The 144,179-nt window shown below is 43.1% G+C and overlaps 2 protein-coding genes across 2 annotated transcripts in view; one reads left to right on the forward strand and one right to left on the reverse strand.

Annotated features, from left to right (window-relative positions):
* ZBTB2 (zinc finger and BTB domain containing 2) overlaps nt 1-1,340 on the forward strand; it is a 23,720-nt gene extending 22,380 nt beyond the window's left edge. Inside the window, exon 3 of the mRNA XM_060030494.1 lies at nt 1-1,340. This exon is cut by the window's left edge and continues 1,411 nt beyond it. The gene's annotated coding sequence lies outside the window, so the exon portion shown is untranslated.
* An 8,156-nt stretch (nt 1,341-9,496) lies between these two features.
* Nucleotides 9,497-112,093, reverse strand: AKAP12 (A-kinase anchoring protein 12). Its single transcript, XM_060029781.1, has 4 exons — nt 111,565-112,093; nt 55,363-55,465; nt 13,298-18,281; nt 9,497-12,323 (listed from the first exon to the last, which is right to left on the reverse strand). The coding sequence occupies exons 1-3, from the start codon at nt 111,730-111,732 to the stop codon at nt 13,306-13,308; spliced, it is 5,247 nt and encodes a 1,748-aa protein (XP_059885764.1). The 5' UTR covers nt 111,733-112,093; the 3' UTR covers nt 9,497-12,323; nt 13,298-13,305.
* Between the last annotated feature and the right edge of the window lie 32,086 nt (nt 112,094-144,179).

A 144,179-nucleotide genomic window follows, 5' to 3' on the forward strand; every position in this document is an offset into this window, starting at 1 on the left:
GACTATCTTCCTTCCCTTCCCCCAAGTCAGAACTCTTGTTCTCCGTGGCATGATACAAACAGGTCCCTCCCCCTCCCCCTGCCCCGTCCCCAGCGCCCCCTCCTCCGTAAAGGCTTTGTGCATTATAAACCTGGAACATATTTACTTTAATTCAGGGGATATTGGAAAGATAATGGTCAGTAGTACTTATAAGCTCAAATAGACTTCGAGAAGTTTTGGATGATTGGAACTAATGAAGGGTAGATAACAAAACAAAACAATTCGAATGCAATTTGGTAAGCTAAAATTATGACTTTCCCTGGGTAATAAGTCTTCCTTCTCAGAAAGACAATGTCTGAAAATACAGCATGCTGCTTAGAGATACAGTGGGGCTCTGTACTATGCAAAATCTAGAGGTGTGGGGAAACTTTAAGTCCAAGAAAACGTTGTTAGTATTTATCCTCCAGAGGTCTTATTTCAGAATGCATCCTTTGAGATTATGTCCAGTTAAGAAAAATTATTAGTTAAGAAATCTACTTGAACAAAACACAAAAGAGAAAAAGTAATAATGTGATGGCAATCTTAATTTTTGGATAAAACATGACAAGCTGTGAGTTTGTGTGTCTGGAAGAGAAAATGTGTGGATACTTGATGTAAACAGGTGAATTAATGCAAATGCCTTATCTAATTGCTGGCTTCTTTCAAAGTTGAACAACAAGAAAATACTGTGTTTTAGTTTCTGACAAATGTGTCAGTTGTTTTAAAAATCACATTTGAAAGTACTGTTCTATAGATTGTCTTTCTGAATAGAAAACAACATGCCATTCTAGCAGTTGCCAGTGGTAAATTTGTTTTTAGCACCAGTCAGCTGCTTTTAAATCAGTGTGTGTATGTGGGGAAAAGGATACAGGAATATGCATCTTACAGGGAAACTTGTGAGCAGATGTAGCAACTTCAATGACTTTAAATGTTACTGCTAATAGTTTACTGGCAACATTCACTGAAGCATCAAAAATGGCAAAGAGAAATCAGGACAAAACACTTAACTGTGCTGTTTGGGAAAAAACTTAATTTTGATGTTTAGTCTCCAGTTGTTTTTTTTTAAACACAAATTTCCTCCATCTGCCTGAAAGCAGTAAAAGTTGTCCATTAATCTTCCTTTAGGCCAGTAACAGAATGGTCTCACAGGATAAAACAGGAGCCAGAAATAAGGACCGAAGGGGAAAGGGAAGAACAGTTAATAACTGTGCTGTACGTATATGTTAAAAACTGAATATCCCGTCATCCTATTTCATGTATAGTTGAGTTCTCAGATTTGTAAGTTTTTATACATACTTTCATTGAATAAACATTTGACTAAATGGGTACATGATTTTATCTATGCATTACTTTGTTTACCCAAAAAGATGCAGGAAGGCCAAGTAGAGAGCATTGCTCCAAGAGTCAATTTCTTGCTGTGTCTCCGCCTCTCTCTATCTGTTGAACTTTGGGCAATTCCCCTACCCTGAGTGGTACTGTCTCTACTTGTAAAATGAAGACAATAACTCCATTGGATCATAAGATTGTGAGAATCAGATGAGTCAACGATATAAGAAGATGCTATGAAGAATCAGGGTTTGACCACAAATGGGTCTAGATATTGTCTTATCCAACTTTTTTTACAAGGAGGTAGAAAAGAGGCTAAGGTGTTTACCTAAAGATGACACAAATACAGACTATATAAACCTAGATTATTAAATATTAAGAGGTTTCTACCAATTTCATCTTTTTTTAAAAAAACTACTGTAGTCTCCACTTATCTTCAGGGGATACGTTCCAAGAACCTGAAACTGTAGACAGTACCAAACCCCATATACCCTATGTTTTTTCCTATACATACATACTTAAGTCTAATTTACAAATTAGACACAGTAAGAGAATATCTAAATTGCCAGCATCACTGCTCTTGCGTTTTGGGGCTATTTTTAGTAAAATAAGAGTCATTTGAACACAAGCACCGCAATACCCTGACAGTCGATTTGATAACGCAGACGGCTACTAAATGACTAACAAGGGGAATATGCTAGGCAAAGGGGTGATTGACGTCCCAGGAGAGATGGAGTTGACGGCACAGTATTTCATCCTGCTACTCAGACGGCCACAATTTAAAACTTATAAATTGTTTATTTCTGGAATTTTCCATTTATTCAGATGGAAGTTGACGGCAGAAAGTGAAACCTCGGATAAGGGTACTACTGTATATTCACATCTCCCAACTTAGATGAGAGTCTTGTACCTCGTTAACTCCTCTGAATATCTGAAAGGGATAATCAAGGTGTGCCTCCACAGCCCTTCAGGCAGACGGGGTCTTGAAGACCAGAAAGTCATGGGGATCACAAAGGATCTGGTGGATGAAGAGAGAGGGGTGAGTGCCCGCACCCTGATGGAGAAGGAAGGGTAGGTGTTGTGTTCACCTACTCATGCTGGGGTGCAGGGGCTCTTAGCAGCTTGCGGCCACCTCCTCCATGTGGCAGACCTGGACAATGCCAGTTGCCTCCCCAAACCAAAAGCTGAGTACAGATAAGGAAGCCCACCCTACCCTGGGATACTCGGTACCTATTTAATCCCAAGAGGTTATAAACTAATAATTTATTCTGAATTTTTGATGGTACCAGTTTAAATAAGCTTTGGACATTTCAGTTGATGGTATTGTTCCTGGTGATTTTGAGCTTCTTGACGTCTCGTCGCAGAAAGAATTCAATGAGAGGCAGAGTTACAGATAGGAAGTGGATTTATTTAGAGAAACACACTCCACAGACAGAGTGTGGGCCATCTCAGAAGGCAAGAGGGCCCTGAAATACAACGTCGTCAATTTTTATGGGCTGGGTAATTTTATAGGCTAATGAGTGGGAGGATTATTCCAATTATTTGGGGGAAGGGGCAGGGATTTCCATGAATGGGCCATCGCCCACTTTTTGGCCTTTTATGGTTGGCCTCAAAACTGTCATGGCGTTGGTGGGTGTGTCATTTAGCATATGCTAATGTATTACAATGAGCGTATAATGAGGTACAAAGTCCTCTGGAAGTCAAATCTTCTGCCATCTTGGACCTAGTTTCTTCTAACCAGTTTTTGTCATGTCCTATGGCTATGTCATTCTTTTAAAGGTTGTGCCCTTCCCCCTTTCCTCCTGTTTCATTAAGAGCAATCTGAACACCTAAGCTTTAGAATTAATTTGAGCTGTCATTCTCCATGCTTTAGCCCTTATTAACCCCACTGGTTCTATTACTTTTCCTTTCTTAGGGAAAACAATAAACGACTCATTCAACCGATGTTGCTAAATGATAGATTCATAAAGAGCTGTAGGATTTTATTTTACCATAGGAAATATGGCTTTAATAGGAAGAAAGCATTCCATTAAAATATATTTATCAATTATTCTTCAATAAAGCTGAAAAATAAATAAACAAGGTAGCTGGATAATGATAGAAGAATGGAGAGTAAAGTGGACCCCAAACCTCCTTGTTAAAGTCATAAGAACTAGCCACCATTCTTTTTTGTAGTTTCACCTTGCAAGAGAGGGGAAGAGCTGAGACATCCAAAATAAACATTTCAAGTTCAAAACGTCAGACCTCAGTCACGCGTTTCAGCTAAAATACTAAATTGCTTCGTTTAAAAAGGTATAGGGGGCTTCCCTGGTGGTGCAGTGGTTGGGAATCCGCCTGCCAATGCAGGGGACGCGGGTTCGTGCCCCGGTCCGGGGAGATCCCGCGTGCTGCGGAGCGGCTGGGCCCGTGAGCCATGGCCGCTGAGCCTGCGCGTCCGGAGCCTGTGCTCCGCAACGGGAGAGGCCACAACAGTGAGAGGCCCGGGTACCGAAGAAAAAAAAAAAAAAAAAAAAGTTATAGGCACTTAGAAGGATGATTGTGGAGGATGGTATGTGCGTGGTACCTCCTGAAATTTGGCTAGGAATTGAGATGGGCGAGGGGGAGCCCTCTCGTACTAATTCACTAGGAGTGAATTCTAAGACAAAATTATGTGTACAGTGAGTACAGTTTATTGTAATGAAATTTAACTTGCTCTTCGGGTTGACTTTGCATTTTTATGACAATTTTTGCTTTGGTTTAGTCCTCCATTTTGGTCTAGAGCAAATTATTGCTATATATCACTTCCAAGCAAGATTTAGGCTTGGAAATCTTTAAGTAAATAAAAAACTAATTATCTTAAGATATGATCAATGAAACTCCTTTTTCTAGAACTAGCTCGTAAAACACAACTGGAAGACTATCACTAACCTGTGATAATCACTAAACTGTGTAATAGCTCTCTAAATAAAAGAAAGACTAGGGGCTTCCCTGGTGGTGCAGTGGTTAAGAATCCGCCTGCCAATACAGGGGACACGGGTTCGAGCCCTGGTCCAGGAAGATCCCACATGCCGCGGAGTAACTAAGCCCGCGTGCCACAACTTGAGCCTGCGCTCTAGAGCCCACAAGCCACAACTATTGAAGCCCGCGCACCACAGCTACTGAAGCCCCCGCGCCTAGAGCCCGTGCTCCGCAACAAGAGAAGCCACCGCAATGAGAAGCCCAGGCACCGCAAGAAGAGTAGCCCCTGCTCACCGCAGCTAGAGAAAGCCCGCGCACAGCAACCAAAGACGCAATGCAGCCAAAAATAAAATATTTTTTTAAATTAAAAATAAATAAATTAAAAAAACTGAGACTGAGAATCTCAGTGTGGGAAAAAAATGGATCAGGATGAAATGATATTGTGGCTTCATTCTCCTCAGGCAGATCAAAAAAGAAATTTTTTTTTGGCGCCTTGTGCGGCATGCCGGATCTTAATTCCCCCACCAGGGATCGAACCCCGGCCCCCTGCCGTGGAAGTGCAGAGTCCTAACCACTGGACCACCAGGGAATTCCCAAAATATTTTTTAACATAAGGAATAGTTATTAAATTTTTGACTCAAGCTTGTGCTATTCTCTGGAAAATATTCAAAACCTACCCTACCTAAATTCCCTGGTTGTTGTGAAGATCGATCCTTATGAAGAAGGCATTACAAACTGAAGGGCTGAACCTGGGGAAGCAAGATCCTTATTTTTATTTTTATTTTTTTAACATCTTTATTGGAGTATAATTGCTTTACAATGGTGTGTTAGTTTCTGCTTTATAACAAAGTGAATCAGTTATACATATACATATATCCCGGTATCTCTTCCCTCTTGGCTCTCCCTCCCTCCCACCCTCCCTATCCCACCCCTCTAGCTGGTCACAAAGCACCGAGCTGATGGGGAAGCAAGATCCTTTATAGGGTGTCTGTGTGCTCCTCCCAACAATACTGTCAGACATGTGTCCCATGTTTACAGTTGAGGGAATTGAGGCCCAAAGAAATTAACTAAAATTTCTGAGGTCACCCAGACAGGATTCAAACTCCCATGTGGCTCAGATGCTATATTCCCCAATGTGCAAATATTTCTGTGGGCTAGAAGCAACTGGGGGGAAGGTATGTCAGGAGAGGGGTGGGAATCTGGAAGGGGAAACCTTTTCCACCTGTTAACCTATTCATTCTGCTATTGAGGCGATTAACTTAATTCTGTTTTATTGCCTTTACTACAGTAGTCCTAAAACTTCAGCACATCAGAATCTTTTGGCGGGCTCGATAAAACAGACTGCAAAGTGTCTGATTCAGTCGGTTCAGGGTGGGGCTGAAGAATTTGCGCTTTAAACAGGTTCCCAAAAGATGATGATGGAGATGATGATGCCAGAAGCAACGTTTTGAGAACAACAGCATCGCTATACAATTTGTGTCGTAGTGTTACTGCCTTTTCTTGGTTCTACTTTCTTCTCAGAATTGAAATAACCAGGGGAGGGACTTCCCTGGTGGGCCAGTGGGTAAGACTCCACGCTCCCAATACAGGGGGTCCAGGTTCGATCCCTGGTCAAGGAACTAGATCCCGCATGCGTGCTGCAACTAAGAGTTCACATGCCGCAACTAAGAAGTCTGCGTGCCACAACTAAAGATCCTGCATGCTGCAACTAAGACCTGGCGCAGCCAAAATAAATAAATAAGTAACCAGGGGAGCTAATAAAGGGCCAGAAAGGGGTCTGTGCCATGTCTAGCATGCTTCTCTCTTTGAAGCAAAGTGCTCCTTAATGAGATGTGTGCAACGTACAGATTGGTGCATGAACCCTTAAAAATGCATGTTTGAGAGGCCCTAGAATTTATTTTAAACCTCCCTGTTCTCATTCTAGATGCCTTTGTAATCTCTGAGTACAGAAAAGATCATAGCCATAGTAACCAAATACCCTAACTAGCTTTTGAGGAGGTCACCTAGACCATCCTCCTTACTCTAAGAGAGGCAAGGATCTGGATGAGGAAACAAAATGGTGGTAATTACAGAGTCCACGTCTCCCAATCCAGGGCTCTTTCTGCTATCGTTACTCTGCCTAGGAAACCCTTCCTTGCCGTCAGTCATTTAAATTCATTTCTATAATTTTTTTGATTAGCAAAAGAAAAAAGACTAAAGAGTCCTTTTATCTTTCCATTCAGATTAAGATGCCCAGAAGCAGACAAAGGTCACAAGGTAGCCAGCCAGAGAGAAGTGGGCGCCAGGAGGATGCATGGTCTAGGGAGTCCCGGGAGTGACCGGGAAGAGACTGCAGGTTTGGTCCCCTCCCAGCCAGAGTCCCCTACCCCACGTTGCATGCGCCCCACCCCATGTTGCATGCCCCCCACCCCAGTCTCCCTGGGGAGATGTGCCAGCAGGCCACAAAAGCTGAAAAGGCAACAAGGAGAGGAGGAAAGTTAAGAAATGCAGATGACACACAAAGAGAGCATGTCTGAAAAAGACGTTTATGATATTTTTAGAAAGATCAGTATCATTACTCTGAATCTTCCAAAATACTCAAGGGCACAACAGTCATCAGGGTGGTTTTACTAAAACTTCTCCTCTAATTACTAATATTAATGTACTATGGTGGATTTTGCTTTTTACTTTGTCAAGCACCTTCACAAGAGGAAAATCTTGTGAAGCACCTTGTCATGGATTCTGAAATGAGGAAACGGCTGTGACAGGGTAAGTGAACGCAACAGCCTCACCTTTCTTAGTCACCAGTGTTGGTGCATGAGCTTTTAGGAAATGTCGTAGGGATCTGTGTAGGTTATCTCCCCCTCTGCGTCTCCAAGGACGTAGAGAGGACAGAAGAGCCATTGATGTCTCTGTTCTGAACCCTTTTCTGTTTATAAGACCCATATAGCCAGCTACTGGTCCTGCATTTTCCCTTGGGGATCTCACAGGCCTCTCAAATTGAACATTACCCAAACAAATATCATCACCTACCTCTACCCATGTCGGTACATGGCTCCACACCCAGGCTGTCAACATAGAAACTTCATTTAAAAAAAAAAAAAGTTTGTCATTTTATTGCTCGGGGGGCGGCGGTGTGTGTTTTGGGGCGAGGGGTGGGGGTTGGTTGTTTATTTGGGGTTTTTGGCTGCACTTCGTGGCTTGCAGGATCTTAGTTCCCCAACCAGGGATTGAACCCAGGCTCCTGCAGTGCAAAGCGCCGAGTCTTAACCACTGGACCACCAGGCAATTCCCCGGAAACTTCTTTCTTCAGGCCAAGCTGATCCTATGACAAATAATCAGGTATCCTGCGCTGAGGCCACCTCCTAACATCTGTCGACCCCCTCACACCCCTCCAGCCAAAGTGTCGCTACTTTAATGTAGGCCATTTTCAGCTCTTGCTAGGTTATCATAGTAACATGTTAGCTAGTCTCCTCCCAACCTCTGGTCTTTCATTCTCTAGAAGCAATTCTCTAGAATGCTTGGCATTTTAGGTAGAAACTCTCTTTTTAAGAAGGGCTGTTCTGGACCTTGCAGCATCACAAGCGTTTGGTCCCAACTCATTAAAATTCAGTAATACCCTAGCCATTGCGATAAGCAAAAACCCTACAGGGGAGTGGGGCAGAATCACAACCGCTAACACTGCCTTGGGAATGGCAGAAGGATAGCATCATTTCTCTACTAAAGTAATGATATCTTAGGATAAATCCCACTCCTTAAAATGGCCCGCTGGCCAACACTGTAGTACCCTTTCCAAAAGGCCTTTACAAAGAACCCTAACTGTATCCAGGTCTCAAGTCCTAGAGGCAACCCCACCTGCTTTTCCAGGAATCAGGTGAGCTCCTGAGGCTGACAGTGGTTAAGTAGCATCAAGCACAATGTGGGGTTTTTTGTTATTTTTTTCGGGGGATTGGGTACACGGGCCTCTCACTGCTGTGGCCTCTCCCGTTGCGGAGCACAGGCTCCGGACGCGCAGGCTCAGCAGCCATGGCTCACGGGCCCAGCCGCTCCGCGGCATGTGGGATCTTCCCGGCCCGGGGCACGAACCCGCGTCCCCTGCATCGGCAGGCGGACTCTCAACCACTGCGCCACCAGGGAAGCCCCACAATGAGGTTTTTAAATTGGCCTAATTTAAAGGATTGTCGTTGTACTCACAATTATACCAAGTTATTTGGGATTATTAGAACAAACAAGAAAACGCACAGGGGTGAGTTAGAGCTAGGACTTAGCACTCAATATCCTGTTGTGGGAAAATAACACCTTGGGTCCTAATTTCATCATTTATGAAATGTTACTCTACCTCTGGTCTCCAAATATGAGTACTATCTATAAGGAAGCTTCTCTTAAGTTACATGTTATACTTCTCTTGTGTTAAAATTTTTCATGTCAACAAGAAATGGGAGAATACGCAAAGTCATGAGATTACCTCAGTCCTAAGTGTAGGATACTGTACAGATGGCCTGTTATATTTAAATATCAAAAAAGGGGGTTGATTTCTAAGCTGTGACAGCACTAAAAAAAAAAAAAAGTCATGATTATCTTTATCTTCACCACCATGCCACCCCCACGTCCTGGTCACCTTAGCTAAAACCTGTGCTATCACATAAGGGCCGGTGATCTATAGCTCAACTTCCTTATTTATAAAAGGAGAGCCAGGTCATTTTCCTAATTGTAAGAGATGGTAAGGAATTCGGTGGTGAGGAGGAAACTTGCATTTGCACACACGCTATCCATCAGATTCATCTCCAGCATCACATTACAAATGAAGTCATGTGACATTGGTCACGTTCAGGTGCCAACTTCTTCCTGGGAATCCTTGTACTGTGTCCATTTCCTTTCTTGCAGTTGGATGAGGGGTTTCTAACTCTGGTTCTGGTTACCGTTGGGATTTCAGAGTGTGGCTATCCAAAAACGACCTGAAACTGTGTTCATTTTAGGGAGTTGGAGGTGAGCCAGAGCTTTAATGAGAGTCTAATTAAAGGGGCCCTGACCCAAAAAGGTGAAGAATCACTGATAGAGACTTCTGTGCACTCAGAATCCCAGATACATTCCAAACTCCCACGAAGCTTTGTGGCCAGTGTCTCAAAGGATGATTAAGTAGTTAAAAGTAGAAGTGAAATGTGTGATGAATCTCATAACAGTTAAGAGCAATCAAAACTGAATTATGGTGCAATTATAGAAAGAAAATCCATGGCATTTAATTAGGTTGCATTTTATTTAGATAAACGAAAATTTACCCCCCAAACAGAACTAGGAATCAAATACTGTCTCAGATTAAAAAGGAAACTGCTAAGCTTGAAGCTTACACTGAAAAGCTAAAATTTCCAGCCCTTCACTACCTGTAGTTCCAAACATCAAAGGAAAATACCGGAAAAAAGTATCTGTGTGACAGAGAGAGGCAACTTGGGTGTACCATTAGCAAAAGAACCTGAGGGGGAACATTTTATATTCTTCGATTACAAGAAATGGCGAGAGTTTACAAGTCTTGCATTGCTTTCTATTGAACATGTCTCCACAGTAATGCCAAAAATAGCAAAGTTTAGGCACTTGCTCCAACTTCTGCAGTTTGCATTTGATTATTATGTACTTCACAAATTAACAGCAGCTTTACAGTTATAATACAGAATTGTATTTCATGCTACTGTTAATAGCATTCCTCCTGTTAATAAAACAATGATGCTTAATGGACATAGGTCCAGAGCTTGTACGGAAGTAATCCAGGGCACATCGAGGGCACAATCATGAAGCAACCACTACTGGAAGACCAATCGTGATGGCCAGAATGACCTGGCCACGTGTAATAAGACAAGACCAAATACAAATGGGATGAAGTGGCAGGATGGAATTTAAACCCCCCAAAAATGATTACCACAAACTACACAAATCTTTAATCTGTTCAAAATAGCACGAAGTTACTTCCTGCCGTAGAAAGGAAGTTAGTTGATATTTAGAAGTGTAATGAACTCCTTAAAAACTGCTACCATCTCCAAATTTCAGTTGATCTTCAAAAATTGACACCAGCATTCGGATTTTTTTAAAGTATCAAGTTGGTGAAAAGAAATATCTTTAGATCAGAGGGTGATTTTTTTAATTTGGGGATTTTAAAGTTTAGTAATTAAGCACAAGTAAGTGGCTATTATATGTGTGAAAAACTCCCAAAAAGATACTAAATGTTTTCCAACTACAAGATACTAAATGTTTTCCAACTACCATATGCTCTTACCATGAGGGGGGTCTTTCTAATAATGGCCAATTTTTTATCGTAGTCAGGTTTGTTGGTTTATGAGAAACTACTTTCCAGTTTTGACAGAAAACTGTCTTTCTGCTAAAAGACTGTTCTAGTTTTGCTAGAATGTTATACTTCAAGATAATTTAATTGGCAGTTGAAATTTAAGTTCTCAAACTGGAGTACTGAGTGTGAGTACAATTTAAGAAGTGTGCACACCAGGCCAGTGCTACCCATGAAAAAGTGGGACTTTCAGGTAGATGCGGGACTGTCCTTTGTGTGGCACCTGTCTGACAGAATCCTTTAGGTGTTAACGTGAATCAGAAATCATTTTGACACTTAAAAATTTTTTTCCAAGATCACCTGTTAGGTAAGGCATTTTTACCACTAAGCCTTCTTAAAATGTCATTCTAGAGACATTTGTCATGAACAGATATAACAAAGAAAACTGACTTTTTCAGGAAGGCACCACCAGATGGTAGCATTGTTTCAGTACCGTCAATCTAAAACGCTCCTGGTTTATTCCAGCGGATCCCCCTCTGCCTTTGACTTCCTCTGATCCCCAACTCAAACTGGTGTAAAGTGGTGACAGCGTGTAGTGACTACGTTAGAAACTTCTAGCTTCTCTGCTTTTAGAATGCAGTAAACATATGTCCCAGGCTTCCTATTATCTAATAAATCCAACAAATCTAAGTGAAGCAAATGTTTTATTGAAATCAGTTGTCAAATCACAATTTATCCAAATGACAATGCTACATTGTTCTTAAAAGAGTGGGCACAAGTATGGCACGGACACAATCCAGCATCTATCAAAATACCATCTGTAAAGAACCTGACTTATTTCGTGCTGTGTGTGGATGTGGTCCAGCATAGAAGGTAGACTCAAAACCAGTCGTTTTTTTTCTTGATAACATGAAAAACATTTCACTATTCTGCCTCAAAACCAGTCGATTTGTTTCTTGATAACATGAAAAACATTTCACTACTTTGCCTCAAAATTAAGCACACTCATCTGTCCGTAACAACCGTATAACAATTAGCGGAGAAGACTTTAAATTAATCTGCTACTGAAGAAAACTTCCTTCCAACCTCCACTGGGGGATAGAAAGAAAAATTTCCCAGTAACAGTGGAACATTCTGTATGTTTCCCTCCAAAAAGCACTTTCTATTTTTAGTGCACTGTGCATAATAGGAAAGTGACCAATTTCAGAGTGATACTAAACACTCTGAAAGGACCTAATTCTTAGTGAATTTTAAAACAAGAAGTGTAGCTTCTGATCAGGAATGTTATTTCTAGGAAGCTCTGTTTTCAAAGGTTGTAACTGAGGCAGACAGCTTCCTGAGACTTCACCGTGGTTGCATGCCCCGTCGTATATTGTGTGATACAGAAGGAATGCACTATACTGTAATTTCCTTAAACATTAAGAAAAAAAATATACAATAGATACAGGAGAATTACTTAAAACATACATATAAATACATAAAGAATGATACTCCAGTTTGAGAAGCAGAACTAGGTATTGCCAACTCCAGTTCCGGGCTAAGAATTAAGGACCTTGCATCAGAAACATTATATGGTACCGAGGGAAAATATCAGGGTGGTCTTGAAAGGAAGAAATGTTATCTGGCTACAGCTCCCGATGAAGCCTCAGGATTGTCAGGGGTTCTCTAGAAATGAGAGCAGTTGATGTGTCTGTTCTTCCGTTCCCAAAGTTCTGTAAGATTGGTCTCGTCAGCAGCATTCATTTTCTTCTCCCACTCGTCTTCACATTCTGGTCTTGCAAATACACAACAGTAACTGTAGGAGGAAGCCAGAATCAAAAGTAAATAACATATCCTTCACCTCCCTCATTTATTCAACAACAGAAGAGCTGTGAAAGTGAGTTGCAGCCAATGGGAGCCCTAGTGAGAACCACGGTTTAACTGTGTGAGAAAGAAAGATGGTGAAGGTCCATAATACAGCATCCTTTGCTACTTGAACACCAGTAGGCAGGATCTCACATGCACTGGAAATTTTTTTAAATGCTTCTTACTACTGCGGGAAGAAATCCAATTTTTTCCCAGTGAGCTATAAACTATAAATTTCAAGCACTACTTTATAAACCTACTTTGGACTTCTAGTTATTAAAAAAAATGCAACAAAGCAGCTGTGAGCACAACGTATTTCTTATGTCTTTGAGCCAAACACACACACAGTCACACTGGGGGTAAAACGAAGTCATTACTTTCAGGACACCAGTAAGACTGAAGAGCATGTCAATGACAAAAAGGAAGTTAACCCTGGGGGCTTCCCTGGTGGTGCAGTGGTTAAGAATCTGCCTGCCAATGCAGCGGACATGGGTTTGAGCCCTGGTCCAGGAAGATCCCACATGCCATGGAGCAACTAAGCCCGTGCACCATGACTACTGAGCCTGCGCTCTGGAGCCCACGAGCTGCAACTACTGAGCCCGCGTGAAGCCCGCACGCCTAGAGCCTGTGCTCCGCAACAAGAGAAGCCCGCGCACCGCGACGAAGAGTAGCCCCATTCGCCGCAACTAGGGAAATCCCACGCGCAGCAACGAAACCCAATGCAGCCAATAAATAAATAAATAAATAAATTTTTAAAAAGGGAAACTAACCTGGATCTCCTAGTCTGGTTGATGGTTATTTCCCCAGATGTAGGTTCTGCATAAAATCCTAATTATTTGAATTCCTGCTTCCCTCATAACAAATCCGCCACCAGATGACAGAAAAGAGGGCAAAATTACTTTTAAAGGAAAGGAAGTTACTTACGTGACATTTTAGGATTCTGTGGGCTCGGGTTTTGCCGGTGCTCTCTCTTGGTCCTGTGTCTCCTCCTGTGTTTGTGTTTTGATCTCTTTTTCTGACTCGCTCTGCACTTTTTCTTCCTGAAATTCTACTTCCTGGCCATCTCCCTTCTCTTTCAGTTTGGGTCCAATTGTATCTGGAGGCTCTTTGGTCGAGCCTCCTGATGCCTCAGCATCTTCCGGGGCTGAGGTTTGGTTCCCGGGGTCAACAGCAGCATCACCTTTTTCATCTTCTCGGGATTCAAACGGTGACTTCTCTGTTCTTTCTCCAAACCCGGCACCACCGTCGTCTTCTGGCACAGACTTTGTTTCAGGGGCTTCTCTCTTTTCCTTGAATGGGGAAGCTACCTCTTCAAGCTGCTGGCCATCTACCGGGGAACTTTCTACCCTAGTGGCCGCCATCTTCTCTAAAGCTTCATTCACATCTCCGGAAACATCTGGATGTGCGTGTTCCCCGGCACTTAGCGGGGACTCCTCTTTGGCTTCGACGGTTTGTGTTTCACCCAACGTGCAGGGCTGAAGTTTGCTTTCTTCTTTCTCGATTTTCTGCCCAGCTTCCTGGCTGTCGGCTTCGGTCAGTTGAGCCTGGGTCTGGAAAGCAGAGGCCGTTTCTTCTGTACTCCCCAACTGGTCAACAACTGTCTGAATTACGTTTTGTACAAGCTTGCAGCTCTCTGTCTCAAGTTTCAAAATCTCATCTTCAGCCTTTAAATCTTCCTCTCTTGTTTTGCTTACTCCGCCTTCCTGACAACCAGCCTGCTCACCGTCTCCATCTGACTCCCATTTCTGTGATGTGGTTTTATCTCCTTCCAGGTCTGCGCTGATGCCTTTTTCAGGCATAACAGATACTATTACCGGGATTGGTTTGGCCTGAGACTCAGTCCCTGTGGGCACCGCGTCTTCCCCTGGCTGAGCAGGAGAGCCTTCGTCTTTTTCTGAGGACTTTTCTTCCGGTACTAAACGTGCCTCTGCAGATTCCAAAGTTTCCGCTGTTTCTAAAATCTTGATAGCTTCTCCTAAGACCTTCTCCCCCACTGCTGCAGCTGTTAGAGCTAATGGTGCCTCAGAGCTCTGAACTTGAATTTCTGTGCATGCCTCTTCCTCGTGAACGGGCAGAGAACTTCCTTCAAAACTGATGACTTCCTTTTCCCCGTCTATGACGGTTACATTCACTGCCTGAACCAGTTGCTTACTGAGCTCTTCACATGTGGTAACAGCTGGTTTGCACTCAAGTTTCTCTTCATTTACTTGAGTTGGCTCTAATTCCGTTTTGTCCCTTTCCACGTGAACTACCCTCTCTCTCTCCACTGGGGTTGGAAGAGACTTAGCAGGTCTCTGGAGTTTGAGATCATCATTCTTTTGAAACTCAGCTTTTTTCGTAACTTCATCCTCAAGGGCAACTTCAGTTATCTTTTTCTCGGTTGTTTCTGTGTCAGCGGACACCACAAGTCCTTCGACAGATGGTTCCTCTTTGGCTTCCTCATCAGCACATCGGCCAGCCTCTTGAATCACCTCAGTCTTTGAAAGGATGGGTACAGTTTCCACTGTTACCTCTTTATCTGTACGTTCTAGAACCTCTTCCATTTTTGAACGCTTTTCTTCCTGGGATTGAAAATTGGAAGGTTCTGGAGGCATCTCTTTCAGTTCAGGAAGTGCCTCACCTTCTGTGACCTGGTATTGGGTACCGGATGGAACCTCACCATCTTCATCGATTTCCATGATCGTGGTCTGCTGGCTTACATTTGTAGCTTCAAAATCTGCTACTGGGGTGCTTCCATTGGTCTCACTGTCTGTGAGGGTTTCAGCTGAGTCAGGAGCAACAGCCTGTTCTGGGACAGTCTCTGGTTTTACTGCAGCCACGGTTTCAGCTGGACAAGTGCTTGTAAGCTCCCTGGCCTCTGCACTCTCTGTGCCTGGAGGAATTTCTTCCAAGCTTTCCGGGGTGGCCTGTACCATCGCCGTCCCCTGTGTCAAAGTCTCAGTTTTCGTTTCTCGTACACGTACTCTGGGTGCTCCATCCATTGCTTCCTTCTGATCGAGTGCGTGAGAATCCTCTTCTGCTTCCTCCACCTGCTCCAGTATTTTCGCTTGTCCTTTCTGGGTTGTCTGGATGGTGTCGTCTAGCCCTCTGGCGTCAGGCAGCTGTGATTCCTGTTTAACTTTTTCTGCAACGGCCTGCAGCACCTCTCGGGTCCTCTTCGCCTGGGCTTCCATGTCGGGCATGCTGCCCTCCACCTCCTGAACCGGTGTTGCTTCCTCGGTGGTATCTGGAAAGTCGGTTAACTGGGAAACAGCCGAAACCATGTCGGTGGTCTCTTCAGCACCAGAGGCTTCTGTGGCTTCTTCAGCACAGAACGCCTCTGTGGTTTCTGCAGCCGTCAGAGCTTCAGGGGTCAATTCCACCTTGCTGGCGACTATGTCATCAGCGGCCTCCTGGCTCTCTGGCAGCGTTTTGGTATCGACGGGGGTTTCCTCTGCAACAACTTCTTTTTCAAACACCTCCCCAGATGGTGGCTTGTCTTCGTCTTCTGCTTGTTCAAGAGGTTCTGTCACCGAAGCAGAGATCCAGGAAGGTGCCCTTTCTTCAATGCTAGTAACGGCCCTTGTCCCGTCCATGACAGCCACAGTCACGGTGTGAACCAGACTCTTACTGAGCTCCTCCGACACGTCGACAGCCACCTTCTGCTCGGGGCCCTCCTCGCTCTTCGGAGCCTGCTGTGCTTCTGTTTTCTCCCTTTCCACCGCATCGTACTCGGACAGAGGCACCACGGCTGGGACGTCCGAATCGTCCTCGTTGACCTCCGTTGGCCCCGTATCTTCCATCGCCGCTTGTTCTTGTTTCCCATCCAGCCTTTTCTTCCTTCGCCCAGGAATAAACTTCCTGATTGAAACCCAAGACTCTTCTTTACCCAGCTCAGCATCTGAGGCTGAATATTCTAGGCTGGACCCAGCTACCAAGTCTTCGTTTTTCTCTTCCAGTTTTGACTTCGGTTTTTTTCTCGAGGTGACTAATCTTTTAAATGACTCCCAGGTGGAGACCCCCTCCCCTTCGGAGGGGCTGCCGGCCTGCTCGGGTGAGGAACTTCCTGGGGGTTGGTCGTGGTCTTGGGAGCCGGCAGGGGGCGCGTCTGGGCCCGACTCCCTATCTCTCCCTGTTTCCTCTGGTTTTTGGCTGTCTCCTCCCGGGGGTTTTGGTCCCCCTTCGTCGTCAGAAGAGGATGCTTTCCTTGCTCTTTTCTTGGATGACCCCACACAAATCAGAGCTTCCCAGGACACAGAGGTGTCAACCTTGCGCTTTGGCTCTTCCGGCTTCTGCTCCTCTCCGTTTCCTTTCCCCTCCTCCTGCATTTCAGAGGTGGTGCTCTCCGTGGAGGACAGAGTGGCGCTCTTAACCTTGTCCACTTCGTCCTCCTTGTCACTTTCAGAGAGCCTTCTCACGCGTTTCTTGGGTGTCACCATCTTTTTGAAAGATGCCCAGGGGGTAACACCTTCCCTCTTCTTCTCTCCGTCGGAAGTGGTCCCTTCCTCCGTCTCCCCGTCCTGGGGGGCCTCGGCCACACCTTTCTCCAGGCACGTGATCTCCTCAGGCTCTTCGGGGGACGAGGCCGAGCTCTCACCCTTGGGTTCGTCTGGGCTGTCGGGAGAATCCGCTGAGGCTGGATGCTGCTCCCCGGACTCCTCATCTCCTCCTCTTTTCCCTTTCTGTTTCTTTCCAGAGAGCTTTTTTAAGCCGCTGCTAGTGAACAGTTTCTTTAAAGGGCTTCCCTGCACCTTAGTTCTCTCCTGCGAGGACGGCACTTCCACCTCCCCCGCGACGCCCTCAGGGGGCGTGGGAGGCGCTTTCGCGGCTGCGCAGAGCTCCGGCTGGGCGTGGTCCCCGCTGGGGGCGCCCGCCTCTTCCTGCATCTTCAGCAGCGCCTCCGGGGGCTCGGCATCCGGAAGGTCGGCGTCCGTTTCAAGCGATCGCTCAGGTGGCGAGGGCTCTACTGCCTCTTCTACCTCGGCTTTCTGCGCCTCCGTGCCCTTCTCTGCAGTGCTGACGTGGACCTCCGCGACAATCTCTACTTTTTCATCGAACACTTCTGTTGCTAACGGGGCGGGTTTCTCTTCGGGAGGTGCTTGCCCTTGGTCTTCGGGGGGCAGCTCCACCTTTTCATACTCAGCCGACAGCCTGGCATCCTGGGTGCTCTCGCGGGCCTCCTGTGAGGACGGCTGCTCGGAGAGATCTTCCGTCTTCTCGTTTTCTTCTGTGTCTGCCTTTTCTGCCTCTTGTTCCTTTTTCTTCTCTGAAGCCTCCAGCTCATCCTCCCGAGGCTTCCTGAAACTGGTCTTTTTTCGCCAGCCGGCCCAACCTTGAGTGAAGAATTTTTTGAAGGGTGATGCGGTTTCGCTGGCCACTGGACTAGTCGGAGAATCTGGAGATCTGGCGGGTTCTTTCTCTTGTTTTTCTTCTCCTTCATCTTTGCCTTCCTCGGGTGGTGGACTGGACTCCGCCTGAAGGGAGACTTCTGGGCGGCTCAGCTCGTGTCTGGGCGTCTCTTCGGGCTTCTCTGTGGACTGTTTGAGTACAGTGTCTGTGGGTGTCGCGTCCCCCGTCTCCCGGCTGGGCTCCAGGCGGTCACCAGCCTCGTCGGACCCCCCTGGCCCTCCGCCTTCATCCTTTTTGACGGTGAGAAGCTGCACAGTGTCAGACTTCTCTGTCTTATCCTTTCTCACAGTGAATTTGAAGCCGACAAACTTAAACACCTTCTTAAATCCTACGTCGTTAGCCTGGGGCTCAGCGGGTTGCATCAGCTCGTCTACACTGCTTTCTGAGGCAGGGATCTGTTCCGTCATCTCAGGCATTTCCTCCTGCCCCTCCTTCGTGATGTCTTGAACCGCCGCTGAGTTAGCAGCCATGTCTTTGTCTGAGTCCCTTTCAGTCACATCTTCAGACTCTCTTTGTCCAACTATTAACAGAAAAAAAAAAAAAAAAGAGGGGGTGGGGGTGGGGAAGAAAAAGATTGAAAATGATTACAATTCAAGAAAATTAAATATTTAAAAAACACGGCCAATGAATACTTTCTTTAACATCAGGCAGTTCCAAGATCGGGTAACGGTCTTACCAGTATCTGTAAATCTCAATAGATTAGGCAAAAAATTAGTTATAGGTAAGTGGCCACAACATCACTAAGGGTAGGTCAACCAGACGGCATATGCAAAATGGAATCACACATCACACCTAGGATCTAGAATCCATCAAGCTTTAAAGATGACTTCCACTTTATAGGAAATATAGGGTTAGAGAAACTAAGCTAAATAAGTACCTAGACAAATCTAAAGGAGGGGCATTCTATGTGATAACTACCTGGCCTCTTCAACAAGTCCCCAAAGGCGACCAGAGCTCCTTGGGGAAATTCTGGACTAGGTCAGGGAAAGTACAAGGAACATTTTATTGCGACAAAAGGGGGTGCTCAAAAGCTTGTGTGTGTGTGTGGTGGGGGCATATCCAAAGGACACAGGAGCCAGCTTGAAAGGGCTCCTGCTGGCCAAACATTGAAGCGTAAAAAAATAACAATGATAGGCTATAATACATTGACTAAAAATAGAATCTATGAACCAAGAGTGACACTACAAATACAACATTGTAAATCGACTATACTTCAATTATAAAAGAGTGATACCAAAAAATTAAGTGAGGAGTAGGGGATACTCCCTTATGAAAAAACGCCAATCAATGAATTTAGATATAACTTGCACTTTGATCCGTAGGGCTATTTCCTTAGAATTTAGAATTCTACCACATCAAGATTCATATTTATTAAGGACGAGAGTTAAGAAAAACGGTTCTTTTATAGACAGTTGTCCAGGCTCTTCCTAGGCCACAGCAAACAGCCGTTCAGCCTTGAAAATGCAGAGCATCACTGCCTCTAAACACGTATTTGTATCATTCATCAAACAATTAACTTAAAGGAAATAATATAAGTGGATTTTCGCTTGCAGTTAATTTGGAGAGGAGAAAGCCATGTTTTAATTCGCTTCAACTGTAGGGTCAACTGAACTGAACTTTTTCAATTGCTTAGAAAAATAAAAATAATTTCTCATTATATAAAATAAATGCAACACTGTTTCATGGCCAATGAGGTTACTCTTTTGAATGTGGGCCTGACTGAAGGCATTTGGAACTAGTCATATCACTATTAAAATCAGCTATTCAGAAACACATTTTAAAAAGACAGGAATTAGGGGGAAAGTTTTTAATAGATGAGACTTGGAAGCAAAGCAAGGAAATTGGCTGTAGCTTAAGCGGTTGCCTTATTTGGTAAAGCCTAGTTGGCTGTTCATCAGTAGACTTAGAAAAACCACGTTTACTAATAACACCATTCTAATAACTCATTCAGTCAAGAATCAAGAGATGCTAAAACTTTGGGATGAAAGGTTTCCAGCACACTTACAGTTTTAGAGTACCAACACACAGATTACTTCGTTTCAAAAGCAACAACTCCCTTTATAATGCAGAAACCTGCCAGGCACCACCTTAACCAAGTGATCAGAATTAACATCTCCAATAATGGGACAAAACTGTCATCATGCTTCATGATGTGAGGCACTGAGAAGGCCAATAAGTCAGCTACACAGTACTCCTGACAAAAATGTTTAACAGAATTGAATCGTGTGGAAACAGTCAGACAACAGCCCACATGGAAGCCTGGCCTGAAATATAAATGTCGCAAAGGACAAAAATCAAACATAAATACAAATGGATTGTCTGCAAGTAACTTTCAAAAAGTTTAAGGGGAGAGAATGACGGGGTACGGCTAGAGGAGAAAGAAAATGTGGTAAAGTATCAGTGAATGGTGAATAAAGTCAAGTGTATATGGGTGTTCACTGTATTTTTCTTTAGGTTTGAATTTTTTTTTCTGTTTTTTTTTGCGGTATGCGGGCCTCTCCCGTTGCGGAGCACAGGCTCCAGACGTGCAGGCTCAGTGGCCACGGCTCACGGGCCCAGCCGCTCCGCGGCATGTGGGATCTTCCCAGACCGGGGCATGAACCTGTGTCCCCTGCATCAGCAGGCGGACTCTCAACCACTGCGCCACCAGGGAAGCCCGGGTTTGAATTTTTTGTGTGTTTTTTTTTAACATGTTTATTGCAGTATAATTGCTTTACAATGGTGTGTTAGTTTCTGTTTTATAATTTAGGTTTGAATTTTAAAACTTGGGGGTTAAAGAAGCAAGTCAATGTTATTTAATAAAGGGTGGGATTCTGTGCTAAATTTAAAAATTTAAGAAACATAACAACCAGAGACACCAGGCACGGTCCTGGGTTGGTATTTGTTAGGGCAAGGCAGCTTAATGACATTTTTGGGTCTACTTGGGATACTCGATGTCAGATTAGAGGAGATGAATTCTTACCAAAATGAAAGGGTAGAAATTTTGACTGAAGAAAAGCAGGTTACCAAACAGTGTATGTACAATGACCTCATTTTGGTTTAAAAACTCTCTCTCTCTCTCCCTCTCTCTCTAGGCTCCAGCAAACAGCCGTTCAGCCTTGAAAATGCAGAGCATCACTGTCTCTCTCTCTCTCTCTCTTTCTCTCTCTCTCTCTCACACACACACCCCTCACATACGACTTCTGGAGGATGGGAATGTGATATAGTTTAGTTTTGCTTATCTGAATTTTTTCATTTTCTATTTAGTATTGCTTTCTGTAATAAACAAAAAGGTCAATTAAAACTGACGCACAAAAAGGTCCCAATAATGTTGGAACAACATACTTAATGCCTGCTGCACAAAATGAAGCTTAATAATTATAACCAGTTCCAATACCAGTGCTTAGAACGTGGCAATAAGTATTTGAAATACAGAACAATGTGGAAATACAGAAACCATGTGCATATCCAAATCCATAAATTCCTCCAAGAAAATAATTTTATACTTTATGTGAAATATTACAAACCTATGTCTACAAATTTCCATTTTACTATTTATTGGGTTTCATTTTGAAAGCGAAGCCTAGAAAGTTCACTGAAAAGCTGTCCAAAGTACCACCCAAGTGAAGACCAGAGCCCGCGTGCAGAGCCCTGTTTGAACATGCCTTGTACTGTGCTAGAAATCAACCTAAAGTCCTTTGCCCCTTCCTTTTTCTTTTCTAACGTTACCAGATTTATGGATAATCACAGATAAAACCTGTGACCATCTGGACCTCCTCTTCTGCAGAGAGGAAGGAAGGATACTGAGGAGGCGCTCTAACGCTACCCACGTACTTACAGGGCTGGGCGGGGCCTCGGCTTTGGTGACAGTGCGTAGCTGTCTCTGTAAGAGTTTTGGGAGTTTCAGCCAATTTTCATTTTTTTCTAACTGATATCAGCATCTAAGGTAGCATTAAAAAATAATAATAATAAAACCGAACTGAACATTTATATATTTTTTTGGCCTCGCCACAAGGCTTGCGGGATCTCAGTTCCCCGACCAGGGATTGAACCCAGGCCACACCAGTGAAAGCTCGGACTCCTAACCACTAGGCAACCAGGGAACTCCCCAAACTGAACATTTTTTTTAAAAATTCATTTATTAATTTATTTATTTTTGGCTGCGTTGGGTCTTCGTTGCTGCCCGTGGCCTTTCTCTAGTTGCGGTGAGTGGGGGCTACTCTTCGTCGCAGTACACGGGCTTCTCATTGCAGTGGCTTCTCTTGTTGCGGAGCACAGGCTCTAGGAGCATGGGATTCAGTAGTTGTGGCACACGGGCTTCAGTAGTTGTGGCTTGCCGACTCTAGAGCGCAGGCTGAGTAGTTGTGGTGCACAGGCTTTAGTTGCTCCGCGGCATGTGGGCTCTTCCCAGACTAAGGTTAGAACCTACGTCTCCCACACTGGCGGGCAGATTCTTAACCACTGCGCCACCAGGGAAGCCCCCCAAACTGAACATTTTAGATAAAGAAGGTTTGAAGAAAAACCAACTTGATTACTTTCAAGTATGCTTCTTAAAGGGAAATTTTTCCTTTCCTTTTTTAAAAAAATCAATTTGAGAACCAAACACTGAACTCTAGTTAATAACATGCATGGTGAAGTGTTTAGCGGTGAAGCATACTGATGCCTGCAGCTTACTTTGAAATGCATAAAAGAGAAGTAAGACGGACTCATGAACAGATACAAGGATGGATAGTTGAAGAGATATGTGAGAAGGCAATTATGGTAAAACATTAATTATACAATCTAGATAAATATACATGTCTAATATTCACTTTTCTTTCAACTTTTTCATATCTTAAAATTTTTCATAAATAAATTTGGGGGGAAAAGCTCCCCAGGTGATAAAAAAAAATCACTTTGAAATACACACTTGTGACCAACTTTAGACTTTATAAACAATAAAGGAGGACTTCCCTGGTGGTGCAGTGGTTAAGAATCCGCCTACCAATGCAGGGGACATGGGTTCGATCCCTGGTCCCGGAAGACCCCACATGCCGCGGAGCAACTAAGCCCTTGCACCACAACTACTGAGCCTGCGTGCCACAACTACTGAAACCTGCGCGGCTAGAGCCCGTGCTCCGCCACATGAAAAGCCACTGCAATGAGAAGCCCGCGCACTGCAAAGAAGAGTAGCCCCGCTCGCCACAACAAGAGAAAGCCCCTGCCCAGCAACGAAGACCCAATGCAGCCAAAATTAAATTAATTAATTTTAAAAAAAGACCCAACGCAGCCAAAACTAAATAAATTTATTTTTAAAAAATAAAGGAAAAATTACAACCCACATTAAATACTGAGGCAAATATCCCAAGAGAAAGAAAAATTCAGACATATGTGATAGACTGTTCAGAGTATCCAACCCTGACATTCCTTTCCTTCTGGGAACACTCTCTCCCCATTATTTATTTAAAAGTATGTATAATCTTCTGAAATAAGAATATGCTGTTTATTTATCTCTTGTAAAAATAAAATACAGTGTGTGTGAAAAAAATATGCTGTAAGTTTCCATTTGTTCCTATTATAATCCAGTTTATACAGTTAAGTCTAAGGGTTTCTTGAAGTTAAGTGCATTTCGATGAACTACTTTACAAATTTTCCCAATTATAAAAGCATACTCTTCAGAGAACTTTCTGCAAACACTTCTAATGCAACACAAGAGATGTGACCTTCTTTTTTTTTTAAAGATGGATGATATCATTGGAAATACACTAGAGGAAAAAGTCAAAGCCCAAAAGTAAACTCTATTCTACTATAAATTTACTAGTAATGCACACATATAAAAATTAAATTTCCTGCCAGCAAGCAGGAGGTAAAAACACTCATTAACTAACCTCTCTAGAAACCATTAGAAAATGCAGAGACATTTTGCTAACATAGTAGGAGAAAGTAGGTGTAACACACCATTTCCCCCGTTTCCCCTCCAGGCTCCTAAATCTGTGTTTCAATTTGAAACATCTTTTATAAAACTCTGGGATGACTGGAATGTTTACAGTCAAAGCTCGGGACACAAAGCTGAACAGCTGCTAACTGGTATCACAAAACAACTACTGGTGGTTCCTTATAGCTTAGCAATATCCAGATGTTCTCTTTAGAGTGTTATACGGCTGAACCCATTAAAAAAGAAAAGTATTTAAGATCACAGGAAAATTTAAAATCCTAACTGGTCAACTGGTCTGCAGTCTCTTTTTACCTAAGTAATCCTAGGAGCTACTATTGTCAGAACAATCTTCCAGACTGGGCAAGGCCCCCGCGGGCCCAGATGGCGCCTTTGTGCTTTGTGCACAAGGCTGGACAAACCCAACTCAGCCCTGATTTCCACTTGCCTTCTGTACCAGCTAGACCTGTACAGACCTTACAGAGAGGCCCTGTTTCCTAAAATACCCCTTGGATCACACCATGCAGCTAGCTACCAAACATCCCTAAGCGTTCCAGGATCTAGGGGAGTGTCTTCTACACTACTAACCTGGCAGCCAAGGCTGTCTAAATTACATTCTAACATATAAGCCAACTTAAAAAAAAATTTTTTTTAATCGTATCGGATATATGCATATGTATAACTGATTCACTTTGCTGTATACCTGAAACTAACACAACATTGTAAATCAACTATACTCCAATAAAAATAAGCCAACTTTGATCGCACACTTGCACTTTAGAGGTCTGTAACCTGCCTCAAACCACGTGCGACCACGTGGCTACCCACTCAGCTGGGAACCCGCAGGTAGTGAAACTTAGATCCTTTTTTTTCAGCCTCGTTTCCGATGACTGGGCCAGGCGCTCGGCGTGCTGCAGCCCGAGTAGCAAGGCCTGCTCCGTCCTGCTCTGCATCCCCCATTTTGCTCGCCTGTCTCTGGGCTCTTGGGGAGGGGTGGGGGGCGACTTCCTGGTCTTGGCTAAATCCTTGTGATTTTTCGAGGCCTGTATCGTTTTCTACCTCGCCCGCCTGCCGGGCAAAGACCTTCCCAGGTGACCCCAGCCCGCACAATCTCTATCCCAATCCTCACGCCCCTCCTTCTAGGTCATTGTCTTCCCGATGTGCCTCTTTCTGGCAAGAAGCGACGTGCAGACTAGGGCCTCCCTTGAGCTGCGGTTCTGTTTTTCAGTTTCCGGGCGAGGTGCTGGCTCGGAGAGCGCAGGGTTCGGGCACATGCTCCACGGGCCTCAGCGAACCGTATGGAGCCCAGAGGGTGGCTCTGCAGCCCTGGGCATGGTGTCCTGTGGTGTCCCTCCCTAACACCCCCCCACCCACCCTGCGCGCTCCTGTGCCGGCAGGGTGATGAAAGCAAGGGAAAGGAGGAAGGATGGAAACCCACACACCCATCTAACTGACACTTCAGGGGGCGCTCCCGGCGATCCGGCCCGCCAGGCCCCGGGGCGAACCGCCGCTGGGGGCGCACGCTACTCACAGCAGAGGATACTCCACCAGGGCCTGGCGCGCGCCGCTGGCCGGCAGGGGCAATCCGACAGAGGCCCCGGAGGCCCCAGCCTTCCTCTGCCGGCTGCCCCATCGCTGCATGGAGACGCCCCTGGGAGAGTCGCGCACGTCTCAGAGGGCTCAGCCTTCTCGTCAGCCTGCAAGGGAAAGCCAGGAGGCCCTGAACATCACCCCCAGGGGCCCCTCTTCCAGGCGAAGCACACTAGATGCCGGAAACCAGCCAAACCTCCCTGGCCAAAGGCGGCCAAACCTCACTGCCGCAGCGTTCCTGTACTGCCTCTCTTATCCGCACAACATTCCATCGAGTAGTTGATCCAAAACCCGCATTGCCTATCAGTGGCCCAGGGCATGGCAGGCACCTGTGCCTGGGTGGGTTTGTTTGTAGGTACTTTAACTTCCTAAGTATTAGAATAAGAACTGGGTTCCCATTACGAAGCTATCATCTCCAATCATAGAGCCTTAGAGCTGGAAAGCAGAGGTCACCTGGTCCCCCCAGCTGGTTTACAGGGGAATAAACTGACTTCAAACATGGTTGTATGTGGGAAATGCAAAACGGTATAGCCACTTGGGAAGACAGTGGGGCAGTTTCTTGCAAAACCAAACACACTCTTACCATCTGATCCAGCAATTATGCTCCTTGGTTTTTCCCTAAATATTCTTGGTATTTACTCATACCCACATTTGGTATGAGTTGAAAACATGTCCACACAAGAACCCACACATGGATGTTTATAGCAGCTTTACTCACAATTGCAAAAACTCGGAAGCAACCAATCTTCATAGGTGAATGGATAAATACACTATGGTGGTATATCCAGGCAATAAAATATTACTCAGCACTAAAGACAAGCTAGCAAATCGCGAAGACATGGAGGAGCCTTAACAAGCGCATAGGGCTAAGTGAAAGAAGCCGAACTGAAAAGGCTACATACTGTACGATTGCAACTCCACGGCATTCTGGAAAACGCACAACTGTGGAGACAATAAAAAGATCAGTGTTACGGGGGTAGGGAGGTGGGAGGGATGCACAGGCAGAGCAGGGAGGACTTTTTAGGACAGTGAAATACTCTGCATGATACTCTAGATACATGTCATTATACATTTGTTCAAACCCACAGAATGTACACCACCAAGAGTGAACCAATGTAAATGAACCCACACCAATGTAAACTATCGACTTTGAGTGATAACGATGTCAGCGTAGGCTCATGGATGGCAACAAATGTACCGCTCTGGTGTGGGACGCTGATAGTGGGAGAGGCTAGGCATGTGTGGGGTTAGGGAGTGTATAGGAACTGTACTTTCCACTCTTTCTTGCTGTGACCCTAAAACTGCTCTAAGAAATAAAGTCTACGTTTTACAAAATGGTAAAAGAAAAATAAACTCCATGTACTCTCAAAGCATTAAAATTCTTATTCTCCAAACACTGTAACTTTACAATTTGTAAATGCCACTTATGACAAGGAAAATTATTTAGACATGTCAACACCTACACTTAAGAGAAAAATTGCTATATGTCTGATGTGGACAGCAATTCAAATTCTATTTCAGTGTAAAAAGCGTTTTTTTCATGGTTACAGTCATGCTTTAAAAAAAGAAATAACACATATATCCTATACGCCCACTCAAAGATAATGATTCAAAAGATCACCTGAGTACACCTGTAACTTATATAACATTGTACATCAACTCTACTTCAATAAAAAAATTTTTAAAAATGTTGTAAGATCACCTGACCATCATTTTGTCACTTTGTCAAGGTAAAGACTGGATAAAAGCAAGAATCAATGGGTGCTGGACTTCCCTGGTGGTGCAGTGGTTAAGAATCCGCCTGCCAATGCAGGGGACACGGGTTCAATCCCTGGTCCGGGAAGATCCCGTGGAGCAACATGCCGCGGAGCAACTAAGCCTGTGCGCCACAACTACTGAGCCCGCGTGCCGCAACTCCTGAAGCCCACGAGCCCTAGAGCCTGTGGTCTGCAACAAGAGAAGCCACTGCACTGCAACGAAGAGTAGCCCCACTCGCCACAACTAGAGAAAGTCCAGATGTAGCCACGAAGACCCAACTCGGCCGTAAATAAATAAATAAATAAAAAAGAATCAATGGGCGCTAAATGGGGGAGGGTGGGAGTTGGGCTGGATACTTACATGCCTAATAGTCGAAAGGGTGGTGAAATCGAACAGCTCAACATCAACCTACGAGGGACAGATGGACATTGTGTACAATACCTTGAGAAGGAAACAATGTCATCTGCGGCTAAGAATGCACAACCTAAATTCAATTAGGAGAAAACAAACACAAAATAAGGAATGTGGTAGAAATGGGAAAAGAACTATATGCTTGGAACATGCCAATATCTAAAAGACAAAGGTTATACAGATGTTCCAGATTAAGAGGCTAAACAGATTATGATGTAATACCTGACCTGAGGACGGCTCTTGCAGTGCAAGGGGAGAATGCTAAGAAGGACCTTATTAGATAACTGACAAGATGGAAAAAAGAATGGTAGATTATAAAATAAGTATTGTGATAATGTAAATATCTGACATTGATAACGGTACTATGATTATGAAAGGAAATATCTCTATTCTTAGGAAACACACACTGAAGCATTTAAGAGTGAAGGACCATGATGTACATAACCTTTCCTCAGATGATTCAGAAAGCTCCACATCTCACGCCTACATAAGACATAACAGGAACCTGTATATTGGTTTTTTATTTTGTTTTGTTTTCCAACATAGAGCGAGAGAGTAAATAATGAAACAAATGAGGCAAATGTTAAGAAGTGAATCTAGGTGAAGAGTACATGATGTGCCCTGTACCATTTTTATTTTTGTTACTTCCTCTAAGTTTGAAGTTATTGTTTTAAACAATCAGAAGAATGAACGAGTGCAGATGACTAATGAAAATATAGAGAACAACAAAAATGGAGACGGTAACGATTCACCCTACCTGATTTTAGCGGCTCTTTGCCTCACATTATATACCATAAAACAAATTTTTACCAATGAATTAAATAACAGAAAAACTCTTCCCCTACCCCTCAAAGAAGAGACAGAATTCAGGTAGAAAGGAAGAAGATTAAAGACCAGAAGTTCTAGAGACAGACTGGTGTTTAAATTTCAACTGCACCACCTACTAGCACTGGGCCCTTGGGCACATCTCTTGAAGTTTCTGTTCTCAGTGCCCTCACTTGTAACATAGGTCCCCTCCGCTACTAGCAAAGGCTAGTTAGGAGGGTAAAACATCAACTGGCAGTCTAGAATAAAAATAAAACAAAAGCCATTAGAACGGCTTTTTTTTTTTTTTTTGCTTCACGTTTTCCTCAGAACAGAAATACTTGCTTTTAATTACTTTTTACCAATTCCAACAGTGATCTATATGAATTGCAGAAGATTTAAAAATACAGAAAATTGGGAGTAACATCCATAAAGACTATGTCCAGTGATGACGGCTATTAATATCTGTATTTTCTTCTGGATAAATTATCTAATAGTCTTCACAACTATGACATACTGGTTGCATAATTTCTTTTTATGTCCCCTTGTTTTTAGACAATTTATGTTGGTCCAGTTTTTCATTATCACACTCACATGTATAAAGCCATTGCCCAAACCCGGGAAGGAGTTTTTGAACAGAAGAGGGCAGTCTTGAGCAGCCTTCAGCTCTCCTGGCAGCCTTGAGACACTCCTAGACCTTCAGCACCACAAGACGCTGCAGAAACCCATCAATACATGAAGTTTAGGTGCTCTTTCAAGTTCTGTGAAGTCATATCACACCTGTTTTTACCTCTTCGACTCCCAGCATAAACACTTCAAGGGGGAAAATGGGCATTCTGAGTTAGCTCCCTGTCTGCTCTCTTCTTGTTTATTTGCACCCAGATCTAGATCCTTTTCCCCGATTTTGGACCAAGTTAAGGTCACACGTAGATGAGCTCTACTTTCTGTCTGGAACTCCCTTCCTCCCCTTCCCTGCTTTCCCAGCCCAACTGTACACAGTACAGCAAAATCACCCCACATTTCCCAGGTTCCGGCTGAAGGCAGAGACTCCCAGACCATCATCCGTCCCACCCACGTTCCAGTTTGTGGTTAGCAGAAAGCTCTTTAAAGGTGTTTCTATGAGCTGTCTGCATGCAGGTTCTAAGTGAGTTCAAAGATCTCAGCTTGGTGAGCAAACAAGGAGGCTGTTAAACGCATAAAAGAACAGATAAATAAATAAATATCAGTGTAAAAATGTAACAATACAGCTTATAATCCATGAAATTATAATCAACTTATCAAAAAAAGAAAAAAGAAGAACAGCCAAAAAATGCGGGGTGGGGCTTCCCTGCTGGCGCAGTGGTTGAGAGTCCGCCTGCCGATGCAGGGGACGCGGGTTCGTGCCCCGGTCCGGGAAGATCCCACCTGCCGCGGAGCGGCTGGGCCCGTGAGCCATGGCCGCTGAGCCTGCGCATCCGGAGCCTGTGCTCCGCAACGGGGGAGGCTACCAACAGTGAGAGGCCCGCGTAGAGCAAAAAAAAAAAAAAAAAAAAACGTGGGGTGGTAGGGAGGGGCGGACCACGCCAGCAGGTCCAGCTGTTGGGAGTGGAAGAAGCAGATGAGTGACAGGAAGCAGATAATAATGGTGGAGACGGCTTTCGGGGAAGATAGTCCAGTGTTCACCTGTTCAGACTTAGCATAGCAGAATCTACTCACAACCACACTTACAAGCATTTCATTAATACGTTTACTTTTAAATGACTTTAAAACCTCCTCTGCTCTAATCTGACACATCAGCTCCCTATGGAATTGCTGTCTGCCTTAGATTTGTCCAGTTGGATAGGAAGAGGAAAATCAAAAAGCTTCATCATCTAAGCATCACTGATTTGGGGATGCACTTTCTTGGCATCCAAAAAGACCTTCCACAAAATAACTGGTTTAGGGTGGGCCTTTCTGATACAATGTATAATTATCCCGCATGTGGGGCTTTGAATTATCCAGCCATTTTGCAGAACGCTGCTATTAATCCTGCAAGTTTCTCAGATACCCATAAAGTCCAAACACAGTGCTCACATATTCAGTGATGCTGCGGTTTACCTAGAAACTCCACGTTCTCGCCAGTCATCAAAGATGGCCAAAAGGTTGGGAAAGGGAGTCGGTCAATGCGTCAACTGGGAAAGCTCTAGGAGGCGGAACCAGCAAATGCTTCATCTCCATGCAGTCCTGCTCATCACTGGTCCTCTCCCCACCCGCAGACACTTCAAAGGGCAAGAAAATACTACAGTTCTTGCAAGGATCCCCACACTCATCGGCAGCACCCTAAACATAGTCTTACCTGGACACGTGATTTGTGTCAACATGGTTTTCCACTAAAACCGTTAGTGGCATCAACATCATAAGTCTTGCTTCGTAAATAAACATCAACATAGAAACCAAATATTTCTAGTCCCTTTTTCTGGGAGGAGATTCTAGTCATATGCCTTTGTGAGTGAGTGTTACTACGTTGGAAACATTACTTGGAAAAGAAAAAGATGATTTAAAAATGACATAGGAAGTGCTTTCACTCACTTAATTTTCTGCATATGCCCCAGAAGGAGCCTCTTTAGGGTGGACACAGAGCTTTATAGATGCAGAAAAGATAAAGGCGAGTGACGGGTGAAGCGATGGTGCAGCTTCTGAAGTTTTATCAAAGACTTCGAATAAGCTTTTTGTTTGTCTTTATGTTTTTCTAAGACAAATGAAAGGTCTCCTTTTCTTTTCTTTTTTTAGTCACACTGCGCCGCTTGTGGGATCTTAGTTCCCCAACCAGGGATCGAACCCTGGCCCCAGGCAGTGGAAGTGCGGAGTCTTAACCACTGGACCGCCAGGGAAGTCCCGAAAGGTCTCCTTAAAGAAAAAAGTGTGGAAAGTGAAACGGAGAAGAAAAATGACAGCTGGTAGTACATACTTTCTGCCCCTATATTTTTACTTTTAAAAGTATAAACTATCCTTAGGTACTACATAATAGGAAAACTTATAGCATATCTGTAACAGTAATAACCTATGAGTTGTTTAATGTTTTGAACAGCTTAACAAGCCCTTCCAAGGCTAAAAAAAACTACCGAACATTAATGAAGACAAATAACTGTGAAAATATACGAATAGTTATACCTTCAGCAGCGTCGAAAGAAACCAAAACTTGAAAGCATTTCGTGGACAGAAATTCCACTTTGGAAGAGAATTGTCAAAGCTTTTCCTTTTTCGGTGTTATCGTCTACTAAACTATGCTTATCTGCAGATAAATGTCCAGTCAATGCCAATTTATAAAATCAAGCACAGGAGATCTATGAGTATGGGCGAATATACATTTTCCCTGTGAATAATTTCATAATCCTCCACCTTCCAAGTCCCAAAGGGTCCATGATCACAAGAGGTTAAAGGTCCTGTACTGAACCCTGCTTCCCATGCAGACACCCTGCTCCCAAGCTCCACAAAATGCAACAACCATTTGTGGGTCCAAAAGCTGCAAGATCAGCATTCTTTTCTCACTCTTCCAAATACTCAGAGATTAAGAGATAAAAGTATGACTTGTTTTCTTTTACTTTAGAGGTTTAAAAGAAAAAAAAAACCTTTAAGGAACATGTCATATTATAGATTACAAAATGTTAATGTTTTTATCCAAACTTAGATATGTTTGTCAAATAAAAAGTGCAATATTGTAAACAGCTATAACATTGATTCTTTTTTTCAGTTTAGTATAACCCATGCTCTCCGTTCCCCACGCAAATTGGGGCTGCTTGCTGTGACATCTGGAACTGGTTAACTTTCCCCCATGATTTGCAGCGTTGCCCTGAAATTTTTCCAGGAATTCTCCACATTCTAAATCCATCTCTATATCTTACACACCCAACCAACTATTCTCATTCTGATCAACCACGAAACCTCCAAGGGGAGACGTGTAACTGGGGTTGAAACTCAGAGAAGCAGAACCCCACACAGGAGCATACAGGTGATGCTCATCGTCGGCCCTGGCCTTGACAGTGACGTCCCGTGGTCGCTTATACACCTGGGTAGGCACGTAAAACTGTGGGCACCACGAAGTCAAATCAGCATCCGTTACACAACGAGAAAGAGGTCCTTTACAAGCTATTCTACAGCTGTGCTTTTTTTTTTTTTTTGCGGTACGCGGGCCTCTCACTGTTGTGGCCTCTCCCGTTGCGGAGCACAGGCTCCGGACGCACAGGCTCAGGGGCCATGGCTCATGGGCCCAGCCGCTCCGCGGCAGGTGGGATCTTCCCGGACCGGGGCACGAACCCGTGTCGCCTGCATTGGCAGGCGGACTCTCAACCACTGCGCCACCAGGGAAGCCCACAGCTGTGCTTCTTAGTAGCTGTGGAACACAGAGAAACTTAGTTTTCATGTTAAAAAGGGGGTTACAAAAACCACTTTTTGCAGGATTTTTGTGGGAAATCATGACAATGGCCACCTCAGAGTGGGCACTCAGTACACGGCAGTTACTGGGCCAGAGTTGTGAGGGTATTAATTTCAGGTCTCACAAATCCCTTGATAACTAGTCTGCCTGCACAGCAGAGAGAAGCAGCCATGTGGGGGGGATTTTTTTAATCTTGTAAAGTGATTTGCATAAAGAAGTGCATTATCAATCATCTAGAACTTTTGTGAATATTGGAGGATTCTTTCTTCCCAGTTTACTTTAGAGATAAAGAATACTGTTGCCCTGATTCCTCATGATAACTCTATATTTGTCTCAATACTGTGTGAGTTAGGGAAAACAGGAAAGAGATTTTCCTAATTCAAAAAGGTGGCGTTTTTTTGTTTTTTTTTGCTGGCATGCCACTGATACAGGGGTGGGGGGGGATACCTCTTTCATCATCGTGTCCAATCACTTATTTTCTAGTTCTTAAACTAAGCTACTGCTAACATGATGTGAGGGAAAGACTTCAGTAAAGGCAACAGAATGTGATGTGAATAATCGACCATCTCCTACTTGAAGGTCTGCTGTGTTCACTTCAGGGGGTTGTGCGCACAGGGTCTGAGGAGGGGAGAATAATGGTCAGTATTAGGTGACAGCTTTCCGTGCTTCACAAAATGAAAACTCATTCCTAAGCAGTTCTACAAAAATGTCATCAATCCTGCTCCCTTCCTATTAATTGTGAAACTGAAACACATTCTCACGTAAGGCAGTCCTACTAAAGCAGCCGAGAATAACTTTCTCCTATATTATTTAAAAAAATATTTTTATTTATTTATTTAGGCTATGCTGGATCTTAGTTGCTGCATGCGGGATCTTTAGTTGTGGCATTCAGGCTCTTAGTTGCAGCATGGGGGGATCTAGTTCCCCTACCAGGGATGGAACCCAGGCCCCCTGCATTGGCAGCGAGGGGTTCTAACCACTGAACCGTCAGGGAAGTCCCTCTCCTACATTATTTAAATGAGCAATCCCGAAGTTACAAAAACCTTTGCTATTCAATTAATCCTGAATGCCAATTTTAAAAGCCTTCATTGCTTTTCAAGATTCTGACCAGTTATTTAAAGACTATTGATTGTAAATCTTCCTCATCAGAATAACTTGCAGAGGAAAAAAAAAAAAGATGGTTGAAACTCCTTTTTAATTTTTACTTCTTCCATTATGAAATGTTTATTTGCTATGAACCTTTTGGAGTTTAAGATTTTCTGCACACGTTCTTTTTACCAGGAAAAAACGCAATATTTTGCCACATCCTTCATACCAACATTGTAATAAAACTCAGAAGGCAATTGACCCAATTATTTAAAGCTGCCTTAAAAATCAGACAGCCCTTGCAACTGTTTCCATTCATGTAGCATCCCATTAGGATTATCTGAACCAATTTTTTAAAGCCCCCAAGTATCTCAAGTTTGTTAACTTCTGCTTAAAAAGGATCACCTTCCTTTCCCATAAGAAACTGAGCATGTGCTAAACTCATCAAATAGTGAATATAATAAAGATTATACTGTACACAAAAAGCACCTGGAAAAAGTCATGATCATAGAAGCCCCACCCCCAGCTGTGACACGGCACAAACCACGCCCCCAGGCAGGTTATCTCAGGGTTGAGCATTTATGTATCTCACTCATAGAAAAATTAATGATCTGGGGAAAAATGAGTTTTGTGTTTTTAATTTTTAAGTTTTGTGTAGTCTAATAATACTTTCTAGGTATCGTGTAAATTTTCATGCTACGTACAGGGTAGAAAGGCAAGTTGAGTTAACTTGGGGAAGGAATTTTAAGGAAATTTCCAAGTAAACAAGCTCATCTATAGGACGTGAGAGATATGGAGAAAAATTTTAAGTCCTAGAAATTCTATGCTGCCCTTTTAAGAAAACATGTATTTGGAGAACAAAGATTTCAAATATTTAGAGAAGAGCTGGTCTTATAAACCTAAATTAGCAAATGGAGTTGAATTTTGATGGGGGCAAAAGGCAGAAAGGAGGAGAAAACAGGCAGGTTCCTAAGGATTCAGGCTACAGTACATCAGCATGAGAAGATCACATGACAAGCAAGAGGGGCTCTGAGTACGTGCCACAAGTTTGATGTCTGTAACTTATTTGCTGGAGGTAGGTATTAAATATTATCATTCACACTCAACAGCCAGATTTCTAGAAAGCAAGCTTAAGAAACACACATTTTTATTATTCACTGCCCAAATACTGTGGCCTGTTAGTCACCTATTTTACAGTAACTATGGCTTTATGAGAACCACCACACAGGCCTTTCTCACCTTCTGAGATGGGCCACACTCTGTCCTGTGGAGTGTGTTTCCCTCTAAATAAATCCGCTTCTTACCTATCACTTTGTCTCTCACTGAATTCGTTCTGCGATGAGACATCAAGAACCTGGGCTTCATTAAGTCCTGAGACCAGGCAAGACTCCAGCCTCCATGACCTTCCCTGAGTTCCAAAGGGTGGATTCGAACAGTTGCTGATCAGCACAGCCAAGAAACCATCCGAGGCCAGATTGAAGGAACCAGAGAAGCTCCTCAAGATTAGGAAACCAGCCACCCGAGACCCTGCGCACACCCTCATCTTGTCAGCAGCCCCGCTCGTGAAGTATCCATGAAGCTCCTCATTAAATTCTGTCCCGGGTTGGGACACAGTTTTTCAAGGCAAGACCTGATGTGTCCCCTTTTGCCTACCAAAGCAATAAAGCTATCCCTTTCTACTCCCCCCCCCCCAAAAAAACACCCACCACACAAACCAGAGAGAACATTTTCATCCCCTAAATGGCCAAGTGTACCTTCGTTGCCAGTTCCTAATAAGCAGGTCAAAATGTCAAATACTGCAGGAATTTACCTTTTTTAAATGACTATAGCAAGCAATTAGGCTTTCACAACCTGTTTTCAAATTCACCCCAATCTAACATGCATCTGTTGGGGTGGGGTTGTCGTTCCCCTCCACCAGGGGAAGAGGTGCAACCCCTCCCAAAATGCATTCCAGGTCTCCCTTGGGCCCGGGTCAGGAAGATTCCTGCAGAGGCAAAAAGAAAACGTTGGGTTTGCTTGCTGCCTGCTCAGCCCAAAAGAGAATGATCTTCTGATCAAAAAGTCAGCACAGTGAGAGCGTTAAACGCCCATCAGGATGTCCAGCCGCTGCCCTGCGGCCCCCGACCCGCCCGTGTCCAAATGCAGGTTCCTCCACCTGCCACGGAGGCAGGACACAGCTGACCCGGCTTCCGCCTTACCTGTGATGGTGATGATCCCCAGCATCCTGGACGGCGCACTCCGAGCGGGAAGAGCGGCCGCTCTCGGCCTCTTCGGGCGGTTGGCTGGGGCCGCACGGGGTCTTGCCGGCGCCCCTCCCCCTCCCCCGGCGGTCTACGCTGTGATCCGCAAGAACGAAGCGCCAGGCCACCTTCGGAAGACCTGGGAGAGCCAGAGGTGCCTGCGGAGCTGCAGCCGGAAGCGGACTGAGGCTGCATTTCCCTGGCTAATTATGCAAGGACTCACCCACCCATCCGGGCCGGCGGGCTGGGGGCCCGGGGCTGGCCCGCCCTCCCTGCGCTCCGGGACTGGGCTCGGCGCTCTCCAGTCATGTGTTTCGCTTTAAAGGAGAGGAGCCCTCCCTGTAGCCGGCCTCTGTTCGTGGTCAGTAAGGCTCTGCAGAGAGACCCAGGGAGGGTTTCCGAGTTGCTGGGATGAATAAGACCAGAGTCAGCGGCATGTTATCTAAACCGTTACTTCATTCCTGGCACCGACTTACTTGTCTCTTAGCTCTTAACATTACTTAAAGGAAATAACCACACAGATATTAAATCCCACTGCCATTAAAAAAAAGACTGTGTTCCGTACCCTTATGTTTGTTTAGAGGCTGATGAGGTGGAAAAATGCTTTTTCCTTTTTAGTACCTATAGCTTTTTATATTTTCACCACCTGCTTCTCACACAGGCACACACACTGCGCTGATCCGGGGTTGGCAACCCTCAGCTGCCCTGTTTCCTGAACTCTGAGAAGGGCTGTTACAAGGCGAACATGTGTCTTCAACACTTGGTCCAGGCAACTTTTTCGAAGTCCAAATACATGAGCATTACGTCTGTTCCCCGCCCCTCCCCGCCCCACGCCAAGCCATGGTAGAAGTTAGTTAACTTTCAAACTACGCCGTATTCCAACTTAGGGACACTATGGCATCTCTAACATACAGGCACACAGCATGAAAATCAGTCAGAGCCGACATTTAAAGTTCAGAAATTTTCAAGCAGCCCTAAATTTGTAAAATCTTTTTTTCACTAAAACTTCAGATTTGTTCTATATAAAGACACAGGATAAGTTGGGGGGTTCTTACGATTTTGACACACTATTTCCATGTAGGCCCTCCTGGGTTTGTTTCTTTTTTCATCCTTTTTCTCTTTATCTCTTCATGCTTTACCTGTCTGACCCCATTAGCACAGGCTCTCCCCCTAAGTAAACAAAAGAAAGGTTTACTATTGCTTTTTTTCTTCAGGCAGTGAAGATTTTGTTCATCATTGCTCGGGGGCAGGGAGGAAGGTGGGGAGCTTGGAGTGGACCAGAGTGGGCACAGGAAAGAGGAGGGGGGAGGGGAACAGAATTATCAAGAAAGGCTAATAAGGGCTTCCCTGGTGGTGCAGTGGTTAGGAATCCGCCTGCCAATGCAGGGGACACGGGTTCAAGCCCTGATCCGGGAAGATCCCACATGCCGTGGAGCAACTAAGCCCGTGCGCCACAATTACTGAGCCTGCACTCTAGAGCCCGCGAGCCACACTACTCCCACGTGCCACAACTACTGAAGCCTGTGTGCCTAGAGCCCATGCTCCGCAACAAGAGAAGCCACCGCAATGAGAAGCCTGTGCACCGCAACGAAGAGTAGTCCCCACTTGCTGCAACTAGAAAAGGCCCGCGTGCAGCAATGAAGACCCAACGCGGTCAAGAATTAAAAGAAAAAGAAAAGAAAAGAAAAGAAAAGAAAAGAAAAGAAAATGCTAATGAGGACAGACTTGTTGGCTGGCATGGCACGTAGTTGCTCCCTCTGGCCACCAGGGGCCGCTACGCACCCCCTATCAGGCCTACACCGAGCAAGGTTAAGGCGGCACCGTTTCTGGCAACCAGACCTTGTTACAGAAATCAGTTCAGCCTCCATAGATTGGATTTCCCTCATGTTCTGGCGAACGCCCAGCCTGGCCATACGTCCAAGTGGGAACAGGGAGTGATGCGCCTTGTCCTGAGGCCTGGGAGCTGATTCCCAGAGTGAGCCACTTAGCAGTTTCCTAACCTTTATCTTCCCTAGCTGAAACAGTGCTGGTGTTAATGGTCCCTGTGCAGTCCATAGAGTTAAGGGGTCTGGGCAGCTCCACATTCCTCTCTCCGCCACCCCACCCCCAACTCTCGAGAGTCCTAGCTGTGCAAATCACGGATAAAGCCGACCCTGAAGGCTGCATTTAATGTAGACCACTGTACATTAAATGAGTGGTCTACAGCCTTCCCAAGCGCGTGTATCGGCCTGGGCTACCCTCCAGGATCTGACCTCCCAGCTCTGCATCATTTCTCAGCACCAGCAGTTGGGGACCACAGATGGCTATCATCCGGCGCCGCCTGAAATACACATATTCAAGTTCTGGGTGCATCTGTTGATTCTCCCCTTGCTTGGCTGTGCCACCAGCTCCTTTCCTTTCTAAAAAGTCCAAATTCTAACAATAGGACAGGCATCAGCTGTTCGCCTGAGCTGAATGGAAGAAACATCACTAGTTACAAATGCAAGGTCCAGGGCTTCCCTGGTGGCACAGTGGTTAAGAATCTGCCTGCCAATGCAGGGGACATGGGTTTGAGCCCTGGTCCCGGAAGATCACACGTGCCGCGGAGCAACTAAGCCCGTGCGCCACAACTACTGAGCCTGCGTGCCCAGAGCCTGTGAGCCACAACTACTGAAGCCCGCACACCTAGAGCCCATGCTCCGCAACAAGAGTAGCCACTGCAATGAGAAGCCCGCACACCGCAATGAAGAGTAGCCCCTGCTCGCCACAATGAAGAGTAGTCCCTGCTCGCCACAACTAGAGAAAGCCCGTGTGCAGCAACGAAGACCCAACGCAGCCAAAAATAAATAAATAAAAAATAAAATTAAAAAACAACAACAACATTTAAAAAGGTAAATGTATCACTATTCAGCTTTGGTGCATAAACTTTCTGTTTCTTTTCAAGACATTGGTGAAGACAGTGACACAGCCCGTTTGATATTCTTGGAGTGGTGGTTTAAACCAGAAAGCAGAGCAAGGGATCACGTGGCAAGTTGTTGCCTCTCTTAGCAGACAGTCCTCCTTTGACCTCCATCCACCTTGAAGAGTAATCAAGGACAGGGCATGTGGCAGGCTGCCCGATAAGCCGCTGTGTGTCTTGGATTTACAAAGAAAGGTCATCAATCAGGATAATAGCTGGAGTAAAGATCAGACGTGAGGTCAGTGTACAATGCAGGCAACTTTCTCTGGTTACTACTTTCATTCCTTATTTGCTTGTTTTTGTTATATCAGAATTTTTAGAGGAAGACGTCATCACCCAAAGCAAAAATGATGGGAAAATGTTTACCAATATCATAAATAGGTGGATGACAAAAAACGTGTTTTCCCAAAACTTCATGGTTCATTCAACAAATATTTACCAAGTTCTTACTCCATGTTAATTATGCTAAGCCCCTAGGGATACAATTGGATACTGTCCTTGACCTCGGGGAGCTCAGTCTTGGGTGGTAGACACACCAAAGGAAGAAGCATGCGTGCTCCAGTTTAACCCACCTCAGGTATCATCTCTGCTAGCCTCTGAAAGGATGGGGGATGTGAGGGGATAGCCCTACCTGAGGCACAGAGGAAGGCAGTCCCACAGAGGGAACGAACAGCATGCGGAAAGGCACGACGGAACACAACATTTAGGGAATATAAGTGAGTTCTTTATAGCTACAGGCTCAGAGTCTACTTGGGGAGACCAGGAGAAGGGAGGGACCGAGGTGATAACCGGAAATGAGACAAGAAAGATTACATTGGAGGCCAGATTATGAAGGGCTTTGAATGACATCTTAAGAACTTTGTAACAAATAACCAAATTAAAAAATGGATCAGGAATTCCTCAGTGGTCCAGTGGTTAGGACTCAGCGCTTTCACTCCTGCGGCCCGGGTTCAATCCCTGGTCAGAGAACTAAAATCCCACAAGCTGTGCGGCGTGGCCAAAAAAAGAAAGGATGAAGGATCTGAGCTAATGTTCCTCTAAGGTAGATAACACAAATGACTGATGAGCACGTGAAAAGACGCTCAACGTCGTGAGCCATTAGGGAAATGCAAATCAAACCCCACAATGAGATACCGATTCACACTCACTAGGATGGCTGTAATCAGAAAGACAGACAATATAACAAAGAAAGGAGAAACTGGACCCTCATACATTGGTAGTGGGAAGGTGAAAGGTGCAGCTGCTTTGGAAAACAGTCTGGCAATTCCTCAAAATGTTAAACATAGATTTACCGTATGACCCAGCAATTCTACTCCTAGATATATACCCAAGAAAAGTGAAAACCTACGTCCACACAAAAACTTGTACAAGAATATTGGTAGCAGCATTATTTATAGCAGGCATAAAAGTAGAAGCAACCCAAATGTCCATCAACTGATGCATGAAGAATAAAATCTGGTTTATCTTTCCAATGGAACATTATTCAGTAACAAAAAGAAATGGACTATTTATACATGTTATAACATGGAGAACCACTGAAAAAATATTGCTAAGTGAAAGAAGCTAGTCACAAAAGAGCACACAGTGTCATATTATTTAATTCCATTAGAAACAGGCAAATCTATAAAGACATAAAGTGGAGTAGCAGTTACTCAGAACCAAAGAGTTGGAAAGACTGCTAACAGGTAAGGGGGCTCTTTACGAGGAAATGAAAATGTGCTAAAATTGATTGTGGTGATGGTGGTACAATTCTGTGAATATACTAAAAACCACTGACATGTATACTTTTTTTTTTTTTTGGCCGCCTTGGGTCTTCATTGATGCATGCAGGCTTTTTCTAGTTGCGGCGAGCAGGGGTTACTCTTCGATGCGGTGCGCAGGCTTCTCATTGTGGTGGCTTCTTTTGTCGTGAAACACGGGCTCTAGGTGCGCAGGCGTCAGTAGTTGTGACACGTGGGCTCAATAGTTGTGGCTTGCAGGCTCATTAGTTGTGGCGCACGGGCTTAATTGCTCCGCAGCATGTGGGATCTTCCCGGACCAGGGCTTGAACCCGTGTCCCCTGCACTGGCAGGCGGATTCTTAACCACTGTGCACCAGGGAAGTTCCAGACATTATACTTTAAATGGATCAATTGCATGGTATGTGAATATTTCATTAAAGCTGTCTTTTTAAGAAAAAAAAAAAGAATTTTGTATGAGTTCTGGAGGCTGCAGGGAATCATTGGAGGTTTTAGAGTAGAGTTGGTGGCACAAAATTTGAACTGTGATTTAGAAAAAGTAAGCAGGCAGTAATGACAAGGAGGAAGATGCTCTAGAAATAAAATTGATGGAAACCGTGGTGACCAAGGAGAGGAAGGAGTCAAAAGTTACATCACCCACTGTTGGATGCAGGAAGGCAGCAGCAGCCACGTGCATCTCTGAGATCATCGGAATGGTATGAGGCAGGTGAAATCAAAGGTCTGGAACCCTGAGGAAGAGGAATCTGAAGAAGGGCTCTGAGAATGGACAGAGATTAGTGGCCATCAAGGAGAAAATGGCATCAGAAGCCCGGAGTGGAGAGGATTAGGAGATGGAAATAGTGGAAACATTCGGACACAACTCACAAAGTGGTGACTCAGGATGAGAGCTGAGGAAGCCTCGCAGTCAGGGGAGGCTGGACTAGTGGACAAAATGTTGCAATAAAGACAAGGACCAAGACACCAGGATTAGCACTGACACTATGTTCATTAACTTCTTCCAAGGAGGCGTGAGTACTTAACCCAAAACTGAGCATCATCGGGAACTGTTGACTTGGACTCACACCAAATCCAGCCCCCGCCCATCACCCCATCCTTCCGTTTTCTTTTCACCCCAGTTTTACACTCGGAGGAAGATAAACCCAAACCCAGTGAGGTCACTTTTCCTCTGGCTGCAAAGGGCAGGCGAGATCTAAAGGAGCATCTATGCACTGTTACCCCTTTAAAATGCTTCAGAGATAATCTCAGGTTGAGTTAGAAGCTGCTGCAAACTAATAACCATGAAGAAGATGAATATATACACTGAATTAAATGCATTGGGCAGGTTCTCCTGGGCTCAGTGTATTTTCAAGTCTCTGCTGCTCTGCTATGAACACAGACAAATACCAGCTAATTGGATTTTACGGTCCAGTTGAGTTGGACATGTTTGTGTAGACATGGTTATTTTGATTCAAAATCCTCAAGACAAATAATCTGAAGACTAGCTCCTCAAAGGGACTATTGTAATACAATAGAAAAGCTAAGGGGGATTTAAAAGTCACTTAAGATAATTTACCCAAAAAAAAGAAAAAAGAAGAAAAAAAACGAGTCAAGGGGAAAATTATTAAAAAACTCAATCCAAGTAATAAAAGTGATGCAGAATAAGTTTATTTCTCCTCTTACTGAGTTCACATGTTTTTATATTTTTTGCTTTGGCAATTCTGCTTTTATTAGCTATACCAAATGAAAGTATAGATTTATGTATGAAAATTTAACTGCTTGGGACATATAATATTTAAAGAACCTAAGTGTCCCAATACTAGGAAAATAGCACATTTAACTCTTCAGTGGACTATCTGGCAAAGCAACATGTTTGAAGCAGTTAATGACAAGGAGAAATGCTTACATGGATATTGAAAGCCACACACCTCTTTGTTCAGTATATAAACTATATATTCAATAGAATCTTTGCTTTCTAAAATGCATATATATCTGCACATAAGTGAGGGTGAGGAAGAAAAGAGCCCAGAAGGAAGACTAACAAAAGCCAACCACAGTGGAATTATGGGTAATTTCTGCCCTGATATTCTCCAACACTTTACACATCTTCTACAACAACCTCTGTTACTTTCACGGTTAGAATGCAGGCACCTTTGACATCCAGCATGGGGTTGCACGGGGTGGTCCAGCACTGCTGGACTTTGAACCTTAGAGCAATACCTCCGATTTTCCATTAAAAATGCAAGGCAGTCTAAACCATGATCAACTCCCGATCATGGAATATATAAATTAGCAAGCAGATTAAAGTCAAAGTGTGATCTTTTAAAAATTAGGAAATAAGCAAAAAGATGTTTCACTACCAAATTTGGTCAAGTAACTGCACAGATTTCAAATTCTTTCCTGAGTGCTTTGTGTTCAACTCTTCTATTCCTCTTAGGACTCTGAACTCTCATCTTTGGTTTAGTCTAAAGAAGATTCCAAAGTGTTGAGAAACTAATTGTAGTTCTGGTTCTTCTGATAGCAATGTGGCCGGGGTAAAATATTCTTTTAAATCTCTGGGCTCTGGGCTTCAACTGACGGGGGAATAAATACACCACCCATGTTAATGTTATTCTGAGGTGCAAATGAAGTTTAGCCTCAGCATTACTGAGTGTATTCTAAAAGCATAATAAATGTTAGCTATTGTGCTTACTTTAAACTATACATTCTCCCATGGGGTAAAAATTAGTTCATAGTTCATCTTACTCTTTATATATGAAGCACAGATTATATATATATATATATATATGTATATATGTGTATGTGCATGTATATGTATATATATACATACATACATATTTAGATAGATATAGATATTACATAAACTGATATACAGTATATCTCTTCTATTAAAATTTTAGGTGGGGGGCAGGGACCGTTAGGGAAAAAAATGTCTGAAAAGACTCAGCAGGGCAGGGCAGCGGTAACGAAAAGAAGGTTGAGAAATACTGCTTTAAATATAGTTAAGTCTCATTTTAAAAAGTCCTTTGAAAAATACTTCTATAAAAAGCAAGAATACCCTTTATCATCAATTTCTCAGAAATGCATCCTAATAAGAGAAGCATCATCTTGCATTAAAAGTAATTAACCTGAGGCTCCCTCTCGATTTTTCAGAAGAGAATGAGACAATCTTTGATTTGCCTGAAGTCTTTCTCAAAAGGAGTGGGAGCGAGGGGCCAGCTGAAGGTTCACACTGGGAAGAAATAATGATAATTACCTACCCAAGACCCACTGACATTCCACAGCTGTCCATCTGAATTGTGATGTGAGCCCGTCAGCAAGCCACATGCAAGGCTTTAAATTTTCTTTCTTTTTTTGGGCGCCCAGCATGACTTGCAGGATCTTAGTTGCCGCCCGGGCAGTGAAAGCGCCAAGTCCTAACCACTGGACTGCCAGGGAATTCCTGACTTTAAATTTTCTGGTAGTCACATTAAAAAGAATAAAAATAAACACTTGAGGTTAATTTTAATATATTTTATCAAACCCAGTATGTCCGGTTACGTCAATAGGTACTCAATAAGAAAAATTATTAGGGAAATACTTTCCTTTCCTTTTCTGTACTATTTCACATGTAGAACACATCTCAAATAGGATCAGCCACATTCCAAGGGTTCAACAGCCACATATGGCCAGGGCACAACTTCTAAAACTACAGAAATAACTGAACATCCCTCCTTTAGGCTAACTCATTTCCCAATGACAATTCATGTGGGATCTTAGTTCCCCGACCAGGGGTGCAACCTGCACCCCCTGCACTGGAAGCGTGGAGTCTTAACTACTGGACCACCAGGGAAGTCCCCCACAATGACAATTCTAGCCCTGCTTCCATCTCCTTGCCTCCTGGACAGAAACAACCAAGCTATCCAATCACAGAATTGCCCTTACTTCAGCATCCAATCTAGAGATGACTCCTTTGTTTTCTCAGAATCATCCAGCATAAGCCCAAATCCTATAATAAAAGTCCTCCCACCTCCCACAGTACTCCATTACTGAGCCACCCATGCCTAGAATCCTCCCTCGATGCAGCAGAGGCTAAATAAACCTAACTTGGTTTGACTACACATGAGTTCCTGCTGGTCTCTAAGCGGCAAGGAATTAAATTGCCATTGATAGATTTAATTGGTACATCTGTCTCTTTCATTATCTCTTAATTTGAGTGAATATATTTGAATCTATTATTTTCCCAGCAACTTTTACTGTAATCATACACAATGATAAAGTGCTTAAAATGACTTTCTTTTTTTTAACTTAAAAGGTCAGCTAGTATATTTAGACTGGCTTCAAAAATAATTGCAAAGCAAAAATTTACACTTGCAAGAGTAATACATTTATTTAACCTGTAGTCACATGAATTAAAATTTACTTGTAAAGACAACTTTTCTGCAAATCTAGAGTGTGATCTTTAAAAGTATATCTTTTTTTAAAGTCAAGGTGGAATTCACTGCCTAGGCAAAGAGTAAATTCTGGATGACAGAATTTACTTCTAATCCCTCCAGAAAACATAGTCCTGCTCACCAAAATTTATTGCATAAACTCCAAGGTCATGGGAATTCCCTGGCGGTCCAGTGGTTAGGACTCCCAGCTTTCACTGCTGAGGGCCCAGGTTCAATCTCCCTGGTCGGGGAACTAAGATCCCGCAAGCTACTCAGCATAGTCCAAAAAAAAAAAAAGGAATGAATGTTTAGAACAAAAAAATCAGTTCTTAGAAATTAAAAATATAGTGACAAGATGAAATCTACTCTCGAGGACGTTCTCCAAGAATAAAGAGATACAAACTAGAGGAAAAAAAAGTTCTACTTAGAATCATTCTAGAAGTTCTAAAATCTGAGCAATAGTAATCTCGAAAAGAGAGCAAAGAAAAAGGGGGAAATGGAAGACATAACTTCCTACAAATGAAGTGCTTGAGTTTCTAGACGGAAAGAGGTCACACGAACCCAGCATGTTGAATAAGTGGATTCACGTGAAGATCCATCCTTGTTAGATCTTCCGAACACGGAGGACAAAAAGGACTCCGTGAGATAATGGGCTATCCAAGGGATTAAGATCAGAATAGCATCAGATGTCAATAGTAATACATTTATCAAGATGACACTGATAGAATCGTACTGTGTTAGAACACTGATCAGAAATTAACACAACTGGGGGAACGGTCAGGGCCAAGATTTGACAAGCGTGAGGAAGGCATCACATTTCCATACACTGAGCTTTACTAAGTGAGGCCACAGAGCTTGGGATGAATCCCGGGGGCTCTCTGCAAGAGGCTGCTTAGGGGCAAACCGTGGCTCTGCTAAGGGGACCTTTTCGACCTTCCACTTTATTTACAACTAACAATGACTTGAAAAGTGGGGTTTCTCTTATTCTTATCTCTAGCTACTGTTATCATGTAAAGGCTGTCTGCTTATGATCATGCTGGGTGAAGTACCGAAAGGGTGACTAAGGATTCCAGCGTTAGAAATACCCACGTGTATGAGTATTTTCTTCTATTGTCTTCATTCTATGTGGCAGTAGCTCCTTTAGCAACATCCTTGATAGGGGAACTCCTTTATATACTTCTGAATCAATTTACTTCTGGCCTCCAATCAATTCCTCCAGTACGTAATCCTTGGTTTAAAGCAAACTAAGCTGTTCTCGTGTTTTAAAGAGTCTGAGAAATAAACTCTTCTTTAAAAGTGGGAATATTGAAATTAATACCCCGTTATGCTTGGCAAGCTTCCATCAAGCACATCCATATCTGAAATATATATATCAGCCCTGGCATTTTTCTTTGAATGTGAGACAGCTTGTCTTCTCTGGGGAGGTGCTGCCTAGAAGAGAAAAGATTAAAGGAAAGACACGATAAATGTTTTCAAATACTCAGAGGGCCGCGATGTGGAAAAGGGAGGTGAGTTTGTTCTATGTAGCCCCAGAAGGCAGCACCAGAAGCAGGGAGCAGCTGGAGGAGGCATATTCTCACTCCAGTGGAATAACTGGTTTCCTTTTATGGAGAAACTCCCCAAACCTTCCCGTGTTTAAGCAGAAGAGCCTTCTGACTGGGGGCAGGAGCCTGGCGTAGACAGCCTCAGACTGCCTTCCCACGGAGGCTTCCTGGTCCCAAACCTGGCTTTCCAGCTGACAATCATAAAGGCAGGTGTCCCGGGCTGAACTGCATCCTCTCCAAATTTGGATGTTGAAGCTTTAAGCCCCAGCACCTAAGAACGTAGCTGTATTTGGAGAGAAAGTTTCTAAAGAGGTGACTAAGTTAAAATGAGACTGTAAGGGTGGACCCGAATCCACTCTGCCTGGTGCCTTATAGAAGGGGATTAGGACACATAGAGACACCAGGGATGGGCACACACAGAGGAAAGACCAAATTCTGGATGACAGAATTTACTTCTAATCCCTCCAGAAAACATAGTCCTGCTCACCAAAATTTATTGCATGAACTCCAAGGTCATGGGAATTCCCTGGCGGCCCAGTGGTGAGGACACAGTGAGGACACAGAGAGAAGCCGGCATCCACAAGCCAAGAAGAGGCCTCAGAGAAACTAAACCTGAGGGCACCTTGATCTTGGTGAGAAAATAAATTTCTGATATTCAAGCCACCCATTCTGTGATATATTATTATGGCAGCCCGACCAAACTAATACAGCAGGATAACTGCCTGGTACTTGGTGTCCGTCTAAATACTGCATGTCCGGTTTAAGACACATTAAAGCAACCAGTTCATTCAATTAATTCAATCCAGCATATACCAAAATAACTAATGCATGCATTGTTAACTGGGGGGCAGGGGGGTCTACTTGATATCACATTGTACCAACACATTAATTACGAAAACAGTTTGTAAAAATTCAAAGTATGGTGCTCAAGAATAAGACTCAATTGATAGGCTAAAAAGTTGTAGAACTTAAGCTCAGAGAATACACATTCCAGAGATATACACAAATATAGATCAGAGGATTTATGTTATCAAAGCATCCTTCCATATAATATAGGGACATTGTGCTCTAGAATATACATTGCCAGGACCATTTGGGGGTTGCTGTATTAGGTGAAACTGGAGCTGTTTTAAGAACGTCCTTCAGAACTAAATGTCAAAAACCTAAAATTTTTTTTTGGCTGCACTGCACAGCACGCGAAGTCTTATTTCCCCCAACAGGGATCGAACCCGTATGTCCTGCAGTGGAAGCATGGAGTCTTAACCATTGGACCGCCTGGGAAGTCCCCTAAAGGATTTTTATTAAATAAATAAAATGCTAAATTTAATGTTTCCTTTCTTGGCTTAGTTACCATTAGAAAACCATTAACTGCCTCGATCCCTCCAAGGGAGAGGGTCTGAATCTTGGTATGTTACTTGGACAAGCTATAGGCCCTCTTACCTATGCTCTTCAAGGGGGCCATCCATCCTATTCATGGGTGCCCTGGAGTAGCCTCAAAATTACAGCCGTTTATAGGTAAGTCTTTGCAGTAATTTAAGATTGACTGACAGTCTTTACGGCACTTATCAACATCTTGCACTCATTCTGGGCCAGAACCAACCCCTATTACATGATTCTGATCTCCTCCCATGTAGGCAGAGAAAAACGTTACTTTGTGGCCACATTTATGAAGCTCCTTATCTTTCTTTCATACCTAAATAATTACATATGGAGACATTCTTGAATGTTTTCCCCTCCTGAACTTTTTTTTTTGTTTTAATGTACTTATTTTTGGCTGCGTTGGGTCTTCGTTGCTGTGCGCGAGCTTTCTCTAGTTGTGGCGAGCGGGGGCTACTCTTCGCTGCGGAGTGCAGGCTTCTCGTCGCGGTGGCTTCTCTTATTGCGGAGCACGGGCTCTAGGTGCGTGAGCTTCAGTAGTTGTGGCACGTGGGCTTCAGTAGTTGTGACTCGCGGGCTCTAGAGCGCAGGCTCAGTAGTTGTGGCGCACGGGCTTAGTTGCTCCGTGGCATGTGGGATCTTCCCGGACCAGGGCTCGAACCCATGTCCCCTGCATTGGCAGGCGGATTCTTAACCACTGCGCCACCAGGGAAGCCCCTCTTTTGAATTTTTTGTTCATTAAAGTAAAAACTTCAAATCTAGAAGATGGCTTTTAAGATCAAACTAAAACGAAAAAATGTAAAAGTGTTTTTATAAAAAGGCATAATGAAATTGACAAGTAGATTCCCACCTGCCTAAAGTCACTTGCATATCTTCAACAGTTAAACCATCATTGTTTTTTTTTAATGCCTATATTACCAGTACTGCTGATGTGACTCAGTCACAGAATTTCAGAGACGGACAAGGATGTTCATTTTACAGATGAAAACTGCTGCTCAATGAGATAAAGGGATGTATTCAAGGTCAGACAGAAAACCACTGAGAAAAGCAGTCTCACCAGTGTTTTACTCTCCTGGAATGAACTGATTATAAAAGGGAGGGAGGATGGATAGAAGTCTTACTCCTTCTTCCTTCACCCACCCCACCCCAAATTTTCAAGTTAGAACAAAAATAAAGGTTCATTGCACTGTCAGACTTAAACAGACTTCAGAGGGAAAAAAGCTCTATATAGCTTGGATGTTAGTTACTGAAAAATAAATCTGTGTTTCTTTAAAGATGAAAGCAGTAGAGTATTTGTACCAGAAATTTGTCAATGACATAACTAATTTCAGAGAAGCACGCTAAAAATATTGCTGTGGAGCAGAGGACTGAATTAAAACCAGTTCCCAGAAAGTGCAGACTGTAGGGCTTTTGCCTAAGTTCAAGGCCTATTTTGTGAGTGTTTCAAAACATTACAAAACAGGATACAGCTTGAGACAATGTCATGTATTAATATTGTATTTGAAGTACCAAAGTGTTGGAAGGGAGACCCCTCTCTGTCTATCCAGCCCTCGTATTTGGTAGCATCACTGGGCGTTCTTATTTAATTGCAGGCAGGTCAGGGTCTGATTTCATGTTTCCAGGCAACAACACCTGGATAACCAATGGTGGGCACCTGTGACAGCCCAGCACCGGAAAGTACCAGCTTTGTCAGTGCTGATGCAGCAAAGGAAAGAGAGCCTCGGATACATCTAGAAAGCTCTGGTATTTACGTAGGGAATGAACTGATATAAAGGGAAAAGCAAACAGATCCTCCTCTCCCATATGAGTGAAAATGTAATATTGTGAACTCTAATTTAAAACTGTGTCTTCACTTATTCAAAATTTTTTTGAGCACTTACTATGTGTCAGACACTGTTCCAGGCTCAGGGGATTCAACACTGAAACATATAGATCCCACCCCGACCCCCCCATCCCAAGAAATCTCTGCTCTCTTGGTTCTTATATTTTAGCAGAGGTGGGAGGTAAGAGACAGGCAGACTGAACGCCAGATGTTGACAACTGATGTAGAGAAAAATGAAGGAGGTATGGAGGGTAGTATTTGTGCAACACACATGTCTTCATGAGAATACTAACAAGGTACCAATTATGTCACAAATTGAAGGAGAAAAGGGATTGACTCATAAAAACATTTCTTCCCAGTTGGGAAAACTGTATCACAGAGAAACAAGTGTTTTGGAGGGTCATCTTTTAACAGCATCCTAGAGCAGCACTTGGGGTACTCATTCTTCACATCAAGTTTTTAAATGATCAAAAAGCAAAGAAGAACAACTTTTAACTCCCAGATGGATTTTCTGTAAGGTAACAAGATCCACGGGGAGGGCTGTGATCATATCCCAAAGGCACTGTACACCAGCAAATTCAATAAAGGCCAAGACAATGACATTCAGCACCGTTAGAAACATGAAATTCTCCACAGTGCTGCAGACTCAGCTTCTAGATAACTGAGCAACGGATCCTCCATTTTTGTTACTGTATCTGCAGGGAAAATATCAGGATGTAGAAAAGTAGAACCTTGAGAAGGATAAGGAACACACTCTCTTAAAGACTTCTGCTTTAAGTGACAAGAATTTTTTGGCGCGGGGGGTATTTTTTCTTGGGGGTGAGAGGATGTTTTCCAGGCTCGCCTCCCAGGTCAGAGAAATCACGTGCAGTGATTCACGTGCACAGTTCCTTAAGCAGCCTCCGCACCGTTGTGCTCAGCATAGCAAAGCCTGTTCCCCCGGTTTGCCCGCTGATACTTGCGGCTGACCCCAGAGTAGCAAATGCCAAGGGCAGAGCTCTCAGCTGCAGCTCCATCGCTGCTGGTGTAAATGCCCTCACTCAGGGTATGCAAATAGTATAAGGCATATGTGTGCAAAAATTCAAACACCAAGGAGAGGACCACCATTGTGTGTTTATTCTTTCATACAAGCAAATGTGACCTGTGACGGATGGAGAAAACATAACATTCATGGTTTTACAATGTTCGCTGTAGCTACTCTGCAGAAAGACAAATCTCAAAGAACCCCAAAAGTAACTGTCTTGTAAATGATACATTCAAATGTACTAAGATCACAGTCACATGATTAACTCGTATATGGCAATGAGTTCAGTAGGCACTTTAACAAATATGTTATTATCAAAATAAAGAGGTCTTGGGACTTCCCTGGTGGTGCAGTGGTTAAGAATCCACCTGCCAATGCAAGGGACAGGGGTTCAAGCCCTGGTCCAGGAAGATCCCACATGCCGCAAGCAACTAAGCCTGTGCACCACAACTACTGAGCCTGTGCTCTAGAGCCTGCAAGCCACAACTACTGAGCCCGCATGCCACAATTACTGAAGCCCGTGCTCCTAGAGCCCATGCTCCACAACAAGAGAAGTCACCTCAATGAGAAGCCCACGCAACACAATGAAGAGTAGCCCCAGCTCGCCCCAACTAGAGAAAGCCCGTGTGCAGCAACGAAGACCCAAAGCAGCCAAAAATAAATAAATTAATTAATTTTTTAAAAAAAGAGGTCTTAAGTTTTTTGATTTTGTAATCCTTAATTTCCCCATCTGTTTGGAAAGAAAATAATCTGCCCAACAGATACTAAGACTGAATCAAAAAAAGAAAAATCTAAAAGTTTTAATTTGCAAAAATTTGAAATCTAAAGTTGGACCCGGACTGAGATATAATGTTTTTAAAATCATTCTTGTTCAGGCACCCATAGAAACTCATAGAAAACCATATAAGTGATAGACTATAGAACAAATGACAATCTGGGTTGGGAGGAGTCTTCCTTTTCTTTAATCTTTCCAGCAGAAGAGATTAAAATCAGCAGAAGCAGATTTTCCACAAAACTAACCGCACTTCGTGCGGCCCCTGTGAGTGTTAGGCGTGGCATGGCTGGATAGAACCTTCTGGTTCGGAAGAGGCTGTATTTCTGTATAAGCATTGTGATAAATGCTAAATCGCCTAAAAAGAGCTCAGAGAAAAGGGACTAACTCCAAGGCTAAAGTAATTTGTTGTGAATTCTTTTTTTTTTCATTTTAATAAATATTTGTTTTCATGCCTGACTGTATACTCTCTAAAAGATGGTCCCTGAAATTATATAATCAATCTTCAAGCTCCCTCCAAAACACACACACACGCACACGTGTGTGTGTATCTATATCATCTATATCTATATATGTGTGTATATATATACATATAGATATAGATATATATGTGTGTGTGTGTGTATATCTGAACCCTACCTGCATAGTTTTGAAAATATTTAGTAAGCAGATCCCTTTTTCTATCATTGAAAGAAAGTTTACAAGGAAATAGGATTTCATTTTCATTATAGGAAGAGGACTGGTTCTGAATTACCAGGATTTCTGGTTTCAGAAAGAGAGTAAGTCAAGGTAGAAGCACATTTTGCATATTCTACATTTGTCTAAATATTGTCTGTCACTTTATTTATTTTTTTCTTTTGCGGTACGCGGGCCTCTCACCGTTGTGGCCTCTCCCGTTGCACAGCACAGGCTCCAGACACGCAGGCTCAGCGGCCATGGCTCACGGGCCCAGCCGCTCCGCAGCACGTGGAGTCTTCCCGGACCGGGGCACAAACCCGTGTCCCCTGCACCGGCAGGCGGACTCTCAACCACTGCGCTACCAGGGAAGCCCTGTCTGTCACTTTAAATTAAAACCCCTCATGCAGGAATGCCCCTCATTTGTAGTTTTCTCCCATCCAACGATCCACCTATGGCAGGACCAAGTTCCACTGCTGGCCAATCCTCCCAGGGACCAGGGTGGCTCAGGTCTTTCCTTACTGAAGTGGGCAAGAGTAGAAACCAAGGCCCACCAAATCCTACAAATAAGCATCACATACCAAATTATGCCTTCATTTACATTACAGTAAGCCGCCATGTAGGACACGGATTCCTGGAAACACATAAAATCTAACCTATGTCAAAATAAAAGCATGAAAAAATACTGTTTAATAATTTAACATAGAGAATTTTCTGCATTTGCATTGCAGACAAAATAGGAAAAGAAAACATAATAAAAACAAGTGTACCAGGCTGCCTCAGAAACACCCTAACAAGCCAAAGCAACAACAGTTCTGCTTAAAACAGTAAAAGCTCATCCCAAAGGCAGAGCCTCCGGAAATGCCTCCGGGGGGAGGGGTGGCCTCTGCAGCCCTGGGCCACACGGGGGTCCTTTCTAGGCCCGCAGGCCTTTTCAGGATCTTGTGAAGGACAAGGTATATTAATCACCACTCTTCCTGCAAGAGGCATCTGTATTTGCTCAGACCCCCAAGGCCATGGTAGGCTCAGGGAGACAATGGAATAATCACAGGGTGGGAACAGAATCACTTTCCATAAAAATCAGTGTTTAAACACATGGCTGAAAAGTGAAAGAAATTACATCTGGACTAAAGGAAGACAGCCAGCGGATCTCCAGTAAACAGGCCACAGATTAGACAGGATTTTCACGCTACCTAGGATTGTATGGAAACAAGGGTGTCACTGAAGCCCCTCCCTTCTCTTATCAACACTCCACACCAGATCAGATGAAAAGGCCTGGCCCGACACTCCCTTGGGGGCATATTTCAGTGATCCCACGTTGCCAAAATACTTTCCGAAGCCACTCGCCTTTCAGAAGAGCCCTCCAACCCAGCGCACTTTCCCTTCTGGGTTTCCATTCTACCCTTGCTCAGAAGATGCCATCCCGGTGGGCAAGCCTGTGGACATGGCCTGCACAGCGGGTGAGAGCTCGAGCTTGGAAATCTGCTGATCTGGGTTTGAATCGAGATAGGACCTGTCTCACAGGGTTACTGCTAGAGGCCATAATGCACAAAAAGCACAGTTCCAAGACCCACAATAAAAGCTTGTGAAGTGTTGGCTGTTCTTATCCTCCCTTCCGGCTGGCAGCCCCTGTCCCAACAAATCTAAACCTAACCTCCCCTCAGTTCCCCAGACCTTACCCCACACCCTGACCTCAAACGAGGGCTCCTCCAGAACTCTGAGCAGCTCTCATCTCTTGCAAAATTCATTAGATAATCAACACGTTGCCTTGTCTTAACCTTTTTTTTTTTTTGGCCATGCGGCATGTGGGATCAAACCGACCGAGGATCAAACCCGTGCCCCCTGCGTTGGAAGCCTGGAGTCTTAACCACTGGACCACCAGGGAAGTCCCCCTTAGTTTCATCTTAGGGAGCCTTCCATAGACTAGCTTGTCTCCCCTGGTGGACCGTTTCTTAGCTTTCTTCACCCTCCCCAAAGCACAGGGCACGGTGGCTTGCCCATCCAGGGAAGGCTCCAAATCGGCTGTGGCTTGATTTGATTCAAACGTTATCATGGGAAGGACAGAGCGTGGGACTCTGGAATTTGGGTTGGGGCCGTTCCAATTACTTTGGTAGAAATTATTTGAAACTCTCGCACTAGGTCGTGCAGATCCTCTTTCTGTGAGGCTGTATGTACTTCTAGCTTTATATGGTGCCTGTGGTGCTATAGAAAGATCAGGATTCCCACCAACTTCAAAAGCAGCCCCCTGCTTGCAGCAGCTCCACAGGGGCATTGAACACGAGGAGAAACAGGTTCCACATGTTAGAAGAATCTCATCTCACCGAGGCAATGGCCAGTCTCCTTTCACAAGACTTTCCCTTCATTTGTCTTATTCACATTACATGTAAGCGTGAGTTCACTTATGGAAAATGATCATTCTGTGCCTCGTCAACAGCAGTGGCTAAATGATTTCTTTATGACTAAATGGAACAATGAGACAAGAAACAGGAACAGAGGAAGGTTCTTCTCCAACACGTGGCCTTCGCAAGAGACCTACTTGTCAAGGTGCTTGATTCTGACCCCCAGGTGTGGTCCCCAGCCCCTCCACGGGCTGACCAGTGATAGCGTGGTCACAGATTTGCTTTCCAGTAAACACCTCTGAAGGATCTCTGGGCTCAAGAGCTATAACACATGCGCATATCATAGTTTGGGCAAAGAGGTATGCACCTTGAAATGTACGCTACCAGAAAAAGCTTCGCAAGGCTAGTAGGCTACTCTAGAGTGAGAGATACTGACTCTGAAAGCAACCAAGACTTAAGCATTTCCAACAAGAATTCACGTTGGACATCAGACAAGTAGTTGGAATAAGGCAACAATAACAACAACAACAAAAAGATCATGAAGTTTCAGGTAAGGATGCCTAACAAAAAGGAAAAACAACTTCACTTCCATACCCAAGCGTTACTATAAGCTCCCAGGGGCTATGCAAATGGCCAGATAAATACTTCTTTTTGCAATCAATTGACTGCTTTTGTTGTCAACATCACCCACCCCCAGGTAGGATGACAGTGCCCATTCTATCCAGGCCTGTTTTTATTGTTCTGCAGGGATCCGTTGCAGGTGTTGTTTGTCCTCCAGCCCCTGGTTCTGCCCAGTCCCCCGCAAGGCGACTTACCATCTGTGACAGTTTCCTCCTCCTGGCCATTCAGGGCTCCCTCCTGGAGGCCTTGCTCGGCTAAGCCGTTCACAGTGGACAGCTGACCATTCTTCTGTAGTAGCTACGGGGAAGACAGAACCATGTAAACTTAATTTCAATCTTCACAACCAAGTTAGAAACGATACTGTAAGTTCGAGAATATAAATCATTTAGAGGAGAAATACAGAGAACTGGAGGGCTAGTAACAGTGAAGAGTTAAGTCTTTTGTGTGTGTGTGTGTGTGTGTGTGTGTGTGAATGATCCAGCTATCTTACAAAAGATACAAGGAGCTATGAACAAGCAGATAGGACTCTGTATCTGGATAAAGGTACCCACCATTCATGCATTCGTTCACTCTTCTGAAAAACCAGACATAGGCCTGACACACAACACCCATCATTCCAGGCCTGTTTGAGATTTCACAACGACTAAGTCAGGTGTGGTCCCAGACACTTTGAGCTTACAAACTACTGTGGAAGGCAGACAGCCCTCTGAAAAATATTTTTTACTTTAAAATAATGTTTCCTTGTGATTAGACACAAGATATGCATATTTGGCTGGAATATATATCTAAGCGACAATGTGTCCTTCTCGGGGAAGAGGGCAGACATTTAAATAAATAATTACTGAATTGCAGCTATGGAAACTGTCACGAAGAAGGAATACATACAGCAAATGACGACAAACAGAGGGCCATGACCTAGGCCAGGGTGTCGTGAAGGCTTCTCGGAGGAAGGAAAGGTAAAGCTAAGATCTAAGATGCCAGCAAGGGGTATGTGAGCAAAAGGTAAAGGGGAAGCAAGTGAGAAGGCCCCATGGTTCAAACGCCAGTGGATCCAGAGCCCAGTGAACAAAGAAGAGACGCCTAACATGTGTGTTCATGACTCATTGTATTTTCCTTAAAAATATTACTAAAACGGTGGTTTACAATCGTCCCCATAGGGTAGCCCATGCAATTGACGTCATCAGATGCAAAAACAGTAGACACATAGACATGCCCAGTCTTTTTTTTTTTTCCGCCCCAGGGCTTGCAGGATCTTAGTTCCCCAACCAGGGATTGAACCCCGGGCCCACAGCAGTGAAAGCGTGAGTCCTAACCACTGGACTGCCAAGGAATTCCTAAGACATGCCCTAATTTTTTAAATCCTGAGAATATAGGTTAAAAGTTTTAAACCAAATAAAAATCGTACAATAGGGCTTCCCTGGTGGCGCAGTGGTTGAGAGTCCGCCTGCCGATGCAGGGGACATGGGTTCGTGCCCCGGTCTGGGAAGATCCCACATGCCTCAGAGCGGCTGGACCCGTGAGCCATGGCCGCTGAGCCTGCGCGTGCGGAGCCTGTGCTCCGCAACGGGAGAGGCCACAACAGTGAGAGGCCCGCGTACCGCAAAAAAAAAAAAAAAAAAAAAAAATCGTATAATAACCGCTAGGAACCTAAGGATTTCAACAATGCTTTATGGTCCACATACATTTCTCATTTTCCTTAAAACCAACTTAGCGAGGTGCTACTGTTTCCATTTTACAGATGAAGACACTGAGACTCAAAGTGATTACAGAGGGGAAGGCTGGCCGGCCACGGGTCCCACAGCTCAGCCATGGCCTGAAGGCCAGGGCTCACCACCAACTACTTCCAGAGATTTTTCTTTTTCTTCTTCTTTTTTTTAATACACAGATGGTTCCTTTCTTCCTTTCTTCCTTTCTTTCTTTCTTAGTATTTATTTATTTGGCTGCACTGGGTCTTATTTGCGGCACGCGGGATCTTTAGCTGAGGCATACGGGATCTAGTTCCCTGACCAGGGATGGAACCTGGGCACCCTCCATTGGGAATGCAGAGTCTTAACCACTGGACCACCAGGGAAGCCCCCGGAGATTTTTCCACAACACAACAAAGTGTTGGAGGACCTGTTACTACGCACAATGACAAAATGCCTTAAATAGTATCCCACAGTACGCAGACCCGATCATGCCAAAGTAATCTCAAAGCTGGACACTCTGTTTGGCATCATTCCATGCCGTTTACAGGCCAATGGAACATGCTGGCCAAACCATAGGCTTCCATCAGAGCCTTGAAGGGAGTAGATCCAATTCAAGACGATCAATCCAGAAGGTTCGAACGGTGCTGAAACGGATTTCACCTGGCTGTTCCCTGCTCCCAGCAAAGATGCCCTGCAACTGCAAAAGCTGCCTTCTGAAATACCGTCACTGTAGTCTAATACTCTCACTACAGATGGGAGAGCCAGATTCAAAATGCCCATGCTGAGTCAGTGTATTAGAAAGGACGCTCAGATTACACTTCCACTTAAAGTCTTCTCTTACCAAAATATGAAAGATGGGAGTTTTAAATGAAACCTAAAGACGAAAGCACAGGAGATGGGGCAGGGGGATATCCCCACAATGCTCATCAGCAAAAATGTCAACGTTTAGGAGTATTTTAACTAAATTCCACTAGTCTTACGCACGAGTTAGACTGAGATTTCATTAATAATGTGATGAAGAGCTAGTGGCGGAAAGCAGGAAATGCATATTCTTGTGGGCTACATGGTCAACCAATGAACCTTAAACCTAAAAAATTTAACACAGATAGCATGGCATGGCAACCTAAGCAGGGGAATGAAAGACAGCCATTCTAATACCTCGATTTCAAGTCAAAAAACGTTGGTCAACTGTGCTCCTAGTTTAGGACCCAGAACTCTGAACTTTATTATAGAGTCTAGAGTTCTACAGAGTTTCTATAATTCTTGAGCTATTTCTCACAATTCTTCGTGAATTGTCAAATCCAAGACATCTTTAGCAGGAGTCAAATTGAGTATTTTCAAACTTGAGGGATCTATAGGACACGGCACAAATTTTCATCTACTCTTTTAGAATTGTTACACGTATACAATGATGTATTACATTAGATGATATAAAATAAAATGAGTCTTTGAGATCACCTGCCAGCCCCCTTTATAGTCAGCGTGATAAGTAAATTGTGGATTAGTTGTTCCCCGTGACCACAGGGCAACTGTCTTTACCTCAGAAAGGCACTTACTGACTTAGCTTTGGTGACAATTTATGACAGCGACATTACTGAAACTGAGTTTTGAGCTTATTTTATTATATGTGTAGCCTGGGTCCAGCAAGCGTGCCCAAGCTCTGACCCATGAGTGATGTCTTGAGCACTCAAAGCCCGTGACACACCAGCCCTCCACACAACAATGGGACGTCATTCCTTTCAGCCATCCTCAGACACTTCTACCATTCTGTGTTTCACTTAGAGATGCTTTTTACAAAATCTCACGTGTTCTTGTACATGGATAATTCACTTTTTGGCCAACCCAATCTATGGTGTTTTTGTTTTCCTTTTCTCCCATTCCCAACCATCTAAATAATTCATACTATTGTTAAGGGTTCAGGTGCTTCTGAGAGTTATCAGCACGTTAAAGTCACCTCAAATGGCAAGGAACCTAACCCGCAGTTCCTTAACGCTTACGTTCTTTCTGTCTTTTCTATGTGTTTACACGCACACAAGCTTTCTTTTTTTAAAAAACAAAAATGGGGACTTCCCTGGTGGCACAGTGGTTAAGAATCTGCCTGCCAGTGCAGGGGACACGGGTTTGAGCCCTGCAGGAAGATCCCACATGCTGCAGAGCCACTGAGCCCGTGCGCCACAGCTACTAAGCCTGCGCTCTAGAGCCCACGAGCCACAACTACTGAGCCCATGTGCCACAACTACTGAAACCTGCGTGCCTAGAGCCCGTGCTCCGCAACAAGAGAAGCCACCACAATGAGAGGCCTGTGCACCGCAACGAAGAGTAGCCCCCGCTCGCCGCAACTAGAGAAAACCTGCGTGCAGCAACGAAGAACCAATGTGGCCAAAAATAAATTAATTAATTAAAAAAAAAAGGAGAATACATGCTTTTATAATCTGATTGCTTCGTACACTGTGGATGCATTTCTTTGTCACTAAACACACATCTGGCTCGTCCTCAGTCTTTCTCTCTTTTTTCTGTAACTCAGACACCCACAGAAGACAAGGATTTCAGTTAAGCCCAGATAGACCCTGAAAGATGTACAGACACAACTCAGTGACACACGGGGTGGGAAGGGCCGGAGCCAGATGAGATGCGAGGGGAGGAAATCGGTATAGGATTGAAGTTTCCAAACGCGTTCATGCTGAAGCTTCCTCACATAACTTCTTTTTTTTTTTTTTTTTTTGCGGTACTTGGGCCTCTCACTGTTGTGGCCTCTCCCGTTGCGGAGCACAGGCTCCGGACACGCAGGCTCAGCGGCCATGGCTCACGGGCCCAGTCGCTCTGTGGCATGTGGGATCTTCCCGGACCAGGGCACGAACCTGTGTCCCCTGCATCGGCAGGCGGACTCCCAACCACTGCGCCACCAGGGAAGCCCTGTCACATAGCTTTATCCATCCACCTTGTTCTTACTTTTATGAACAGTTAGGTCTTTTGAGATGAGAACTAGACTTCAAAGGCATGCTTTTTGCACTGAAACACAGCTAGCACCGGGAAACTTATTTTCCCACTGGATTTCTGCTTCAAAAACGGTAAACGCCCCCTTTGAGCAAATCAAAACCCTAAATGTTTTCAAGCTTATCTCCCTTGAGTGGGTCAGCCAGAGTTTATTCCCGTAAAGCATTACCACATTACAACTAAACAAGCTTTAAAAAAAAAATCTTGAATGCTTCCAGCAACAGTGTTGTCCTCTCATTCCTCTAAGGACAACAACAGAAAACATCAAAATAGTAGCTAAGGCACGGCAGAAAAGCCACCCGATGTCTCTGTCCCCTTTCCTTCTCCACAGGACGGCCCACAACTTGCTCTGAACCCCTTTGCAGAGTAAGCTGTAGGGGTATCAAGTTCTTTAATGAACATCCTAAACCATGAACAAAACGGGTGAGCTCCTGACATGTGTCAGGATGCTGGGGGAAAAGGAGGTGAGCCTGCGAACCATTTCCTCACAGAGTGATGCTCCCGGCTCCACCATCTCACTGCAGGACCAGCACGGGTGGGAGCGGCCAGAGCCCTGCAGTCCACACAGCAGATGAGGCTCTGAGCAGTGCCACTGGTCCCAACAATAACAGCAAAACCCAAGAAGCAGAACTATTACGTGGCTGTAACCAGGAAGGAACCAGAACCTTGTCAATATAAGGAGAACACATGCACAAATGATGAGAATAAAAAAGATAATCTGGAAATGATTTTAAATCCCATGACAGAACTTATAAAGAAGACTCTTCAGGGACTTCCCTGGTGGCACAGTGGTTAAGAATCCGCCTGCCAGTACAGGGGCCACGGGTTCAAGCCCTGGTCCAGGAAGATCCCACATGCTGTGGAGCAACTAAGCCTGTGCGCCACAACTACTGAGCCTGCAAGTCACAACTACTGAGGCTGCATGCCACAACTACTGAAGTCCGTGCACCTAGAGCCCGTGCTCCGCAACAAGAGAAGCCACTGCAATGAGAAGCCTGCGCAGTGCAACGAAGAGTAGCCCCCACTCTCTGCAACTAGAGAAAGCCCGTGCACAGCAACAAAGACCCAACGCAGCCAATAAATAAATAAATTAATTAATTTTAAAAAATGGTATCAACAAAGCACATGTAATAGTGTACAGATGTATTTTATGTTGTAATATTAAATTTAAAAAGCAAACTAGGGGCTTCCCTGGTGGCGCAGTGGTTGAGAGTCCGCCTGCCGATGCAGGGGACACGGGTTCGTGCCCCGGTCCAGGAAGATCCCACATGCCGCGGAGCGCCTGGGCCTGTGAGCCATGGCCCCTGGGCCTGTGCAGAGCCTGTGCTCTGCAACGGGAGAGGCCACAACAGTGAGAGGCCCGCGTACCGAAAAAAAAAGGCAAACTAAACAGTTATAGGTACAATATGATTACAAATATATATAAGAACATACCCCAAATAGCTAAATAAGTGGTGATAACAATATTACCAAATTGTTAATATCACAGTATACCAAATAATCGTCGGGGAGGGAACTATGAATTTTTCATATCCTTTGTTTTTCTACTTTTCTGTGTCCTGTTCCTTGTCTAATACACCTGATTACTTTTATAACTGGGTGGTGGGAGAGAAGCTTTTCCTTCACACATTATCCTGTCTTAGTTTGCTTATTGTTAGTATGGCTGGGAGTTCAGAAAATTCTGCTTCACCGATTGCCAGTCACATGGATTTTCATGGGAAACGAGAACTGCTTTAAGACAGGAACTTGACACTGAGATCATATTTCAGGAGGCTTTTCATACAAACTAACTTTTCATACAAACTCACTCTTCCACCGTGGAGGACATGGTGGACTCAGAAGCAGAGCGGAGGGCTGGGTGCTCTGGGGCAAGATGAAATACTTCACATCTGGTGTTTTATCACTGTCGTAGGCTGAAACTTGGTAATTCCAGGTCAGCAAACAGAAGGTGGCTGGGAGAGCAGGGTCTGATCTGCCATCTACTTGATCTTTGGCCTTGGGAACATTATTTAGCTTCTCACAGCCTCCTCTCTTCTTCTGTAAGCTGGGGTAAGAATTCATTTTCACCTACCGTAATGAATAACTGCAGCTTCATCCCACACATGTTAAGTGGCTAATAAGTCAACTACTAACGTAAGTTTTAGCAGTTTTTGTTCTACCATTTGGTCAACAACTGCGATCTAATGGGAATGAATTGTCCTGTGCCCATTTCCCCTCTAAAATGAAACCTCCAAGACTTCCTTCCTGTTGCCTCCAAGCTCTGCACCCAATAGAACATCTGGTGTGAAGACTCCTAATTAGACTTCTTCTAATTTTCTAATGGTCTGGGTGGGAGAAGAGAAGCAATGCAGTTTATACAAAGGTCTAAATGGAGGGGAGCCACCTGAGTTTTTTCTTTTCTTTGTTCTTTTCTTAACCCTAGAAGGTACAGGGGAAACAGCAGACAGAGCACAGTCAGGCTCCTGTCAGCCATGGAACCTTATCTCTGAGCTCATTTTCCCAATTATAAATTGAAACTAATACCATCTCTATTTTCAGGCTGGTTGAGATTCAAATGAAATATTTGGGAAAGTTCTCTCTCTAAATGGAAAAGCTCTCAGAAGCCATTTTATGTCTGTCCACTTGATCAAATCAAGGCAAAGCTTGGACTCCAGTATTTTTCCAGCCCTTATATCACACTAAGGATGCCTTTTAAAAATTGTCCTCATGTTTGTGTTAAAGAAGGTTTCTTTCTTTCTTTCTTTTTTTTAATGTGATTGGATTATAGCTGATTTACAATGTTGTGTTAGTTTCAGGTGTACAGCAAAGTGATTCCATTTTCAGATTCTTTTCTCATACAGCTTTTTCAGATTCTTTTCTCATATAGGTTATCACAGAATATTGAGTCGAATTCCCTGTGCTATACAGTAGGTCCTTGTTGGTAGTGTGTGTATGTTAATCCCAAACTCCTGATTTATTCCCCCCCCGACAACCCCCGCCGCAAGGAGGGTTTGGAAGGAGGCAGCATTAGATGTGAGACGATAAGAAATCCAACAAAATGAGACATCTGTGTACAGGGACCGCATCTCACTACACCCACTCACGGGCACTTGAACAGGGTTGTAGCGCAAGACTCAGGCAGCCCTACAGTAAAATGGCTGTAGCCTTGCTTGGTCACAAGAAGAGAAAACAATGGCTGGAGAGAGGTAGCCTTTTCTGCCTAGGATTCCTGCTTGGTTTGACCCTCAGGTAGCAAAAGCAACTTATGCTGCTGTGGGAATGGGGCTGTAAATGACATACCACGCATCCACACCTCCACACCCAGAGCTGCGTGGGAGCTGTGAGGGAGCCCATCCATCAACACCGACTAAAAAGCTGACCATCCTTTTGGCTGAAGACTCACTATGTTCAATAGCCACAGCTCCAGACAGTATATTCACTCTAGAGCCACGCTGTCCAAACGGCAAACATGAGGACCATGGTGAAAGCATTTCATTCCCCCTTTTATTTAAACACAGGCACGCAAAGCATTTTCCAATGTATTTTAAAATTTCTAGAAATAGGCTGAAAATAAGAGGCTAAAGGCGGAAACTGATGACTCCATCAGCAGTCCGTGTTTATAAGAATTTTAGAGGGGCAACAGTCCTAACTGTTGTGAGCAAACTGGATTGAATTCTTTAATCCCTCTATGCCTTCCCCTACACAGCCATGCTATCCAACGAGTTAGCTTTAAGATGCTGTGTCTTGATATGAAACCTCTCTACCACAAGGACACGTCTCCTCTGAGATGCAGAAATAAAACCGTATGAAAACATCAGTTGTTAAAATAATTTTTTAAAGATTTTCTTTAAGATTCTAAAAAATTATTGTTAATTCTATAAAGAGTGACAATAACGTGGTTAGGTTTTTATAAAGTCCTCAACTGGGGACTTCCCTGGTGGCGCAGTGGTTAAGAATCTGCCTGCCAATGCAGGGCACATGGGTTCGAGCCGTGGTCCGGGAAGATCCCACAGGCCTCAGAGCAGCTAAGTCCGTGCACCACAACTACTGAGCCTGCGCTCTAGACCCTGCGAGCCACAACTACTGAAGCCCACGCACCTAGAGCCCATGCTCTGCAACAAGAGAAGCCACCACAATGAGAAGCACGCCCACCACAAGGAAGAGTAGCCCCCGCTCACCGCAACTAGAGAAAGCCTGCATGCAGCAACGACGACCCAACGCAGCCAAAAATAAATAAATAAAAAAAATAAATTTATTAAAAAAAAGGTCCTCAACTGTTAGAGATATATAATAAGGATCTATAGATGACATATCTTGTATTTGTCTTAAAATAGGCAAATAAAATTTAAAAATTGAAGTTAGACAAAATAAGACTGGCAAAATGTTGATTACAGTTGCAGCTAGGTGACGGGTACTTGTTATTCTCTACTCTTGTATACATTTTGAAATCTTCCAGAATTAAAAGAAAAAATAAAATTTTCTTTCGTGAACCTTCTCACAGAGTTAAATTTTGGGGTGTAGCCGATGAAATCTGTAGACTCAAGAAAACCTCAGTGCAGTCGAGAAAATTTCAAAATTTTTATATTTTAAACAGTAAAATGTTTCACCCCTTGGTAATCATCTAATTTCTAATTAGCTCAAGATATACAGTAAGCAGGGCTAAGGCAATTCTTAAATATTAAGAAAGATATATTTCTAGTCTATGAATTTGAAAAAAGATTTTAGGCAATCTATAAAAGAAAATTGAGAACTTTTAACTTGCAAAGCTTTTCAGAGAGACAGAATATGAACTACTTATCAAGTTTCAGAGGTATTGTCAAAACATCGGGCCAAAAGCTCTCTCAAACCACATGAAATTGAGAAGAGCATGTACCCCAGGTCAGGGGTGCTTCTAGCAACCTCTAAAACGGAGAAGTCCTTGTCTCCAAGAAACTGGCCTTTAGAGATCTCTTTCTGATGCCAGTTTTCCTCCTGAAAAGGAGGACAGACCCTCCGGTCAGTGTGGCAGCTGCCCCACCTCTTAAAATCCTGGTGCCCTGAAGCCTCTGATCTTTAAAGAAAACCTCTGTTTATTTTTAATTTCATGCTACATTTTTTCCACTCGTATATTCAGCAAAACAAAACCGACAAACAAAAATACCACCTTACTGGCTGGTAACTTTGCTTTAAACATGAGTGAGTTCATTTGAAGGACCAGAAAAGGGGGCGGCATCTCATCACCATCACCCAGAGTCAGTGTGGCCCCCTTCCTTCCAGCCCCACCCAATGAAAACAGTGGTCCAGCTGTCTGACCCTGCACATACCACCAATTTATCCTGCTGGTCTTTACTTAGAAATCTGACTGTACAGTGCTGTTCAACTAGACAACATCCCCCAACCCACGGCCAGAAGTAAAACTATTGGCCAGAAAGCCACATTTAACCAAGTTTATACCTAACTGGCTGAGAGCAGTTTTGTTGTGCTGCTGTTTATTTTATTAATTTAATTTAATCAAAGTGGAAAAAATTCTGATGTTCAGAATACAAAGATTAATCTTATTTTGCTTTTGAAATTGCATTGCTCCCTATTTATGGAAAGTTTCTGGAACATTATCTGCACAGCACATGAGGGTCCTTAAATGCCACTTGGTGAAGGGTGTACATACCAGATAGACAGTCTCTGGTCATTGTCTCCAAATCACTAATTTTCCTGTTTCTCGTAGTTTTCAGTAAAATTTGTGAAAATTACTTAATATAGTTTTAGGAGGAATAACACAGGCTCACCCCTAGACATGAGAAAGAATGAAAACTAGGAGATATCCATTAAAGTCCCTAGTTTGCTTTTAGCCTGCGAAATTAAATTTCAATTCAATTGAATGTTTCTACTCAAATATTCAAATTGTTGAGTGTCTTAGAAAGTAATATCTCTCATATTATTTATTTAAATCCCAAGGGACTTGGCCACTACAGGTGAAGTCATTTTATGAGGAATGGTGTCTACAATTTAGGCCTGTAAATCTCAAAGATCAGCATTTTTCAAACTGGTATCCAAGAATATCAGTATACGAGGTATATCAACACCTGTGTATTAGCAGGCTTCTCTCAGAAGCGTTCTGGGCTCAAAATCAGCTTGTGAAACTCTGACCTAGACAGTTAAGCAGATTTAATTAGAATTTAGAGACTCTTGAATGTGCATTCTGAACCTCTAAGGAACAAATCATTACAGCATTTTCTCAAGTGACTTGCCCACAGAACCCTTTTTGAACCACATCCATTAACATCTGCCATAAGTAAAGACACAAAGATAAATGCAATATGTTTTAACACACAACATTTCAGTCAAATATTCCCCTACATTAAAAAGTTATAGTTGTTTTAAAAAGTATTAAAACTCCTGGGTTCTCTGGGAAAGTATGTAAAAGAAAACAAAGAGCTCTAAATCTGGTGAGGTAGGAGATCAGCCATGCTGATTTCAAGCAAAGGGAATTTATAAGATCTCTGCTTGAGATGAAGGAAATGAAAAGCACCACCGACCCAAGATAGCAATTCACTGAGTGAAGATAGGTCACCACAATTCCATTACGTGAAACGCCTACCTGCATTGTTTGGAGTCCTCACACAATTGAGGTCTGTATCATACTTAGGACAGAGAGGTGCTTGATAAACACAACTTAAGAAACCTGTGTGGACAGCTAAGTCGGAGGACTGATACTACCTAACTTAATATAAAACTACAGTAATCAAAAGACAGTATGGTACTGGTGAAAGAATAGACAAACAAATCATGGGAACAGAATAAATTGCCCAAAAATAGACACACACAGATATAATTCTAATCTTTGACAACGGAGGCAACTTAATGGAGAAAGGAGAGTCTTCTCAACAAATGATCCTGGAAAATCCTGATGTCCCCTTGCAAATAAAGCTGTGTGGACATTCATGTACAAGTCTTTGTTTAGATACATGCTTTCATTCCTCCTGGATAAATACCTAGGTGTATTTCCTAGGTATTTATATATTTATATACCTAGGTTATATTGTCGGTATATGTACAACTTGTTAAAAAACTTCCAAACTCGGAGCTTCCCTGGTGGCACAGTGGTTAAGAATCCGCCTGCCAATGCAGGGGACATGGGTTCGAGCCCTGGACAAGGAAGATCCCACATGTCACAGAGCAACTAAACTCGTGAGCCACAACTACTGATCCTGCACTCTAGAGCCTGCAAGCCACAAATACTGAGCCCACGTACCACAACTACTGAAGCCCACAAGCCTAGAGCCCGTGCTCCCCAATAAGAGAAGCCACCGCGGGCTTCCCTGGTGGCGCAGTGGTTGAGAGTCCACCTGCCGATGCAGGGGAGGCAGGTTCGTGCCCCGGTCCGGAAAGATCCCACATGCTGCGGAGCGGCTGGGCGTGTGAGCCATGGCCGCCGAGCCCGCGCGTCCGGAGCCTGTGCTCCGCAACGGGAGAGGCCACAACAGTGAGAGGCCCGCGTACCACAAAAAAAAAAAAAAAAAAAAAAGAGAAGCCACCACAATGAGAAGGCTGCGCACCGCAACAAAGAGTAACCTCTGCTTGCCTGCAACTAGAGAAAGCCCACACGCAGCATCAAAGACCCGACGCAGCCAAAAATAAATTTAATAAATTTAAAAAAAAAAAACAACTTCCAAACTGAACAACGTGGATTAATTTTATTTTATTTACTTTTTCTTAAGTTTTTTTTTTTTTCATGTAGACCATTTTTAAAGTCTTTACTGAATTTGTTACAATGTCGTCTCTGTTTTATGTTTTGGTTTTTTGGCCCGGAGGCATGTGCAATCTTAGCTCCCCAACCAGGGATCAAACCTGCACCCCCTACACTGGAAGGCGAAGTCTTAACCACTGGACCATCAGGGAAGTCCCAACATAGATTAATTTTAAAATAATTATGCTGAGTGAAAAAAGCAAGAGAAAATTATACATGTGGTATATTCCATTTATATACATTTCTAGAAAATCCAAACTGATCACAGTAACAGAAAGAAGATCAGAAGTTACAGAAAGGAGGGGGAGATTACAAAGAGGCATGCAATTTGGGGATGTGTTTGATATGCTCACTATCTTGATGGTGACGATGGTTAGACAGAGGTAGATATGCGTCGAAATTTATCCAACTGCACACTGTCAATTATTTCTCAGTGAAGTTGTTAAATGCAATGAGAAAAAAAAAAAGAAAGAAAGAAACCTGGGAATCCTAGGCCAAGTCTCTGAATCACCAGCGTCTTCCTCTATGTGGAAACTATGCAGAGGAAGTAGGACATGAGGCTTCCCTGATGGTCCCCACAGCACACTCACGTGTGCCATCTCTCCTCAGGGGGTAGTGCTAACACTCGTTAAGAACCAGCCAGTCCTCAGCCTCATAGAATCAGGAATGAACTCTAAGCATTGAACTTGAAGAACTGTTTTTTTTTCCCTCCACCAACTTGTCCTGAACTAAGAAAACACAATCCTTCTTCTATTATGTTGGATCAAGGATACGATCCATCTTACTTGAGTGAACTACGGCTGAACTGAGGTGTCCAACTGGGGGAAAAGATGAAGCACAAGCAGCCCAACTCGAAAGATTCTTGTGTTAGGACAGGGAACACGTCCCACTCGGGTTACTCCGTAAGCTCCCAAACCTGCTGAAGTTCCCGGTTTTACAGAAAAGTGAGCACCTACCATCTGTTGGTTGGTTATTTGACTGTGGCCCCAGTAGGATGAGGCTCTACGGCTCTTGTCAAGTTAGACATCTCAGGATACAGACCCGGAAAGCTTATATGCTCGTGTTATGACAGAGCACAAATATCAAGTTACTTTCTTCCCTTTTGACCTGTTGCACCTGTAAGATGTACAGGTCAAAGCACCTGCCTCCACAAATCCCAAATGCAAAGTAAGAAAAATATTACTGTGAAGAGAACGATGAAAATGAGTAGCCTAAAAACACAAGATTGGTGTTTTGAAACTCTTCTGACAATTGTCGCATGTCTAGTTCCTTTTGAGCCCTTGCACCGGAGTTTCATTCTTGTAGATTTAGAAGTCACGATCCCAATTCCCACCTAATCCCTACACACCATGTCATATTCCGGGAATTACTCTCTTGTTAAATGGCTGCTTCTTTCAAAGGATGTGCGTTCGGTAGTAAAATAATGACGTCACATCCTTGCTTAGGAATTCGATAATACAAAATGTTCTGAAATCCACCACATGCCATAGGAAGGCTAAATAGTTTCTGAGCCTGACAGATAAACAATTTTGACAAAGGAGGAAACCAGCGTTATCTCAAGTAAAGTTTAGATTTTAAGGTTCAAAAAATTGTAGATGCTAATATTACTTCTCTTTTTTCTTTTTGGCCACGCCCCACGGCTTGTGGGATCTTAGTTCCCCGACCAGGGATTGAACCCAAGCCCTCCACAGTGAGAGCGAGAAGTCCTAACCACTGAACTGCCAGGGAATTCCCTAATACTACTTCTTCTGATGAAAGACTTGTCCCTAAGACACAAGCGTCAGAAACTTCACCACGGAGGGAGTCCCAAAAATACGCAGTGCCCAAACTTTGCACAATAAACTCCAATCGCCAATACAAGATGCACATCTGGGATTGAGTACGGGTCCAGTGGTAGAGGCTCATCATTACCTGGTTATAGGAGAGAAGGCAGAGATGAGAAAAGGGGAAACACAAGAAAGTCTCTTAAAAGAAGCTCTTCTCAGGGCTTCCCTGGTGGCGCAGTGGTTGAGAGCCCGCCTGCCAATGCAGGGGACACGGGTTCGTGTCCCGGTCCGCAAGGATCCCACATGCCGCGGAGCGGCTGGGTCCGTGAGCCATGGCCGCTGAGCCTGCATGTCCGGAGCCTGTGCTCTGCAACCGGAGAGGCCACAACAGTGAGAGGCCCGCGTAACGCAAAAAGAAGCTCTTCTCCTATTCTGAGATGTTTATTTGCTCGTTTAAGTAGCCCAAGGGAGCATGCATCACCTCCGTTGGCAGGTACTTCTACACCATGTTATTGTGGTAGAGAGAGATGGAACAGATGTTTACTCCAAATTTTGCCCAACACAAACAACATACTTTTTTTTTTTTTGGCCACGCCGCGCGGCTTGCAGGATCTTAGTTCCCCGACCAGGGATTGAACCCAAGCCCTCAGCAGTGAAAGCACCAGGGAACTCCCAGCGACACATCATTTAATTAGGAATATAATTGAGACCACCGTCAAAGTTAAATAGCATACTTTATCAGTATGCAAATTTAGTGGCCATACTGCTTTTGAACCACATTGCTTAAAATGACTGCTGATTTAAAAAAAAAAAATCCAGTTAGAGAGAACATATTGATCATCTCGTTGCTACTTCAGTTCTAAGCTTGTGATCCATTTGACTGAAAAAGAAAACAGGCAAAGTTGCTTGTCTTATTTTCAGTAAAATGAACTTAATTTGCAAAGATGGCCCATCTAAGATAATATGATTTAGAATCAACAATTGCTATCCTATAATGTTCTACCCTAAATATTTCTAGCACAATCACTGGAAAAGCTAAGATACAGAATAGCAAACCTGCCAATTGCTACTCCACAAAGAGCCGCGCTGCGTTTGCTAAAAAGCATCTATTGCTTCCTGGCCTGAATTCGAAACTGCTTTTTGATTGATTAAATGTCTGCCTCACATCTGCTTCTTTTTGAAGCCTGCTAAGCAGGGGGTTTCACTGCTAGAACCTCTCCTGCCTGAAGCTTTTAGGAGAGAAGGCAACCCAGCAAGGAAGGAAGGGGAGGGGGCCAGCCAGCGGCCAGTGAGAGCTATGTGAAGCCATCCCCAGGGACGTCCAGAAATGCCTCCTTCTATGTGAAAGACACTAAAGAAAGTTTCCTATACTCCGTGGCATGGATTATTTCACAAAGTTATTAAACATTTAGCTCTGATAATGGGCTTGCAGATGCCATTCTGGAGGAATCCATTTAGGGTCTGTGATGGTTAACAGCAGAATTAAAATGATAAATTGAAATGGGTTTCTCTGACGTGTGTGCTTGGCCCTGTACTCCCCGGAATTCAAATGGCCTGCTGCATACCAGAAGAAGTGACGCGATCCAGTCCTGCAGCAACTGCAGCATGGCTACTGTTTATCAGTAAGTCTGGTCGGACTGAAACAAGGCCTTTGTCTAGGCCCACGGATTCATAAAGGCAGTTAACGGCAGAACCCTTCCTTAACCGGTAGAAATGCTACAAAGCTTCCCTGGAACCACATAGCACAGTGCAGCAAATGAAAAGCGGACATTACAAGCAGACAGATGGGGAGGGGTGCCCAGATCCGTTGCTTATTAGTTGTAAGAGCTTCGAGCACATTTGCCATCCTCTGAGCCTCTGTTTCTTCACCTATACAATGGCGATAACACTATGCAGAGTTGTCATTGTGGCCACACCCCAACTCAGTTAGGCCAGCATCTCTGGGAATGGGACGCGGGAGTATAATATTGACAAAGGAAACTGATCATTGGTGAATGGGGATACCGGGTTCAGTCACTGGCAGAGACTGGAACCCAGCTCTCAAAAGGAAAACAAGGGGTGAGGGATATTAGCAGATACACACTACTATATATAAAACAGATAAACAACAAGGTCCTACTGTATAGCACAGGGAACTATATATAGTCAATATCCTGTAACAGACCATAATGGAAAAGAATATGAAAAAGAATATGTATATATTACTGATTCACTTTGCTGGACACCAGAAACTAACACAACATTGTGAATCAACTATACTTCAATTAAAAAAGTAAAGACAGGGGTTTCCTTGGTGGCACAGTGGTTGAGAGTCCGCCTGCCGATGCAGGGGACACGGGTTCGTGCCCCGGTCCGGGAAGATCCCACATGCCGCGGAGCGGCTGGGCCCGTGAGCCATGGCCGCTGAGCCTGCGCGTCCGGAGCCTGTGATCCGCAGCGGGAGGGGCCGCAGCGGTGAGAGGCCCGCGTACCGCAAAAAAAAAAAAAAAAAAAAAAGTAAAGACAAAAAAAAAAGAGAAAAGAAACAGTGACTATTCTAAGAACAGGTTGATGCTGGTCCATACGCTTCTTCGGTCTCAGTGGTAGGCTTCCAAACCATCTTGTTCAGATGCCTCTTCCCCAGCCATGCCTCCTGGACAAATAAAAGCATCTTCAAACCAGACAAAGCAAAACCAAACCCAAACTGACGCAAACCCTAAACACGCTAGTCATCATGCTCCCTAAGGAATAAAGAGTCACAACCAATGTCTCTGCAAGTTAAGCATCTCTCAGCCTTTACTTTGTAAATTTATTTTTTTCATTTATTTTTACTTTTGGCTGCGTTGGGTCTTCGGTGCTGCGCACAGGCTTTCTCTAGTTGCAACGTGCGGGGACTATTCTTTGTTGCGGTGCGCAGGCTTCTCACTGTGGTGGCTTCTCTTGTTGCGGAGCACGGGCTCTAGGCACGCGGGCCCAGTAGTTGCAGCACATGGGCTCAGTAGTTGTGGCGCACAGGCTTGGTTGCTCGGCAGCATGTGGGATCTTCCCGGACCAGGTCTTGAACCCCTGTGTCCCCTGCATTGGCAGGTGGATTCTTAACCACTGCACCACCACGGAAGCCCCTCAGCCTTTACCCTGAATGAGCTAAGTGTCAAGCCTGTTACTAAAACCTCGGGAGGGAAGGTGACGGGGGCAGCCCCACTGCCCTCACTTACAAAACTGGCCCGGCTGCAGCATCTACATTCAACAGCCCTTGTGCCCCCTTTCTCCAGGGAAACCTAGGCTGGCCAAGGCTGTACTAAGGAAGTCATTTGAGAGACAATGCCGAGACTGAAAAATGGCAGCTCTGGTTTCTTTTCTTTCTTATTTTCCTGGGTTTTAAAAATTACTCAATATGGGGCTTCCCTGGTGGCGCAGTGGTTGAGAGTCCGCCTGCCAATGCGGGGGACACGGGTTCGTGCCCCGGTCCGGGAAGATCCCACATACCGCGGAGTGGCTGGGCCCGTGAGCCATGGCCGCTGAGGCTGCGCATCCGGAGCCTGTGCTCCGCAATGGGAGAGGCCACAACAGTGAGAGGCCCGCGTACCGCAAAAAAAAAAAAAAAAAAAAAAATTACTCAATAAATGTATGTTATTTACACTGCACAGAACACCAACTTTCTTATCAGGATCAAACTCTACCCAAGGGAAAGGGGAGGGGTGTTTCTAAAGAAGTAGGTATCGCACAGAGCCTTTCCACTGGCAAAGCCCTGTAAATACCACATCAACTACAAGGTATTTGGAGAGTTTTGCATTGGTTTGACTGGTTTTTGCTACCAAATCTATTCCCTCACGCTTCTGCTTCTGACACATACAGGTGGTCAGCACATTCACGAATATACAAACACTCTAAAAAGCATCACGTAATGAAAAATGCATTCACAGTCTAACCAAGCATCATGGTGAATTTGCAGAGGAACTTAAAGCTGTATAACGCTCTCTCTCAGCATTTGGGGTGGAGAAGATCAGCTTGAATCTCTTAACCTGCACTCAAAGAGAAGAAAAAAAAAATGCCCCATGCCTAGTAAAAAAAAAAAAGTCCTCTAGAATAATACAAGCCTAAGAGGGGAAAGCACTTGCAGTAGGTACTTACTACTACTTGAATAAGTGATCTTATACAAGTGCATTTCCCATTAAAAAATATTCCATTAACCTAATTTATAATTCATGTTATACCTGTCAAAATAGCTTTTAGAGCTGCCAGTTATTACAGAGAACATCTAGTAATGCCATTAATACTTCTTCTTCTTCTTCTTTTTTTTTTTTTTTTTTGCTTTATCAGTAATACAGGGGAACACAGAGTGGGCTTAATTTTGCACATAAACACACTCAAGGAATCTGTCCTAATTCAGGAAGCAGAAGGTATTCATTTGGGAGAAACCACTCTATTCTCCATTCTGAATGAGGGGTGGGAACAGTGAGAGGCAATTCAGGTGCAACGCAAAGGCAACAAAAATATGAATTAACTATTTCAGGAGATCTCTGTCATCCTGAGTTATAACTTCCAAATTCAGAATAGCAATTAGCTTATCACAGCAGCTACTGTTGAAAAGTCAGTTTGAAGAATGTGCTCCTGATTCTTTTAACCTAGGAAAATATATTTACCCCCAACTCAGCTAGCCTGTCCATCCCAACAACGGTGGTGTCTTGATCAAGTCAACAGCTGCAGTTCTGGTTCTTGTTTGATTGTTTTGTTCTATAAAATATATAAGCCCTGACCTCCTTTGAGCTCTGAGCTCTAACCTTATTCGAATCCGATCTTATTCAGGACTCAGTCAAAAGGAGCAAATTACTCTGTTTTGAGACCTGGATAGACAAAGAGTAGGAAAGGGCTTGTTTCCTCCACAAGTGCTTCAATAAATAAAAATGAGCATCTAAGTGGAGATGGCTGATTCTTTTACCACTTGGCAAAAGATGTGTAAGCAAAGTAAATGGTTTCCAGAAGTACAGACTTTTAACTGCTGGTGAAATAGTCTCCAATACTCCCATCTGAGTGACTAGAGAGGGAAAGCTCCTTTGTTTTTGCTTTTTTAGAATGCAAGCAACACCTTGTCTAACTAGGGTGGGGACTCCCCATGAAGCAGTGAGGGCTTCTGGGAAATGCCTTGCCCACCGTGCCATTGATCTTGAATCTTGAAAGCAAGCAAGGGAGAAACTACCTGGCTATCAGGACACAGAGCTGGGCAGACAGGTGCCAGCCCTCCCTGCTGACTTTATTTGAAATACGAACAAAATCCTTTCAACTTGATGCTATTCTTCCACAAGTTTGCTTCCCCAGGGAAGGGAGCTGTGTCTAAACAGTGTCCTATCAGCGGCCCTCTCTCAAAATTGCCTTCATTGTTTCTAAATTACAGCCTACAAAAGATGATCGTATTATACATGTCAATGATCACAAAGGCTTTGCTCTTTTTGGACTAAATGCTGACTTAAATGAAACAATTTGCTTTAAATTCACAGCATGCAAAAATTACTAGAGGGCTTCCCTGGTGGTGCAGTGGTTGAGAGTCCGCCTGCCGATGCAGGGGACACGGGTTCGTGCCCCGGTCCGGGAAGATCCCACATGCCGCGGAGCGGCTGGGCCCGTGAGCCATGGCCGCTGAGCCTGCGCGTCCGGAGCCTGTGCTCCGCAACGGGAGAGGCCACAATAGTGAGAGGCCCGCGTACCGCAAAAAAAAAAAAACAAAAAAAAAAATTACTAGAAACTGGAAAATATATATGGCTTTCTTCACCATATAGACTGTCCAAACAATTTCCCTTTCCCTCTACAACTCACCCAAACAGTAAACAGTAATACTTTGAATATTTTTCTGTTTTCTTTACATAATCGACTCCTCCCTTTTGGCATGAAACTTTTTTTTTTTCCCTAAAAAAGAGTAAATTGCTACTGGAGAAGTTAGTATTAAAAAAACACTTTTGATTGTCCTCAAATGATTGACTCATTTGTCTCAAACTTGTGCATTGTTCTTCTAAAAAAATCCCCTTTTCACCTTTTCCATAAACTCTCCATTGAGGATCAGAAGCTTTCTGGTAATCAGTAGTTTGAAAAAGACACACACAGAAAATGAAATGCAGTTTTCTCTGATGGGTACTATTACCTCCTGGCAAGGAAAAAATAGTTCAATAGCAAACAATAATGTGAATCATTGCCAGGATGGGAAATTATTTGGTATCCATTCATATAATAATGGGGAATTGTTTTGAGATTGAAAAGTTTTTATATCAATTAGGTTAGCAAATATCCTATAAAACTGTCTCTAGTTACTGCCTCTGGGAAATAGGGGACGACATTTTGCTTTAATATGTAAGTTTTTACGATGGAATAGTATTACTTGAACTCAGTAGACTCCCCACTCTGTTGCTTCATAAATTATGTTCTTCACAGTAATTATTCTTTCTTTAATATAAATTTATTTATTTTATTTATTTATTTTTAGTTGTGTTGGGTCTTCGTTTTTGCACGCGGGCTTTCTCGAGTTGGGGCGACTCTTGGTTGTGGTGCGCGGGCTTCTTATGGCGGTGGCTTCTCTTGTTGTGGAGCAGGGGATCTAGGCACGTGGGCTTCAGTAGTTGTGGTTCGTGGGCTCAGTAGTTGTGGCTCGTGGGCTCTAGAGCACAGGTTCAGTAGTTGTGGCGCACGGGCTTAGTTGCTCCACAGCATGTGGGATCTTCCTGGACCAGGGTTGGAAGCCATGTCCCTTGCATTGGTAGGTGGATTCTCAACCATTGAGCCACCAGGGAAGTCCCACAGTAATTATTCTTAAGGTCACAGAATCTCATAACTTAGACCACTACACACTCACATCTTGCACTGCAGTCTCCTGACTGACCTTCTAAGTTCACTCTCCAAAGTCAATTGTATGAGTCTTCTTGAGCTGCTATAACAAAATACCACAGACTGGGTGGTTTAAACAACAGAAATTTATTTCTCATGGTTTTGGAGGCTGGGAAGTCTAAGATAAAGGTCCTAGCCAATTTGATTTCTGGTGAGGGCCTGCTTCTTAGCTTGTAGGTGGCCACCTTCTCACCATGCGCTCACACGGCGAAGGGAGAGCACTCCCTGGTATCTCTCCTTATAACGACACAAATCCTTTCAGGCCCTACTCTATGACCTCATTTAGCCTTAATTACCTCCAAATACAGTCACACCGTGGGTCAGGCCTTCGACACGTGAATTTTAGGAGGATGCAGTCTGTCCACAGCAGGAAGTAATCACTAGAAGGGGCCACAGGGAGATTTCTGGGACGCTGGGAATGGTCTACAAACTGACGTGGAAGCTCTTTACACACGTGTGTTCATTTTGTAAGAAGGCATCAAGCTATACACTTAAGGTTTGTAGGCTTCACTGGATGTAAGTGGACCATAAGCAAACAAACCTAAAACCCCCTCAAACCGCAGGACAGGAATAAAGATGCAGACGTAGAGAATGGACTTGAGGATATGGGGAGGGGGAAGGGTGAGCTGGGACAAAGCGAGAGAGTGGCATGGACATATATATACTACCAATGTAAAATAGATAGCTAGTGGGACGCAGCTGCATAGCACAGGGAGATCAGCTCAATGCTTTGTGACCACCTAGAGGGGTGGGATAGGGAGAGTGGGAGGGAGACACAAGAGGGAGGAGATATGGGGATATATGTATACGTATAGCTGATTCACTTTGTTATAAAGCAGAAACTAACACACATTGTAAAGCAATTATACTTCAATAAAGATGTTAAAAAAAAAAACCCTCAGACCATCAATCTGGCTGCCCAGTGGACAATGGAAAGAAGGAGGCCAAGAATAGAGGCAGGGAGACTGCTGCTGCTGCGTCCAGTGCAGAGCTAGAAGCAGGGAGGAGACCCTGGGGACAGGAAGGATCAACCTGAACTAATGGACATGAAGCCAGCAGGACCTGCCAATGGAAAAAGAAGGACTCCCAGACTTGAGGCTGGGTTATGTCAGTGACAGTTCCTAAGTTTAGAAAAAAAAACTTGTCCCTGTTCACTGCTTAAAACCCTGAGCTTTTAGTCTTTATACTGAATTTCTCTCTCTTTCTCTCTTACACACACACACATTCTCTGAGCCAGAATGTCTATTCCTGACAAGAGACCCTAGCTGCATGGTTCCTTAATCTCTACATAGTGCCTGTTTCCTCATTGGTAGAAAGAGGATTTACAAGTTTACTTGTACAAAGCACTTAAGACAACACCTGACACGTAGTACACACTCAATTAATGTTAGCTATTAGTATTACACAAATGACAAATCATGCTTTTGTCACCCCTTCCCTCTGTTTTGCTAGCCAACAGTTCATTCATGTCTTTTCTCGACACTGCTCTCTAGGAGAGGAATAACATCTCAGATGCAAGAGCCTAGACACTTGGGGATCACCTTGGGCTTTTCTGCTTCTCTTTCATCCCCAAGTGCCATTCCACCAGCTGCCATCATTTCTTATGTCTTCAGTGCTGTCTATGCCCATTCCTTGATCTCTGCCCTGGCTCAGGCTTCAACGTTTCATTGAATCAATGTCTGATTTAATCTCTTAAAAGCTGATCTCCCTGACTCTGGTTAGTTCTCCAACTCAATCTGTCACGCCAGTCTCCTTTAGTTCCTAACCGTAATTCCCCACCATCAACTACAGAGGCCCAGCCTCCTTATCTAAGAGCCTCTGCCTTTCCATGATTTCCTACTACCCTCTTTCTTAAAGGCTCCGCCCTGAGCTAATCAGGAAGAAATTCTCAACGTTCTTCACCAGTCACCTCTGAATTTTTATACAATGCAGGCTATGCTGTGGGAAGCTTCAAGGGCTAAGCTAAGATAAAAAATCTACTCCGTGAGGATGGGGGACACACCCAGCACCTTCCACATGATACGCTTTAGGTAAATAGTTATTGAATTCAAGTGTGACTAGCTTGAACAGAAACTGGAGGTAGACAGCAGGGAACAAATCTAGTCAACAGACAAGAGGCAAAAGGGAAAAAGCAATTACATCAAAGAATCCCTACGAGCGATAACACCATTAGACCCAGGCCAAAGAGCCTCTCACTTTGGACAGTCCATTCTGGCAGTCCTCTGGCCCTTCCCTCCCCTACAGGAAGCAAGAGGGCAAACCTACCTGAAGTTACCATCCCACCCGCCCGGGGACCCAAGACTGTGGAGTTCCCAGGGCACCCCAAGGCCAGGGGCCTGCCAAAGGCTGTTTGTTATGATGGAGTTTGGGGGGTAGGGACAAAGCTTGGACAGTGGGCTGGTTAATCACATCCATGTGCTGAAGGCCTCTCAGGGGCGGCCAGGAGTGGGAAGAAGGCAAGCTGGAGGCTGGCCCTCCCTCCAGCCTGCCTCCTGTCTGGTAGGGAAGGTCTAGGGGTCTAAGAGTTCTAAACTCAGATCTGGCCTTCTAGGTCATTATGAAGGTATGTTTTTCAAGATAAGACAATAGCATTTCATTTAACAATGTGTTAGCTTGATTAATAGTTTTTAAATATTTTGACATGTAGTACATGTGTCTTCATTTGTATTCTTGTCCTGGGCCCTGCAAACAGGAGGGATGAGCTATGAGAACCAAATCCGGGTTACGAGCAGCCCAAGGCCTAAAGCGAAAAACCCAGCACCATCCATTAGAGTCAGCCCAGAGGAGTGAAGAGCCAACCTCCAGGATTCTGCTCAGGCTCTGCTTCCTGGAGCTGGGTGACCTTAGCTAAGCTGCTTCACCAGTCAGCCTGTGCCTCAGTTTCCTCATCTGTAAAATGGATCTAATAGTACCTACATCTCAAAAGGTTGTTGAAAGGATTACATGAGTTAGTATTTGTAAAGCTCCTGAAACAACCCCTGGGACATAGTCAGCACTATGTAAGAGTTTGTTAAAGAAACAAAACGTATGTGGAGAAAAGGAGCCACAGGAAATCAGGTCCCAACCTCACAAAGAATGCATTAACCACAAAACCCAAGACTTAAAAATCCATGGTATCATTAGATAACAAAGGGTTAAGTTCAGGATTGGGGGCTTGGCCTGTAAACCCAATCCTTATGTGTAGGAAACTTCTAAGGGAAGACACTTCCAGCAATTCAACTCACCAAAAATATTAGAAAAAATTGTTTGCCGAGGGACTGCCCACAGATGTGAAAATAGAAACCGTGAGTTTTGAAGCATATAATAAGACCCCAATAGATAAAATGGGCAAAGAATACCGTTCGTAACATGAAACTAAATCAGTAAATCAACACATGGAAATATATTCACCTGCTCTAATCAAGTAAAAGAATGCAAAAACCAAAGCAAACTTAAGATGCCATCCTTCACCTGTCTAAGTAAACTCTACCAGTATCAGTGACATGGCAGCAAAATCTGAACACTTATTTGTTCCCAGCGGCATCAAAATTAGCATCACTTGTGAAAGCACGCCCTTAACCACCAATTTGTAGAGGAAGGCTCACAAGGTAAGCCACTTATCTTGGGTAAGTGGCAGACCGAGGATTCAAATCCATATCTTGATGACAAAACATTTGCTGTTTCTACCATTCGTGAAACCTGGGAAGTTTACCCTCAGGAAATAAGAGAAGAAGGTCACAGAAACAAAGACACTCGCTGCAGAATGGAAATCAGCTGTCAGTGTGTTCCCTGGCAAATAAAAAGAATGACTTCGTTAGCTGTAATGTATTTTTTAAAATGACATGGAAACACAGGAAATTCTATAAGTGAATGCAAAATGGGAGTGTTTTCAAGCTAACTGCAACGCAATAAAAATTCATATGCTTATGAATCACAAATTATGGATTAAATATATTGAATACATATAAATTTAAAATTCTTATGCCAGAAGGGAGGGAGTGTTCTGAGTATTTTTAAAGTATCTAATATTATAATATCTTTAAGAAGGAGGGAGACAGAATACGATTATGAAACATTAGAGCTTGACGTGTTCATCTTCGAGACCATCCAGAACAGTCTCTCCATTACACTGCTGAGAACCCAGCCCTGAAAGAACGCTATTTGTCCAAGGTCACAGACCTCATGAGGAATAGAAACCACACTAAAACACTCTCGGCTTCAAGGCCACTGTTCCCATCTCCTTCTCTGTCTCTACCTTTCTTTTAAAAAGGTAACATTGGGCTTCCCTGATGGCGCAGTGGTTAAGAATCCGCCTGCCAGTGCAGGGGACACGGGTTCAAGCCCTGGTCCGGGAAGATCCCATATGCCACGGAGCAACTAAGCCTGTGCGCCTCAACTACTGAGCCTGCGCTCTAGAGCCCGCGAGTCACAACTACTGAAGCCCACGGGCCTAGAGCCTGTGCTCCGCAGCAAGAGAAGCCACGTGCACCGCAATGAAGAGGAGGCCCCGCTCACCACAACTAGAGAAAGCCCACGCAGCAACGAAGACCCAACGCAGCCAAAAATCAATAAATAAAATAAATTAATTAATTAAAATAAATAAGTAAATAAATAAATTTTAAAAAAAAGAAAATAATAAATGGCTCTTGGATTCTCCCTTATTGTGAGTCTATCCACATTCATACATTACAGACCCAAAGATTTCCTTCCACATAGAAATTAATATGAAATTGGAATTCCCGGGAAGTCCAGTGGTTAGGACTCTGAACTTTTACTGCTGAGGGCCCGGGTTCAATCCCTGGTCAGGGAACTAAGATCCCACAAGCCATGTGGCGTGGCCAACAACAACAAAAAGAAATTAACATACAATTAACTCATGAACTTTTCAAATACTATCTGAAGTGATACAGTTCATTTTCATCATTGTAGGTGTTAAGTAAAATATGAAAATCTGAAAGAGAAGATGAACAGTGTTTACTATCCCCCTTTCACAGTAGTAAGAAAAAAGAAATGCTTCTTCTCTACTAGGAACACACACACACAGACACACACTCACACACACACCTATTAGCTGTTCCCTAAGGATCTGAAAGGGAAGTCTTAGCAAGTCTCATATATTCCAGTGATTAATGCTTTATTTAACATTACCAAAAATACCAGTACCAGGCAAACCAATGCAATTGAAGAATAAATTCTTACAAAGTCCACACATTACTCCTAAAATCTGTTCCTATGTATATTCTTATTAGCATTGAAAATGACTTTTATCTCTGTTCAAAAAGAACAGAAGGGAAATGTTAAAAAAGTAGGATTTATAGCCCTGTTAAAATACAGTATACTAAAGAAAATACTTAAATAGGAGGCAATAGTCTACTTGCAGGTTAAGCTTGCTCATTTTATTAAGGAAACAGGTTATTTTTAAGACCTAAGAATTAAACTCATTCAATAAATACCTACTGAGTGTCCATTACTTATCAAGCATAAATTTTCAGTTAAAGAAATGTAACGGGAATATTTTCAAAGTATTTCAGTTCTACAAAGTTCTCTCGTTGTAAAACTCTAGATGCTTAGAAACTATATGTGTCCTCTTTCCACCCATTTTGCATTTTAAAAACTCTCCTTCTTCAAGGAGTAGATCCAGAAAATGAGTTTTATCTGTCTGGGTGTGGTTATCTTAGGAGGATTCCACCCCCAAAGAAAAACTCAAGGCTTTCCCTTAACTTAGGAACATACACATTGCTGAGGAAAGCACTCCAGTCTATGTAACATTTACAATTGACAAATGATTCTTGTAGCCCCGTGGATTAATAAGTGATCCCCATCTGCTCCAACGGAAATCGGGAGCCCCAGCGTACAGAACCCACCTTGAAACAGCTGCAGAAGCAATTACCCCTAGGAAAGGACGGATGCATTTTCTTCTGTATCTTCGAGATTTTATAAGTCGCTGTATTTGTTTTTAGGTTTGTTTTCGTGTTCACTGAATGACCACAAGCAAGATTTGCTTAAAATGGTTTAAACTGAGTATGTGCCTGTAGAAATGCACACACAAGGAATTCCACCTCAAAACCGCCAAGAAAAAGGCAGTCCTTCCATATCAATCCACGAAGGATAGTCTTTTAAACAGCAGGTGCCCTTGTATTCTTACTAATTGGATAAATCAACAAAAAGGGCTATCTAAATCTTTCACAAAAAGATAAGATTGTGATCAAACACAATCAGAGACTTCCTAGGAGGAAAAGGCAAAATAAACGATAAGTAAATAAAATAAGTTCCTCCAAATCTTCGGATCTCCCGGTGTACTGTGCTCCTGGAACCACTCCCAGCCCCGCTGGCTTCCCTTTGTGTGAGCCACCGGGAAGCTCTGTCCACAGGGAGAGGCGACGCAGTGAGTGTGAGGCAGGTTCAGCGCTGGGAGGGAACCGTATCCCTTCAGCTGCCCGGACCGCTGACAAAGTTAACTTGAAAGAATGCTCAACATCATTAATCATTAGAGAAATGCAAATCAAAACTACAATGAGATATCATCTCACACCAGTCAGAATGGCCATCATCAAAAAATCTATAAGCAATAAATGCTGGAGAGGGTGTGGAGAAAAGGGAACCCTCTTGCACTGTTGGTGGGAATGTGTACAGCCACTGTGGAGAACAGTATGGAGGTTCCTTAAAAAACTACAAATAGAACCACCATATGACCCAGCAATCCCACTACTGGGCATATACCCTGAGAAAACCATAATTCAAAAGGAGTCATGTACCACAATGTTCATTGCAGCTCTATTTACAATAGCCAGGAGATGGAAACAACCTAAGTGTCCATCATCGGATGAATGGATAAAGAAGATGTGGCACATATATACAATAGAACATTACTCAGCCATGAAAAGAAACGAAATTGAGCTATTTGTAATGAGGTGGATGGACACAGAGTCTGTCATACAAAGTGAAGTAAGTCAGAAAGAGAAAGACAAATACCGTATGCTAACACATATATATGGAATTTAAGAAAAAAAAATGTCATGAAGAACCTAGGGGTAAGACAGGAATAAAGACACAGACCTACTAGAGAACGGACTTGAGGATATGGGGAGGGGGAAGGGTAAGATGGGTTGAAGTGAGAGAGTGACATGGACATATATACACTACCAAATGTAAAATAGATAGCTAGTGGGAAACAGCTGCATAGCACAGGGAGATCAGCTCGGTGCTTTGTGACCACCTAGAGGGGTGGGATAGGGAGGGTGGGAGGGAGGGAGACACAAGAGGGAAGAGATATGGGAACATATGTGTATGTATAACTGATTCACTTTGTTATAAAGCAGAAACTAACACACCATTGTAAAGCAATTATACTCCAATAAAGATGTAAAAAAAAAAAAAAAGCTAACTTGGTTTCATTAGCCATCCTTTCTCAGTTCCACTAATGCCCTGAGCAAAAACAGAAACAGCAATCCAAGGCATTGGCACCTATGAAAATGTCTTCATCACTTTGCAATGTGTAGCGAACATTTGGAGGAAGAAATCTACATTTTCAATTCCTTCCTGGCTCTGCTAGCAAGACTTTGCAACAATGACTAACCAGCAGAACACCATGCTATTAAACTGAACTTTTACAGCTATAGCTTTGCTACATTTAAATTCTGTGCAAGATTTCAAAAGTGTTCGGGAGGTCCAAGAGGGAGGGGATATACGTGTACATATAGCTGATTCACTTCGTTGTACAGCAGAAACTAACACAACAATGTAAAGCAATTACACTCCAAAAAAAAAAAAAAAAAAAAAAAGTGTTCCAGGAACATGGAAAGATAAAAAAAATAGGAGATTCATTGTTCTACACTGAAAATTGTATTTCAAGGTCTCTTTAAGCTCACCACTACCCTAATGACGTTTATACACAAAATTTCAGTCTGATCAATTTGTTACCCAACAATTGTTAGACCAAGAAAAATTGTCAGGGGTGTCATCGATTAATATTATGGTCAATCTAATTTTTATCCTTTAGTAGCTATTTTCTTCCTGCAAAGGTGAATGCTAATAAACACTTAAAACCAGTCTAGATATCTAGATAAATAGAACAGTTTTCCAAGTCAATGAGGCATTCTGATGGTTTAACCTGCATAAAGTCATTCAACAAAAATAAGACTAGAAACAGTCCTGCAATCTCCACAGTGGAGTGAAAAATACAAATGCACAACTTGCAGGCAGACAATGAAATGCAGGTGGTTTTTTGAGACAGATGCCAGGAAAATATTTAAAATCTTACTCCTTCCAGCGATAGTCATAGTATAAGATTTCTTGTTTTTAACATTCAAAGTACTAAATCAATATAAAACGTATAAATGTATAAATGTTCTGATTTTTTAAAAAAGACTGTTACTGATTCATTCAAATGTCTCCTACAACAAAAATACAAGCCTAGGAAATGTGGCATCTCCTATAATGGAGTTTCTAAGGGAAGGTCTCAGTCAGGCAGTTTTTTGGATCACCTTGTTGGAGGGTAGATTCATTTTGCAAACATCTAGTCTTCAACAGGGTTTCCCCTTTTCTAGATGTAAAATGTACACGCATTCTTCAAGGATTACTCTGAGGGTTCAACATCCAAAATGCAAATAACATAGGAGACCTCAAACTTGACACAAGGGACACTACCCAGTTCTAGGTTCTCTCAGATGCAAAACCTCTGCCCTTTCCAACGCCTTCCAAACACAGCACGCTAAGGAGCTAGGAAGATGACGGTTCAGGCACCCTTGCTGCGAAGCTCAAAATGGCCGTCAGGGTGATCCATCCGCAACACTGCTGGACCACGTTTGGGTCAAACAGGTTTGTGAGAACTGGCTTGGAATTCTAACCTCTGCTTTCGTACATTGTCTCTATGAACCTGAGTTTGTGTGTGTGTGTGTGTATTTTTAAGGCTTTTGAAGTTAGAAACTATAAAATTGTGAAATGGCACCCAGTCACAAATATTCCTTTTTTCTAAGAATATGCAAAAGAGATAACGGTTGTGTTAACTTGGAATTTCCACTTTTTTCCCCTCTCCTACTTTTTAATCTTTCTACAGTTTCTAATTTCCTTATTTATAATACGGAAAGACCATTACCTGGTCAGGGACAGAACTTTTTTTTTTTTGCGGTACGCGGGCCTCTCACTGTTGTGGCCTCTCCCGTTGCGGAGCACAGGCTCCGGACACGCAGGCTCAGCGGCCATGGCTCACGGGCCCAGCTCTCCGCGGCATGTGGGATCTTCCCGGACCGGGGCACGAACCCATGTCTCCTGCATCGGCAGGCGGACTCTCAATCACTGCACCACCAGGGAGGCCCGGGACAGAAATTTTTTGTTTTGTTTTATAATTGACAACTTCCTCCGGAAAAAAAAAAAAAAAGAACACTTCTGACAAAATATTTCTAATTCATTTTAATGAAATTAAGGCCTATTATTCTAGTCAACTGCCTTGCTTCCCTGCTACGCTACCCCTCCCTCGTCTTCCATAACCACCACTCACACCCAGGTGATCGTCAGGAACTGAGGGTAACGACCATCTTGATCCCATTTTTTTAACCAGTCTAAGCAATAACTATCTAACCATTCTCTTGTTCTGTTAAATAAATATGCTCATAACGTTTTTACGGGGAAAAATTTTTTTACCTTTAAGAGGAAAACGAAGGGAGAGAAGAGGATACAAAGGAAAAGCTCTTCTCTACTGAAGAACGCCAGATGGAGAAATGTAGAAAGAATGATGGATGAGAACGTTACCATTTTGTATCTCCCAATGTGATTCAGTCGAGGATCATCAACGGATGCTAAAACACTGTTTGGCAACAGAATAATCAGCATCGAGCTCTCATATTATCCCACAGGGAAAAGCATACCTTCCTAATGAAGAGATCTGGTGGGAACCATTAATCAAATCATCAAACTCAGCATCACCTATTGATATAATCGGGCAACCAGGCGTTATATGACTCCCGGGGTGATGTAATAGTAGGTACTCAGTAACACCTAGGTGTATTCTTGCTAAGACTGTTCAGCCTCAATCTAATCATAGAAAAACAAATCCAATGAGCCCACTATCCAATAAACTGGCCTGGGCTCTTTATAAAAAAAAAATCCCACAAAAAACAAAAAGGCAGGAGAAGTATTCTAGTTTAAGAGACTAAAAGAAACATAACTGAATGCAATATGGGACTTTTGATTAGATCCCGGATCCAATTTTTTGAAATGCAGGTATAAAATATGTTTAAGGAATAGCAGAAGTTTGAATACGGACTCTATATTAGATGATATAATCAATTTTATGTTAAATTTCTCAAGTGTGATCATGCTACTGTGGTTAAGTAGAAGAATGCAAGGATTTATTCTTAGGAGGCAGGGCTAGACTCTTTAGAAGTATTTTGATGTGCAAAAGAGTTCAGGAACCACACATACACACAAAAGTATACAAACAAGACAAGGGAAAGCAAATGTGGCAAATGTTGATGACTGGTGAATTTACACAAGTAACTGCTACTACGTTATTTGGTGAGAAACATATTTAACCAACAGAAATTCTCACCACCTTCTCACCATGGAAACATTTAATTATTCCATCAACTCCCCCATCTAGAAACAGTATTTCTTATCTATTAAGTCAGGACCGTAAGAACCATTTTTCAGAAGCCAGAACGTGCTTTAACTGCCAAGGATGCACAATGCATACTGTTCCCTTGGATCCGCTGTGCTGTTTGCTGTACAAACATTGATTTCAGAAGGCATCTTTAATTTTTAGCTTTACTTGGCTGTATAAGAATACCAGATATTGGGCTTCCCTGGTGGCGCAGTGGTTGAGATTCCGCCTGCCGATGCAGGGGACGCGGGTTCGTGCCCCGGTCCGGGAAGATCCCACATGCCGCAGAGCGGCTGGGCCCGTGAGCCATGGCCGCTGAGCCTGCGCGTCTGGAGCCTGTGCTCCGCAACGGGAGAGGCCACAACAGTGAGAGGCCCGCGTACCGCAAAAAAAAAAAAAAAAAGAATACCAGATATTTATTTCACTAAAAACAAATGGGATCAACATGATTGGCCATCAGGGAAATGCAAATCAAAGCCGCAGTGAGATCCCACTTCACAGATTACAAGTTACTGGAGAGGATGTGGAGAAACTGGAACCCTCTTATATTTCCAGGGGGAAGGTAAACGCTGCCTTGGAAACCAGTCTGCTAGTTAACATATAACCCAGCGATTCTACTCCTAGATGAATACCCAAGAGAAATGAACACATACGTCTAAGCAAAAACTTGTACACTAACGTTCTTAGCAAAAAGTGGAACCAACCCAATGTCCATCCACATGGATGGATGCATGGATAAATAAAATGTGGGGTAGGGCCACACAATACAAAATTATTGGGCAATAAAAAGAAATGAAGTACTGATACATGCTGCAACATGGATGAACCTGGCAAACATTAAACTAAGTGAAAAAAGTCAGAAACAAAAGGCCACATACTATGTGATTCCATTTATAAGAAATGTCCAGAATAAGAAAATCTTTACAGATAGAAAGGAGGTTAGTGGTTACCAGGGACTGGAGGGAAGGGAAATGGGGAATGATTGCTAATGGCTATGAGGTTCATTTGGGGGGTCAAAATGTTCTAAAATGGACTGTTGTGATGGTAAGTGTACACAACACAATGAATGTACTAAAAACCACTGAATGGTACACTTTAAATGGTAAACTGGGGACTTCCTTGGAGGCGTAGTGGTTAAGAATCCACCTGCCAGCGCAGGGGACATGGGTTTGATCCGTGAGATCCAGGAAGATCCCACATGCTGCGGAGCAACTAAGTCCGTGTGCCACAACTATTGAGCCTGCGTTCTAGAGCCCGCAAGCCACAACTACTGAAGCCCACATGCCGCAACTACTGAGGCCCGTGCGCCTAGAGCCCGTGCTCCGCAACAAGAGAAGCCACGACAATGAGAAGCCCGTGCACCGCAATGAAGAGTAGCCTCCGCTCGCCACAACTAGAGAAAGCCCGCGCGCAGCAACGAAGACCCAACGCAGCCAAAAATAATAATAAATAAATAAATGGTAAATTGTAGGGTATGTGAATTATATCTTAATAAATTCTTCCAGCAATTGAGACTAGGAAATATTTCAGAGGGCAAGTTACCCATGGATGTCTTCCTGGGGTAAATATATCTGTTCATTTCCTATTAATCACAAGCTAAGATCTACAATGTTTCTTGAGCAACAGTAAAATGTCATGACAAATCAGAGTTAAGTGGTGTTGATTCCTGAAGGAAATAAAATACATCCTTTTAATTATGTAAGCCTCCCCAGATGTTTTGGCCAGTTCTTAGGGTAGAAATAAGCTCCTTTTCCACTACATTTGGAGGGGAAGACTGAATAGGATGACAAATGAGTCTAAAGTGCCATTGAAAGATATTCTGCACTAAATTTTAAAAATTTAGGAAGGATATATAAAACAAAAAAAAACCCTTAAAACTCTGGTGACATTTTGGGATTATCATCCATCTTTGAGTGGGCTGTCTGACAGGCCATAGGTGTCTTTAAAACGATAGTGAAATCTGAAGAAAGCCATCTGTAGCGTCTATATTCGTACGCCTCCAGAAATCTTTTCACTTAAGATCGAACATCCTTCATCCTGACCATGAGATTTAGTTATTAGACATTAAATATTTTCCACACCTAGTACTGGGGACAGCTTCCTTCCAGCATTCTTAACACAGAACTCATATTACACTAAACTTCGATATGCCCCAAGTTCTAATTTTCTTTCTGTAATATTAAAACAAGGGTTTGAAAGCTGGTCAAATACCCTGCAAATTATAAACATGGGTCTGTTCCAAAATTGAAAGTTTCCATATAATGTAGGTATTTGATTAGATGTCACACCCTCTCTTGTAAAGCAAAAAGAACAATATTGACAGATTCACATTAAATTTAGTTAGATATATGTATAGCTGCCAAAGTTTTAGTTTTGTTTTAAATACACATATTTGAGAACATGCCCCATTGTTTTAATAATGGCTACTTGCTTGGTCCCATATGAAGATTCCTGGATCTCACTTAGTAGAAAAGAAAAAGATAAAGTGGGGGTCTTGCAGGGGGATAGGAGTGGGTGGCATCAGTCAGGCAGAAAGGTGATGCCCAGTGAGTGTGGGTAGGAATCAGAGTACCTGGGGAGGCCTAAAGGATGATCACTTAGCTCTCTCCATCAGCAATACCTGAAGAGAAAGTTTCAGAGAGCCCAAAGAATGGATGTCTCCCTATTGGCAATGGAAAAAACTGGCAGCCTGGAGACCTTGCCTTTGAACTATCTCAGCTGCCACTAAAAAGAAACCACATCCCACACCTTCCTGGAACTTGTCACACTCTGTTCCTGCCATTATCCCTGTTATGTTTGCCTGTGCAAAAGCCTTATTAAATTAACAGTGATATGCTACCTTGCCAACCTGTGAGAACAGTTATGGCGTCTTTCCATGGTTGCATTCTGGACGTTTAATAGGCCCTGATAACAGGAATCAACAATGGTATACAGTGACTACAGATGCAACAGCAGGGCCCTTGTTCTGCAAATCTATAACTTACTTGCAAAACTTATCACAGGAAACAAAGCTGGCACTCTGAAGAACACTCTTTTCAAAATAACCCTGCTCCCAACCCTGCGTTCTCTCTGTTCACCAGGGTTTTGTGGATTCTGCTGCGACAACTGTCTCTCAAGGCCCTGAAAATATTCATGAGTCTTTTAAGGACCAAAACCTACACTTCTGGCTTTAATGTAGCATATCTGGCACGAAAATGGGACTCTGAGGACTAAGTGCTATACTCCAAGTAAACACTGACCAGTGCAAACCACGGTACACTATTTCTATTTATATAGCATAAGAGGGACTTCCCTGGTGGTGCAGTGGTTAAGAATCCGCCTGCCAGTGCAGGGGATGTGGGTTCAATACCTGGTCCAGGAAGATTCCACATGCCGCGGAGTGGCTGGGCCCACGCACCACAACTACCGAACCTATTCTCTGTAGCCCATGCGCCACAACTACTGAAGCCAGCACACCTAGAGCCTGTGCTCGGCAACAAGAGAAGCTACCTCAATGAGAAGCCCGCGCGCCGCAACGAAGAGTAGCCCCCTCTGGCCACAACTACAGAAAGCCCACACCCAGCAACGAAGACCCAGTGCAGCCAAAAATAAATAAATAAGTGAATTAATTAATTACTATATATATATATAGCATAAGAGTATATTTGGTATGTATTAGCCACCCGCTCTCATTTAATACTATAGTTAACAGAAAATCAATTAAACCCCCAGTGTTTTACTTCCCTTCTGTTTTGGGGTTTTTTAAAAAAAATTTTTGGCTGCATTGGGTCTTCGTTGCTGCACGCAGGCTTTCTCTAGTTACAGTGAGCGGGGCCTACTCTTCATTGCAGTGATTGGGCTTCTCATTGCAGTGGCTTTTCTTTTTGCGGAGCACGGGCTCTAGGCACGTGGGCTTCAGTAGTTGCAGCACATGGGCTCAGTAGTTGTGGCTCGTGGGCTTTAGAGTGCTGGCTCAGTAGTTGTGGTGCACGGGCTTAGCTGCTCCGTGGCATGTGGGATCTTCCTGGACCAGGAATTGAACCCGTGTCCCCTGCATTGGCAGGCGGATTCTTAACCACTGCGACGCCAGGGAAGTCCCTCCTTCTGTTTTTAAACTAGATCCTCTTTCATCCTAAATTCCCTCCCATGTTGATCTATCTGCTGGTTATTCAATAAGCTTAAAAAGGGAAAATATTAAAGAAAGTTTTTAAAAGTTGACCTAAAACACTGTCGTCCTAACACCTCTTCATTTTCATGTGCTCCCTTCAATTTTTAGCCACATACATACACTTGGATTATATACGGTTCCGCATATTTTCCCCAATTTGAAACCATAACCGTTTTCCCAAGTTGCTACCATTCTCTTCACGTATCCTTTAACGACAAAGGATCAGGTGTATGTACCACACATAATTCACTTAACAGGTCTTTCAAAACCGATAAACATTTGTAACACATTTTATGTAACATAGTTTACCTTCCTTTATATTATTTATTTGCTGAATTTCCAGAACCAGGTGCACTGGCAAAAAGGATGTGAACACTTACATGGTTCAATGCATTGCCAAATTGCTCTATAATTTTTTCTTTTTAAGCACGGGAATGGATGCATTTCATGGATGTTTCAAAGATGTTTTCCTTCTGTCGTATTAGAGGCCCTCCTTGCTCCCCATTCTTCCACAGATCCAGTGCCCTCCTCTGTCTCTACTGGATGTCCTGGGTCTGCCTGCTCCAGTGCACTGAGCTAAACTGGCTCTCTTCTTGATCCCATAACACTGTCACCATACCTACGTTTGAAAAAAGACGTCATCCAGCGTTTGCTTTCTATCCTAACTTTTAAAAAAATCTTTTGTCAATTTGAGACATCTGCCTTCAGTTCTGCTGCAAGGTGATGAAACAGCAGGCAACTCTTACCAGGATGATCAATCGATTATGTTTATTCAACTGTATGTGTGACTAGACCACATTTATAACAACTCAGTTTTGTCAGACCTCTCTCGTGAAATCCAGAATCACCATCAGTCCATTCCCCTGAAATCTTATAGTTCAGGAACCTGAACAACAATAAAAGACCAAGAAAGGAAGGAAAAAAAATGAAATTAATTTGATTATTAGGTTTATTCTTAATTAAGTGAACCCAAGCTGACCCCTAATGATCACCAACTTTTTCTCACACAACTGTTGAGCAATCCATTCTAGGCTGGGAAGGATGTTATAATCGCCATTATCTGTGGTTCCTTCTGATAAGGAAGACTGACTGATGGGGGGGATGGATGGGTAAGGAGAAAGAAGGGCTTTTATATAGTTATGTATGTACTATCAGATTTTTAAAAGCACTATTATTCTTGAATTTTAAAAACATGAATTTAAGTGGGCCTTTCTCCAGAAAGGTAATATATTCAAATGTTTGTCTTCTGCTATAGTCCTCTACTAGATTTAAAATACAGCAGAAGAAAATGAACTTGAAAGCTACTGGGTTGAAGTTGTTTTAGCTAACTGATTTAATGGGTCATGAAATCCCTACAGTGACTAAAGTTCAGACAGTAAATAGGAGTTCCCTTCCTCTACTTCGATTTTTGAAAAATTTTTTAGCAGGGGCCAACTGGATTCCTATGAAGGAAAGTACTAAACAGTCGTAAGGACCTAAGTCAGATCAGTTAACAAATATCACTTCCTTTTAGTCATTCAGCAATAACATTTTTTCAGTAAAGAATGTTTTGATTACTAAAAACCATTGAATTGTACACTTTTTTTTTTTGGCCGAGCCTAACCACTGGACCACCAGGGAATTCCCCTGACCTGTAACACTTTAAATGGGTGAAATGTATGTTAGGTGAATTATATATTAATAAAACTGTTGCAGAAAGAAAAAAATGCTTTCATTTACATGTATAAATTTAACTTTGTCCTTAAAAACGTAAGCTTTTACCACAAATTCTATTTACTACAGACAAATTCGGTCTGTATCATCCAAATAAATGAGATTTTTGAGTCTGAATTTACTTTTTTTTACCAGAAATATTACATACATATTTATATTATATAAAAATCTATCTTTAACAGGCATTTGTGATCCCTACTATCTTGATGTAGAATTTGTTGGCAAAAGAACCACCTAGAATTTTGCATTCAATATAGATCTTATTCCTTTATGATGTTAGCAAGCAAAACTAGTAAACTGCTTTCAACACGTATTTTAGAGCTAATAGGTTCTTGTCTATTGTCCTTAAGGCATTCAAGCCTCCTTGCAGGACCACACTTTGCTCGAGCTTTCTTCTTGGTGCACTTAGACTGTTGGGCCATCTGCCAAGCTGATGTTCTCTCTTCCCTTCCTCTCTGTCACTCAATCCCTTCTGTGTACCACTGGCTTTTCTCCCAGAAGTCTCCTGTCCACCTGCCCCAAGCTGGAGACTGCATGGACCATCAGGGAAGAGAGCAGGGAAGCTACAAACTTGGGGTAGGTGGGCTCAGCTTGAAGGGGCAAAAGACAACAAACTAGAGGTGTTCTTGGCAGAGAGATGGCTAGTTTCAGGATTCGGATTCGACAGCATGTAGTTGTATCAAAAGCCAAGATGGTGCACAAGATATCTCCCGAGAGCTTGTGGAGCAAAAACAACTGAAGAAATAGCAACAGGAGTTTAGTATGTGTTGAATGGATGCCCCAGTGACCAGTTTTGCATGGATACAGCTAAAAAAAGAACTGAGTTAGAGAAAGCCCATTAAGTAAGTGGTGAATCTAGTTCAGGAAGTAATGATAATTCTCCTGCCATTAAGTTATCCAGACTCTCAGCGAATCACCATGTGAGTCAAAGAGAAAATTTAAGAGAAGACTCTGAAAAAGTCACATGAACACATTTTTCACCTGTAAGGAAGAAATCTAAAGGCTAACAACTTCAATTAATAAACTATCTTTTATATCCAGGCAAAGAAAATGGGCTTAAGCTCTGAAGAAAAAGGAAATTAAGACCCAAAAAACTTGTTAAAGCCTTAGACTTGAAGTTGTGAAATGTCTCTTTAGCTTAAAAAAAAAAGAACTGTTAATAGTGTCCTCCTGGGAAATAGTCCTGATAAAGAATGGCTTCAACTGTTTTATGACAAAAATTATAAAAAGCTTTAGGAATTTTCTCTTTTTTGGAGGTGGGAAGAGGAGAAGGAAAACAAAGAATTTCTAAACTTTATTTAATTCATACCAGATACCTGCTCGTTGAAAATGAAAATGCCAGTAAACCAAATGCTGGAACATTTTAAGTCAATTGGCCACGTTTCTGCTTCAGGTAGAATTCCAAAAATAAAAACCAACCCAAGAATGGAAGAAATTTATAGCCCAAACTATGTTTCTATACAAATATGATGAAGATACCATAGTTTTCATTTATCTTAAGATGCCCGCGGTGGTAGAAAATTGACTTCAGTTATGTAATAAGACATTTCTCGGAGGCCATGTTACTGCAGTACATGGAAGAGTATTTAAAATCAAACAAAGGCAATGAAAAGAGCTTCCATTTATTGCTACATTCACTGACTGAATGGGAAAAAAATATATAGAAGAGCAAAAGAAAGCATCTAACCAACCACCGGTTTTTATCTTCTCTCCCAACCCTCAAGGTGCAACCTGGGGACTGAAGGGTAACAAATACATAAGTGCGTGACTGGAGGCAAAGAGGAAAAGTCTGGAGAACCCTCTCAGATCGCAGGGTTCCAGGTACTTCTACCACCTAACTATCTACGTCTATAAAGCAGTCATACACAGAGAAAAATGGCTAAAAGCAGGAAGACTAGTTTGAAGACTAATGTTGCAGTATATTGCATGAGATAATTAAAATTTGGGAATGAGAAAAACATCTGAGGAAGCAAGTGAAAGGAAAAGCCAGTAAGACAAAACCATTCTATAAGATGCTAAAGGCACCAGAAGAGAGTTCTCTTACGGCAGGGGTCCCCAACCCCTGGGCCACAGACTGGTACCAGTCCCGGAGGTGAGCGGCGGGTGATCGAGCAAAACTTCACCTGTATTTACAGCCGCTCCCCATCGCTCACATTACCGCCTGAGCTCCACCTCCTGTCAGATCAGTGGCGGCATTAGACTCTCACAGGAGCTCGAACCCCACTGTGAACTGAGCATGTGAGGGATCTAGGTTGCGTGCTCCTTATGAGAATCTAATGCCTGATGATCTGAGGTGGAGCTGAGGTGATGCTAGCGCTGGGGAGCAGCTGCGAACACAGATTATCCTTAGCCGAGAGGTTTGACTGCACAGAGACCATAATAAATCGATTGCTTGCAGACTCATATCAAAACCCTATCAGTGGACTTCCCTGGTTAAGGGACAGTGGTTAAGAATCCACCTGCCAGTGCAAGGGACACCAGTTCGATTCCTGGTCTGGGAAGATCCCAAGTGCCATGGAGCAACTAAGCCTGTGCGCCACAACTACTGAAGCCCGTATGCCTAGAGCCTGTGCTCCGCAACAAGAGAAGCCACCGCAATGAGAAGCCCGCGCACTGCAAAAAAGAGTAGCCCCCGCTCGCCGCAACTAGAGAAAGCCCACGTGCAACAACAAAGACCCAACGCAGCCAAAAATAAATTAATACATTAATTTTTTTTAAAAAAAGAGAAAACAACCCTATCAGTGAGTGGCAAGTGAAAACAAGCTCAGGGCTCCCACTGATTCTGCATTATGGTGAGTTGTATAATTATTTCATTATACATTACAGTGTAATAATAATAGATATAAAGTGCACAATAAATGTAATATGCTTGAATCATCCCAAAACCATCCCCCTCCGCTGGGTCCATGCAAAAACTGTCTTCCACGAAACTGGTCCCTGGGACCAAAAAGGTTGGAGACCACTGTTTTATGAGAAGAGGAGGCAGGCAAAGGGGACAGAAGAGAACACTGTTCTTGAGGTAAACTTGTCCAGTACATAAATGCATATGTGGGACTGAAACTTGGTGGATATAATTGAGTATTAAAACCCTGGGAGAGGGCTTCCCCGGTGGCGCAGTGGTTAAGAATCTGCCTGCCAATGCAGGGGACATGGGTTCGAGCCCTGGTCCGGGAAGATCCCACATGCCACGGAGCAACTAAGCCCGTGCGCCACAACTACTGAGCCCGCGCACCACAACTACAACTACTGAAGCCTGTGCACCGCAACAAGAGAAGCCACCGTAATGAGAAGCCTGTGCACCACAACGAAGAATAGCCCCCGCTCGCTGCAACTAGAGAAAGCCCGCGTGCAGCAACGAAGACCCAATGCAGCCAAAAATAAATAAATAAATATTTTTTAAAAAGAGAGAGAGAAAAGAATCAAAATAAAATTAAATTAATATTTTAAAAAACAAAACAAAACAAAAAAACCCTGGGAGAGCACAGTATCCCCGAAGGACAAAGCCTTGATCTGGGCTGGCATATCCTTAGAGAGGAAATAGAATGGGGTTTACACGGGTACAGTAGGATGGATGATGCCCTGGGAGGTCTGGTTGGCAGAGCAAAATGGGAAGGGAGAAAACGGTGATTGTAAGTGCCTGGCATTCAGTTAAACCCAAATGAAAGAGAGGAATGAGTGGTATCGATTCTTTAGGTCCTGTGACTTGCCTCCAAGCCCAAGAAGCCCTTACAGCCTGGCATCAGCTATCTCCCCTCTCAGATGGGATGGGAAGAGTGCGGACAGGGTCTGAAATAACCGGTTGGCCCACAAAGATGAATCGTTTGCCATTTACTTGACAGCAGATGGAGTGATACATCCTAAAATACCTAGAGAGGCAGAGAGTCCTGGGATCTGAGGAGGGTCTAGTGTGTCAGAAGTTATTAGGAGCCGTCTTCTCAGCATCACAGCCAAGGCCCATTTCACATTGCAGTGGTCTCATACCCAGCAGTCCCAGCCCGGGAGCTGACCAAACCGGGGGAGTGCGGGGAGGGGGGTACCCTCAAGAGCTAGTGAATCCTCCCAAATGTAAACTAGATAGCTAGTGGGAAGCAGCCGCATAGCACAGGGAGATCAGCTCGGTGCTTTGTGACCACCTAGAGGGGTGGGATAGGGAGGGTGGGAGGGAGAAGCAAGAGGGAGGAGATATGGGGATATATGTGTACACATAGCTGATTCACTTTGCTATACAGCAGAAACTAACACACCATTGTAAAGCAATTATACTCCAATAAAGATGTTAAAAAAAAGAACCTGCTGTATAAATAAATAAATAAATAAAATTCAAAACAAAACAACAAAAGAAGAGCTAATGAATCAGAAGCTCCATAAGTATTCACTTTGTTGGCTCCTTTTTTTTTTTTTTTTTTTTACGGTACGCGGGCCTCTCACTGTTGCAGCCTCTCCCGTTGCGGAGCACAGGCTCCAGATGTGCAGGCTCAGCGGCCATGGCTCACGGGCCCAGCCGCTCCGCGGCATGGGGGATCTTCCCGGACCGGGGCACGAACCCGTGTCCCCTGCATCGGCAGGCGGACTCTCAACCACTGCGCCACCAGGGAAGCCCTGTTGGCTCCTTTTTTAAATGGGGATGCCACCACTTAGCTCATAGAAGTTATAAGTGACTGGTAAGGTAGGAAAAAGCATGTACACATGCCCCCAAAACTGTCTGGTACCTGGTAGATACTCAACCCGACAAATGAGCTGACAGTCAGTGAGAGAAGGGACTATATTTTTTAATATTTCTACATGTACCTGACCCTTAAGGCTTTGGCATTAGTTCACCCCCTACAGCTTTCACCCATGTAATCAACCCAGAAACACACAGTAAAATAACTGTGTGAGGAGCCTCGGACATGGGCAGAGCACACAAAACTGGCACAGCCAGGCTCCTCTTCCACTCACAGAAAGTTTGTGCTTTGTTTGAGAATAAGCACAGAAAGTTACACTGAAGAAAAGGGTCAATGCGTGGGTATATTAAACATGTTTCTATATGAGCTAATTTTTAAAGTAAATGCAGTCTTACTAAATGTTTACTAAAAAGCAGGAATCATTACTTTATGCCTAGATTGAGTCACTCCCACTTAAAAATGGCCTAAAGCAATCTTACAAGAACAGCCCTACATTGATTTTTAGGTTTTCCAAAGGAGCGACTTACTTAAAAATTTAGCTTCGTTAACAATCCCAGAAAACAGTTATTTGCTTTGATTTGCTTTGATGAGACTCAAGGAAAAAAGAAATCAGTGTGCGTCCCAGCTTCTTATCCAAAGCCAAAATAAGCCAGCTGGTCAGCTCATAGCAAAGGAATCAGAAGCTTTGGGGATTTTTTCCTTCTTCATGACCATAAAAAGCAACAAATGGGTGACATTTCCCTTTACTCTTATTTGCCAGAGGAAGAATTTGCAACTCCATTCAAGAAGGCTCTGCTTTGACCTTCCCCTGATCTTCGTTCAAGTTCACATACAGTTACAATACCTCCAGTATTCACTGCAGGAGCTGGAAAGGGTTTGAGGAACACAATAATTTACAGCATTTAACTCCACAGTAGTCCGATTGTCTTTGGCCCCAGAAAATCTGGTTAAGGGAAAGTTTCAGGACATAATGTGGCTTGTCCCAGGATGCTCAGCTCTACGTGCAATTAATTAAGTGCCATAGAAACTGAGTCAATAAAGTTATTGGACTCAATGTACAGCGAAAATGAAAACTAAACCTGATATGCAATTATCTGGATTATCTGAACAATGAAATAAATCCAAAGTATATTCAATTTCCAAATTTTTAATCATCCTTATTGTTGCTCCACACAACCCCCCAAAATACATCAGAAACTCTAAACATAACTTAATGAGGATGTAAAAATATGAAATATTTCATCTCAGGATAATCTGAGGCATTTCCCAATAATGTTCATTTAAAAGCTGGGCTATATTCCATATTTTTCCATTTTAATCTGAGAGTAAGAATCTCTCTACATGTGGTTCATTTAAAAATTAGATATGAAAATGCTATCATTTTTATATGAAAGAAATGAAAATCCATCCTCCTTGCTCCCCTCCTCCAAAAGAGAACAAATTTCCTTAATATCTCAGAATTATTCTTTGTCTCAGATTCAAAACAGAAAGTTAAGTCCCCGCCTCCACCCTAACAGACGTAGATCCCAATTAATTATCGGCTTCACACTGCCAATTACAATAAATGTAGAAGTCACACTCTGGTATTCAGATTCTCCACGGCAGAGCCACAAGATACCTCTCCTGGCTTCTCAGTCACCACTCTCTAATTGTGCTCTCTTCACTAGCCTGGCATTCCCCAGTTGTATTTGGGTAAAGATGCATACTATATGTCTCCTTTGGGAGAAGCATAATCAATAGTAACGTATTAAAGGTTCTGGGACTTCCCTGGTGGTCCAGTGGTTAAGATTTTGCCTTCCAATGCAGGGGATGTGGGTTCGATCCCTGGTCAGGGAGCTAAGATCCCACGTGCATCACGGCCAAAAAACTAAAACATAAAACAGAAGCAATATTGTAACAAATTCAATAAAGACTTTAAAAGTGGTCCACATCAAAAAAAAACTGTAAGAAAATAAAATTAAATATAATAAAGGTTCTGGGGGCTTCCCTGGTGGCGCAGGGGTTGAGAGTCCGCCTGCTGATGCAGGGGACACGGGTTCGTGCCCCGGTCCGGGAGGATCCCACGTGCCGCGGAGCGGCTGGGCCCATGAGCCATGGCCACTGAGCCTGTGCATCCGGAGCCTGTTGCTCCGCAACGGGAGAGGCCACAGCGGTGAGAGGCCCGCATACCACAAAAAATAAAATAATAAATAAATTAATTAATTAAATAAATAAATGTTCTGCAAAAGTCCTGCAATTAATAACCAAAATCTTTAACCCAATTTTTCCTAGACTATTTTTCACTCAGTATTTGTCCCAACATGATGAGGTTCTCTCTTGCCTCCTTATTTCATTATTTATTTTTATTATTTTAAAAAATTACTTAATTATTTTCTTGCCTCCTTCTCTCAAGCATCTCCACTCTTCAGCAATTCACCATAAATTCCATTTCCTCTGTCTTAGTTCAGACTGCTATGACAAATTACCATAGACTGGACAGCCAAGACAACTAACATTTATTTCTCACAGTCCTGGAGACTGAAAGTCCAAGATGAAGGTGCAAGCTGATTTAGTTCTTAGTGAGAGTTCTCCTCCTGCTTTGGAGAGGGTATCTTTTGGCGGGTGGGGAGGGCAGCAAGCTCTCTGGTGTCTCCTCTTATAAGGGCACTAATTCCTTAATGAGGGTTCCACCCTCATGACTTAATTACCTCCCAAAGACTCCATCTCCTAATATCATCACACTGGGGATTAGAGTTTCAACATATGAATTTTGAAGGACACAAACACTCAGTCCATACCATCCTCCATGCCACCTTTCCTGCTACCCCAGTATGTGCTCTCTCTCTTGCCTTTGAACCCTGTCATGTTAGTGTCTCTTTGTCCAGCACTCAGCTACAATTCAGGGCAAGATATGGTTTCCACAGGCTTAAGTCCACAATAAACTGTGGGCACTATGGTCACACTTAGGTAGAGCGGACTCAGCTGGTTCCTGCAGCGCTTAATCTTGGCAGCAAAGAAACACCCCCAGTTCACTTAAAAGGTACTCTCTAATTTTCCTAAGTAAACTTACACATCATCTGCCTATTTACTATTTAAAAAAAATTTTTTTTTTTTTTTTTTTGCGGTACGCGGGCCTCTCACTGTTGTGGCCTCTCCCGTTGCGGAGCAGAGGCTCCGGACGCGCAGCCTCAGCGGCCATGGCTCACGGGCCCAGCTGCTCCGTGGCGTGTGGGATCTTCCCGGACCAGGGCTCGAACCCGTGTCCCCTGCATTGGCAGGCAGATTCTTAACCACTGTGCCACAAGGGAAGCCCACGTCTGTGGTTTTCCAGTCACTAGTCTATAGCCCTAACTCTTTTTGGTGTTAGAAGTACAGGCGCATGTGGTGAATCTGTTACTTTTAGTCCAGCCCTCCCAGAAACTAACAAGTTAATTTAGCCACCTAATTTGCCTAAGACTAAAGAACCCTGAGTACGGAGTTAGCGGGGACCCAGCAATCATAAGGACTGCTTGAGAAAAGTTCTCTGACAAATGTAAGGTTTTAAACCATGACCTACTTCCCTGAAGTAGAATGCATTCTTCGCATTCCTCCCTGTCCTGGAGGACTGTTTATCAGGCACAGTTCCAGAAGTGACTTGAAATCTCTGTCACTGTTGCAATTCTAGATAACATTGTAGGTTCTCTTAGCTCCATTTAGGACAAAAATCTTTTCAGCATTCTTTCAGCATTCAAAAGACCTTAGTGTGCCTTTAATTAATAACAAAAGAACAACCAATCTGCATTGTAATTGAAGTAAAACAAATTTCCTATATTGCAAACAAAACGGACAGATCTAACACTGCCATCACACTGAATTTAAAGGAAACTTAAACTCCTGAAGGTTTAAAAAAAAATCAGATATAAAATCAAATCAATTTGAGTTTTGCTCCCGGTACTGTCAAGAATTTTTTGTTTAAATTTTATACACTTTTGTCAGGATTGGAGAAAGGATCTTAATAATCAGGACTGATTTAGTAAACTTTAGTGGTGACATTTTCCACTGCTTTTCAGTAACTTACTTCATATAAAACAGAGCAGAACAAGAACAAAAATTTCCACTCAAATATTTAGATTAACATTATAGGAGTCAGGAACTCATGTCTAAATATTGGTTAAACGTGTCATTTCTGAAATAATTAAGAAAAATTCGTCATAGAGAGACTGTCTAATTTTTAGCAATTTCCTGTAGATTTCAATCCCTTCTCCACCTCCCCCATCCCACCCCAGTTGGTACTGCAGTGTATATCAATTGTAAATTCAACCACATCTAAGGTTGAAGTTTGCATAGCATTCAACGTTACTGGTGTGGAATAGACTGTTTTACATACATACCCAAGTGAAGGATAATTTCAAACAAAAGTTTCTTAAAAAGCATTATGCAAGCAGTTTGTTACCTTAGTGAAAAATTAACACCCAGAACTGAAAATGTAAAAAAAAGCTAACAACCATAACATACATCAACAATCTTGTTTTATGCATCACAACAATATGTATTTCAAAGAGTAAGGAAAACCATCAAGGACATGATGGAGCATGGCTTCAATAAGGGTGGTCAATATCTGAGCAAGGACAGAAAATTGATCATGAAGCAGACAAAAGCCAGAGCCTTATGTAATGGTTCAATTCAGTAAGAAATCATACGCTCAGACATGAAGAAAAATAGCAAACCATAAATCGTCCTCCGAACGACACACCAAAGGGCATACACTGGAGATGGAAAAAATTGCGAAGAAGAAGTATCTGCTTTGAAAGTGAAGATAAACCTTCCCCAAGCCACCTAGATTCTTTGCCTACAAATGGAAGAAATGCTAGTCAACCATCAGTCTCTTTCATTTGCAGGTGGACCCAGATGTGCTGGGGTAAACCAGTCACTGTTGCATGATGAAGCGGTGACCCAATGGCTGGTGGAGCCAGTGCCATCTGTCTTCTCCTCTATTAATATTCACTGTTGGTTCCACCTTCTCCCCAGCCGCCACTCTCAGCCCCTTCGGTGTCATCATCTCTTATCCTGTGATATTTAATCTTTCCCTGTGCCCCCGACTCTGCAAGCCTGGATTGCTCACAGTGCCAGTGATCTGGGCTCTGAGCACATCACTACTTAGAGAAACCCTATTGATCTCATGGATGCCCTCTGTCATTCCCTAGACTCTGCTGCAAACCTCTTCTTTACATTAAAAAAAAAAAAATCCCAAGCTGTTACTATCAAGTGATGTTCTCTCTTCTAAAGATACTATCGGTTTGAGCAGTTGGTTGGCACAGTTGGTTACACAGCAATAGACAACTGAAACCGACATCCTGAGGGGAACGTCCTTGTCTACTGGAGAAACTGAGGCACTCCGTATTCCAAGTCTTGAAACCTCAATTGTTTTTGGCTGCCCCCGTGCCGAGCCTACACCCTACACCCATCCCACCGCATGGGCTAATATCTGCCCCCCAAGCTCCTAGGGGTGTCCTCTCTGCCGAGTGTGAGAGGGTCTGCCTCTTTGCTTTGTTTTTTATCGGAAGTCTTCACTTCACTGGCTCTCTGCTGCCTGTGCAGCTCTTACCATGATTGGCTGCAATTCTATCGGCATCTTCCCATTATCCTCTTACAACATTCAGCTCTTTCATATGCCCTGTACCTCCTGGCCTCCCGACTAACGGTCTTTATCTGCCTGCAACACTTGCCAAGATCTTCTTTTCTTTGTACATCAGTTATCTGGACAATTCACTGAATAGACATGTACCAACTAATGGCAATTCTTCTATTGTCTACCCAACTTATTTGAATCTTTCTTATTGAATCTTTTCCTCTAGAGGGATCCAATACTTCAGCTAGATCCTGAGGTGCTCAAGGATAATGCTGTGTGTAATTTACCTCAGGAAGCATCTAGACCAGGGCCTTTCATAGGCTAAGTGGTTAGGAAATACTTGAGTGACTATTTTTAATGCATAATGTTATCACATGCCAAGAAAATAAATTCACTTCTGAAGACAACACAGGCTCCCCACTTTTTTATATTTATGTGTGTATAAACTTACGATAGCCACAAGACAGAGGTGAGTCCAGAGATGTGAATATAAAAGTATTTTAAACCAAGGGTCTGCCATTAGAATCGATTACATTTTTAGCCACTCTCTTAATGCTTTTAACTACGTGTACAAATAAAGAGTAGGAAAAACTTTTTAAGTAAAAAGAAATCAATAAACATATATGCATACGGAAACTCGAGTTTTAACCGGAGGGACTATTTAGTCAATGGTACTGGAACAGGCAACCAGTATGGAAAATGAATTAAATTTCTCCCTCTAGACAGAAAATAATGCATTTTAGTGCACTGGGAACACTTTAACCTTCTTTTTAGCACCGAGCTCTTGGATTTCTCTCTTCTTCAATCCCCAGTTCCTGGAGTACAGGAGCCAGTAAAGAAATGTGAATGAAATCAAGTGGTGGGGAAAGCCACACAGCCCTCTTCCTCTTTTTTTTTTTAATTAAAAAAAATTTTTTTTAGACAGCCCCCTCTTCTGACCTTCAGCAACTTGGTTAGGTGTTAAGATTTCTTCACGGATTTTCGGACCAGCCAAAGGCCATAAACTAAGCCATCAGCTACTGTCTACTTACCCAACACAAGTGACGTTTTAAATTGATAAATGAGGGTTGAGGATTAAGAGGCAATCAGGTGGGAACGAAAAGTGAACTTTGACAAGTAGCTCCTGGCTCAGAAACGATGAGAGCATTTGATTCCACACCTATTTACCCTGAAGAGCACATTCCATTAAGAAAAAGCCTCTACTAGCAGCACACTTGGTTTCAAGAGAGTAGAATAGGGACTTCTCTGGTGGCGCAGTGGTTAAGAATCCGCCTGCCAATGCAGGGGACATGGGTTCGAGTCCTGGTCCGGGAAGATCCCACATGCCGCGGAGCAACTACACCCATGCGCCACAACTACTGAGCCTGTGAGCCACAGCTACTGAAGCCCTCGCACCTAGAGCCCGTGCTCCGCAACAAGAGAAGCCACCGCAGTGAGAAGCCGGCGCACCAGAACGAAGAGTAGCCCCTGCTCTCCTCAACTAGAGAAAGTCCGCGTGCAGCAACGAAGAGCCAGTGTAGCCAAAAAAAAAAAAAAAGGCAGTAGAATAAAGGAGGGAAATTATGTAGGAAATGTTTCCGTTTATTTTCTCCTCTGTTGTGAGGAGGGGAAACACCTAATTCTTCTAGCATCATCTGAAACCCTCTCTCCCACCCACACAAGCACCAATGTCAATCAGTCTGTGCTGCTGTTACCTCTGAATGCCTCGCCCAAGTCTACGCCCCAAACCGCTTCCTCCAGGCAATAGTGGCCTAACTAGGCAAATTATGATCCCTGATGAGCATTAAGGCTACAGAATCTCAGACGCTGGGGTGGCCTGGGATTCTGACTGAATAATCTAGAAGGGGGCCCAGCGGTGTCTTTAAAAAGCTCCCCAGGTGACTCAACTGCACAACCAGGTTTGGGAACCACAGAAAATCTAATCTCTCCAAACTCCACAATTTGCAATGTCTGCATATGAGGGACAGAAGATCTGCCAATGATTTATAGTTATCTCCCCTTCTTAAAAGTTGGCTTATCTCATTTACATAACATCATGAAGAAACTGTAGGGAAGATGAAAATCTTTGAACTTGAATGAATACTTGTATTAAGAGAAGCCTAACAGTGTCTGGGAAAGACCCTGTAGTTTCCAGTGCTTTGAACACCTACGTTTTCCTGGGAAAACACATTTATTCCAGTTAACAGAGCCAGGCTGTCATTTGTTATGAGAACTGAGAACAGCACCCAGGGGAGGGGACTACTGTTTTCCCAGGAGGTGGATTTCTGCCCACAATCCCTGATTCCAACATTTCATGGATCAGATGTATGAAGAAATTTCTGGCAACTGGATGATTTTAGATTGTTCCCAGAGGAGAAATTTTTAAACTGATAGCTAAAGAAGTAGGTCATTGCAAAGTCAATCCAAGCAAATAAAATTAAAGACAGTTTGCTAATTTGGGAAGGAAAGGGAAAAATACCTCAGCCCCCTTTTTACTCTAAACTTGCTTTTCCCCAATTTTGATTAATGTCTGGAGGGGAAAAAGTCTTTTAAAGTTAACTAACAATAAAATAAACTATACCCTTTAATGCTCTAAAAGCCAGTCCAGTTCCTGATGGAGTGGTGCACAGAAAAAAACATATGGTCAATATACCTGACAGGGCACCCAACTTCATAATTAAAAATGCATCGAGGAAACTGAGGTGCCAACTGAGGTACAGATTGGCAAATACCAGAAAAATCTTCTATCCACTGAGGCAAGGGCAAGGGAAAGTGAGCGCTGCTCTCCACAGGGTAGGGATACAAAGTGGATGAATCTCTTTGGAAAGTAAATTTAGCAAGGACTATCAAAATTTTAAATGCATGTAAATCCTGTGATCCAGCAATTCCACTTCCAGAAATATATCCTAGAGATACATTCGCACACATACAAAGATGTCTGAACTAGGATATTCCCTGTGCCAATTTAATATAACAAAAGACTAGGAAAACCTAAATATAAACACAGGGGGATTGCTTAAATCATTATGTACTTCAGTCCATAAATGAGAAATTTATGTAGCCAATAAGAATGAGGGTAGATCTTTATGTCCTGATATGAAAAGATATCCAAACTCTAAAGTTTCAGAATATATGTTATGATCTTATTTGTTGAAAGCAAAAGATAGAGCTATTCTTATCTATATACTTGCACATGCATAAAGGTTTTAAAAGAATATGCTAGAAACAACCAACATTGATTTCAAACTATTGTTAACAGTGAGTACTTTAAGGGGTGGGGAGGAACACGAGGCTTTCCCTTTTTACCATACTCTACAAATTAAGGTTCTCAACCATTAACGTTTTTAGAAAAATAAACATTAAATGAATCCTGTTTGCTATGACTTTAAATAAAAATCATTTTAATAAGAGTAAGCAAGTGCTTTTGATCATCCTTTTATAAAGCCTTTATTATTCAAGAATGATGATGTCAGGTCTACAGTCAGGTTTAAATAAGTAAACTTAATTATTCACGATAAGAAATAAAAATGTATATATAATCAAAATTATTACAGATTAATATCTTCACCTTAATCCTTTTATTAGATGTACTAACAAGTAAGAACATAGGTATAAAACCCATACCCATTCTCTAATAAGGTGCTAACTTACAGGAAAATAGCCCCAAATCTAAACAGACAAGACAAATAATTATAATTATAGATTTTTAAAGAATTTATTGAAAATAAGCTTGCTGGGCTTCCCTGGTGGCGCAGTGGTTAAGAACCCACCTGTCAATGCAAGGGACAGGGGTTCCAGCCCTGGTCCGGCAAGATACCACATACTGCGGAGCAACTAAGCCCGAGCGCCACAACTACGGAGCCTGCGCTCTAGAGCCCGCGAGCCACAACTACTGAGCCCGCATGGCACAACTACTGAAGCCCGCGCGCCTAGAGCCCGTGCTCCGCAACAAGAGAAGCCACTGCAATGAGAAGCCCGCGCACCACAACGAAGAGTAGCCCCCGCCCACCCGCCCGCGTGCAGCAACGAAGACCCAATGCAGACAAAAATAAATGTAAATAGAATAAATTTTTAAAAAAGGAAAGTAAGCTCGCCTATTTACAAGACATAATGCATCTCCCTCCCAAACCCAGCTTTTTCCATATTTTTCTATTGTATTATTTTAAAATGAAACTTCCTCTAAATTATAATTTTTTAGGTTATAAGAGAACTAAGAATTGGCTTCAAGAAGTTTAAGTTTTATATACATATATATATATATATATATATATATATTTTTTTTTTTTTTTTTTTTTTTTTTTTGCGGTATGCCGGCCTCTCACTGTTGTAGCCTCTCCCGTTGCGGAGCACAGGCTCAGCGGCCATGGCTCACGGGCCCAGCCACTCCGCAGCATGTGGTATCTTCCCGGACCGGGACACGAACCCGTGTCCCCTGCATCAGCAGGTGGACTCTCAACTACTGCGCCACCAGGGAAGCCCTTAGTTTTATATTTTTCATGTGATAAAAGTACTGATATATTTTTCTCACAACGCTAAGTGCTGTAAATTCTAATTTCTCACTTCATGAATGACTACAGCAGTAAAAATTATAGAGGCCAAGGACGAGCACCATTTAGCTGGATTTTCTTTTCATTGATATTCCTGTAACACTGAACAGGTGTTAAAACTGGTAAAGAAAAAGAAACCATTTCTTAGTGCCTTTTATTTTATTTTTCTTTCATTTAAAAAAAACCATTTATTTATTTATTTGGCTGTGTAGGGTCTTAGTTGCAGTGTGTGGGCTTAGTTGCCCTGCAGCATGTGGGATCTTAGTTCTCCAACCAGGGATCGAACTCGCGTCCCCTGCATTGGAAGGTGGATTCTTGACCACTGGACCACCAGGGAAGTCCCCTTTGTACCTTTTAAAACAAAACATTTTATTTCCATTTTATTAATTATCCTGTAAGATACCAAGCTGGAATCATCCTTTTAATGTAGTTTAAAGCTATCCCGGCACAGAGATTAGTCAAGGCACAGCAAATTCAAAGAGGACGCATGTTTGGGGCCTTTTCCTCACCAAGGGAAGTATTTTAAGTGGAAATCTTCACTGATCTCACAAATCTAAGAGCTTAAAAGGCTATAATGGATTAAAGGGAAGGCACTGCAGTCCCCACAGGTTATCGGTACCCTAAACGACCATCTTCACACCCACAGCTCCAATTTCTAGACTGTGTTCTAATCAGAAAGTAGTACCTCTTATAATCTGAGGGAAAGCCATATGAATACAGGTAGTCACACACACAAAAACCCACTCTGTTAACATATAATTCTCTCGAAATCATCTTAAATTCTGGCCCTTCTAGTGTAAAACTGGTGGCAATCACATTACAGCCATCTCCATTCCTATTTTGTAAACACAGGGTAAATGGGAAACAGCACATACCTTGTGTTGGGAGAGGAATTATGAAATGCAGCTGGCCAAATCAATTGTCTGTTTTAATGCACAAAAGGTTAGGGCGTCCTCAACTTTATTCATCGGGACAGTGGATTCTTCTATATGAACACATCTGTTTGAGTCACAGCTCTTATAACCAAATGGAATCACAGCTTGAAAGACTGACAAGGGTCCCAGTCTCCCCACCTGCCGGGGACCCAGGCCTCACACTGCTGCAACTGAGAACTGTTCCATTTCTAGCTCTGAGTCACTGAACAGAAAAGACAGAAAGGCTAATTTAGAGGATTGGGATTGTTCAGATTTAGCCTGAAGCTTGGCTCCAGAAATCAAGATTTGCCAGAGATAGGGAAGTTTGTCACTGGCCACCCCACCCTACACTGCTACCTGAGTGAAAACAGGCTTTTCAGCTTTTAAAAGCAGATGACTTCAAATGTTTAAAAGCAGATGACTGAGGAATACCACGAGGCTTTGCTTACCACCTGTGTTCAGGTGCTCTAATCTTCCTGCACCCTGCAGTGGCCAAAATGGAAAACTCTCAAAATTAAACCTGGAAAATAACTGATCAAACCATTTCCCTTCAGAATTTACATACAAAGATTGTAAAAGATTGACTGGAAGATAAGACTCCTTCCATTTCCATTAAAATACATCACAGATAAAACCAGGACTTGTCTCAGTGCATCTAAACTGTGAGGCTTCAGTAATCAAGTTTTACCAATGGAGAAAAAAAATCTAACAGCCTTTAATTAATGATCAGCATTCTACTGGGGGGAGGAGGGAAGCATTAGTCTAAACCTCCCCAAATGTCCACAGACCCAATCAAAAAAGCTCAAGATGTAATTCATCACTAATCCAATGTATGAAGTGGTCTCCTCTGAGTAACCTGCATTTATAATGCATTTGTCTATCTGAGATTAAAGGCAATTTGAAATTGCAACGGTAAAAAGCCCTTCTAAAGAAACAGAAATCAGAGTCCCCAAATCTTAGTTTCTTGCTAGATATTCATCTGGTCTGTGAATAACCAGACTCACTTTGACTTAGTCACTATCTGATAAGTGACACAGACCATGATGATCAGAAAGTCAAAGAACAACTAGATGGGCCAAGGTGTTCCCCAACTTGACCATCTGCGATCAAAATCAGGGAGCCAGCCTCATCCTCCCGGCCAGCCACACATGTCACACATGGGGCAACACCTGTTATGAGCCAAACCAGATATGGTCCCTGCCCTTGTGGAGCATTCAGAACAGCCAGAAGAACACAAGTCACTAAACCCACAAATATGGAAACTGCTGGAAAGAAGGGTCCGTGGTGCTGTGGGAACCTAGAATGGCAGATGAGATTACTCAGAGGTCAAGAACTGGGGCTGAACAGGGCAAGGAGGGGAGGCAAAAGCTATGTGCGGAATCGTTCTTAATTAGACCATCCTTGTGAAAAGACTTAGGTCTTCAAAACCTGAGAAATAAATGTTGCTAGTTGAAATGAAAAACTACATACTTTCTAAGGATACATGTAAGTTTATTGATTTGTCTCCAAATTGATAACTGGGCCGTAGGCCAAAAAGTTCAATGATATTCCGGATGTCATTTAGGTAATTTTTTAAAGGAGGTCATCTGGCTGTTTCAAGATGGTGGTGACTAAGAAAAAGGGAGGATAAGGTTATGGAAGAAAGATAAAGAGAACAGAAAGGAGGGAATATTTTAAATGAACACACTGAAGTTATTGCAAAGGGAATCAGTACCATATCTCAGGGTGAACTGTTGATAAGACCTGAAGGACTGGTAAAAGCCAGGGAAAAAGATATTCCCCAACTGCAAGCTTTTAGCAACGACACCTTAAAATTGCTTTCATTACTGGACTCTAAATACTGGTTATACAGCCATTTTGACAGTAGTTGGCATCAAAAAGTGATGTACAGTAAATATTAAAACCTAACTGAGATCTCAAAAGGATAGTACATTTCTTAGGCATCTCAGAAAATCTAAGCATTCCAGGCACAGTTGGTACCTGTGAGCACCTACAGCTCTAGTACAAGTAGTTATGTTAACGACTAGAGGTAATCTAGTTAAGAGCGGTCTCTCAGCCCAAACTAAACTAAGACAGCTAAAAGGTCAAGGCGATTAGGTCATATAATTCTGTGATTTTTACCTAGATTTCAGGGTTGTTTTTTTCCCCCCTGCACTGTAAACATCTATACTTCCTGAGATAACTCCTAAAGGTCCTCATGTACTCCGTATACCCTCAAATTTGACACAACGGGTTTTCTTTTTTCCTTTTAAGTATTAAATGTGGTTATCCACATCTTCTATAAAAATATCACAAAAAGGGTTGGGTGAAGCCTGGCTAAGGAACATAGATGCTGGAAAATAGATCTAAAAGACAACGATCTGAACAAGTCACAATCTTGGCGACTGTAGTCGCCAAGAAGAAATATTTCAGCCTTGAAGACTACGACTATAAAATGCAAAATGTCTAGGAGGTTCAGCACTGCCTCCAGAGACCAGAGTAGAGGGAATGCTGGCTTACGCCTCTGACCGCATTTGAGAACTTCTAACTACTCCTCCAGTATTTGTTTATCCAACTGAGTGCAATGAACTGAGCAAAAAGGAGGACGCCGCCGTGTTTGCGAAACCTGTCATTCCTTTTGGAAATGCAGCGTCGGCTCAGATTTTCTTTGGCTCCGAGCGAGCTACACCCCAGGCTTTCTCTGCATCAGGAAGGCGGTGTCTGCTCGAGCCGCTGCCTCAGGAGGACTGGGTACCAAACCCGGGTCTCTCCAGACACAGCTGATATCACGGACGGTGCGCTGCGGGGAACCCATGGGTGGAGGGCTCGCCAGGCTGCAACACGCGTCAGGGCCCAACAGCGGACTTTCCGCTTGGGGAGATAGCGGGGCGGGGGCTCGACACGCTCGGCTCGGGGGTCAGTTCTCCGCGGACTCCCCCAAGCAGCTCGCCGGTATCGGGCTGGGTCGCTCCCACCGGAAGAGCGTGGAGAAAGGCTCAGTTAGCGGCGGGCAGCCGGCGGGTTTTATTACTGCGGATGGCGCAGTCGCCACCCCTGGAGACCCACTACAAAGATGCAAGCCCCTCGCCGCGCTCGCCGCTGCTGTGGTCCCGCCCCGGAGCTAAGGACCCTGAAAAGCCTAGAAAGAGGGATTCATGCTCCCGAGTTTGCAGATGGGCTGGACCGGCCGGGAAGTTATCGCAGGCGGAGATCAAGGGACTCCCACACACACACCCACACACACACCCCACCCTCCGCCACCCCGGGGCAGGTGGCTCCGCGCGCCGGTACCTTGGTGGCGGGGTCCGCAGCGGCGATGGTCGCGTCCGCCGACGATCCGGGCGCCGCCTCCGCCGCAGAGCCTCCGCCGCTGGGCTCGGGCTCGGGCTCGGCCGGCGTCGCGCTCCCCGCCTCCGGCTGCTCCGGGCTCCTCTGTTCGGTGGAGCTCCCGGCGCCCATGGCTTGTCTGCGGTTCTCCCGCGCCCAGCAGCCGGGTTACGCCTTCCCCAAATAGCAGGGACGGGGAGAAGAGCCAGGAGCCGTGCGCCCGCGAGGTCTCAGGAGCGCCTTCCTCTCCCGTCGTCCTCCTACGAACCCGCCCAGACAGCGAATGAAGGAGACGCGCTCGCTGCAAACTCCTTAAAAGAAAAAAAAAAAAGCCACCTCTTTGCCTCCTCCTCCTCCCCCTTGTTTTTCCCTCGCTTCATCACATGAGCACAGCCCCAGACACGCCTTGCAGCAGCATCTCCTGCTAGGCTGCTAGGACCCGAGGAGCGGCCAGAGCCTCGAGCCAAGGGCCAGGCGAGCCGCCCACCCCGACCCCTAGGACCCCTCCCGTTCCTGTACGGGGACAGGAGCTGGGGGACCACCACCCAGGGCTGCCTCCACGAAGGGGAGGGGAGGGCGAGAAAGAGGGCAGGGCAGAAAGCCCCCCGAGGAGATCGGATTCGCTGGGGGTTTATTAAATGATTGATGACCCGAGGCAGGGCTTCTGCTGCAGCCCACTTTCAGCTGGCCCAGAGGCGAACCCAGATCCCCGTTTGCTTACCTTCAGAGTGTTTGCTTCCTCCCCATTAGCAGGAGAAAGGCAAGCGCTCCTGGGCTCCTGCGGAGTCTGACCATATTAGGACACCTCACGTGGCAGGAGCCGGGAACCGAGAGGTTAATGCAGTCAGACCACGGATGAGGTGGCCCAGGCAGCCCCACGCTCTCCTATCACCCGGAACAAGTGATATCAGGCGATGCCGTGGGCAACACCGGCTGCCCTCATTCCCCGGGGAACCTGGGGAATGGAGCCTGTTACTGGAAATGTGCCTGTCCTTAAGGGCCTGATGCTGGAGGTCCAGGCCACCTCTCCCTCACGCCACCGCTGAAACAGGATGACATGGATCTGCTCGTCGTTTGCTGTCAGTATTTCTCCATAGATAAGGGCTTTCAATAATAACTGCCTAAGTGGCTTGCATTCTGTCCCTTCATACTCTTGAATATAATACTTGTCATATGAACATAGCAGGCAGTCACTATATATTCGAACTAAATTAAAATGTTAGCTGAATTATCTGGACGTAAGCATGAAGGTAGTGGGGCTGAAAGAAAAATTATCCCAGTTTTAACCGACAACTAAGCGCCTTAGTTTTCACAAACAGAAGCTCATTAAAAATGAAGAAACTTTTGGAATATTGCCACTAGATGCCAGATAAATATCCCATACCCAGATTTAGGACAATCTAGTAGAGAACTGATGTAAACAATAGTTCAGCACCAGGATATTTGTGCCCAACTAATTGCATGTAGTAAAAGGGCTCCTTGGGAACCATAGCTTAGTTATCCAGCATAAAATTTTTCTGAATTTATCATTTTTATTTGAAAGGAGTACAGAACGGCCACCTTCTCTGGAATCTATCCCTTAAGAAGCAGTATATTTGGAAAATGGTTGGTTTTCCGAAGTTTTAAGCATTTCCCCCATTTTGACTTAAATATTTCGGAAACATTTGAGTACTTACTCAGTACCAGACATTGTGAATACACTTTGTGTGTATAATCCCATTTCATCCTTACAGCAATACTGCCATGCTGATCCTATTGTTCTCATTTTACCAATGGAGTGGGGGAAAGTAGGCCCAGAGAGGTTAAATCAGGCCTTCAAGGCTTCAGAGCCGGTACACGGAAGACAGATTCCTCCCTGGCCAACCACTGGGCAACATTTCACTCCCATTCTGTGGGAAGCTTGGAATATGTTCTCTCTTCTTCTCAGGGATGTCAGTGAAAAGTGGCGTTTAGACCTCACCTGGGATGTTAAGAGCAAAACAACGCTGTTAAAACCTATTTGAGGGGCTTCCCTGGTGGCGCAGTGGTTGAGAGTCCACCTGCCGATGCAGGGGACACGGGTTCGTGCCCCGGTCCGGAAAGATCCCACATGCCGCGGAGCGGCTGGGCGTGTGAGCCATGACCGCTGAGCCTGCGCGTCCGGAGCCTGTGCTCCGCAACGGGAGAGGCCACAACAGTGAGAGGCCCGCGTAGCGCTAAAAAAAAAAACAAAAAAAAACCTATTTGAGAATGACTAACCTCAGCACATATGAAAATGTACCATTAAGTAGTACAAATACTTTCAAAATTCCCCATTCTGTGAGATTATATTTATTCAGTTCTTGGGAAATTCTTAAAGCTTTTCACATCACACTAGCCTTTGAATTTTCAGAAGAGATTGCAAGGTCAAAGATTTCAAGCTGGCAGTGTACACTCGCATGCTGAAGAAGACAGTGCCAATGTCTGATTAGATTAGCAATTGCTTGCTTTGTGTTTATTTTTCAGTGTGAAATGCTCAGATACTTATTTTTTAATTGCAAAGTCTTACTTTAAGAAATGTGCATGTGGGCTTCCCTGGTGGCACAGTGGTTAAGAATCTGCCTGCCAATGCAGGGGACACGGGTTCGAGCCCTGGTCCGGGAAGATCCCACGTGCCGTGGAGCAACTAAGCCCGTGTACCACAACTACTGAGCCTGAGCTCTAGAGCCTGTGAGCCACAACTACTGAGCCCACATGCCACAGCTACTGAAACCTGTGCACCTAGAGCCCTGCTCGGCAATAGGAGAAGCCACGGAAATGAGAAGCCTGCGCACTGCAACAAAGAGTAACCCCTGCTCGCTGCAACTAGAGAAAGCCTGCACGCAGCAACGAAGACCCAATGCAGCCAAAAATAAAATAAATTAAAACTAAATTTAAAAAAAAAAAGAAATGTGCATGTTCTAGTACTCCCTATTCTTCCTGAAACAGCACCATGATAAGGAGGTATTAAGGATAACAGGCTGCTTTGTAGATTCACACAAACACACACATTAAGTATCTTTGATTTTTAGACTGACCAAAGAATCCTTTCCATCTTACTCAGAGACTGTGGAATTACTCTTTATTTTTTTAAGATGCTTCATTCTTTCTTAAAAATATTTCTTTATCAGATCATGCATTCAGCTTTGTTGTTTTTTAATTTTTATTGAAATATAGTTGATTTACAATGTTGTGATACGTTAGTTTCAGGTGTACAGCAAAGTGATTCAGATATGTATATATATACTTTTTTAGATTCTTTTCCATTATAAGTTATTACAAGATTTTTAAAAAAATAAATTCATTTATTTATTTTTGGCTGCCTTGGGTCTTCGTTGCTGTGTGCAGGCTCCTCATTGTGGTGGCTTCTCTTGTTATGGAACACAGGCTTCAGTAGTTGTGGCTCACGAGCTCAGTAGTTGTGGCACACGGGCTTAGTTGCTCCGCAACATGTGAGATCTTCCCAGACCAGGGCTCGAACCCATGTCCCCTGGTTTGGCAGGTGGATTCTTAACCACTGCGCCACCAGGGAAGCCTGATCAAGGTTTTCTTTTCCAGAGTTTTAGAGACACCTTCAGAATTGCTTGCATCAGTGTCAGCGATGGAGAGGAAGGCAGCTGTTCTCTGTTTTCCACTTCTCAGTCCAAGGCTGTCAGTTATCCCGATTTCTCACCAGCAGCCCTTTCTCTTCCAAATAGCAGGACGCAGGTGTCCCCGCACATCTTCTCCCATGGGGCAGTTAGTGGTAGAGTCGTTTCCCTGAGAGAGTTAATGCTCTCATAAAAACAGAGATTTCTCAGAAACAAATACACATTGCCCATATAGCAGGCTGAACTTATATGTCTAATGCTTACTTCTCCAGAAAGGCAGGTCATGTGAGATTTGCCAATAAAATTTAGAGTCATAGCTGGGCATCTTGTGCATACAAAGCATTTTCAAATATGTTTGAAAATAATTCACATATGTTAATACAACCCCTTGAAAGCACAATAATAACTATAGTGATTAAAACAGAATCTAAAACCAACACTCTCCCACGGATTCATTCTCTCGATTACCTTCAGACAATTTCACTTAAAACTGGCAACTCTTCACCCTTGAAACTACCACTTATCACTTGTTTTCCCTAAATAAAAAGTCTACTTTTTTTCTGAAGCAATTACTTACATCAAGTTATCTAAGAGCCCAACTCTTACTCTCCTCTCCTGTATTTGCTGATTATTAACTAGAACACCAGAAAAATTAACAACTTTATTCAATTCATGAGTAGCTAATAATCCAATATTTGTATAGAAACTACAGAAAAAGTTCAACATACAGATTAAGTTCAAAGGTCATCTTCCGGTAAGTATACATTATGTATATAGGCAAATATTATTCTTCTAACTTTTTTTTTTTTTTTTTTTTTTTGTCGTACGCGGGCCTCTCACTGCTGTGGCCTCTCCAGTTGCGGAGCACAGGCTCCGGACGCGCAGGCTCAGCGGCCATGGCTCACGGGCCCAGGCGCTCCGTGGCATGTGGGATCCTCCCAGACCGGGGCTCAAACCCGCATCTCCTGCACCGGCGAGCAGACTCTCAACCACTGCACCACCAGGGAAGACCATTATTCTTCTAACTTTTAAGGAATGTATTGCTTTGGGTTTAAGTATAAAGCCTGCTATTCATATATCTATTTCATTTACCAAGATTGAAAATTGGCTCCTGACTCAAATCTAAGATTACTCTAAGGTAACAAAGCGAGGGAGCCGAGTTGAGGGTTGCGGAGGTGGGGTGTTGGAAGGGGACAGTTAGTTCTTTCATTCATGTCATGTATATATACATATACCTTTGTTCCCCCTCCAGCCACTGTGGAAGGCTTTCCAGAAGCAATTATTTACAGAAAACTGATTTAACATAGCTCCCACCACTTTGTTCAAAATGTGTCTAAATGTAAACAAATAAAGGAATACTATTGAAATGTAGTCCCCAGTAAGCCCATAGAGCTTTGGCTTCTCATTTTTCTAGAGTTGGGCTGCTCTCCACCTATTATGGAGTGACTAGAACGCAGATACAGTAAATGATGTGCCCAATATGGAGGGAGAGTTTCTCAGGATACATTTATGGAAGGTGCCTGAAGTTATCTGGAAGGTTTCTGCACTCCAGGGCAGATCAAGTTACCATAATGCAACAAATTCAAATCCCTTCACAAATTCTTCAAAGGGTCCTGTAAATATCCAACATTTAAAAAAATATTTTGACTTATTAATTCGACAAACTTTTATTGAGTTAAGTGCCAGGAAAAATGCTTGGGGGTTTTCAAAGCTGGAAACTGGTTTCATAAGTCAACATTGCTTACTGGAAAAATAGACATTATAGAGACATACATTTTAAATCATTGAGAGATTTTTATGTTCCCCTATTAACTTGAATACCTTTATGAATTTTTAATCTTAGATCTGTTATATGTTGTCTCTGACATTAAAAAATACTTCAGTTATTTTCTGCGTGTGATTAAGAACCCAATGAAAAGACCAATGCTTGATCTAAAGAATTACTAAAATTGTATAGAAGAGAGGTTGACTATCTTATCCCATGTTATAGAGCTCCCATCCAAATCTCAGATGTTGTCCTGAGATTCTGTATTTGAATTGATCTCAGTTGTATTGGGATTGATCTCAAGTCTATCAGCTGCTTTTTGTTTGTTTGTTTGTTTTTTAATGACTTCTGTCACTCCTACAAATGCAGTATTTATAGGAGAGGTAGTAGAGTCAATGGTAACTTTGAAAAGTGAAACAATCACTTGATATGTTGTTTTGAATGTTATTATGCTCTTTGACAATTCTATGGAAGAAATCATGAGTAAAATATTTGAATTTTCCTTTCTGTTGGAGAACTTGAAACACTCATTATTTCAGAGTGTGAAATTATGGGGTGTTTTCCTGAGTAAAAATGATGGGTTAGTGAAAATAATATCCAGTAAGTGACTGCAATATCCAGGATTTCAAGCAAAACTTTACAGAACAAATTCCATGACTGGAAGTTGCCAACAGTCCCTTATTGTTTTGACAGCTTTATGGAGGAATAATTGCCATAGAAGGAACTGCACACATTTAAAGTGTACAATTTGATGGGTTTTAGGACAAATGTATACATCCTTGAAATCGTCACCACAATCAAGTTAATAGGCCTAACCATTCACCCAAAAACATCTCTGTGCGTCCTTGTAATCCCTCTGTTCAGCCCCTCCCATTCCCCATCTTGCCTTTCCAGGCAGCCGTTTACTTGCTTTCCGTCACTATAGAATAATTTGCATTTTCCACAATTTTATAGGAATTCATAGAAATGGAATAATCTACTATATGCTCTTCTTTGTCTGACTTCTGTTACTCAGCATAATTATACTGAGATGCATTCATAATTATATAGAGTTGTTGCATCTAACAGTAGTTACAGGCGATTTTTATTTTTAAAAAATGTTGAGGGGGTTACTTCCCTGGCAGTCCAGTGGTTAAGACTCCGCGCTTCCACTGCAGGGGGAAGTGTGGAACTCGTTTCCACGGGTTCCATCCCTGATCGGGGAACTAAGATCCCACATGCCATGCAGTGCGGCCAAAAAGAAAAAAAATTTTTTTGTTGTTTATGACTTTCCTAAATATTTAATAGTGAATATGTATCAGTTTTTTCCCTTGTAATGCAAAGATTTAGGCATATGCTCATGATATATGCATACATATCTCCTCCCACTGAAATCTAGAGAATAAAAATTCAACTGGCATTTGAGTCTGAGTTAGAGGAACGCAATTCCATTCTGTATTTAATAAGTCACATTTAATAAACATATTCACTTTATATGCTTTTCCTGGTTCATATTCTTATTCTAGTCTGAGTAGTTGAAGGATTTAGAAAGAAAAATTAACTTTATTATCTTTACACAATAGTCATCAGTTTGGCTGGTAATGATGCATTTTTGGCATAATTCCAAAACTACATATGATAGCAGTACTTTGTCAACTTAGGGGGAAAATATTATGGGAAGTATAGTCATACGCCTTAAATGTTGTTTTGTAGCAACGTAAAATGACTTATTAAAGGGTATGACTTACCTGCTTATATCCATGACCCAGATCAAGGTGTGTGAAAGTGTAAAAATTATGACAGTTGCAAACCAATACTGATTTCACACTTTCTGCTATTGATACTAATTTTTGCATTTATTTATGAGATTTCTAAAATAACATATAAAGCTATATTTTCAATATCATCTCAACGTTGAAAGAATAAAAGGTGAATGTGTATATATATATATATGTTAATGTATGTGTATATGCCTAATAAAAAAAACTAGAATGTTACAATAATTCTTTCTGGATGATAGAATTTAAAGTGATTTTTTACCCCTTCATTATGCTTGCCTGTTTTTTCCCCAAATTTTCTTCATTGAATATGTATTACTCTTGCCAACAGAATAAAAAGAATGTTAGAAATTTTTAAATTATCCAAGGAAGAGTGAAACCTGAAAGATATAAGTTCACATAGTATATTATGACAACCCAGTACACTGTATTCACAGTATTGAGTGATAAATTATAGTAATATAAAGTTTCATAAAGAAATAAACAAAAGAAGAGACCTAACAATTGAGCAGTATTCTCAGACTTGGCTGCATACGGGAATAACCTGGGAGCTTTAACAAATACTAATACCTGCATCCTAACCCCAGAGATTCTGATTTAATTGGTCCAGGGTGCAGCATGGGTATTGGGATTGTAAAAATCTCCCCAGGTGATGCTAATGTGTAGCCAGAGGTTGAGAACCACTGCTCCAGGGCCTTGAAATTGAACCGATTTTCTTGATGCCACCTGGCTTCCTGATGGGAATTAATAGTCAACTGTAATAAGCAAGGATGTGGGAGAAAAGCAAGTTCCTTTTAGCACAGTTTTTAAATGACATTACGGGAGGCGAAGGTCTATGCTCTGGAATCATCATAATTACATATATTCAATCTAATCCTTCCAAGAAAATCAATCCACCTGGAATGGGTCCAACGTAGGGTTTCACGGCATAATGAATTTTGTTTTACAGTGGGAATATCTTATAGTGAGACTTTATTTTTTAAAATCATGTCAAAGAAGATGGTTATTCCAGTATATAGTTACAGATAAATATAAAATTATCTATATTCAATTATATACTACTTATCATATTCCTAGGGAGAAAACCATTAGGTTATGAAATGTTGAATATTTTCTCTTAAATATAGAATTTAATCACTATAGAAAAATATTTGGTCAGCCAAAACCCACATGCCTTTAGTCATGAAAATAATCAGAGTGTGAACTGATAAACATCTTAACTAGGAATAAATTGAAGAAAGGCAGCTAAGTTCATCTAACATTTCTTTTGTATTCTTTTAAGTTGACTTGCTATAATATGCTTTTAAAATAAATGTAAAATAATTTTGTAACAATTTCAGTAAACCCATCCAAATATGAACAACCTACTTTTTACAAAGGTCCAAAAGCAATTCAGTGAAGGGAAAATACCCTTTTCAACAAATGATGCTGGAACGATTGGACATTCACAGGTAAAAATATTAACCTTGACCTAAAGCTCATATCTTACTTAAAAAAATTAACTCAAAATGGATCGGGGACGTAAATGTAAAACATAACACTGTAATACTTTTAGAAAACAAAATAGAAAATCTTAGGGACATAGGCCTCCGCAAAAAGCATGATCCATGAGAAGAAAAACTGATAAATTTATGCTTCTTCAAAATTAAAAATTTTGCTCTGCATAAAACCCAGTTAGAGAATGAAAAGATAAGCTACCGACTGGGGGAAAATAGTTGCAAACCACGTATCCAATAAAGAACTAGCATATGGATGTACAGATATCACCAACTTATGATGGTTCGACTTACAATTTTTGGACTCTATGATAGCGCGAAAGTGACACGCATTCAGTAGAAATTGTACTTCAAATTTTGAATTTTAATATTTTCCCAGGCTAGCAATACGTAGTACCTGCCTCTCTTGTGATGCTGGGCAGTGGCAGGAAGCTGCACTGACTAGACTAGAACTAAACTATGATATTCTGTAGGTAAAGTGTATTAAATGCACTTATTTTTTTTGCTGTATGTGGGCCTCTCACTGTTGTGGCCTCTCCCGTTGCGGAGCACAGGCTCCGGGCGCTCGGGCTCAGTGGCCATGGCTCGCGGGCCCAGCCGCTCCGCGGCATGTGGGATCTTCCCAGACCGGGGCACGAACCCGTGTCTCCTGCAACGGCAGGCGAACTCTCAACCATTGCGCCACCAGGGAAGCCCTAAATGCACTTTTGACTAATGATATTTTCAAGTTACCATGGGTTTATTGGGATGTAAGTTTATTGTGAGTTGAGGAAGACCTGTATAAGGAATTCTCAAAACCCAACACACAAAAAAACAAACAATCCAATTAGAAAATGGGCAAAAGAATTGAAGAGATTTCACCAAAGAGGATATAAAGATGGCAAATAAATACATTAAAAAGTGTGCAACTTGCAGGCTTCCCTGGTGGTGCAGTGGTTAAGAATCCGCCTGCCAGTGCAGGGGACATGGGTTGGAGCCCTGGTCCGTGAAGATCCCACATGCTGCGGAGCAACTAAGCCCGTGCACCATAACTACTGAGCCTGCGCTCTAGACCCTGCAAGACACAACTACTGAGCCCACGCGCCACAACCACTGAAGCCTGCGTGCCTAGAGCTGGTGCTCCGCAACAAGAGAAGCCACCGCATTGAGAAGCCTGCGCACTGCAATGAGGAGTAGCCCCCGCTCGCCACAACTAGAGAAAGGCTGCGCGCAGCAACAAAGACCCAACACAGCCAAAAATAAATTAAAAACAAACAAAAAAAGAAACAGGCAACTACCACATGGTGCAGCAACTGCACCTTGGACCTTTACAGACTTATGTTAACACCAAAACCTGTACATGAGTGTTTATAGCAGCTTTATTTGTAATAGCCCCAAAGGAAAAACAACCCAGACATCCTTTAACACATTCAATGGTTAAATAAACTGTGGTACGTCTACACCATGAAACGCTGCCCAACAGTATAAAGAAATAAACTCCCCATATGTGCCGCAATCTGGACAAATCTCCAGAGAATTATACTGAAAGAAAACCAGCAATCCCCAAAGTTATATACTGTATGACTCCATTTATATAACAGTCTTGAAATGCAAAACTGTAGAAATGGAGAAGAGCTTGGCGGTAGCCAAGGGTTAGGGAGGGGTGAGGGAGGAGAGAGTGGGTATGGCCATAAAACTGCAACAAGAGGGGTGCTTGTGGGTTGGGAATGTTCTGTACTTTGACTGTATCAATGTCAATATCCCGAGTGATATAGACTACAGTTTTGCAAGATGTTACCATGGGGGAAACTGGGTGAAAGGTATATGGGCTCTCTCCTGTACTATTTCTTACAACTGCTGTGTCTACAATTAACTTAAAAAAAAAAAAGTTTGGGCTTCCCTGGTGGCTCAGTGGTTGAGAGTCTGCCTGCCTATGCAGGGGACACGGGTTCGTGCCCCAGTCCTGGAGAGGCCACAACAGTGACAGGCCCGCGTACCGCAAAGAAAAAAAGAAAAAAGATTCAATTTTTTTAAAAAAAGAACAATAAAATATATATTCTTGGATGGGCTAAAATAAAGGTCTAAGATACCTGTTTTTATTCAATTTACAGTCTCCTCAACTTTCCAGCATCCTTGAAATGCCCTTTAAAATGAAAACTAAGCCAAATTAGATGTCAACTCAGTGTTAGTATTTTGTTTTGCTTCTAAGCTTGTTAACTCTGAAACAATCAGCCTTGATAAAATACAGAAACAATAGATTTCCTGACTCTGCCCTGCTGTGTAAATACACTCTTTTAACTCCTTAGCTCCATCTGCCAATGTACTTGTGGACCCACCTATAATTATCCTGGCCAATATCATTTCCAAATTCTCCTGCTCCTGAAGGGCCTCAAAGGAACCAGATCAAACAAGAAATGAAGCAAGGAACATCTCAGACTCAAGAACAGTTTCTGCGAAGGTCCCTCCCTTTTCTGCTTCTCTCATCACCAGCATTTAGCATGGCTTTAGTTAGCAAAATACTCATAGGAATCCAGCAATATTATATCAGCGATAAGATAAAGAAAGATAAAAAAGATCAGTTAAAGAAAGAACAGGAGGGGGCACTTAGGGTTTAAAATGCTAATTTCTAGGGTAAATTTAACTGGAACAAAATTGGATTTTATATGGCTTATATTTTCTGGATTTTAAAAAATGCACATCCTTCTTTGGCCTATATTTAATAACGACTATTATATATTTGCTTTTTTAATAAACATCTGCAACATGCAAGGCAATGCAGCAAAGCATTCCCCAAGATTAAGAAACTTATAACTTTATAATCATGTTTTTTTGTTGTTTTGTTTTGTCTTGTTTTGCGGTACGCGGGCCTCTCACCACTGAGGCCCCTCCCGTTGCGGAGCACAGGCTCCGGACGCACAGGCTCAGTGGCCATGGCTCACGGGCCCAGCCCGCTCCGCAGCATGTGGGATCTTCCCAGACCGGGGCACGAACCCGTGTCCCCTGCATCGGCAGGCAGACACTCAACCACTGCGCCACCAGGGAAGCCCTATAACCATGTTTTTTAAAAACTCCAGTAATGTTAAAGCTCTCAGTCAGCACTTAACAGCCACCAATATTTGAAGCTGATATTTTAGCAGAGTAAGACTCCAACCCGGGCAGTGGAGCTAGACTTACCCCAGAAATGTCCACATGAGAGTTTTTACTTCCCACATTTCATTGTATTCAAGTAAAATGGTTCCTGGTTAGTTTGGAGATTTGCAGAGAAAAATCCCATCTTAGCCTCTTTTCAAAATAATGCTATGCCTGACTTTGGGGGCCGAGAGAAGAGGTCAGAGGATTTTTAAAGATCTCAACAGTGTAAATAGCTCTTTTGCCAGTCTGGGCAGGAAGACACTGAACTTTCCCCATTCCTGAAAAGAAACTGCTCAAGGCACTAATTTCCCGTTTGTCTCTGGCTCCCAGGTTTCTTTGATATCCGGGAGGTGGGTTTGGTCTGAACAAATTAGCAGCTGAGGTGAAGAATGGTTGCTTTTATTATTAGATAATCTTTCTCTTACTGATTTTTCTCAGCATAAGTTGCAAAAGCAGCTCCTTTTAAATGCATTATCGTCCAAAACTCAAAGCCAAGTGGCTAACTAAACAGGAGTCTCTTCCTTCCCACCCAAGCCACAGTCAGGATTCAGAAAAGTGTGTGGAGCTGGTAAAAATGTTTGTCCTTGACCCTCACTTGGGTTTTTCTTTCCTAAAACTGCAAAGTTCCAGTTTGTGTCCTGTCACTCCATCTTTATAAATTTATTTGGTTTTGGTTCATAATTCGCTGTGGAAACTGCTGTTCTGATTTGAAGTCCCTTATCTGTTCCCATCCGACCCCACCACTTTCAGCGGGCCGCTCTTGGGTTCTCCTGAATTCCTTTGCCAGCCCTGGGACTCTAAGGATGAGGGAGGGACTTTGCTGTGGGGGAAACTCATCTGGGACTCCCTCGCTCTTCCTGGGGCCTCTAGCGGCCTAAGCCAAGGGTCCTGGAACCCCTAGACTCCTGGAGGAGCAAGCGCAATGGTGCATCTCTTCGGAGGGGGTGGAGGTGGGGGGCTTAGAGAGGAGGAGGGGCCCAACCGGGGCAGGGCCCAAGGACAATGAAATGGCACTCTTTTCTTTCTTTTTTTTTTTTTTTAAACATATGGAATTTATTGTTTTCTGGTATTCCCTCCTGACATACCATTTATTTATTTAAAATTATTTTTTTAACATCTTTATTGGAGTATAATTGCTTTACAATGGTGTGTTAGTTTCTGCTTTATAACAAAGTGAATCAGTTATACATACACATATGCTCCCATATCTCCTCCCTCTTGCGTCTCCCTCCCTCCCACCCTCCCTATCCCACCCCTCTAGGTGGTCACAAAGCACCGAGCTGATCTCCCTGTGCTATGCAGCTGCTTCCCACTAGCTATCTATTTTACATTTGGTAGTGTATATATGTCCATGCCACTCTCTCACTTCAACCCATCTTACCCTTCCCCCTCCCCATATCCTCAAGTCCATTCTCTAGTAGGTCTGTGTCTTTATTCCCGTTTTGCCCCTAAGTTCTTCGTGACCTTTTTTTTTCTTTTTCTTAGATTCCATATATATGTGTTAGCATACGGTATTTGTTTTTCTCTTTCTGACTTACTTCACTCTGTATGACAGACTCTAGGTCCATCCACCTCACTACAAATAACTCAACTTCGTTTCTTTTTATGGCTGAGTAATATTCGACTGTATATATGTGCCACATCTTTCTTTATCCATTCATCTGTCGATGGACACTTAGGTTGCTTCCATGTCCTGGCTATTGTAAATAGTGCTGCAATGAACATTTTGGTACATGACTCTTTTTGAATTATGGTTTTCTCAGGGTATATGCCCAGTAGTGGGATTGCTGGGTCGTATGGTAGTTCTATTTTAGTTTTTTAAGGAACCTCCATACTGTTCTCTGTAGTGGCTGTATCAATTTACATTCCCACCAACAGTGCTAGAGGGTTCCCTTTTCTCCACACCCTCTCCAGCAATTATTGTTTGTAGATTTTTTGATGATGGCCATTCTGACCGGTGTGATATGATACCTCATTGTAGTTTTGACTTGCATGAAATGGCACTCTTGATAAACCTGACACATCTGGCTTTTTTTCTTGTTTGCTTTTGTTTTTTTCTTTTTGACTATGAAATAGGAAAACTTAAAAGTGATTTATTTCACCAACCACTGTGGGGTCCATAAAGGATATCTTGACCAGTTGTTAAGTGAGGATTTTGTCTGTGGAGCAATAACACACAAATAAGAGGTGAGATAAATTATATTACAGGCTTCACCACCTGGAGGACTTTTTATCTAGAGGGAGCATTGGCGGAAACAATAGAAATTAAACTGTCCTTAAGGCCAAGAAAATGAGGAGCACTACTTACTTTGAAAAGAATCATTTGGATATGATCCTTACAGCACTTTCATTCAGATTCTCTCTTCCAGGCGCACCCTAGCGTCAAAATTTCCCACTAACTTGAGAATTCTGAGACTGAGATTCTCCAAGAATTTTCCATGAGCAACCTTTCTGAGTGGCACAAACGTGCATCTTGGGGGGCTGCCCCTAACAGGCCAGTTCTCAGAGGACTCGTGAAGTACAGCAAGAAAACAGGAAAACCTCTATTTACATGTATTTAACCTCATCCTATCTAAATTACTAATTGGAGTATATGATATGATATACCTAACATATTAGTGCTATAGCAATATAAGTATAATATTTATAAATAAGTACAAATATGTATATTGGATCTGAATGCTCAAGTTTAAAAAAGTTGACATTTATGATTTCACACTGTCTCGGGAAGCTGGAAATGGCTCAGCTGTGTGATTCTGGCTCGGGGTCTCTCATGAGGTTGCCTTCGGGCTGTCGGTCAGGGTTGTCGTCATCCCCGAGCTCATAGGGAGCTGAAGAATCCACTTCCAGCTCACTGTCTTGGTAATTGGTTAGCATCATCAGTTCTTAGCTGGCTGCTGGCACAAGGCTTCAGTCTCTCGTTTCATGGGCCCCTCCACTGGGCTGCTCACAAGATGGCAGCCTGCTTTCCTCAAAGTGACAGATGAGAGAATGAAAAGCCTTAAAAAGGCTGGAGACCCCTTTGCTAAAGGCAAAGAAAATCAGTCTTCTTCAATCAATCCCATAGAAAGTGACTTGTGCTTTAGAACCAGAAATTCATAACTGGTATTAGCCGCTGACTGTGACACATCACACAGTTCCCCAAGGATGGGACCACATTTCATACCTTTTTATTTCCCCATGACCTAGTATCGTCCTTGAGAGTGTAAGAGAATTGTTAATGAAGGGTAAACTGGATTGTAAAGGAGGTTGAGAGGAATGGAGAGGAACTGTTCTTAAGTTAGTTTACTTGGATTTGAGTCTTGGTCAGCCACTTGGTAGCTGTGTGGCTTCAGGCAAGTTGTTTAACCTCTCTGTGCTTTGGTTTACTCAACTCTACAATAAGAATAATATTAATGCCTGCCTTATAAGGTCATGAAGAGTAATTGTGAGGATGCATATAAAGGGCTAAGGACAGTGCCTGGCACCTAGAAAATATTTCCAAAGCAGGATTTCTTGTTTTCTGGGGCAGTGGTCTCCAGCCTTTTTGACTATATGCTCCATCAATTAAAAAAAAGAAAAAAAAAAAGCATTTAGCTTCAATATATGTCTACATTATTTATTTAAATATTCTTATCTATAATATACTCTTTCCATTAATTAACCCCTTGGAGCACCAGTACTACAAGGAAAATGTTATGTGAAGTTTTACCAGGATTGGGCTGCATGCCTGGTAGAATATGGCAGAAGTGATGCTATCACTTCTGAGATTAGGATACGAGAGACCCCTGCTTCCACCTTGGATGCCCACTGGCTCCCAGTCTCTTGATCATTCTCTCATCTGTCACTTTGAGGAAAGCAGGCTGCCATCTTGTGAGCAGCCCAGTGGAGGGGCCCATGAAACGAGAGACTGAAGCCTTGTGCCAGCAGCCAGCTAAGAACTGATGATGCTAACCAATTACCAAGACAGTGAGCTGGAAGTGGATTCTTCAGCTCCCTATGAGCTCGGGGATGACGACAACCCTGACCGACAGCCCGAAGGCAACCTCATGAGAGACCCCAAGCCAGAATCACACAGCTAAGCCATTTCCAGCTTCCCGAGACAGTGTGAAATCATAAATGTCTATTGCTTCAAGGTGTTAAAAAAAAATGCTATGTGTTTAAAGGACAAATAAACTACATTTTTTTTTTTTTTTTTTTTTTGCCACATCGTGCTTCCTGTGGGATCTTAGTTCCCTAACCAGGGATGGAACCGGCGCCCCCGGCAGTGGAAGGCGAAGTCTTAACCACTGGACTGCCAGGAAAGTCCCCAAATAAACTACATTTGAATTGGCAAGCCCAAGAATTTTTAGATGCTTATAAAAGAAGCAGATGGTAGATTCTTGTGATTTTTAGCCAATGTTTATTCCTAGTGGTCACTTGACCTATCTGAGTCGAGGGCTCGGTATTTTTTGTGTCACAGTTTGGTGACAGCCATACCCTGCAAGGCTGCCACACCATTTACTTTCCGAACAAGATCTAGATCAAGCTCTCAGAGGCAGATGTACGACCAGGAAATGAGCTCATTAAATGGCAGGCAGAGCCACAGAACAATTTCACAACAAAGATGTTGCTACAGAGTGGGCCTGTGCAATGACCACAGAGGCAGAGGCAGGATGGGCTGTGATAATCCCATGTGCAAATAAAAACCCAGGAGGTGCTCAGTTCAAACCAGTTTAAATAGGACTGTAGGTATAATGGCCTTTTTCTTATACCTGGGGGCTGTTTGAGAGGCTCCAGAATTTTATATGATGTCACTAAAACAATATCTATTTTCAGACCTCATAGTGGAGGGGAAAATATATGTAAATTTAAATACCAAAGGGGCAAGGTAGGGGTAGAGGATTAAGAGGTACAAACTACTACATATAAAATAAATAAGCTACAAAGATATAGTGTACAACACAAGGAACATAGCCAATATTTTATAATACTTTTAAAATTAATTAATTTTTTATTAAAGTATGGTTGATTTACAATGTTGTGTTAGTTTCAGGTGCACAGCAAAGTGATTCAGTTAGGGGTACATATATATGTATTTTTCCCTTATAGGTTATTACAAAATATTGAGTATAGTTCCCTGTGCTATACAGTAGGTCCTTGTTGGTTATCTATTTTATATAGAGTAGTGTGTATATGTAATCCCAATCTCCTAATTGTAATAACTTTAAATAGAATATAATCTATAGAAAATATCGAATCACTATGTTGTAATATAATGTTGTACATCAACTATACCTTAATTTAAAAATTAAAATAAATAAATAACCAATTTTAATGTGGAATAGGCTTAGGATCTGGGAGAGTTTCCCTGGAGGGGCAGGAGGTATGTGGAGTAGCAACCAGGAAAGGTAAAGAGGCCACCGTGGAAGGGGTGATATCGCCAAGGAGGCCAAGCACAAGTCGAACGTTTATCCCATACGGATGAAACTGCAAAGGAGTATAAAGGCAGCAACTGAAATCAATATTTGTAAAGGACACGACAGGTTGGCTTGAAGATGATTCAAGTAGGTCTCTCAGGTCTAGGTGGAAATTTGTAGGGTCCCATCTTTTCATCGAAAGGAGTGATTTTAAACATCTCTGGCTTTTAAATGTGAGATTTCTTTTTTCTTTCTCCCCCCCAACCCCAGCCCCCGCGTGGCTTGGGGGATCTCAGTTCCCGACCAGGGATGGAACCCCTGCCCCCTGCAATGGAAGCGCAGAGTCCTAACCACTGGACTTCCAGGAAATTCTCTAAATGCAAGATTTCAATCATATTCAGTTCTAATTTAACAAAGACAATGATTCTAGGATATGACCTTTCTGGGCACTGTGATCTTTAATAACAGGTGGCCCACTTTTGGATTCTCATAGCAAAATTAAACAGTAGAACTCTATGTGACACTGTTATTTTAATTTGTAGACATTAGGCCTTGTACTTTCGTTCCATGTTGCATTATTGCATCCTCCACGGTAGATAGCTGTGATAAGGAGGCTGTGGTCCCTGCTGCCCTCTATGTGCTGCTAGTGGACCACCCTGGTCCCCCATCTACCAGAGGAGGTGTGTGTCTCTGTGTGTGTCCAGTACCATCTCCCCAGGTGGAGACTGTTAATATATTGCAAATGAATCAGAGTTTTCTAATTTTTTTTTTCCCCCAAAACAGCATCTCCTGTCCTTCCTTGTCACCGAGATCCCATTAATTTTCCAACTTAGCTGTTTAAGCAACTTCTCCTAGTATCCTAGCAGATGGATGACAGAGGCCCCTATTTAAACACTGGGCTACTGCCACTCTATGGGCTCCACACATAGTACCCCTCCCCCGCACCCAGCATGTCTGAATTCTCTTCCTCTGTTGAATTTTCTTTTATGCAAGTGCTTAAATCTATTTGAGATTTAAAAATAAACAATCACTGAGCTTTGCTCAATGCCCTTAGAGATTGCTTTTCTTTCACAATCCAGTTTCTTGGAAGCACAGTCTCTACAGCATTGATCTTCACCTTAACTCTTTCATTCCTCAACTCTCTGCCATCTGGCATCTGTCCCCACCGTGGCAGTGGGCTGTGCTCTCTTGTCCTGGTCGCCTGCAGCAGAGAACAGGCCCCAGCCCCTATTTTGTTCCCACTGTGCAACCTGACACTGTGGACCGCTCCTCCTGGGAAATTTCTTCGGCAGCCTCCCAGCTCTCACTTTTTCTCAGGCCACTGCATGTTGATCTCCTGCAGACGTACTTTCGACTGTCTTTGAATGTGGCTGCTCCACCCGCCTTGCCCCAGGCCCTCTCCTGTTCTTTTCTCACCTTGTCTCACACTCCATGTCTGTCCTGAGTGGCTCAGTGCATTCACAGCTTCAGTAGCCACTTCATGTCCAAGTGTGCCCCTCAGCCCAGGCCCTTTCTGTAACCAGGACAGATTATCCAACTGTGTTTGGTACATCAACAAGTACAGGCAGACCTCGGAGATTTCCAAGGTTCGGTTCCAGATGACAGCGATAAGGCAAACATCACAATAAAGCGAGTCACATGAATTTTTTAGCTTCCCAGTGCCTATAAAAGTTATGTTTATACTATACTCTCTATGGAGTGCGCAATAGCATTATGTCTTTAAAAAAACAACGTAGGGCTTCCCTGGTGGCACAGTGGTTGAGAGTCCGCCTGCCGATGCAGGGGACACGGGTTTGCGCCCCGGCCCTGGAAGATCCCATATGCCGCGGAGCGGCTGGGCCTGTGAGCCATGGCCGCTAAGCCTGCGCGTCCAGATCCTGTGCTCCACAACGGGAGAGGCCACAGCAGTGAGAGGCCCGTGTACCGCAAAAAACAAAACAAAACAAAACAAAACAAAAACAATGTACATACTTTAATTAAAAATACCTTTGGTCCAGTGGTTAAGACTCCGCGCTTCCACTGCAGGGGGCATGGGTTCGATCCCTGGTCAGGGAACTAAGATCCTGCGTGCTGTGCGGCACAGCCGAAAAATACGAAACAAAACCCAAAAATATCTTATTGCTAAAGATGCTAACCATCACCTGAGCGAGTCATAATCTTTTTGCAATAATAACATCTAAGATCACCATTCACAGATCATTGTAACAAATATGATAAAATGAAAATTTTGCAATATTTCGAGAATTACCAAAATGTGACCCAGAGACACAAAGTAAGCAAATGCTGTTGGAAAAATGGCGCCGATAGACTTGCTGGACACAGGGTTGTCCCAAACCTTCATTTTGTACAAAACGAAATCTCTGAGAAGTGCCGTGAAACAAGGTATGCCTGTAGTTCAAAATGATCTCACTTTGGGCTTCCCTGGTGGTGCAGTGGTTGAGAGTCCGCCTGTCGATGCAGGGGACACGGGTTCATGCCCTGGTCTGGGAAGATCCCACATGCCGCAGAGCAACTAAGCCTGTGCGCCACAACTACTGAGCCCACGTGCCTAGAGCCCGTGCTCTGAAAGAAGAGAAGCCACAACAATGAGAAGCCCGCGCACTCCAACAAAGAGTAGCCCCTGCTTGCCGCAACTAGAGAAAGCCTGCACACAGCCACGAAGACCCAACACGGTCAAAAATTAAAAAAAAAAAAAAATTATTAAAAAAAAAGAATGAAGTAGGCACAACAGGGAGAAACAGAGACCACTGCTCAGCCTTGGAGAGAGAGAGAGAGACCCTGGGGGGAGAGAGAGAGAGCCACTTTCATCCTTTAACTGGTCTGGTATTCTGGCTCCCTTTCCCCCTGAGAAGCAATTAAGCAGTCTGTTCTTGCGTCCTGGGAGTGAGTCTGAAAGCTCTTTTGTAACCAGCTGCGTCTTGACCAGGCGACCAGGTCTTCAGGGTCACCCTTTCCTGGGCTGAAGCCAGCCCACCTATACTAGAAGAACCGCCGTGGGGAAGGGGGGTGACATTCTGTCCCTTCCAGAGCTGGGCAAAAGGATTTTGAAAGCACAAATAAATTGTTAATAATTTCTTCAAGAGGGGCATATATAACCTCAAAACGAAAGGAAAGTTAAGAGCGTAAACTATAAGGATTGTTTGCCAGGGACACGTTAAGCTGGACCAACACACGAAAGCTAACGTTCATATGGTATCTCTTTGGGTAAGTTCTGGACAAGCATTTCATTCTAGAGTCTCCATTCACTTACACTCCAACCTGAGGCTCTTCTTAGGAGCTTAGATAAAACTGGAGGGCTTCCCTGGTGGCGTAGTGGTTAGGAATCCGCCTGCCAATACAGCGGACATGGGTTCAAGCCCTGGTCTGGGAAGATCCCACATGCTGCAGAGCAGCTAGGCCCGTGTGCCACAACTGCTCAGCCTGCGCTCTGGAGCCGGTGCTCCGCGAGGAGAGAGGCCACCGCAATGAGAGGCCCGCGCATGGCAATGAAGACTAGCCCCCGCTCACCGCAACTAAAAAAAGAAAGCCCACGTGCAGCCATGAAGACCCAACCCAGCCAAAAATAAATTAATTAATAAATTAATTTCTAAAAAAAGCTTTCAATTGCTCAAAAGCATTTGTGTAAGACATTAACATTAAAAGAAAAGACAACCTCAACTTTTACCAAAATCTACATGAGTTTGGAGTATCCTTTAAAAAAAGAAAAAGAAAACTGGAAATGTGAGTAAGCAACATTTTGGCGTTTTAATTTAATAACAGTAGAAAGATCAAGAATAGAATCTTGATGAAGTCAGTACTAATATTCGTACGGGACTTGTGTTTGTAGCTGATTTCCAATGAGAAACCGAGGGACTTTTTGCCGTCCAGCTGCACATGAGAACAAGAGGGGTTTAATCCGATGAGCGTCCCCCAGCCGTGCCAAGTCAAGGCATCCTCACCTGATCCTCCAGAAACACCACCTGTGGCCTGCAAGCTGATTTGCCAGTGACACAGAGGCACCTAGCAGAGGCCCTGCCGGAGCGTAATCAGGTCGCAGGGCGAGCTGGGCTCCTTGGGAAAGGAGCGTGGCGGGGATACCAGGCAGGGGAGAAGTGCATTGAGAACCAGGGCAGGATGCAGACAACGAGCAAAAACCAAGCCTGAACTCAGTCTCTGTTACAGGTAAGTGTCAGCCACCGGAGAGCAACTTAAAGCAGAAGGCGGCCACCTCATCTGGCAACGCCCGCAGGCTCTCCTGACCAAGCCCGCGCTGCATCGCTTTTCTTAGTCCTGGTTTTTCCCAGCCCCACCTGGAGTAGAAGTTCAAAGACTTCTCTACCTATAATAAACGGCTGTCCCTTCCCCTTTTATTTCTTGATTTTTACCCTTTACTCTGTAGTCTTTATTAGTGTGTGTTCTGGACGTAATAAAATATGGATAATTCATGTAAGCAAAAGCTTGTGGGGAGCTAGCAAAGCATTGCCATTAATAAGATGACTAGCTGAGGGTAAATAGAGGTCAAAACTGGTTTTCTTTGTTTTAGAAAGTCCAAACTCCTTACCGATTATCCTAGGTAGCTGTGAGGGTTGGTTTGTTGGTTTGTTTTTTAGGCCTCTTGAATTTAAACTGGGTAAAACTTTTTTTTTTTCAAATGTATAGAATAACTGGGACTCACATCTACTAATACGTACAAGGCCTCACTGTGTAGTTTCAATGACTGTAAATGCTCCCTTTAAATTTAGTGTAATTTCTTTTTTTTTTTTTTTTGCGGTACGCGGGCCTCTCACTGCTGTGGCCTCTCCCACTGCGGAGCACAGGCTCCGGACGCGCAGGCTCAGTGGCCACGGCTCATGGGCCCACCGGCTCCGCGGCATGTGGGATCCTCCCGGACCGGGGCACGAACCCGTGTCCCCTGCATCGGCAGGCGGACTCTCAACCACTGAGCCACCAGGGAAGCCCTTAGGGTAATTTCTTAATCAAAATGTTCGGAAACCAACAGGAATGTTTACCCGTAGGTAATAAATTAACTATGGCTCCAACAACTTTGTGATTTTATTTCGGAAGGGATTCTTTCTTCCTTAGTAACACTGGCTGGGTTGTGTTGTCATAAAAGCAGCAATGTGAATTCTTGAGATTATTTGGGATTTTCCCGGGTTGGGAGCGTCTCACTAGTCAGTTGGAGGGCAGAGAGAGGAATTGCAGTGTGAGGGGCAGCACCTGAGTCTTGGGGGCAGCATGTACGCACAACAAGTGGAGACTGGGGGTGGAGAGAGAAGGAGGTGTCACACCGGGGCCCAGAACACAGCCTTCGCTGTCAGACAGACCCAGCTCTGCCGCTGCGACCTTAGAGGAGCTGCTTCTCGTCTCTTAGTCGTCGTTTTCTGTTTTCTCATGTGTGAAGTGGGGATATAAAACCCAACTCAGGGCTTCCCTGGTGGCGCAGTGGTTGGGAGTCCACCTGCTGATGCAGGGGACACGGGTTCGTGCCCCAGTCCGGGAAGATCCCACATGCTGTGGAGCGGCTATGCCCGTGAGCCATGGCCGCTGAGCCTGCGCGTCCGGAGCCTGTGCTCCGCAACGGGAGAGGCCACAACAGTGAGAGGTCCGCGTACCGCAAAAAAAAAAAAAGAAAAAAAAAAAAAAAAGAAAACCCAACTCATACAAGACTGTTAAAAGGATTCCATGAGATAAGATGCAAGGCTTTTAAGCCCAATAGATAAAGATTTGCTACTGTTACTGTTCCATTACCAGCTTCAATACTTACTGACTCTGGAAGGTTGGGCAAGGCTGAGGAAACTTGGTTCCTCATGTGTAAAATGCAGCTATTAATACCTGCTTCTGGGGTGACTGTGAGAATGAAAGGATGGAATAGTGTACGTGACGAGTGCCTGACACATAGCATATGGTCAACTTGGTCCTGGTGCCTCCTTTCCACCCCTGACCCCCTCGTGGACTCAGAATTAGATGGAATTCTGCCCACTAATTGTTTAGATTTATCTGGAATAGGTAGCCATTGTATTTGGAGCCCGATAGAAGGACTGGCCACGGAATAATAGAAAACACCATTTTCAAGTTCCCTTCTAATGTGTTTTGGTCATATCCGTGAGGTTACAACATCATTTATTCATTCATTCATTCATTCCTCAAACTGTAACAGTCTACTACTCCCAGGCCTTGGGTTAAACACTGGAAATAGCACAATAAGCAACAGTTTCTGCCCACTGGGAGTTTACGATCTGTGGGAAGACTGCAGAGGATTACAATTCAAATAGATGGAGATGGGCCTGGGATCCAACTGGCTTCTGAGGAAGGGCCGGGGAGGATGGGTCAGGGAAGGCGGGCTTGGGCAGGTTGCAGGCTGAATCCGGAAGGGTGATGGGGTGAAGTGTAAGTCAGTGACAGCCACATGGACACGAAGGGGAATAGACTATGAAAGGCATCCACAGAGGGACGAGCATGGACAGAGGCACGGGTGAACGAGAGAAAGCTTGTTGCATCCAGGAGCTTTGGGCGGATTGCCAGGACTGGAGCACACAGTGTACATTCTGGGGGTATCTGCGGGTAAGGACTGAATATGGTGTTAGAGGGGTGGCCCCAGAGGCAAGCCAGGGTCAGATCATAAAGGATCTTATAAAGGTTAGGATATTTTCAGATGGCCTTTAGGGAGTCATCGAAGAGTTTTTGTTTTGTGTTTTTCTGCATCTGTAAAAATTATTAATGCGTATATTCCATTCATTTATTGGGTAACAAATAGGATTTTCATTATAATTGTTTAATTTTATTTTTTCAAATTATCACATCCAAAATGGACCTTTTTGGGGGCATATAGTGTCATGCATTTGAATGCACGTGGAGTTTCTTGTGATCATCACCACAATCAAAATACAGAACGGTTCTATTACGCACACCCCGAAATCCCTTCTGTTACCTCTTTGTAGTCATACCCTTCCCCCACACCCCGACCACTTGCAACTATCGATCTGTTCTCCATCACTATAGTTCTGTCTTTTTGAGAATGCCATACAGATGGCATCTTATAGTGTATAAACTTGTGAGACTGGCTTCTTTTATTCATCCCAATGTACTTGAGATTCCTCCAAGCTGTCCTACGTATCAGTACTTTTTCCTGTTTACCACGGGTAGTGTTCCACTGTCTGCACATAGAAGTTTTTTTATCCATCCCTCGGAGAAGGACATTTCACTGAAGAGTTTTTTAGCTCTCAGGAGAGATGGGAAGAGGACTTGACTAGGGGGAGGGAACAATTTCAGGAAACTAAGACAGTGGCCACGAAGCCAGAATAAAAGGGGACAGGTAGAGAGATTTCTGGGAGGGAGAATGGACAGGGCATGAATGACTAATTGGATATGAGCTGGAGTGAGGAAGACAAGTCCCGGATGAAGCCCAGCTTTCCGGTTTGGAAGATAATTGGGATTATAAACTAGAGAACTCAGAAAGAGGAGCGTGAAGCAAATCATGTCAGAGGCCCAGGTCTGACCTCGCTGTGAAAGTCCTTCGTGGAAGGATGAACATATGTGCACATGGCACAGAGCAGAGGCTCAATAAAGGGCAGATAACTGGGAGCCTCCCACGTCCCAGGCACTGGGCTGGTGCTACAGGCACAAAGGTGAAAATAACACAGTCACTGATGTTAAAGAGTCAGATCTGTAAGTGGGTCATTTTAATATAACTGTGACAAGTGCTAAACTGGAGGTGTGTACTGGAGATTTCCAAAGTATGCAGGAAGGGCCCTGAGCTGAGCCTGGGCTATCAGGGATGGCTTCCTGGAGGAGGAAGTGGCTGAAAGCTTGATGCAAAATCTTTCCTTTGAGAAAAACACTCTCCTCCAGATGGAACCACTTACTTTGAAAATATCGACGGGGAGGGACGGCAGTTTAACTCTTCGGCATCAGGAGCACGCTAGTCTGCAGTAGATACACCAGTTCATCTAAAGCAAAGGATGCGGGAAAAGTTTGAGTGGAGGTTGGGAGGAAAACCTAGCATCTGGGAGTAGGGGTTGTTGAGTTACCTAATTTGGGAAAGCTGACTAAGCAACTAGAACCAATCAGGAGCTTTTAAAAATTCAGGTAACTGAGCCTTGTCACAGACCAAAATCATAGGCTCTCTGGGCATGAGGTATTAAAAAACAAACCAAAAAAACAGAAAATGGGGCTGCCCTGGTGGCGCAGTGGTTGAGAGTCCACCTGCCGATGCAGGGGACATGGGTTCGTGCCCCGGTCTGGGAAGATCCCACATGCGGAGTGGCTGGGCCTGTGAGCCGTGGCTTCTGAGCCTGTGCGTCTGAAGCCTGTGCTCCGCAACGGGAGAGGCCACAACAGTGAGAGGCCCGCGTACCGCAGAAAAACAAAACAAAACAAAACAAAAAAACCCCCAAAACAGAAAGTGACTCTGCAGATGATTCTTAATGTCAAGTTGGTTAAGACCCTAGAGCATCTGGAGAGTTTGGCGGCACAGCCCGGGGATACTAAAAGCTACCCACCCTGATCTTTGCCACAGACACAGTCTAAACCTCCATCCTCACAAATGCCGGCCATTTGTCATGAGGAAATAGAGTGTGTGAACGATTCAGTCCAGCCCATCCTTGTTCTTGAAAAACCAGCTCCAAGAACAGGCTTCACTGACTAGGGGTTAGTTGTCCTTATTTATAGCCAAATAACCCTGGGGCACCCAATAAAAAATCCTAGGCAAGTTAAATGCATGAGTTTTATAAAACAGCAATAATAGCTATAAGTTTTTGAGTTCTTACTATGTCTCAATTTTTGCATATGCATAAAAGTTTCTCATCTTTCTGACAGCTTGGGGAGAGAATTGTGAAATAGGCCCATTATTACTCGTTCAAGTTTGTGCATCTCCCAGGGGCTGAACCATCAGATTCCAAATCTCTTCTTTCTGTTATAACAAATAAATGACCTTGAAAGATCTGTAATGAGGACAAGAGTAACCAGTCAGAAAAATGCTGAAGGAACCAGTAAGAAAAAGGAATATGGTAATTAAGTGCATAATCAATCAGGTAGAGGAGATAATGAAAACGAAACGAACGAAGGAAGAGCGAATGAATAGAATTTAGGACAAGCATCTGTTAACAAAAGAGACTGAAAAGTCTGAGGGAATCTTTTGTGAAAAATAATGAAATAGGCCCAGCATGTCCTGACCCATGTTTTATGTGTGTGCAAAGCTGGTGATTATAGTTATTCCTGAACACTCCTTACCTTACCCCACTTCCCGGGTTTTTTGACCTCAGGAAAATAGGTCTAAAGAAACTGTTCCTGTTCTCTCCAGCTGTCCTAATTGTCCATCAAATCCAGCCTTTGTTGCTCTTGCATCCTCTCCGCCTCTGGGTGCAGCTTCAACTTGGTCTCGAATTGTCTTAGATGCTGAGGGCTGACAGCTGAATCCAAGTCCCAGAGACACAGACCTTGACCTTAATAACACATTGACCTACAAAACACATCAATTAATATACATAGGAAGAGATGGAAGACAGAGAAGGAAAAAAGCAGGCAAAGGATCATCAGAAGAGGAATAAAGGGACTAAAAGGCAAGCAAGCTGACCAAAGACATCTGGATTAATGACAACATGGCCAAGATATGGCTTTAACACAGACTGTGAAGCGTCATGGTAACGAGAGCTCACAGCTACTTTTTTTTTTTTTTCCCCTATCTAGGCCAAAATAAAAGAGTTAAATATAGCCTGGAATTTTTTTTTTTTTTTTTTTAAAGAAGATGTTGGGGGTAGGAGTTTATTAATTTATTTTTGCTGTGTTGGGTCTTCGTTTCTGTGCGAGGGCTTTCTCTAGTTGTGGCAAGCAGGGGCCACTCTTCATCGCGGTGCGCGGGCCTCTCACTATCGCGGCCTCTCTTGTTGCGGAGCACAGGCTCCAGACGCACAGGCTCAGTAGTTGTGGCTCACGGGCCTAGTTGCTCCACGGCATGTGGGATCCTTCCAGACCAGGGCTCGAACCCGTGTCCCCTGCATTAGCAGGCAGATTCTCAACCACTGCGCCACCAGGGAAGCCCTAGTCTGGAATTTTGTTAGATATAAATAAAAACTTTTCAGGAGTAAGATGGGTTTTAATAAAGGAAAAGATTATACACAGAGCTATATAAGTCACCCTTCTGGATAATTTTTGTTTGTTTTTATTGAAATATAGTTTATTTACAATGTTGTGTTAGTACAGCAAAGTGATTCAGATATGCGTGTGTGTATATTTTTATATTTTAGATTATTTTCCATCATAGGTTAGTACAAGATATTGAGTATAGTTCCCTTTGCTGTAAAGTAGGTCGTTTTCCCAGATAATATTGAGGCATAATTATTATTCTCCAGCACAAGCTATATGCATGGCAGAATACTGGGCACTTCAAATACATTCATTGCTTCATTTAATCTTTTTAGGAACTCCCAAAATAAATATTATTACCCACATTTTATAGAAAAGTAAACTGAGGCTCAATGATGTTAAGGGGACTTTCCTGGGACACATGTAGTGAGTGGCATGGCTGGGTTTAGACCAAGTTATTTTTACCCTAAAATTGATGCTCTTGCCACCATATCGGCAGGAAACATGGTCTTGAGTTGGTTCAGACTAGGTGATGACTAATTCAACATGGGTGGGCACCAATCCTGTCTTATCTTAGAGACTGGTTGGAAGAAGAGAGAAAGGAGAAAAGAGGAGCTGAGGACCTCACATGGGACAAGCCTCATGGTACTGCCTCCAGCATAAAGGCCAAGGAAAACCTTCACCCATTTCCTTTAGGTAAACCCTTTTGGATTTGTATAGCTGATAGTAGCACTGCATTGTGTGCCTTACAAGCACTGTCCTGAGCACTGTTTTCTGTATTGCCCCAGGCCATGTGGACAGCACTGAATACAGAGGGAACAAATCTCTCACCCAGGTTCCAAATGTAAGGAAAAAGGATGTCAGCCAAAATGGCAGAGAAAGGACCTCTGAAAATTCTCTTCTCCCTAAAAGTAATAAGAAAACTGGTCTGTGTTCTAGTGTACAATTTCAACTCCCTAGGGTAATCCTAAAGAGAGTCCTTTAAAAAACTCTAAAGCCAGGTTGAAATGAAAAGACACTAGACAGTAACTTGAATTCACATGGAGAAATAAAGGGCACTGGTGAAGGTACCTACATAGGTAAATATAAAACGCAGTACAAATTTATTTTTTGTTTGTCACACTTTTCTTCTCCTATCTGATTTAAAGGAGAACTTCATGCAGCAATAATTGTAGATCTGTGTGGATGGGCACACAAGGCGTGTGTATACATCGTATAAAAGTGTAATTTGTATGACAATAACAGCACAAAGGAGGGGGAAGGAACAGGTCTATATATGATTGTGTATATGATTGAAATTAAGTTGTTGTTCATCTAAGCTAGGTTGTTATCAATTAGGATGTTAATTTAAATCCCCAGGGCAACCACTAAGAAAACAGCTAAAAAAAAAGTTAGTAAAGGAAACAACTAGGGACTTGAAATGGTACACTAGAAAAGAACTTTATTAATTATTATTATTTAACACACAGGATGGCAATATGGAGGAATAGAGAAACAAAAAGACGTAAGACATAGAAAATAAAGGACAAAAATTACAGGCATAAATCCTACTTTGTCAGTAATTACATTAAACATAAATGGATTAAACACTCAAAAGGCAAATATTGACAGAATGGATGAAAAAAACCAAAAACAACCCTATGATCCAATGTTTGCTGTCTACAGGAGACACAGTTCAGATTCAAAGACACAAGTAGGTTGAAAGTAAAAGTTTGAAAAAAAGACAAACCACACAAACAGTAACCAAAAAAGAGCTCGAGTGGCTATACTAATACCAGATAAAAATAGACTTTAAGACAAAAACTGTTAATAGAGACAAAGAATGACATCCATCAAGAGTGTTCTTAAGAACAATTGTTCTCATGAGATTGTTATACCTTATAACAATTGTAAACTGTTATGGACTAAATTGTCCCCACCCCCACCCCCTGCACTTTATATTTTGAAGCTCTAACCCCAGAACCTCAGCGTGTGAATATATTTGGATATAAGGCCTTTAAAGGCATAATGAAGTTAGAGTAAGGCCTTTAGAGTATAATCTTATTTGACTGGTGTCTTTATAAAAAGAGATTAGGACACATGGAGAGACACCAGGGTGGGCAGAGGACAACCATGTGAAGAAGCAGCAAGAGAGTGGCCATCTGCAAGCCAAGGCGAGAAGTTTCAGAAGAAACCAGCCCTGCTGGCACTTTGAACTTGGACTTCCAGGATCCAGAACTTAAAAAATTAATTTCTATTGTTTAAGTCACTCAGTATGGGGTATTTTTTAGGCCAACTCTGGCAAACGAATACATAAACATATATGCACTTAACAACAGAGTCCCAAATAAAAAAAACAAAAACTGACAGAAATGAAGCGAGAAATAGACAATTTAACAATAATAGTTGGAGACTTCAGTACCGTACTTTCAATAATAGATAGAACAACTGTACAGGAGATCAAAAAGAAAACAGAAGAATAAACAAGACTATAAACTGTTTAGAACTAACAGACAGATGTTAAATTAATCCACCTAACTACTCCAACCAACAGCAACAGAATGTACATTCTTCTCAGGTGTACGTGGAATGTTCTCCAGGATAGGTCATATGTTAGACCATAAAATAAGCCTTTTTTTTTTTTTTTTTGGCTGCACCATGCAGCATGCAGGGTCTTAGTTCCCTGACCAGGGAACAAACCTATGCCCCTTGCTGTGGCAGTGGAGTCTTAACCACTGGACTGCCAGGGAAGTCTCAACAAGTCTTAAAAAATTTAAAAGGACTGAAGTCATACAAAATATATTCTCTGACTATAATGGAATGAAATTAGAAACCAAAAACAAAAAGGAATTTGGGATACCCACAAATAAGTGGAAATTAAACAACACAGTCCTAAATTAGCAATGAATAAAAGAAAAATATCACAAGGGAAATTAGAAAGTACTTTGAGATGAATGGAAATAAAAACATAACATAGCAAAACTCATGGAATTCAGCTGGAACACTGACTAGAGGGAAATTTATAGCTGTAAATGCCTGTATTAACAAAAAAAAATTTCAAATCAATAATCTAAACCTCCACTTTAAGACATTGGAAAAAGAAGAGCAAACTAAACCCAAAGAAAGCAGAAGAAAGGCTATAATAAAAATAATAATATAAATAAGTGAAATACAGAATAGAAAAAAAATAGAGAAAATCAACAAAACCAAAAGTTTATCTTTGAAAAAAATCAACAAAACTGACAATTTAGCTTGACTGACAGAGAAAAACAGGGAAAACTCAAATTACTAAAAGCACAAATGATAGAAGAAACATTATTCTAGGCCTTACAGAAATAAAAAGAATTGTAAGGAAATATGTATTTTGAACAATTGTGTACCAGCAAATCAGATAATCGATATGAAATGGACAAATTTCTAGAAAAGTACAAACTATCTAAACTGATTCAAGAAGACATAGAAAATCAAAATAGAAGATTGAATTAGTCGTAACAAGAACAAAACAAAACAAAACCTCCCACAAAGAAAAGCCCAGGACCAAAGGCAAGAAAAGAAAGGGGTAATGGACTCATAATAGACCAGAGGTAGGAAGAGGAGGGAGAATTCCAAGCCCTCAATTATCCTAAATTTCCTTTTTAAAAAAATTTATGAAGAAAAACACATAAAATTTACCATCTTAACCAATTTTAAGTGTAAAGTTCAGTAGTGTTAAATATATTTATGTTGTTGTGAAACAGATCTCCAGAAAATTTTCATTTTGAAAATCTGAGACTCCATACACATTAAACAATAACCTTTCCTCCCCTGTTCCAGCAGCCACAATTTAACGTTCTGTTTCTATGAATTTGACTACTTCAGATACCTCACATAAGTAGTATCATACAATATTTGTCTTTTTGTTGGCTTATTTCATTTCACATAGTGTCCTCAAGGTTCATCCCTGTTGTAGCATGTGGTAGGTTAGCCTAGATTTTTAAAGCTGAATAACATCCCACGGTATGTATATACCACATCTTGTTTGTTCATTCAACCAACAGTGGGTACTTGGGTTGCTTCCACCTCTTGGCTATTGTGAGTAGTGTGCTGCTGTGGACACAGTGTGCAAAAATGTCTTCAAGATCCTGTTTTCAATCCTTTTGGATGTACATTCAGAACTGGGATTGCTGGATGCTGCAGTACATTTATTTTTATTTTTTTGAGGACCCTCCATCCTGTTTCCCATAGGGGTTGCACCACTTTATAATCCCATGAATACTGCACAAGTGTTCCAATTTCTCTGCATCCTCGCCAACACTTGTTATTTTCTCTCTCCCTCTCTGCTTTTAATTGATAATAGTCATCCTAATGGGTGTGAGGTAATATTTTATTGTGATTTTGATCTGTGCTTCTCAGATAATTACTAACGTTAACCATCTTTTCATATACTTGTTGGTCATTTATATATCACCTTTGGAAAAAATGTCTATTCAAGTCCTTTGCCCTTTTTTTTTTTTTTTTTTTTTTTTTTTGCGGTACGCGGGCCCCTCACTGTGGTGGCCTCTCCCGTTGCGGAGCACAGGCTCCGGACGCGCAGGCTCAGCGGCCATGGCTCACGGGCCCAGCCGCTCCGCGGCACGTGGGATCTTCCCAGACTGGGGCACGAACCCGCGTCCCCTGCATCGGCAGGCGGACTTTCAACCACTGCGCCACCAGGGAAGCCCTTTGCCCATTTTTTAATCAGATTGTTTGATTTTTTGTTGCTGTTGAGTTGCGGAATCCTTTATGTATTCTGGATATTAACCCTTATCAGATATATGATTTGCAAATATTTTCTCCCATTCCTGCGGTTGCCTTTTCCCTCCACTGATTATATCCTTTGATGCACAAAAGATTTTAAGTTTGATGTAGTCCCATTTTTTTCCAATCTTACTTTTAAAGCTAATTTCCCACCCCATGCACCCCCAGGTGCATCCACCTTTATTTAGTGACTCTCAAACTCAAATATGCATCAGAATCTCCTGGAGGGCCTGTAACACCACAGATTGCTGAGTCCCACCACAGGGGCTTTATTTTTTTTGTTTTTTTAGCTATGCCGTGTGTCTTGTGGGATCCTAGTTCTCTGACCAAGGATCGAACCCTGGCCCTCGACAATGAAAGCACAGAGTCCTAACTACTGGACAGCCAGGGAATTCCCTCACCACAGGGTTTTTGATAGGGTAGGTCTGGGTCTTGGGGACTGACAGGTCTGACAAGTTCTCAGGTAATGCTGATGCAGATGGTCTGGGGACCACACCTTGAGAACTGCTTTTCTCGTCAAACTCAATCCCTCCATGTTCTTTGGAAATTATTGTCATGCCTTCACGCCTTTTCTATGTTCTCATGTGGATGTTTCTCATCCACACACCTCCTCTGTGAACTTTCCCTGAACCCTCAAGCTGGAAGGAAATCTCTCTCCTTCTTAGTTTCCA

The sequence above is a fragment of the Delphinus delphis genome, chromosome 14 (genome assembly GCF_949987515.2).
Source record: "Delphinus delphis chromosome 14, mDelDel1.2, whole genome shotgun sequence".
NCBI classification, from domain to species: domain Eukaryota; kingdom Metazoa; phylum Chordata; class Mammalia; order Artiodactyla; family Delphinidae; genus Delphinus; species Delphinus delphis.

Bases quoted from the DNA above. Each gene is read 5' to 3' on its own strand.
- AKAP12 (XM_060029781.1), bottom strand. From the start codon at position 111,732: ATGGGCGCCGGGAGCTCCACCGAACAGAGGAGCCCGGAGCAGCCGGAG. The intron at 55,466-111,564 runs GTACCGGCGCGC...TCTTCCCCGTAG, and splicing joins CTGCGGACCCCGCCACCAAG to CTACTACAGAAGAATGGTCA. The intron at 18,282-55,362 runs GTAAGTCGCCTT...TTCTGTTAATAG, and splicing joins GGAGGAAACTGTCACAGATG to TTGGACAAAGAGAGTCTGAA.